Source organism: Tinamus guttatus, unplaced genomic scaffold (assembly GCF_059628265.1).
Source record: "Tinamus guttatus ecotype Peru unplaced genomic scaffold, ASM5962826v1 Tinamus_guttatus_pri_ptg000163l, whole genome shotgun sequence".
Lineage (NCBI taxonomy): Eukaryota > Metazoa > Chordata > Aves > Tinamiformes > Tinamidae > Tinamus > Tinamus guttatus.
In genome coordinates, this window is record NW_028288697.1 from 305015 (window position 1) to 420788 (window position 115774).

Genomic DNA, 115774 nt, shown 5'->3' on the forward strand with positions numbered 1-115774 from the left:
CAGACCTGGGCAAACAGGTAGAGCTCCCCCGACGCAAGCCAGCAGCCAGAGAGCTGCTGCTTGGGAAGGACCTTGGCTGCACTCTTCTGTTGCGAGTGTTGCAGCAGGCAGCGCTCTCTTTCCCTGAGCTGCCCCAACTTCTGGCTCCACGCCACTCCCGTGGCTTGATGGCCCAGCGACGGAAATAGGTCCTGCTCTAGCACTCGCCTTGTTTGTCTTCCTTGCAGACTACGTGACCATTGAGCCGTTGAACTACCTGCTCCTGTCCCTGGTCACCTCCTTGCCGCGGCGAGTGGCAGAGGACTGCGTCAAAGAGACCATCCTCTTGTTCTCCTTCTATCTGAGGAGCATGTGCAACGTGGCCTTTGCCTTCCGGGACATTGGTGTCCTGACGCGCCAGAAAGACAGGGTCTGCATGCTCTTTTATGCCAGCTGCATCCAATGGCTGGAGAAAAGGGCAAGCCTCTTTGCGGCCCTTCGCAGCATAAGTCGCTCTGCTTTCCAGGCCTACTTGCAGTGCTTCAGGAAGCCTCAGGGGCCATCTTGCAGGTGGCGGGCTAAGCAAACACCGTCCCAACTGCTTGGCCCCACCAAATTCCCCACTCCCAAGGAAAACGCTCCCTGTCTTCCTGGATGCCTGTCTCTACGGAACGCCTGCCATGGCTTTTAGCCACTCTCTAGTCTTTGCTGTGCAGCGTCCGCACTCCAGAGCAAGGGGCTAATGTGCAGAGGGCTTGGAGCTGCACGCTCCTCTTGTAACGGCGGCAGGGGCTGCTGCCTTTGAACGCAGGCACAAAGCTGCCTCGGAAGGCTCCCAACGGGCCTGTGCTGCCTTGCAGGTACCTTGGATGGCAGATCCTGTGGAGGCCAGCGGGAAGATCCATATTCCAGGCACCACATCCAGGCACTGCTGATGTGTCTGTCCTCACCCTTGACCCCACGGCTGGGATGAAGGCAGCGGCCTGTGTGCCAGGGCGAGAGGGACATGTCTCTCCTCCTTCCCTGGCTGTTTCAGCTGCCGCTCCCCTCAGGCAGCCCCTGGTGACACGCGCTGAGGTCACACTGGCCTGCGCTGCATCACAAGGAGGTGACCCCCAGCGACCGGCAGGGCCCTGTCACTACGCTATGTTTTAAATTGGCTTAACCCGCGAAATGATGGTAACATACCTATTTTCACCCATTTTTCTAAAAGCTCAGCTGATCTTTCAGGAAAAAAGGTGCAAGTAGAAGTTTTCTGGCCGCAGAAACAGATCTGGGAAGGTCCAGTCGAGTTAGTTATGTGGGGACGGGGTTATGCTTGCGTACTTGACACAGACACACAGACACACTTGACAGACACACTGCTGATGTGTCTGTCAGGAAGGAGGCCCTTGAGATGGGAGGGAATGCCCTCCTTTCCCTTGCGCGAGCAAATGCCCCTTGCCCTCAACGTCTCTTGCATCCCTTGGTGTCTTCTCAGGAACCCTGTGAAACCGCTGGGCCACATCGTGGGCATCTCGCTCCAGAAGGAGCTGGAAGTGGAGCACCGCCCACATCCTCCGGCTGTCCCTCGCACTGGCCCTACCCGCACCGCTCCCCTCAGGCAGCCCCTGGTGACATGCGCTGAGGTCACCTGAGCCTGCGCTGCATCACAAGGAGGTGACCCCCAGCGACCGGCAGGACCCTGTCACTTCCCTGCCAGGCACGCGCGCTGCTGGTCACTGCTCACCGTGCTCTGCTCCACTGCTGTCCTTTGGAGCTTCTCGGTGACGAGGAACACACACAGGAGGTGGTGGGAGTGCTCGGGGAAGCTCTCTCTCACACCCTGAGAACAAGGGTCTCGTTGGAGAGAGAGGAGTCCTTGGTGAGGTTGCGGAAGAGAATCCTTCTTCTCTGCTCGACTAGCGAGCCAAGGACAAGGGGGAAGCCAAGATGGAGGGCTTCTGGACCGAGATCACCAATCCGGTGTACTCCATTTTGTTCCCAGTGCTCCTGCAGCTCTCCACTGAGGGTAAGGGCTTCGGGTGCTGCTTCGCCAGATGCCGCAGAACCTGTGAGGTGACGAAACAGCTGTGGCCCTGCAGAAAGCTGGGGGCTCTTGTGAGAGCCCGGCCTGAGGGTCCTGTCGCGCTTGGGAGACAGATTGGCAGCCAGGACTTGTGCGTCCTGGTCCTGCAGCTACCCTGAGCCCCAAGGCTCCTTTGGCCACGGCACCCTCTGCTCAGGGACTTGTAGTGCAGGGTCCTGTCTGCCTGGAAAGTGGGAAGCCCTCTGGAGACGGCCTCTGGAGGGGAATAGATCCTTCATTCAGGAGCTGCAGCTCCCATTACATCCTGCAGCAGCTGCTGCTCAACAAGGTGGGCTGGTGTCCTGCTTCCCCTCGCTCTGGAGGCTTTCAGTTGTCCAGAGTGCTCTGGGCCCTGTGAACAATCTTGCCGCAGCACCACGGCAGCGCACTGCCCCCAGCCAGGTGCTGCAGAGCAGCTCCTTAGAAAACTGGGGGAGAAACCACGTGCATATCTTGTGTGAGGAAGCGTGCGTCACCTCGTGGGGCTTCTCCTTTCCTCGTGGCGAGAATGGAGAGACCAAGCAGAGAGGCAGAGGCCTTTTCCTGCCTCTGTGCTCACTGAGAGCCCTGGCATCTTCTGATGCTCTGAGATGGTAGACAATAGTTGGAGGAGAGTGAGGACCAAATGGGGAGAGGAGGGTAAGGACAACCTCCACAGCAAGTGGCTCAGCTCCAAAGCTTTCCAAAGTCTTGCTCTACTTTACTGCAAGCGCAGGGAGGGCACAGAGCAGCCTGCCCTCACTCACACGCTCCTCCCTTCTTGCATCAACAGAATACCTATGCGGCGTCCTTGGTGTCTTTTCTGTGTGCAGGGTGTTCTGGTAGAGGGTCTTGGCGCCTTCTGCACAGTGGAAGAGCCATTGATCCTGGGTGCAGAAGAGGTGCTCCTGGTTCGAAGACCCATCTTCAAACCGGGCTTGCAAATGCTCTGGCCGGGGAGGCTCACGTGCCCCGAAGTGACCATCCCTGGTGAGTCAGCAGGGACCACCCTCCACTTCCCCTTGCTATTGTGCCCGGGGTGGGAGTGTGCTCCCTGCTCTTTGCAAGGGGCCGCCAGAAGCAGGCGATTCCCTGCAGACCTGGGCAAACAGGTAGAGCTCCCCCGACGCAAGCCAGCAGCCAGAGAGCTGCTGCTTGGGAAGGACCTTGGCTGCACTCTTCTGTTGCGAGTGTTGCAGCAGGCAGCGCTCTCTTTCCCTGAGCTGCCCCAACTTCTGGCTCCACGCCACTCCCGTGGCTTGATGGCCCAGCGACGGAAATAGGTCCTGCTCTAGCACTCGCCTTGTTTGTCTTCCTTGCAGACTACGTGACCATTGAGCCGTTGAACTACCTGCTCCTGTCCCTGGTCACCTCCTTGCCGCGGCGAGTGGCAGAGGACTGCGTCAAAGAGACCATCCTCTTGTTCTCCTTCTATCTGAGGAGCATGTGCAACGTGGCCTTTGCCTTCCGGGACATTGGTGTCCTGACGCGCCAGAAAGACAGGGTCTGCATGCTCTTTTATGCCAGCTGCATCCAATGGCTGGAGAAAAGGGCAAGCCTCTTTGCGGCCCTTCGCAGCATAAGTCGCTCTGCTTTCCAGGCCTACTTGCAGTGCTTCAGGAAGCCTCAGGGGCCATCTTGCAGGTGGCGGGCTAAGCAAACACCGTCCCAACTGCTTGGCCCCACCAAATTCCCCACTCCCAAGGAAAACGCTCCCTGTCTTCCTGGATGCCTGTCTCTACGGAACGCCTGCCATGGCTTTTAGCCACTCTCTAGTCTTTGCTGTGCAGCGTCCGCACTCCAGAGCAAGGGGCTAATGTGCAGAGGGCTTGGAGCTGCACGCTCCTCTTGTAACGGCGGCAGGGGCTGCTGCCTTTGAACGCAGGCACAAAGCTGCCTCGGAAGGCTCCCAACGGGCCTGTGCTGCCTTGCAGGTACCTTGGATGGCAGATCCTGTGGAGGCCAGCGGGAAGATCCATATTCCAGGCACCACATCCAGGCACTGCTGATGTGTCTGTCCTCACCCTTGACCCCACGGCTGGGATGAAGGCAGCGGCCTGTGTGCCAGGGCGAGAGGGACATGTCTCTCCTCCTTCCCTGGCTGTTTCAGCTGCCGCTCCCCTCAGGCAGCCCCTGGTGACACGCGCTGAGGTCACACTGGCCTGCGCTGCATCACAAGGAGGTGACCCCCAGCGACCGGCAGGGCCCTGTCACTACGCTATGTTTTAAATTGGCTTAACCCGCGAAATGATGGTAACATACCTATTTTCACCCATTTTTCTAAAAGCTCAGCTGATCTTTCAGGAAAAAAGGTGCAAGTAGAAGTTTTCTGGCCGCAGAAACAGATCTGGGAAGGTCCAGTCGAGTTAGTTATGTGGGGACGGGGTTATGCTTGCGTACTTGACACAGACACACAGACACACTTGACAGACACACTGCTGATGTGTCTGTCAGGAAGGAGGCCCTTGAGATGGGAGGGAATGCCCTCCTTTCCCTTGCGCGAGCAAATGCCCCTTGCCCTCAACGTCTCTTGCATCCCTTGGTGTCTTCTCAGGAACCCTGTGAAACCGCTGGGCCACATCGTGGGCATCTCGCTCCAGAAGGAGCTGGAAGTGGAGCACCGCCCACATCCTCCGGCTGTCCCTCGCACTGGCCCTACCCGCACCGCTCCCCTCAGGCAGCCCCTGGTGACACGCGCTGAGGTCACCTGAGCCTGCGCTGCATCACAAGGAGGTGACCCCCAGCGACCGGCAGGACCCTGTCACTTCCCTGCCAGGCACGCGCGCTGCTGGTCACTGCTCGCCGTGCTCTGCTCCACTGCTGTCCTTTGGAGCTTCTCGGTGACGAGGAACACACACAGGAGGTGGTGGGAGTGCTCGGGGAAGCTCTCTCTCACACCCTGAGAACAAGGGTCTCGTTGGAGAGAGAGGAGTCCTTGGTGAGGTTGCGGAAGAGAATCCTTCTTCTCTGCTCGACTAGCGAGCCAAGGACAAGGGGGAAGCCAAGATGGAGGGCTTCTGGACCGAGATCACCAATCCGGTGTACTCCATTTTGTTCCCAGTGCTCCTGCAGCTCTCCACTGAGGGTAAGGGCTTCGGGTGCTGCTTCGCCAGATGCCGCAGAACCTGTGAGGTGACGAAACAGCTGTGGCCCTGCAGAAAGCTGGGGGCTCTTGTGAGAGCCCGGCCTGAGGGTCCTGTCGCGCTTGGGAGACAGATTGGCAGCCAGGACTTGTGCGTCCTGGTCCTGCAGCTACCCTGAGCCCCAAGGCTCCTTTGGCCACGGCACCCTCTGCTCAGGGACTTGTAGTGCAGGGTCCTGTCTGCCTGGAAAGTGGGAAGCCCTCTGGAGACGGCCTCTGGAGGGGAATAGATCCTTCATTCAGGAGCTGCAGCTCCCATTACATCCTGCAGCAGCTGCTGCTCAACAAGGTGGGCTGGTGTCCTGCTTCCCCTCGCTCTGGAGGCTTTCAGTTGTCCAGAGTGCTCTGGGCCCTGTGAACAATCTTGCCGCAGCACCACGGCAGCGCACTGCCCCCAGCCAGGTGCTGCAGAGCAGCTCCTTAGAAAACTGGGGGAGAAACCACGTGCATATCTTGTGTGAGGAAGCGTGCGTCACCTCGTGGGGCTTCTCCTTTCCTCGTGGCGAGAATGGAGAGACCAAGCAGAGAGGCAGAGGCCTTTTCCTGCCTCTGTGCTCACTGAGAGCCCTGGCATCTTCTGATGCTCTGAGATGGTAGACAATAGTTGGAGGAGAGTGAGGACCAAATGGGGAGAGGAGGGTAAGGACAACCTCCACAGCAAGTGGCTCAGCTCCAAAGCTTTCCAAAGTCTTGCTCTACTTTACTGCAAGCGCAGGGAGGGCACAGAGCAGCCTGCCCTCACTCACACGCTCCTCCCTTCTTGCATCAACAGAATACCTATGCGGCGTCCTTGGTGTCTTTTCTGTGTGCAGGGTGTTCTGGTAGAGGGTCTTGGCGCCTTCTGCACAGTGGAAGAGCCATTGATCCTGGGTGCAGAAGAGGTGCTCCTGGTTCGAAGACCCATCTTCAAACCGGGCTTGCAAATGCTCTGGCCGGGGAGGCTCACGTGCCCCGAAGTGACCATCCCTGGTGAGTCAGCAGGGACCACCCTCCACTTCCCCTTGCTATTGTGCCCGGGGTGGGAGTGTGCTCCCTGCTCTTTGCAAGGGGCCGCCAGAAGCAGGCGATTCCCTGCAGACCTGGGCAAACAGGTAGAGCTCCCCCGACGCAAGCCAGCAGCCAGAGAGCTGCTGCTTGGGAAGGACCTTGGCTGCACTCTTCTGTTGCGAGTGTTGCAGCAGGCAGCGCTCTCTTTCCCTGAGCTGCCCCAACTTCTGGCTCCACGCCACTCCTGTGGCTTGATGGCCCAGCGACGGAAATAGGTCCTGCTCTAGCACTCGCCTTGTTTGTCTTCCTTGCAGACTACGTGACCATTGAGCCGTTGAACTACCTGCTCCTGTCCCTGGTCACCTCCTTGCCGCGGCGAGTGGCAGAGGACTGCGTCAAAGAGACCATCCTCTTGTTCTCCTTCTATCTGAGGAGCATGTGCAACGTGGCCTTTGCCTTCCGGGACATTGGTGTCCTGACGCGCCAGAAAGACAGGGTCTGCATGCTCTTTTATGCCAGCTGCATCCAATGGCTGGAGAAAAGGGCAAGCCTCTTTGCGGCCCTTCGCAGCATAAGTCGCTCTGCTTTCCAGGCCTACTTGCAGTGCTTCAGGAAGCCTCAGGGGCCATCTTGCAGGTGGCGGGCTAAGCAAACACCGTCCCAACTGCTTGGCCCCACCAAATTCCCCACTCCCAAGGAAAACGCTCCCTGTCTTCCTGGATGCCTGTCTCTACGGAACGCCTGCCATGGCTTTTAGCCACTCTCTAGTCTTTGCTGTGCAGCGTCCGCACTCCAGAGCAAGGGGCTAATGTGCAGAGGGCTTGGAGCTGCACGCTCCTCTTGTAACGGCGGCAGGGGCTGCTGCCTTTGAACGCAGGCACAAAGCTGCCTCGGAAGGCTCCCAACGGGCCTGTGCTGCCTTGCAGGTACCTTGGATGGCAGATCCTGTGGAGGCCAGCGGGAAGATCCATATTCCAGGCACCACATCCAGGCACTGCTGATGTGTCTGTCCTCACCCTTGACCCCACGGCTGGGATGAAGGCAGCGGCCTGTGTGCCAGGGCGAGAGGGACATGTCTCTCCTCCTTCCCTGGCTGTTTCAGCTGCCGCTCCCCTCAGGCAGCCCCTGGTGACACGCGCTGAGGTCACACTGGCCTGCGCTGCATCACAAGGAGGTGACCCCCAGCGACCGGCAGGGCCCTGTCACTACGCTATGTTTTAAATTGGCTTAACCCGCGAAATGATGGTAACATACCTATTTTCACCCATTTTTCTAAAAGCTCAGCTGATCTTTCAGGAAAAAAGGTGCAAGTAGAAGTTTTCTGGCCGCAGAAACAGATCTGGGAAGGTCCAGTCGAGTTAGTTATGTGGGGACGAGGTTATGCTTGCGTACTTGACACAGACACACAGACACACTTGACAGACACACTGCTGATGTGTCTGTCAGGAAGGAGGCCCTTGAGATGGGAGGGAATGCCCTCCTTTCCCTTGCGCGAGCAAATGCCCCTTGCCCTCAACGTCTCTTGCATCCCTTGGTGTCTTCTCAGGAACCCTGTGAAACCGCTGGGCCACATCGTGGGCATCTCGCTCCAGAAGGAGCTGGAAGTGGAGCACCGCCCACATCCTCCGGCTGTCCCTCACACTGGCCCTACCCGCACCGCTCCCCTCAGGCAGCCCCTGGTGACACGCGCTGAGGTCACCTGAGCCTGCGCTGCATCACAAGGAGGTGACCCCCAGCGACCGGCAGGACCCTGTCACTTCCCTGCCAGGCACGCGCGCTGCTGGTCACTGCTCGCCGTGCTCTGCTCCACTGCTGTCCTTTGGAGCTTCTCGGTGACGAGGAACACACACAGGAGGTGGTGGGAGTGCTCGGGGAAGCTCTCTCTCACACCCTGAGAACAAGGGTCTCGTTGGAGAGAGAGGAGTCCTTGGTGAGGTTGCGGAAGAGAATCCTTCTTCTCTGCTCGACTAGCGAGCCAAGGACAAGGGGGAAGCCAAGATGGAGGGCTTCTGGACCGAGATCACCAATCCGGTGTACTCCATTTTGTTCCCAGTGCTCCTGCAGCTCTCCACTGAGGGTAAGGGCTTCGGGTGCTGCTTCGCCTGATGCCGCAGAACCTGTGAGGTGACGAAACAGCTGTGGCCCTGCAGAAAGCTGGGGGCTCTTGTGAGAGCCCGGCCTGAGGGTCCTGTCGCGCTTGGGAGACAGATTGGCAGCCAGGACTTGTGCGTCCTGGTCCTGCAGCTACCCTGAGCCCCAAGGCTCCTTTGGCCACTGCACCCTCTGCTCAGGGACTTGTAGTGCAGGGTCCTGTCTGCCTGGAAAGTGGGAAGCCCTCTGGAGACGGCCTCTGGAGGGGAATAGATCCTTCATTCAGGAGCTGCAGCTCCCATTACATCCTGCAGCAGCTGCTGCTCAACAAGGTGGGCTGGTGTCCTGCTTCCCCTCGCTCTGGAGGCTTTCAGTTGTCCAGAGTGCTCTGGGCCCTGTGAACAATCTTCCCTCAGCACCACGGCAGCGCACTGCCCCCAGCCAGGTGCTGCAGAGCAGCTCTTTAGAAAACTGGGGGAGAAACCACGTGCATATCTTGTGTGAGGAAGCGTGCGTCACCTCGTGGGGCTTCTCCTTTCCTCGTGGCGAGAATGGAGAGACCAAGCAGAGAGGCAGAGGCCTTTTCCTGCCTCTGTGCTCACTGAGAGCCCTGGCATCTTCTGATGCTCTGAGATGGTAGACAATAGTTGGAGGAGAGTGAGGACCAAATGGGGAGAGGAGGGTAAGGACAACCTCCACAGCAAGTGGCTCAGCTCCAAAGCTTTCCAAAGTCTTGCTCTACTTTACTGCAAGCGCAGGGAGGGCACAGAGCAGCCTGCCCTCACTCACACGCTCCTCCCTTCTTGCATCAACAGAATACCTATGCGGCGTCCTTGGTGTCTTTTCTGTGTGCAGGGTGTTCTGGTAGAGGGTCTTGGCGCCTTCTGCACAGTGGAAGAGCCATTGATCCTGGGTGCAGAAGAGGTGCTCCTGGTTCAAAGACCCATCTTCAAACCGGGCTTGCAAATGCTCTGGCCGGGGAGGCTCACGTGCCCCGAAGTGACCATCCCTGGTGAGTCAGCAGGGACCACCCTCCACTTCTCCTTGCTATTGTGCCCGGGGTGGGAGTGTGCTCCCTGCTCTTTGCAAGGGGCCGCCAGAAGCAGGCGATTCCCTGCAGACCTGGGCAAACAGGTAGAGCTCCCCCGACGCAAGCCAGCACCCAGAGAGCTGCTGCTTGGGAAGGACCTTGGCTGCACTCTTCTGTTGCGAGTGTTGCAGCAGGCAGCGCTCTCTTTCCCTGAGCTGCCCCAACTTCTGGCTCCACGCCACTCCCGTGGCTTGATGGCCCAGCGACGGAAATAGGTCCTGCTCTAGCACTCGCCTTGTTTGTCTTCCTTGCAGACTACGTGACCATTGAGCCGTTGAACTACCTGCTCCTGTCCCTGGTCACCTCCTTGCCGCGGCGAGTGGCAGAGGACTGCGTCAAAGAGACCATCCTCTTGTTCTCCTTCTATCTGAGGAGCATGTGCAACGTGGCCTTTGCCTTCCGGGACATTGGTGTCCTGACGCGCCAGAAAGACAGGGTCTGCATGCTCTTTTATGCCAGCTGCATCCAATGGCTGGAGAAAAGGGCAAGCCTCTTTGCGGCCCTTCGCAGCATAAGTCGCTCTGCTTTCCAGGCCTACTTGCAGTGCTTCAGGAAGCCTCAGGGGCCATCTTGCAGGTGGCGGGCTAAGCAAACACCGTCCCAACTGCTTGGCCCCACCAAATTCCCCACTCCCAAGGAAAACGCTCCCTGTCTTCCTGGATGCCTGTCTCTACGGAACGCCTGCCATGGCTTTTAGCCACTCTCTAGTCTTTGCTGTGCAGCGTCCGCACTCCAGAGCAAGGGGCTAATGTGCAGAGGGCTTGGAGCTGCACGCTCCTCTTGTAACGGCGGCAGGGGCTGCTGCCTTTGAACGCAGGCACAAAGCTGCCTCGGAAGGCTCCCAACGGGCCTGTGCTGCCTTGCAGGTACCTTGGATGGCAGATCCTGTGGAGGCCAGCGGGAAGATCCATATTCCAGGCACCACATCCAGGCACTGCTGATGTGTCTGTCCTCACCCTTGACCCCACGGCTGGGATGAAGGCAGCGGCCTGTGTGCCAGGGCGAGAGGGACATGTCTCTCCTCCTTCCCTGGCTGTTTCAGCTGCCGCTCCCCTCAGGCAGCCCCTGGTGACACGCGCTGAGGTCACACTGGCCTGCGCTGCATCACAAGGAGGTGACCCCCAGCGACCGGCAGGGCCCTGTCACTACGCTATGTTTTAAATTGGCTTAACCCGCGAAATGATGGTAACATACCTATTTTCACCCATTTTTCTAAAAGCTCAGCTGATCTTTCAGGAAAAAAGGTGCAAGCAGAAGTTTTCTGGCCGCAGAAACAGATCTGGGAAGGTCCAGTCGAGTTAGTTATGTGGGGACGGGGTTATGCTTGCGTACTTGACACAGACACACAGACACACTTGACAGACACACTGCTGATGTGTCTGTCAGGAAGGAGGCCCTTGAGATGGGAGGGAATGCCCTCCTTTCCCTTGCGCGAGCAAATGCCCCTTGCCCTCAACGTCTCTTGCATCCCTTGGTGTCTTCTCAGGAACCCTGTGAAACCGCTGGGCCACATCGTGGGCATCTCGCTCCAGAAGGAGCTGGAAGTGGAGCACCGCCCACATCCTCCGGCTGTCCCTCGCACTGGCCCTACCCGCACCGCTCCCCTCAGGCAGCCCCTGGTGACACGCGCTGAGGTCACCTGAGCCTGCGCTGCATCACAAGGAGGTGACCCCCAGCGACCGGCAGGACCCTGTCACTTCCCTGCCAGGCACGCGCGCTGCTGGTCACTGCTCGCCGTGCTCTGCTCCACTGCTGTCCTTTGGAGCTTCTCGGTGACGAGGAACACACACAGGAGGTGGTGGGAGTGCTCGGGGAAGCTCTCTCTCACACCCTGAGAACAAGGGTCTCGTTGGAGAGAGAGGAGTCCTTGGTGAGGTTGCGGAAGAGAATCCTTCTTCCCTGCTCGACTAGCGAGCCAAGGACAAGGGGGAAGCCAAGATGGAGGGCTTCTGGACCGAGATCACCAATCCGGTGTACTCCATTTTGTTCCCAGTGCTCCTGCAGCTCTCCACTGAGGGTAAGGGCTTCGGGTGCTGCTTCGCCAGATGCCGCAGAACCTGTGAGGTGACGAAACAGCTGTGGCCCTGCAGAAAGCTGGGGGCTCTTGTGAGAGCCCGGCCTGAGGGTCCTGTCGCGCTTGGGAGACAGATTGGCAGCCAGGACTTGTGCGTCCTGGTCCTGCAGCTACCCTGAGCCCCAAGGCTCCTTTGGCCACGGCACCCTCTGCTCAGGGACTTGTAGTGCAGGGTCCTGTCTGCCTGGAAAGTGGGAAGCCCTCTGGAGACGGCCTCTGGAGGGGAATAGATCCTTCATTCAGGAGCTGCAGCTCCCATTACATCCTGCAGCAGCTGCTGCTCAACAAGGTGGGCTGGTGTCCTGCTTCCCCTCGCTCTGGAGGCTTTCAGTTGTCCAGAGTGCTCTGGGCCCTGTGAACAATCTTGCCGCAGCACCACGGCAGCGCACTGCCCCCAGCCAGGTGCTGCAGAGCAGCTCCTTAGAAAACTGGGGGAGAAACCACGTGCATATCTTGTGTGAGGAAGCGTGCGTCACCTCGTGGGGCTTCTCCTTTCCTCGTGGCGAGAATGGAGAGACCAAGCAGAGAGGCAGAGGCCTTTTCCTGCCTCTGTGCTCACTGAGAGCCCTGGCATCTTCTGATGCTCTGAGATGGTAGACAATAGTTGGAGGAGAGTGAGGACCAAATGGGGAGAGGAGGGTAAGGACAACCTCCACAGCAAGTGGCTCAGCTCCAAAGCTTTCCAAAGTCTTGCTCTACTTTACTGCAAGCGCAGGGAGGGCACAGAGCAGCCTGCCCTCACTCACACGCTCCTCCCTTCTTGCATCAACAGAATACCTATGCGGCGTCCTTGGTGTCTTTTCTGTGTGCAGGGTGTTCTGGTAGAGGGTCTTGGCGCCTTCTGCACAGTGGAAGAGCCATTGATCCTGGGTGCAGAAGAGGTGCTCCTGGTTCGAAGACCCATCTTCAAACCGGGCTTGCAAATGCTCTGGCCGGGGAGGCTCACGTGCCCCGAAGTGACCATCCCTGGTGAGTCAGCAGGGACCACCCTCCACTTCCCCTTGCTATTGTGCCCGGGGTGGGAGTGTGCTCCCTGCTCTTTGCAAGGGGCCGCCAGAAGCAGGCGATTCCCTGCAGACCTGGGCAAACAGGTAGAGCTCCCCCGACGCAAGCCAGCACCCAGAGAGCTGCTGCTTGGGAAGGACCTTGGCTGCACTCTTCTGTTGCGAGTGTTGCAGCAGGCAGCGCTCTCTTTCCCTGAGCTGCCCCAACTTCTGGCTCCACGCCACTCCCGTGGCTTGATGGCCCAGCGACGGAAATAGGTCCTGCTCTAGCACTCGCCTTGTTTGTCTTCCTTGCAGACTACGTGACCATTGAGCCGTTGAACTACCTGCTCCTGTCCCTGGTCACCTCCTTGCCGCGGCGAGTGGCAGAGGACTGCGTCAAAGAGACCATCCTCTTGTTCTCCTTCTATCTGAGGAGCATGTGCAACGTGGCCTTTGCCTTCCGGGACATTGGTGTCCTGACGCGCCAGAAAGACAGGGTCTGCATGCTCTTTTATGCCAGCTGCATCCAATGGCTGGAGAAAAGGGCAAGCCTCTTTGCGGCCCTTCGCAGCATAAGTCGCTCTGCTTTCCAGGCCTACTTGCAGTGCTTCAGGAAGCCTCAGGGGCCATCTTGCAGGTGGCGGGCTAAGCAAACACCGTCCCAACTGCTTGGCCCCACCAAATTCCCCACTCCCAAGGAAAACGCTCCCTGTCTTCCTGGATGCCTGTCTCTACGGAACGCCTGCCATGGCTTTTAGCCACTCTCTAGTCTTTGCTGTGCAGCGTCCGCACTCCAGAGCAAGGGGCTAATGTGCAGAGGGCTTGGAGCTGCACGCTCCTCTTGTAACGGCGGCAGGGGCTGCTGCCTTTGAACGCAGGCACAAAGCTGCCTCGGAAGGCTCCCAACGGGCCTGTGCTGCCTTGCAGGTACCTTGGATGGCAGATCCTGTGGAGGCCAGCGGGAAGATCCATATTCCAGGCACCACATCCAGGCACTGCTGATGTGTCTGTCCTCACCCTTGACCCCACGGCTGGGATGAAGGCAGCGGCCTGTGTGCCAGGGCGAGAGGGACATGTCTCTCCTCCTTCCCTGGCTGTTTCAGCTGCCGCTCCCCTCAGGCAGCCCCTGGTGACACGCGCTGAGGTCACACTGGCCTGCGCTGCATCACAAGGAGGTGACCCCCAGCGACCGGCAGGGCCCTGTCACTACGCTATGTTTTAAATTGGCTTAACCCGCGAAATGATGGTAACATACCTATTTTCACCCATTTTTCTAAAAGCTCAGCTGATCTTTCAGGAAAAAAGGTGCAAGCAGAAGTTTTCTGGCCGCAGAAACAGATCTGGGAAGGTCCAGTCGAGTTAGTTATGTGGGGACGGGGTTATGCTTGCGTACTTGACACAGACACACAGACACACTTGACAGACACACTGCTGATGTGTCTGTCAGGAAGGAGGCCCTTGAGATGGGAGGGAATGCCCTCCTTTCCCTTGCGCGAGCAAATGCCCCTTGCCCTCAACGTCTCTTGCATCCCTTGGTGTCTTCTCAGGAACCCTGTGAAACCGCTGGGCCACATCGTGGGCATCTCGCTCCAGAAGGAGCTGGAAGTGGAGCACCGCCCACATCCTCCGGCTGTCCCTCGCACTGGCCCTACCCGCACCGCTCCCCTCAGGCAGCCCCTGGTGACACGCGCTGAGGTCACCTGAGCCTGCGCTGCATCACAAGGAGGTGACCCCCAGCGACCGGCAGGACCCTGTCACTTCCCTGCCAGGCACGCGCGCTGCTGGTCACTGCTCGCCGTGCTCTGCTCCACTGCTGTCCTTTGGAGCTTCTCGGTGACGAGGAACACACACAGGAGGTGGTGGGAGTGCTCGGGGAAGCTCTCTCTCACACCCTGAGAACAAGGGTCTCGTTGGAGAGAGAGGAGTCCTTGGTGAGGTTGCGGAAGAGAATCCTTCTTCCCTGCTCGACTAGCGAGCCAAGGACAAGGGGGAAGCCAAGATGGAGGGCTTCTGGACCGAGATCACCAATCCGGTGTACTCCATTTTGTTCCCAGTGCTCCTGCAGCTCTCCACTGAGGGTAAGGGCTTCGGGTGCTGCTTCGCCAGATGCCGCAGAACCTGTGAGGTGACGAAACAGCTGTGGCCCTGCAGAAAGCTGGGGGCTCTTGTGAGAGCCCGGCCTGAGGGTCCTGTCGCGCTTGGGAGACAGATTGGCAGCCAGGACTTGTGCGTCCTGGTCCTGCAGCTACCCTGAGCCCCAAGGCTCCTTTGGCCACGGCACCCTCTGCTCAGGGACTTGTAGTGCAGGGTCCTGTCTGCCTGGAAAGTGGGAAGCCCTCTGGAGACGGCCTCTGGAGGGGAATAGATCCTTCATTCAGGAGCTGCAGCTCCCATTACATCCTGCAGCAGCTGCTGCTCAACAAGGTGGGCTGGTGTCCTGCTTCCCCTCGCTCTGGAGGCTTTCAGTTGTCCAGAGTGCTCTGGGCCCTGTGAACAATCTTCCCTCAGCACCACGGCAGCGCACTGCCCCCAGCCAGGTGCTGCAGAGCAGCTCCTTAGAAAACTGGGGGAGAAACCACGTGCATATCTTGTGTGAGGAAGCGTGCGTCACCTCGTGGGGCTTCTCCTTTCCTCGTGGCGAGAATGGAGAGACCAAGCAGAGAGGCAGAGGCCTTTTCCTGCCTCTGTGCTCACTGAGAGCCCTGGCATCTTCTGATGCTCTGAGATGGTAGACAATAGTTGGAGGAGAGTGAGGACCAAATGGGGAGAGGAGGGTAAGGACAACCTCCACAGCAAGTGGCTCAGCTCCAAAGCTTTCCAAAGTCTTGCTCTACTTTACTGCAAGCGCAGGGAGGGCACAGAGCAGCCTGCCCTCACTCACACACTCCTCCCTTCTTGCATCAACAGAATACCTATGCGGCGTCCTTGGTGTCTTTTCTGTGTGCAGGGTGTTCTGGTAGAGGGTCTTGGCGCCTTCTGCACAGTGGAAGAGCCATTGATCCTGGGTGCAGAAGAGGTGCTCCTGGTTCGAAGACCCATCTTCAAACCGGGCTTGCAAATGCTCTGGCCGGGGAGGCTCACGTGCCCCGAAGTGACCATCCCTGGTGAGTCAGCAGGGACCACCCTCCACTTCCCCTTGCTATTGTGCCCGGGGTGGGAGTGTGCTCCCTGCTCTTTGCAAGGGGCCGCCAGAAGCAGGCGATTCCCTGCAGACCTGGGCAAACAGGTAGAGCTCCCCCGACGCAAGCCAGCACCCAGAGAGCTGCTGCTTGGGAAGGACCTTGGCTGCACTCTTCTGTTGCGAGTGTTGCAGCAGGCAGCGCTCTCTTTCCCTGAGCTGCCCCAACTTCTGGCTCCACGCCACTCCCGTGGCTTGATGGCCCAGCGACGGAAATAGGTCCTGCTCTAGCACTCGCCTTGTTTGTCTTCCTTGCAGACTACGTGACCATTGAGCCGTTGAACTATCTGCTCCTGTCCCTGGTCACCTCCTTGCCGCGGCGAGTGGCAGAGGACTGCGTCAAAGAGACCATCCTCTTGTTCTCCTTCTATCTGAGGAGCATGTGCAACGTGGCCTTTGCCTTCCGGGACATTGGTGTCCTGACGCGCCAGAAAGACAGGGTCTGCATGCTCTTTTATGCCAGCTGCATCCAATGGCTGGAGAAAAGGGCAAGCCTCTTTGCGGCCCTTCGCAGCATAAGTCGCTCTGCTTTCCAGGCCTACTTGCAGTGCTTCAGGAAGCCTCAGGGGCCATCTTGCAGGTGGCGGGCTAAGCAAACACCGTCCCAACTGCTTGGCCCCACCAAATTCCCCACTCCCAAGGAAAACGCTCCCTGTCTTCCTGGATGCCTGTCTCTACGGAACGCCTGCCATGGCTTTTAGCCACTCTCTAGTCTTTGCTGTGCAGCGTCCGCACTCCAGAGCAAGGGGCTAATGTGCAGAGGGCTTGGAGCTGCACGCTCCTCTTGTAACGGCGGCAGGGGCTGCTGCCTTTGAACGCAGGCACAAAGCTGCCTCGGAAGGCTCCCAACGGGCCTGTGCTGCCTTGCAGGTACCTTGGATGGCAGATCCTGTGGAGGCCAGCGGGAAGATCCATATTCTAGGCACCACATCCAGGCACTGCTGATGTGTCTGTCCTCACCCTTGACCCCACGGCTGGGATGAAGGCAGCGGCCTGTGTGCCAGGGCGAGAGGGACATGTCTCTCCTCCTTCCCTGGCTGTTTCAGCTGCCGCTCCCCTCAGGCAGCCCCTGGTGACACGCGCTGAGGTCACACTGGCCTGCGCTGCATCACAAGGAGGTGACCCCCAGCGACCGGCAGGGCCCTGTCACTACGCTATGTTTTAAATTGGCTTAACCCGCGAAATGATGGTAACATACCTATTTTCACCCATTTTTCTAAAAGCTCAGCTGATCTTTCAGGAAAAAAGGTGCAAGCAGAAGTTTTCTGGCCGCAGAAACAGATCTGGGAAGGTCCAGTCGAGTTAGTTATGTGGGGACGGGGTTATGCTTGCGTACTTGACACAGACACACAGACACACTTGACAGACACACTGCTGATGTGTCTGTCAGGAAGGAGGCCCTTGAGATGGGAGGGAATGCCCTCCTTTCCCTTGCGCGAGCAAATGCCCCTTGCCCTCAACGTCTCTTGCATCCCTTGGTGTCTTCTCAGGAACCCTGTGAAACCGCTGGGCCACATCGTGGGCATCTCGCTCCAGAAGGAGCTGGAAGTGGAGCACCGCCCACATCCTCCGGCTGTCCCTCGCACTGGCCCTACCCGCACCGCTCCCCTCAGGCAGCCCCTGGTGACACGCGCTGAGGTCACCTGAGCCTGCGCTGCATCACAAGGAGGTGACCCCCAGCGACCGGCAGGACCCTGTCACTTCCCTGCCAGGCACGCGCGCTGCTGGTCACTGCTCGCCGTGCTCTGCTCCACTGCTGTCCTTTGGAGCTTCTCGGTGACGAGGAACACACACAGGAGGTGGTGGGAGTGCTCGGGGAAGCTCTCTCTCACACCCTGAGAACAAGGGTCTCGTTGGAGAGAGAGGAGTCCTTGGTGAGGTTGCGGAAGAGAATCCTTCTTCCCTGCTCGACTAGCGAGCCAAGGACAAGGGGGAAGCCAAGATGGAGGGCTTCTGGACCGAGATCACCAATCCGGTGTACTCCATTTTGTTCCCAGTGCTCCTGCAGCTCTCCACTGAGGGTAAGGGCTTCGGGTGCTGCTTCGCCAGATGCCGCAGAACCTGTGAGGTGACGAAACAGCTGTGGCCCTGCAGAAAGCTGGGGGCTCTTGTGAGAGCCCGGCCTGAGGGTCCTGTCGCGCTTGGGAGACAGATTGGCAGCCAGGACTTGTGCGTCCTGGTCCTGCAGCTACCCTGAGCCCCAAGGCTCCTTTGGCCACGGCACCCTCTGCTCAGGGACTTGTAGTGCAGGGTCCTGTCTGCCTGGAAAGTGGGAAGCCCTCTGGAGACGGCCTCTGGAGGGGAATAGATCCTTCATTCAGGAGCTGCAGCTCCCATTACATCCTGCAGCAGCTGCTGCTCAACAAGGTGGGCTGGTGTCCTGCTTCCCCTCGCTCTGGAGGCTTTCAGTTGTCCAGAGTGCTCTGGGCCCTGTGAACAATCTTGCCGCAGCACCACGGCAGCGCACTGCCCCCAGCCAGGTGCTGCAGAGCAGCTCCTTAGAAAACTGGGGGAGAAACCACGTGCATATCTTGTGTGAGGAAGCGTGCGTCACCTCGTGGGGCTTCTCCTTTCCTCGTGGCGAGAATGGAGAGACCAAGCAGAGAGGCAGAGGCCTTTTCCTGCCTCTGTGCTCACTGAGAGCCCTGGCATCTTCTGATGCTCTGAGATGGTAGACAATAGTTGGAGGAGAGTGAGGACCAAATGGGGAGAGGAGGGTAAGGACAACCTCCACAGCAAGTGGCTCAGCTCCAAAGCTTTCCAAAGTCTTGCTCTACTTTACTGCAAGCGCAGGGAGGGCACAGAGCAGCCTGCCCTCACTCACACGCTCCTCCCTTCTTGCATCAACAGAATACCTATGCGGCGTCCTTGGTGTCTTTTCTGTGTGCAGGGTGTTCTGGTAGAGGGTCTTGGCGCCTTCTGCACAGTGGAAGAGCCATTGATCCTGGGTGCAGAAGAGGTGCTCCTGGTTCGAAGACCCATCTTCAAACCGGGCTTGCAAATGCTCTGGCCGGGGAGGCTCACGTGCCCCGAAGTGACCATCCCTGGTGAGTCAGCAGGGACCACCCTCCACTTCCCCTTGCTATTGTGCCCGGGGTGGGAGTGTGCTCCCTGCTCTTTGCAAGGGGCCGCCAGAAGCAGGCGATTCCCTGCAGACCTGGGCAAACAGGTAGAGCTCCCCCGACGCAAGCCAGCACCCAGAGAGCTGCTGCTTGGGAAGGACCTTGGCTGCACTCTTCTGTTGCGAGTGTTGCAGCAGGCAGCGCTCTCTTTCCCTGAGCTGCCCCAACTTCTGGCTCCACGCCACTCCCGTGGCTTGATGGCCCAGCGACGGAAATAGGTCCTGCTCTAGCACTCGCCTTGTTTGTCTTCCTTGCAGACTACGTGACCATTGAGCCGTTGAACTACCTGCTCCTGTCCCTGGTCACCTCCTTGCCGCGGCGAGTGGCAGAGGACTGCGTCAAAGAGACCATCCTCTTGTTCTCCTTCTATCTGAGGAGCATGTGCAACGTGGCCTTTGCCTTCCGGGACATTGGTGTCCTGACGCGCCAGAAAGACAGGGTCTGCATGCTCTTTTATGCCAGCTGCATCCAATGGCTGGAGAAAAGGGCAAGCCTCTTTGCGGCCCTTCGCAGCATAAGTCGCTCTGCTTTCCAGGCCTACTTGCAGTGCTTCAGGAAGCCTCAGGGGCCATCTTGCAGGTGGCGGGCTAAGCAAACACCGTCCCAACTGCTTGGCCCCACCAAATTCCCCACTCCCAAGGAAAACGCTCCCTGTCTTCCTGGATGCCTGTCTCTACGGAACGCCTGCCATGGCTTTTAGCCACTCTCTAGTCTTTGCTGTGCAGCGTCCGCACTCCAGAGCAAGGGGCTAATGTGCAGAGGGCTTGGAGCTGCACGCTCCTCTTGTAACGGCGGCAGGGGCTGCTGCCTTTGAACGCAGGCACAAAGCTGCCTCGGAAGGCTCCCAACGGGCCTGTGCTGCCTTGCAGGTACCTTGGATGGCAGATCCTGTGGAGGCCAGCGGGAAGATCCATATTCCAGGCACCACATCCAGGCACTGCTGATGTGTCTGTCCTCACCCTTGACCCCACGGCTGGGATGAAGGCAGCGGCCTGTGTGCCAGGGCGAGAGGGACATGTCTCTCCTCCTTCCCTGGCTGTTTCAGCTGCCGCTCCCCTCAGGCAGCCCCTGGTGACACGCGCTGAGGTCACACTGGCCTGCGCTGCATCACAAGGAGGTGACCCCCAGCGACCGGCAGGGCCCTGTCACTACGCTATGTTTTAAATTGGCTTAACCCGCGAAATGATGGTAACATACCTATTTTCACCCATTTTTCTAAAAGCTCAGCTGATCTTTCAGGAAAAAAGGTGCAAGTAGAAGTTTTCTGGCCGCAGAAACAGATCTGGGAAGGTCCAGTCGAGTTAGTTATGTGGGGACGGGGTTATGCTTGCGTACTTGACACAGACACACAGACACACTTGACAGACACACTGCTGATGTGTCTGTCAGGAAGGAGGCCCTTGAGATGGGAGGGAATGCCCTCCTTTCCCTTGCGCGAGCAAATGCCCCTTGCCCTCAACGTCTCTTGCATCCCTTGGTGTCTTCTCAGGAACCCTGTGAAACCGCTGGGCCACATCGTGGGCATCTCGCTCCAGAAGGAGCTGGAAGTGGAGCACCGCCCACATCCTCCGGCTGTCCCTCGCACTGGCCCTACCCGCACCGCTCCCCTCAGGCAGCCCCTGGTGACACGCGCTGAGGTCACCTGAGCCTGCGCTGCATCACAAGGAGGTGACCCCCAGCGACCGGCAGGACCCTGTCACTTCCCTGCCAGGCACGCGCGCTGCTGGTCACTGCTCGCCGTGCTCTGCTCCACTGCTGTCCTTTGGAGCTTCTCGGTGACGAGGAACACACACAGGAGGTGGTGGGAGTGCTCGGGGAAGCTCTCTCTCACACCCTGAGAACAAGGGTCTCGTTGGAGAGAGAGGAGTCCTTGGTGAGGTTGCGGAAGAGAATCCTTCTTCCCTGCTCGACTAGCGAGCCAAGGACAAGGGGGAAGCCAAGATGGAGGGCTTCTGGACCGAGATCACCAATCCGGTGTACTCCATTTTGTTCCCAGTGCTCCTGCAGCTCTCCACTGAGGGTAAGGGCTTCGGGTGCTGCTTCGCCAGATGCCGCAGAACCTGTGAGGTGACGAAACAGCTGTGGCCCTGCAGAAAGCTGGGGGCTCTTGTGAGAGCCCGGCCTGAGGGTCCTGTCGCGCTTGGGAGACAGATTGGCAGCCAGGACTTGTGCGTCCTGGTCCTGCAGCTACCCTGAGCCCCAAGGCTCCTTTGGCCACTGCACCCTCTGCTCAGGGACTTGTAGTGCAGGGTCCTGTCTGCCTGGAAAGTGGGAAGCCCTCTGGAGACGGCCTCTGGAGGGGAATAGATCCTTCATTCAGGAGCTGCAGCTCCCATTACATCCTGCAGCAGCTGCGGCTCAACAAGGTGGGCTGGTGTCCTGCTTCCCCTCGCTCTGGAGGCTTTCAGTTGTCCAGAGTGCTCTGGGCCCTGTGAACAATCTTCCCTCAGCACCACGGCAGCGCACTGCCCCCAGCCAGGTGCTGCAGAGCAGCTCCTTAGAAAACTGGGGGAGAAACCACGTGCATATCTTGTGTGAGGAAGCGTGCGTCACCTCGTGGGGCTTCTCCTTTCCTCGTGGCGAGAATGGAGAGACCAAGCAGAGAGGCAGAGGCCTTTTCCTGCCTCTGTGCTCACTGAGAGCCCTGGCATCTTCTGATGCTCTGAGATGGTAGACAATAGTTGGAGGAGAGTGAGGACCAAATGGGGAGAGGAGGGTAAGGACAACCTCCACAGCAAGTGGCTCAGCTCCAAAGCTTTCCAAAGTCTTGCTCTACTTTACTGCAAGCGCAGGGAGGGCACAGAGCAGCCTGCCCTCACTCACACGCTCCTCCCTTCTTGCATCAACAGAATACCTATGCGGCGTCCTTGGTGTCTTTTCTGTGTGCAGGGTGTTCTGGTAGAGGGTCTTGGCGCCTTCTGCACAGTGGAAGAGCCATTGATCCTGGGTGCAGAAGAGGTGCTCCTGGTTCGAAGACCCATCTTCAAACCGGGCTTGCAAATGCTCTGGCCGGGGAGGCTCACGTGCCCCGAAGTGACCATCCCTGGTGAGTCAGCAGGGACCACCCTCCACTTCCCCTTGCTATTGTGCCCGGGGTGGGAGTGTGCTCCCTGCTCTTTGCAAGGGGCCGCCAGAAGCAGGCGATTCCCTGCAGACCTGGGCAAACAGGTAGAGCTCCCCCGACGCAAGCCAGCACCCAGAGAGCTGCTGCTTGGGAAGGACCTTGGCTGCACTCTTCTGTTGCGAGTGTTGCAGCAGGCAGCGCTCTCTTTCCCTGAGCTGCCCCAACTTCTGGCTCCACGCCACTCCCGTGGCTTGATGGCCCAGCGACGGAAATAGGTCCTGCTCTAGCACTCGCCTTGTTTGTCTTCCTTGCAGACTACGTGACCATTGAGCCGTTGAACTACCTGCTCCTGTCCCTGGTCACCTCCTTGCCGCGGCGAGTGGCAGAGGACTGCGTCAAAGAGACCATCCTCTTGTTCTCCTTCTATCTGAGGAGCATGTGCAACGTGGCCTTTGCCTTCCGGGACATTGGTGTCCTGACGCGCCAGAAAGACAGGGTCTGCATGCTCTTTTATGCCAGCTGCATCCAATGGCTGGAGAAAAGGGCAAGCCTCTTTGCGGCCCTTCGCAGCATAAGTCGCTCTGCTTTCCAGGCCTACTTGCAGTGCTTCAGGAAGCCTCAGGGGCCATCTTGCAGGTGGCGGGCTAAGCAAACACCGTCCCAACTGCTTGGCCCCACCAAATTCCCCACTCCCAAGGAAAACGCTCCCTGTCTTCCTGGATGCCTGTCTCTACGGAACGCCTGCCATGGCTTTTAGCCACTCTCTAGTCTTTGCTGTGCAGCGTCCGCACTCCAGAGCAAGGGGCTAATGTGCAGAGGGCTTGGAGCTGCACGCTCCTCTTGTAACGGCGGCAGGGGCTGCTGCCTTTGAACGCAGGCACAAAGCTGCCTCGGAAGGCTCCCAACGGGCCTGTGCTGCCTTGCAGGTACCTTGGATGGCAGATCCTGTGGAGGCCAGCGGGAAGATCCATATTCCAGGCACCACATCCAGGCACTGCTGATGTGTCTGTCCTCACCCTTGACCCCACGGCTGGGATGAAGGCAGCGGCCTGTGTGCCAGGGCGAGAGGGACATGTCTCTCCTCCTTCCCTGGCTGTTTCAGCTGCCGCTCCCCTCAGGCAGCCCCTGGTGACACGCGCTGAGGTCACACTGGCCTGCGCTGCATCACAAGGAGGTGACCCCCAGCGACCGGCAGGGCCCTGTCACTACGCTATGTTTTAAATTGGCTTAACCCGCGAAATGATGGTAACATACCTATTTTCACCCATTTTTCTAAAAGCTCAGCTGATCTTTCAGGAAAAAAGGTGCAAGTAGAAGTTTTCTGGCCGCAGAAACAGATCTGGGAAGGTCCAGTCGAGTTAGTTATGTGGGGACGGGGTTATGCTTGCGTACTTGACACAGACACACAGACACACTTGACAGACACACTGCTGATGTGTCTGTCAGGAAGGAGGCCCTTGAGATGGGAGGGAATGCCCTCCTTTCCCTTGCGCGAGCAAATGCCCCTTGCCCTCAACGTCTCTTGCATCCCTTGGTGTCTTCTCAGGAACCCTGTGAAACCGCTGGGCCACATCGTGGGCATCTCGCTCCAGAAGGAGCTGGAAGTGGAGCACCGCCCACATCCTCCGGCTGTCCCTCGCACTGGCCCTACCCGCACCGCTCCCCTCAGGCAGCCCCTGGTGACACGCGCTGAGGTCACCTGAGCCTGCGCTGCATCACAAGGAGGTGACCCCCAGCGACCGGCAGGACCCTGTCACTTCCCTGCCAGGCACACGCGTTGCTGGTCACTGCTCGCCGTGCTCTGCTCCACTGCTGTCCTTTGGAGCTTCTCGGTGACGAGGAACACACACAGGAGGTGGTGGGAGTGCTCGGGGAAGCTCTCTCTCACACCCTGAGAACAAGGGTCTCGTTGGAGAGAGAGGAGTCCTTGGTGAGGTTGCGGAAGAGAATCCTTCTTCCCTGCTCGACTAGCGAGCCAAGGACAAGGGGGAAGCCAAGATGGAGGGCTTCTGGACCGAGATCACCAATCCGGTGTACTCCATTTTGTTCCCAGTGCTCCTGCAGCTCTCCACTGAGGGTAAGGGCTTCGGGTGCTGCTTCGCCAGATGCCGCAGAACCTGTGAGGTGACGAAACAGCTGTGGCCCTGCAGAAAGCTGGGGGCTCTTGTGAGAGCCCGGCCTGAGGGTCCTGTCGCGCTTGGGAGACAGATTGGCAGCCAGGACTTGTGCGTCCTGGTCCTGCAGCTACCCTGAGCCCCAAGGCTCCTTTGGCCACTGCACCCTCTGCTCAGGGACTTGTAGTGCAGGGTCCTGTCTGCCTGGAAAGTGGGAAGCCCTCTGGAGACGGCCTCTGGAGGGGAATAGATCCTTCATTCAGGAGCTGCAGGTGTCCCTGCATTCCCACGGGGCTCTCAAGCACCTACCACCAATGCCCCCAGGGGAAACAAAGCCTTTGCTCTGGAGGGCATCTAAGGAGACTTCTATTTGGGACAGGCTCGCTTTCTTCCTCCTGCACCCCCTCACATCTCTGGTGGGCAGAAATTATTGGGCGTTTTGCGCTTAGAGCTGGCATCCTTTGTCAGAAGTCCGGTGGCCGCCTTCCCGTCTCCCATTTTCCCCCCTGCACCTCTGCAGGGATCAACGTAATGCTGGGAGCCTGGAATGGGGCATAGGACAGCTCGCCAGCTGGGCCCATGGCTTTTCTGTTCATTTGAACGTGCCTGCATCGGTCACTGCGGGGGAAGCAGATTGCGCAGAGCTTGGGAGCCTCCTGACACGGGCACTGATGCATCTTTCCCTTGCTTTGCAGAGATTGTGAGGATCTGGGATGCTGTGTCCCATTACATCCTGCAGCAGCTGCGGCTCAACAAGGTGGGCTGGTGTCCTGCTTCCCCTCGCTCTGGAGGCTTTCATTGGTCCAGAGTGCCCTGGGCCCTGTGAACAATCTTCCCGCAGCACCACGGCAGTGCACTGCCACCAGCCAGGTGCTGCAGAGCAGCTCCTTAGAAAACTGGGGGAGAAACCACGTGCATATCTTGTGTGAGGAAGCGTGCGTCACCTCGTGGGGCTTCTCCTTTCCTCGTGGCGAGAATGGAGAGACCAAGCAGAGAGGCAGAGGCCTTTTCCTGCCTCTGTGCTCACTGAGAGCCCTGGCATCTTCTGATGCTCTGAAATGGTAGGCAATAGTTGGAGGAGATTGAGGGGAGAGGAGGGTGAGGACAACCTCCGCAGCAAGTGGCTCAGGAAATGATCACGGAGGGTCCTCTTGCACCCCTCGTGGGAAACCTGCGGGCTCGGTTGCTTCCCTGAAATGCCTGTACACCAATGCGCAAAGCATGGGGAATAAGCAGGACGAACTGGAGATCTGTGTGCGGTCCCAGCGTCATGATCTCATTGGAATCACAGAGACGTGGTGGGATAGCTCGCATGACTGGAGTGCTGCCATGGAAGGCTATGTGCTCTTTAGGGAAGGACAGGGTGGGAAGGCGAGGTGGTGGAGTTGCTCTTTATGTGAGAGAGCAACTGGAATGCATGGAGCTCAACCTGGGAGTGGAGGATGAGCGAGTTGAGAGCTTGTGGGTAAGGATTAGAGGGCAGGCTAATGTGGGAGACACTGTGGTGGGTGTCTGCTACAGGCCACCTGACCAAGACGAGGAGGTTGATGAGGCCTTCTATAGGCAGCTGGATATTGCCTCACAGTCACAGGCCCTGGTTCTCATGGGGGACTTCAACTACCCCGACATCAACTGGAAGGACAACACAGCCAGGCACAAGCAGTCCGGGAGGTTCCTGCGGAGCGTCGATGATAACTTTTTGATGCAGGTTGTGGAGGAGCCGACGAGAAGAGGTGGGCTACTGGACCTCGTGCTATCAAATAGGGAGAAGATGTTAAGGTGGGGGGTAGCCTCGGCTGCAGTGACCAGGAGTTGGTGGAGTTCAGGATCCAAAGAGGAGGTGGCAGGGCTGTAAGTAGCCTTGCAACCATGGACTTCAGGAGGGCCAACTTTAGCCTCTTCAGAGACCTCCTCGGAAGAATCCCATGGGCTAGAGCTCTAGAAGGTAGGGGGGCCCAAGAGAGCTGGTTAGTTTTCAAGCGGCACTTCCTCCACGCCCAGCAGCAGTGCATCCCTGTGTGTAAGAAGTCAGGCAGGGGGGGCAGGAGACCTGCGTGGATGAGCAAGGAGCTTGTGGCAATGCTCAAGCAGAAGGCAGCGGTATACAGAATGTGGAAAAAAGGACAGGCCCCCTGGGAGAAATACAGGAACGTAGTCAGGGAATGCAGAAATGCAACAAGGAAAGCTAAGGCGCGGTTGGAACGCAATCTGGCAAGGGATGTTAAAAATAACAAGAAAAACTTCTTCAAATACAGTAACAGCAAAAGGACGATCAGGGAAAACGTGGGTCCGCTGGCGGACGAGATGGGCACCCTGGTTACAAATAACACAGAAAAAGCAGAGTTGCTGAATGCCTTCTTTGCTTCAGTGTTGACCAAGGGCAGCCCTTTAGAGCCCCAGACTCTAGGGACAAGAGAAGAAGCTGGGGGAGAGGAAGACTTGCCCTAGGTAGAGGAAGATTGGGTCAGAGAGCACCTAAGGAACCTCGATACCCACGAATCCATGGGCCCTGATGGGATGCACCCCAGAGTGCTGCATGACCTGGCAGAGGTCATACCTAAGCCGCTCTCCATCATCTTTGAAAGATCCTGGAGAACGGTGGAGGTGCTGGAATACTGGAAGAAGGCCAATGTCACGCCAGTCACGCCAGGCAAGAAGGAGGACCCAGGCAACTACAGGCCAGTGAATCTCACCTCCATCCCCGGAAAAGTGATGGAACGGCTCATACTGGCCGTTGTCTCCAAGCACATGGAGGACAAGAAGGTGCTCAAGAGTAGTCAGCATGGATTCACCAAGGGGAAATCATACTTGACTAACCTGATAGCCTTCTATGATGAAATGAACGGCTGGATGGATGAGGGGAGAGCGGCGGATGTCGTCTATCTTGACTTCACCAAGCCTTTTGACACCGTCCCTCACAACATCCTCCTGGGCAAGCTCCAGAAGTGTGGGATAGATGAGTGGACAGTGAGGTGGATTAGGAACTGGCTGGATGGCAGGGCCCAGAGGGTGGTGATCAGCGGTGCCGAGTCTAGTTGCAGGCCTGTAGCTAGCAGTGTCCCCCAGGGGTCAGTCCTCGGTCCAGTCCTGTTCAATTTATTCATCAATGACCTGGATGAAGGCACAAAGTGCTCCCTCAGCAAGTTTGCTGATGACACAAAACTGGGAGGAGTAGCTGATACCCCAGAGGGCTGCGCTGCCATCCAGAGGGACCTGGACAGACTGGACAACTGGGTGGTGAATAATCTCATGAAATTCAACAAGGCCAAGTGCAAGGTTCTGCACCTGGGAAGGAATAACCCCAGACACCAGTACAGGCTGGGGCCTGACCTTCTGGAGAGCAGCTCTACGGAGAAAGACCTGGGTGTCATGGTGCATGATAAGTTGACCATGAGGCAGCAGTGTGCTCTTGTGGCCAAGAAGGCCAGTGGGATCCTGGGGTGCATTAAGAAGAGCGTCTCCAGCAGGTCGAGGGAGGTGATCCTGCCCCTCTACTCAGCCCTGGTGAGGCCGCATCTGGAGTATTGTGTCCAGTTCTGGGCTCCACAGTACAAGAGGGATGTGGAGCTGCTGGAGAGAGTCCAGCGCAGGGCCACAAGGATGATCAGGGGCCTGGAACATCTGCCCTACGAGGAGAGGCTGAGGGAGCTGGGCCTGTTCAGCCTGGAGAAGAGAAGGCTGAGAGGGGACCTGAGCAGTGTCTAGAAGTACCTCAAGGGAGGGAGTGAAGAGGATGGTGCTGGTCTCTTTTCAGTGGTGGCCACTGACAGAACTAGAGGAAATGGCCACAAACTGAAGCACCAAAAGTTCCACAGGAACTTAAGGAAAAAAATTTTAACAGTGAGGGTGACAGAGCACTGGAACAGGCTGGCCAGAGAGGTTGTGGAGTCTCCTTCTCTGGAGATCTTCAAAACCCGCTTGGATGCAGTCCTGTGCCACGTGCTCTAGGTGACCCTGCATGTACAGTGGGGTTGGACTAGATGATCTCTAGAGGTCCCTTCCAACCTTAAGCATTCTATGATTCTATGATTCTATGACAAGGGTTCTACTGCCTGGGCTCTCTCTGGCAGGGGACGTTGCGTGTGTGTGTGTGTGTGTGTGTATATGCAGACTTTATTTGAGCATATGAGTGGCTTGGACATTAACTGTCCTGTGACATGAGGCTTTCATTGCAGTAGAGATGGCTTCCATTCAAACCACGACAACTCAGTGGCTCGTCCACTGTGGTCTCTGCTTATGTGCTCCTTGCACGGATGCTTGGGGAAAAGTGCAGACAAGACAGTTGCAGTGAGAACGGCTAAGGAGAGGTTCTCTGTGTCGTGGTGGCTGTGCTGCTTTTAGGTTCTGGGGCACCCCAGGCACATTCAGGTGGGAAGATTCTCTGGCTTTCCCACATGGGACTAGCAGATGGGATGGTCTAAAATCCCTCCCCCAGGATGTGACGGCAACCACTTTGCATGACTCGGGAAGAAACAACCGTGATGGAATGTCCTCATCTTGCTGAGCTCCTTAAGATGCCAAGCAGCAGGAACCTCTCAGGCCTGGAGGATTTCCTGATGAATAAAATATCTTCCATTACTGCAGAAGGACCTTTAGAGCAGTGCTGAGTCTTAGTGGGAAATTGTCCAGGGGAATTCCTTAGGCAGATATTCCTTTGGGGACGGCCAAGGACACCTCCATCCTTTATTGGATGTAGTGAAGAACAGTGCTACCAAGGATGAGGATATGGCTGTGGTGCTTAATACCTTCTTTGCCACAGATCAGTTCTCCTCAAGGTACTTTTTCCCTGAGCTGGAAGACACCTACGGAGAGCAGAAGAAAGAGTCAATAATCTGCTACCCCACTTGGACACCCACAAGACTATGGGTAAAGGTGACATTGAGTGCAAATTGGGAATTGAGTGCAAAATTTGCAAATTTCAGCAAATTTGCAGATGACACGAAGCTGGGTGGAAAGGGAGGAAGAGTTGATCAGCTTGAGGGTTGGAAAGCTGTACAGAGGGATCTGGACAGGTTGGATTGATGGGCCAAGACCAACTGTATGAGGCACAAGAAGACCAGATGCCAGTCCCCACACTTTGGTCACAACTTCCCCATGCAACGCTACAAGCTTGGGGCAGAGTGGCTGGAGAGCTGCACAGCAGGGAAGGATCTAGGGCTGCTGGTCGTCAGCCAGCTGAACATGAGCCAGCAATGTGCTGAGGTGGCCAAGAAGGCCTCCTGGCTCATATCAGGAACAGTGTGCACAGCATGAGCAGGGGAGTGATCATTCCCTTGTACTTGGCACTGGAGAGGCTGCACCTCAAATACTGGTGAAAAGCCTAGAGCATAGGGACTGAGGGAGCTGGGGTTATTTAGTATGGAAGAGGGTCAAGGGAGACCTTATCAATCTCTATAGCTACCTGAAAGGAGGTTGTAGTGAAGCAGGGGTCCATCTCTTCTCCAAAATAACTACCTACAGAACAAGAGGAACTGGCCTCAAGTTGTGCCAGAGGAGGTTCAGATTAGACGTGAGGAAAAGTTTCTACACAGAAAGCGTTGTCAAGCATTGGAGCAGGCTGCCCAGGGAAGTGGGGGTGTCACCCTCCCCTGAAGTGTTCAAGCAATGTGTAGAATCATAGAATGCTTAAGGTTGGAAGGGACCTCTAGAGGTCATCTAGTCCAACCCCCCTGCACATGCAGGGTCACCTAGAGCACGTGGCACAGGACTGCATCCAAGCAGGTTTTGAAGATCTCCAGAGAAGGAGAGTCCACAACCTTTCTGGGCAGCCTGTTCCAGTGCTCTGTCACCCTCACTGTTAAAAAAATTTTCCTTAAGTTCATGTGGAACTTTTGGTGTTTCAGTTTGTGGCCATTACCTCTAGTTCTGTCAGTGGCCACCACTGAAAAGAAGCCAGCTCCATCCTCTTCACTCCCTCCCTTGAGGTATTTATATACACTGATTAGATCCCCTCTCAGCCTTCTCTTCTCCAGGCTGAACAGGCCCAGCTCCCTCAGCCTCTCCTCGTAGGGCAGATGTTCCAAGCCCCTGATCATACTTGTGGCCCTGCGCTGGACTCTCTCCAGCAGCTGCACATCCCTGTAGATGAGACACAGAGGGACATGGTTTAGGAGGATGGTGTTGAAAGGTTTATGGTTGGACTTGATGATCTTGAAGGTCTTTCCCGACCATAATGATAAGGTTGCATCCAAACATGATTCCATGATCGTACGAACAGGGAGGGGAAGGGAGGGGATGGGAAGCGAGCCTCAACTGAGCACACAACTCAGCCGCGGCTCATGGAGGAGCAGCCCAGGGCTGGGACAGAGGCGACAGGGCAGCAGCGCGCGGGGACCGCAGCGACACCCGGAGGGCACCGCCGCCCCGCGCGAAACGGCGCCTCCGCCCCCGCCGCGTGGGCGCCCAATGGGGAGCGAGGGGCGGGGCCTCGCGAGAGCCGGGGGCGGGGCCGCAGCCCCAGCGGGGGGCGGGGCGAGGCACCACGTGCGGCGGGAAGATGGCGGCGGCGGGAGGCAGGAGGGGGAAGCGGCGGCGCGGGGCGGCCGCGCCGGGACGGCGCCCGCGGGCTGCGGTGAGCGGGGAGCGCGGCGGGGAGCGGGGGAGCAGGGACCTCGGAGGGGAGCGGGGGAGCTGCCGGGAGCGGGGGGCGCCTCCGGGCGCGGCTGAGCGAGCCGCTGTGTTGCGCAGGCCCCGGGCACGGCGCGGGCCACCTGGCACCGCGACGAGGAGGTCTCCAGCGACTCCGAAGCGGAGAGGTAGGCGGCGGGCGGCGGGGGAAGCGGGGGCTGCCCGCCCCGGCGCCGCTGCCGGCGCTCAGCCGTGTCCCCGCAGCCCCGCGGCGGGCGCGCGGCGCCGGCGGGAGGAGGCGACGGCGCCGGCGGAGCGGCAGGACGAGGAGGAGGACGTGGAGGAGACGCCGCAGGAGAAGAAGCTGCGGCTCGCGAAGCTCTACCTGGAGCGGCTGCAGCACCTCGGTGAGGCACGGGGTCTGGCCTGCACCGCGTCCCCGGGGGCTCCCATCCGGTGGGTGGCAGGGCCCCGAGCCGCGTGTCCCTGTGTTGCTCGCAGAGGAGGAGAAGGCAGAGGAAGAGGCTTTCGAAGATGATCTCATTGCTGACCGCCTAAAGGAGGACGTGGTGAGTTGCAGGCAGCAGCCTGGGTCCCTCCTCCGGCTCCTTCCCATGGGACAGCAGTCCCTGCGGAGGGACAGCAGTTCCTGGGGACAGAGTGTCTCCCCCTAGACGGGGAGGGCGGAGGTGTCTTGGAGCTCTTCTCACAGGCACTTGTCCTTTCTCCCCAGCTTGAGCAGAAGGGCCGACTGCAGCGACTCGTCGCCAAGGATGTAAGTATGCAGAGCTTGGGGCTTGGGCAAGCCCCTTCTGCTTTGGGCAACCATAGTTGGGCCAGGAAACACTTCCATGGGCAGTTGTTGGGGTCAGCCAGTGCTTGACCTCTGCTCTGCCACACTCTTTGCACATGGGCTCCCCACACTTGTGCTGAGTGAAAAAACAGGGGCCCTTTTCCCTCTCTGGGACATTAGCAGCACTTGATTTATGCCCTGGAGGAGGGAAGGAAGGGTATTTTAGGACCCTTTGCTGTTTAGGGGTACTGACCTTGGGGAAGCACTTGGGGTTCAGACCCAGGAGAGACCCTGTTGATAACCTGCTCACTCTCCACTCAGGTGCAACCTCCCGATCCAGCGAGCATCCGAGTGTTGCGGGGGCACCAGCAACCCATTACCTGCCTTGTTGTTTCTCCAGATGACAAGTTCATTTTTTCAGCTGCCAAGGATTGCTCCATCATTAAATGCAAGTTTGGTTTCCTCTATAAGGAATGAATCTATCCATTTCTCCTACTTAAATCCTGCAGAGCCCCTGCTGTGGGAGGACTGTGGGGTCTTGCTGGGGGTGCTGGGCTGCCCCAGGAGATGCTGGAATAATGGGGAGAAAAGGGAAGCTCTCCCTAGAGCATGGGGACCATGGGCTCCAGGCCATGACCATTGGCAGGTTCAAGGTCATCATAGTTGCTTCTGCTGGGTGTGTTGTGCGAGGTTTATTCACTCTTTCTGGGGAAGGTGAGATGCCAGCTTGCTGTATGGGAGGGAGAGCAGAGATTTCCATCATTTGACAAAGGCCATGGTTCTTGCAGGGGAGGTGGAGAGTGGGAAGAGGCTGTGTGTGGTGCCTCGAGGGAAGAAGGGCTCTGAAGAGCAGCAGGTGGGGCACATGGCTCACATCCTCTGCATGGCCATCTCGTCGGATGGCAAGTACCTGGTAAGTGACAGGTGGTCACCTGGAGGGTAGTTTTGCACCTGCAGATTTACCCTGTTAGATTTAAATAAATAAAAAAAAAAAAACCCTAACCTTATAGAGTTGGTGGCCTGTTCCCGGAATTGGGACCAAGTGGGATGGGAGCTTTGGTTGTGCTCAGAGCTCGGGAGGGCTGTGGGACTCCAAAGCAAAGGTTTCAGGCATCTCTTGCTTCCTGCCAGGCAACTGGAGACAGGAACAAACTGATAATGATCTGGGAGGCAACCACTTGCAAGCACCTGTACAAGTTCACTGGTCATCGTGATGCCGTGTCGGTGAGTAAGTGGTGGGAGCTGTGTGCATCAGCTGTGCTGCCTCTGGGGTCAGGCAGCTGTGTGCAACTGTGCTGTCCCTGCTGACTTTTACATGGGGGTTGGTTATGCTGCCTACCTTGCAGGAGCTGGAAAATGGGCAAGGAAGGCTCAAGGACTCATTTGAGGGCATGCAAAGCTGTCCCGGTGTCCTGTCCCCCAGGAAGAATGGGCTTTGCAACATCTGCCCCCAGCTATAACTGCTCATCAGTGCTGTCCCAGGGTGTTTGGAGGTCTGTGAACCTCTTGCTCTCCCCAGAGGGGTAGCTTGGACCCTCTGGATGGGGCAGTCAGTTTGTGGGGCAACCCCTGGCCTTTGGGGGGGATCCCTGGGAGATGAATGGGAGACTTGCAGCCATGCACATGTCCATCAGCCTCCTTGTTCCTCCGCAGGGCCTGTCCTTCCAGAAGGGTACGCACCAGCTCTACAGCGCTTCCCACGACCGCTCCGTCAAGGTCTGGAATGTGGCGGAGAACGCATACATAGAAACCCTGTAAGACCCTGGTCAGGCAGTGAGAGGTGAAGAGAGCACTGGCCCTTTGGGCACAGCAGCTGGCCAGCCTGCTGTCCAAAGGCACCCCAGGACCCTCCTGGTCTGGGAGGTACCAGCAGGCCTGCACAGAGGCAGGGGGATAGAGAGCTGTGACTCAGGTCAGCACCCTACCCCTGCCCTTTTTTTTTTTTTTTTTTTTCCCTCTCTCACTCCAGATTTGGGCACCAGGACGTAATCACAGGGCTGGACAGCCTGAGCCGGGAGTGCTGTGTGACATCAGGGGGACGGGATGGCACTGTGCGGATCTGGAAGATTCCTGAGGAGTCACAGCTTGTGTTTTATGGGCACCAGTAGGTCTGGGGCAGATGAGGGGATTTATGTGGGCTGTGAGCAGGCAGGCTGGGCTGCTTGGGGGTAAAGTGGGTACCGCATATTACAACAGCAGATGCCCTTATGAGCTCTTGGGAGCGTGGGGCTTTATCTGCCTTCCCTCAGGAGACTCCAAAGCACCCTGATAACCAATGCTAAACACCCACTCTCTTTAGGGGCTCTATTGACTGTATTCAGCTCATCAATGAGGAGCACATGGTGTCAGGGGCAGATGATGGGTGAGTGCCAGGATGGGGCTGCTCTGGGGGTTGGCATGGCCATGCTCTCTGCACCTCCCGCACCACCGGCTCTCCCCCGGCAGGTCTGTCGCTCTGTGGGGGCTGACGAAGAAGAAGCCGCTCGCGGTAGTGAGGCAGGCTCACGGCACACATGGCTCCCACGACCTGCAGCAGCCGTACTGGATCTCAGCGGTGGCTGCCCTGCACAACAGTGACCTTGTCGCTACAGGTGCCTCATGCTGCGTGACCCTTGCTTTTCCTGTTGCTTTGAGGGGATGGGTAGGGGAAACAGGGCCGGGGGCCTTGCTCCCATTTTAAGATGGGGGAGATCTCTCTTCCTCTACCCCAGGCTCACACAGTGCCAATGTGAAGCTGTGGAAATCCGGCGAGGGATTTCGGAAACTAGAGCCCCTATTTGACATCCCCCTGGTATGGATGGGGCATGGTGGGGAGGTTGGGGATGCTGGAGGGCTTGGCTCTGTTTTGTTGGCTCAATGCGTGGCTCTCCAGGAGGCCACACATGGGAGCTGAGTGTAAAGTTGCCATGCTGGAGCTGCCTGCTCCTCATGCTCATTCTCTCCCCTTCAGGTCGGCTTTGTTAACAGTCTAAAGTTCTCGGCAGCAGCTGACTTCCTTGTGGCTGGCCTCGGGCAGGAGCACCGGTACTGTCCCCTCTACCCTGGGTTGTGGGTGCAAAGCTGCAGCTGGATAGAGGCACGCGGGGCACAGTTCCCTCCAAGGGCTGAGCACCTTGATCCCGTGTCATGCCTGGGATGAGGAGGGGGAATACAGTCTGCTGTGAGGACAGACAGAATCTGAACCTCATCTTTTTCTTGTCTACAGGCTGGGCAGGTGGTGGAGAATCAAGGAAGCCAAAAACAGCATCTGCATCATTCCCCTGAAGAAAAAGGCAGGAATGGCTGACAGCTCCTAAACCTTTCACTTGTTCTCCCCTATCCCTATCCTCTGGTTCATTAAAGCCTCTGTTGTTTATAGTCTTGCTTTTAACGTCATTAGTGTGGCTGCCCCTATGGGACAGGGAGAGCTTGAGCATTTCTGCCCCTCAGTATTGGAGTTATGTGACTCTCTTTCCCCCCGCCCCCCGCCCTGTTTCCAGGCCCCTCAGCAGCACCAGCTAAGCTATGGTTCTCACTTGTGCTTGTGGCCCTGCACCCTAATAGCTTCCCTCTTCTCAGAAGAATCAACTAAAGACAAGAGAAAAAAAAAAACACTTTATTTACATATCACAATCTGGCTCACAGAAAAAAATCTGTTCTTAAAAACTTGACTGGACTCAAATACACAGGGCAAGTCACTCAACCTGGTCCAAAACCCCGATCTCCTGGGCTCTGCAACCGGCTGAGCAAGGGCTGTAACGGAGGGATAAACATGATCCTTACTGTTACCCTCCCTGCCCTGAGTGCCTTGTGCCAAGATATACTCTAGAAAAGAACTAAAAACACCACGAGGGTACAGAGGTGGGGTACTCAGGTGCAACCTGTCTGTGCTTTTTCAGGGTGTTAGGGCAAGGAGAATTGTTACTAGGATCAGCGCAGCTATGGGTGCTTAGCTCTGGTGCGTGATGGGGAGGTGAGGCTAGCGCCACAGCTGGGACCTGCCCTGAGCCACACATCTAGCTATGGCATCCAGGGAAAGCACAACGTGTAACACGGCTCATTGCATGGTGTGTAATACAGCTCTGCGTGAAAGAAAAGTGATGTGAATCACAGTTCAGCACAAGGGAAGAGCATGTGCCATGGCACAGTGCGAAGGAAATGCAGCAGGTGATGGCTCGGTGCGACATGTAACAGGACTTAGTTGAAGGGAAGTGGGACATGTAACAGCTCAGCGTGCTGGACGAGTGGTGCATGGCATGGTTTAGCGTGAGCAAAGCGTGCTGGCAGGGAAGTGTGGCATATCATGGCTTAGTGAGAGGGCAGTGGGACGCGGGATCGTGGCTCAGTGCAAGGAAAGTGCACAGTGGCACACAGCTCGGCATCGGAGAAATATGGTGTAACACAGCTCAGTGTGATGGAAGCACGTTGTACACCCCAGCTTGGTGCACAGGCTGGGAGGCTCGCACAGGGTTGGGGGCTGAGCCTCTTTCCAGGCTCAGGGGCCCCCCACAGCAGGGCATGAGGCCAAGGTGGGTCCTGCTCTGCAGATTCTGCCTTGGACAATGCCCTCACCTTAGTGAGCAAGCTCAGGTGCAGTGCTGCCTTGGAGCTCTTGCTGGAGCTGGGACATCCCAAGGGGGCCGGAACTGCAGCACCTTGGAGCAGCCAGCCCATCTTTCACAGGGAGGATGTTGTGGAGTCCACCACCTCGCGACCATTGCACACCGTGGGCATGTACTGTGAGGAAGAACCTGGCCAAGAAGATGGCAGTGAGCAACATGTTGGGGTCTGCCATCAGCCTTTTCCCCCTAGCCCAAGTCATTCCACTTCGGTGCGCAGTGGGTGCCCAGTGTGGCTGCATCCTCTTATGCGGGTGATGGCACTTAGTGTCACTGTATCCCACTGTGGTGGGAAATAAGTGTTGGGGCAGCTGCATCCCACTGGGGTAAGGTTGTGGGGGCAACAGACAGTAGGGCCTGAGGTGGCAGCATCACATTGCTGTGCACGAGCACCCTTAGTGCCTGCATCCCATGAGGGCAAGGGGTACCCAGGGCTACTGCAGCCCACTAGGATGGGGCAATGGGCACCCATGAGCCACACCCCTCCAGCAGGCTGTGCCACGGCCTTGGGGTTAGCAGCCCGGTTAAACAGGTGGGATCAGGCTTTGGGATGTGAAACAGGGATGATCAGCAGGGCACACAACAGTGTTTTTCACTCTCCTGTTTTCAACTACATCCAACTCTCATCCAAGCTTTCCTCCAGCCTCTTCCACCCCAGCAATTAAAAGGCCTCCCCAGCCCTCTCCCCTGTTCCTGCCGCACTCACCATGGGACTGGCTAGAGCCTGCAGCTGCCACGCTGAACCGAGTGGTGCCCACGCGGTGGCTGGCCACGTTCTTCTGGGGCTGGAAGAGGATGATGTGGAGTTTGGGAGTGAAGAGGCAGCCGAGGACCACGGTGCCACTGAGGCTCACTGAGATGCACATGGTGGTCGTCTGGACCTGGAGATGGGGTAGTGGAGAAGGCAGTCATTAGGCCAGGCCTGCAGGCTCGGCAAGATGCCAAGAAACCTCCTCTGAATTGGTCTACCATGAGCCCTCTGCCACAAGCAGGACAAGAGGAAGCCTGCTTTTGTACTTCACCAGTTCCAGGGTGCAGAGGATGCTGCTGAGCCTTAAGGAAGGGCCATTGCCATGTTCATCCTGCTCCATGGGACACACTGAACAGCGGTGGGATCTAGCACACTCCTCCTTGCCCTTCCCCAAGCCCAAACTTAGAGCCAGGGACAAGGTGTTGGGGCCAGGAGCCATAGTCAGCTCCCCTTTTCCACATGCCTGCACCACTCGAGCAAATTGAATGCCACACTCCACACCAGATCTCCCCATCAGGGTGGCCCTACTTAGCAGGCTGAAACCCCAATGCCATGAAAAAGAAAATCCCATGCCAGTCCAGTGCCCACATCAGATAGAGACTTATGGGCAGAGGCCACTGTGCCAACTGAGACACACTTCCTGTGCACAGCATAGCCTGGGAAACGCCCCGAGCAGCCCACCAATGTGCTCCATGCACTGGGCCTTGCAAATGTCCCCATTTTGAACTTTTCCTGATGTGGAGCCAGACTCCAGCACGACTGTAACACATTTCTGCTCCCACCAGGGGCTGCTGTTTCTCTCTGGAAAAGTAAGAGCTGTCATTCTCATGATCCACCAGCACCCACAAGATCAAGAAAGGAGGGCAGATGGGAGGTGATCAGGGCTGTCTTGTGCCCCCCTCATAGCCAGGTCCAAGGAAGGCAATTCCTGAAGAATGGGGGTTTAGAAGGGTGGGAAGCAGGTCAGGTGGGTTCTCTGAAGAGCTCAGGGACAATGTGTGCCATCCTTGCCCTGACCAACATTTTGCCGAGGGGCAGTCATGCCCTCAGGAACCATTGCCCCCATCAGACCTGCCCTTTTAGCATCACCTGTTGCCATGCTTCACCCATTCCTAAGTGCTCCAATGCATAGGTGACCATCACCTTTACAAGCTGCTATCTCAAAGACTCCTTTCCCCAGACTCATCTTCCAGCCACAGGCCTTTCAGGGTCCATATCACAAGGACCTGCCAGGCTGCGGTCTGCCTGAGCTACCCAAAATTTAGGCTCTTACTCGGTAGTCACTGGAGGTCACATAGAAGATTGGCAGGAAGGCCAGCCATATGATGCAGGTTGTGTACATTGTGAATCCGATGAACTTGGCCTCATTGAAGTTCTCGGGGCATTTCCGTGTCTTGAAGGCATACACCGTACACAGGATAATCAAGAGGACGTTGTAGGTGAGCGAAATGAGCATGTTGGAGTCACGGTTGTTGCACTTAAGGGTAACAATATATCTCTTGTCAGGCTCTGTCTCCTTGCCAGTGCCAGGAGTCTCCACCAGCAGCCAGATAACAACGATGATTAGCTGGCAGGAGATGAGGGCCATGCAGATGACCACCTGCGATGTGGGGCTTATGAACCTAGGGCGCTGTACCCCTTCCTTTACACCACTAAAGATCCTGGCTATGCGATTTGTCTTGGTCAAGAGAGCCGAATAGCAGACAGCGAAAGATGTGCCCAGCCCCAGGCGCCGGAGCGTGCAAACATCAGTGGAAGGCTTTGCAATGAAGATGAAGGTCATGCTGTAGCACATGAGGACCCCTGTTAAGAGAATATAGCAGAGTTCCCGCCCTGAGGCCTTCACAATGGGGGTGTCATTGTTCTTGATAAAGACCCCAAAAACAAAGAGAGTGGCAATAAATCCCAGGCAAGAAATAGTGACCGGACCAATGGCCCAAGCATCTTTCCAGCGGATGTACTCTTGGGGCAGCTCAAAGCAACCATTCAGGGTCTCATTGGGCCAGTAACCAAGACCACAGTCCATGCAGGTGAATTCATCTAGCAGGTATTCATAAGGCTGGCAGGGGATGCAGATCCAGCAACATATGTCTCCAGGCTGCATGCTCTTTATCTCATTTTTCTTGCATGGGTCACTGCACTGGGACACTGGGACAGATGTTTCAGCCCACGGGATGAGGCTGGTGTCGAGAATGAGCCCCTCAGCCCAGTAGCCCACCTTCTGATACTGATAACGCCCATCCATGTAGTGATAGTTGAAGATATTGTAGCGCCCAATCCCGTCACCGAAGCGGTCAAATCGCACAACACTCTTGGTATCTGCTGGCCTGAATGGAGCTGTGGGGAGGAGACAGGGAGACTGTCACTGGCTTCACACTGTCAGTCCTGCAGCAGTATTGCTCAGCATATCTCACTGACCCCTCTCCCCACCACAGCCCTGCCTATTGGCCAGGAGAGCACTTGCTTCCAGTGTAGAGATGATGTTGCATCCTGCACATTAGAGAGACATGTCGAAGCTGCTAAGGTCAAGGGCAAATTTCCAGGCTGTTCCCTGTCTTCATGATAACTCAGCAGTAATTGCTTCCATGGACATAACAGGGTCATGAAAGCAATGGTGGAGAATTATCTCCCCACATGTCTAAGAAGCCTGGTAGCTTCCAGGCCAGCTCCACAAGGGCAAAGAGTGTGGAGCAAGGAGAGGGCAATTCTAAGCTCCAAGGCAGCACTGTTGTCCTCCTACTACGTGCACAGATCTGAATTACTCATGGATTACCAGACTCAGCCCAGATTATGGAGGAGGTATTTCAGATTCATCCCCAGAGCTGTGAGTTCCTGGTCAAAGTCTCCCTCCAGTTTAGCTCTTAAAACAAGGGGCTAAATTACAGAGCCTACAATCAAAGCCTCCAAAGACATGGTACCTTTGGGAAGGAGTTGGACGGGGCAGGGGGAAACATGTGAGACCCAGTTCCACTCAGCCATAGTAGTCTGTCTACATCTCCTGGAGAGGGAAGGCTTGGATTTCCTCCAGACTGTGGTTGTCTGATATTAGTGTCCTGGGAGAGACACAGCCCACTGTGTCAGGGCTCCCAGTTTGGGCGCACTGGAGGAATAGGTGAAATCTGGCTCTCCTTGATCTTCTCTGCCCTTCCATCCATCCCTTTCAGATAGCTAGGTAATCAAACCTCTTCTCCACCTCTGAACTTACCATCAAAATTAACATTGAGTATGAAATCCTTGTAGAACTTCTTGCCATTAACAGGCTTCATTGAGTCGCAGAGTTTGGTGACATTGGAGCACAGAGTTCGGTGCATGTTGTGAAGAGAGTGAGCCATGGCATAGACTGCATTAACCACAAATGTGATCTTGGACTCTGGCTCAAACTTGCCTGTCTTTAGGGAGTATCGACTGCAATCTTGAGTGTGGAAGCTGCACTTGAACTTGTGCTCCCAAAACTCCCGAAACCAAGGATTTCGGCTATTGTTGTAGGGGTTGAGATTGCGGAAGTAGGCAGCAAACTCTTTAATGGGGTATGCCGCCAACTCAATGGTGATGGCTCCCTCTGCAATGGCTTCTCTTCCAGCTACCACGCTCTCCAAGGCTCCCCACCCATCACTGGCTACCCACATGAAGGATACATTTGCTCTGTGAGCAGCTGCCAGCAGCTCCCGGGCATCTTCGCTCCGGGTGAACAACACGACCACTCTGGCATTGGGCTTCTGCAGCAGGGCCCTGACCACACCATCATAGGTCTTTTTATTCATGGAGCGCCCCACCTTCTCCGAGGTGGCAATGCAGATGTTGCGCATGCGGGCCTCTTGCTCAAAGGCCTCTATGCCTGTCTCACCATAGTCACCTTCTGAGGCCACAGTGGAGACATAGGTCCAGTTGAAGAAACGGAGGATCTCCGACATGGCCTTGGCTTGGTAGAAGTCTGGCGGGACGGTGCGGGCAAAGTAATCATACCGGGACTTGTCACTGAGCTTGGCACTCGTGGAAGCATAGCTGATCTGTGGGATTTGGAACAGCCGCAGCAGGTTGGCTACCTGTGTGGAGGAAGAGAGATGAGCATAACGTACAAGGGATATTGCCCAGCCATAGTCCACTCCTGCAGCTCTCCTGAAGACATGTCCCAAAGAGGGACAGTCCCACTGTCAGATCCTTGCCCAAAACTACATGTTGAAGTATCAGCCAAATACATCATGGATCCTAAACACAGCAGTATGTTTGTAGAGCAATCCACATCTGGTGGCTCAGAGTCCCTGACTGCTCAGCAACCTGCTCACAGCAGGCAGGCAGACGGGTGGAAGGGTGCATATACAGGGTCACCCAAACCCTCTTGTGGGTGCTGGAGCACAGCTGGAAGTATGGTCCTCGTAGGGCTGCAGCAGCCTCAGGCCACAAAGCAGACAGACCTTGCCAAGGGTGGGCATGGAGAGACCAGAGGGAAGGACCCACAGGTCCGAGCCATGTCTGAGACTTGAGCAGGCTGCTGTGGTCCCTGTAGCAGGCCCATTCACTGGCTCTCGCCTTCTTATCCCACTCATGTGGAGGAAGGGACATCATGGTGTCTAGCAAGCAGAAAGGCTTGGGGTCATTTTCCAAGCTGCTCTGTGATTATTTGCTCTCAGGAAACATGGCCATTTTACTGGCTTCTAATTCCTTCCAGCTCTTGCTCATTCCTTTGTTTTTAATATTCATACTCTCCACCTATGATATTCTGGGCAAGGGAGGGAACGAGTAAAGGGACAAATGGCAAAAGCAGAAAATCCACCCCAGGTGATCCACAAAAGACAGCAAAGGCAATGCATCTCACAGCCCTGCAGCACAAAAAGGGCCCCCTCAGCATCGCCACTGCCAGCAGGCAGGGAAGAAAAGTGGGCCAGGAGCAGGGTGAGGGCTCCCCGCATGGCTTGCCTGCCAGTTCTGAGCCAGATAGAAGAGGCATCAGGGTACTGAAGATGCAGAGGGGGCTGCTGGCAGCCCTTGAGCCCATAGCCCCCTGCAAAGGCCTGGAACAGCTGCAGCTTCTGGTCACTTAGCAGAAAGGCTCATTGCCTTCAAAAGGGAAAAAAAATGCCGCTAATGAGGCTATTAAAAATCCAGGCTCTCTGAGTAGCAAGGGGGGAGGAAAAGGTGTGTGGGGGAGGGGGGTCAGGAGCCTTCCCACCAATGAGAACAAGCAGCCTGAATGCATCTCCCCACTCCCCATGCAAGAGCCGTGGCATTTAATTGACATGGCCAAATATGTTTTTAGCAGTAAATTGCATCTCCTAATGGGAGGAAGGCCCCAGAGAGCAGCAGCGCCTCTGCCTAGGTTCAGCCCGGGGTAGGAGGTATTAGATAATAATTCTTTCCCATTAAAGCTTGCAGCTCACTGGCCAAGAGCACAGGCCAGCTGCAAGGCTCCATGTGTCCTGGAACAACCTCAAAATTGCCTCTCACAACTGTCTGGGAAGGGCCTTGTCTCAAGAGGTGCCCTCAGCATCAGGACTGTCTGTCTCCATGACTCGTCTTCCTCCATCCTGCAGGTGGAGGAACACAGGCACTTGCAGACAGGATGCTGCACACAGGAACTGGTGGGTGTGCTTAGTCAAGCCCCAGGGACTTGCAAAATCTGAGAGAGCACATGGCCCATCAAGAGCCCCAGGGTCTTGACTGGCCCCTCTAGCTGGCTACATTGTTAGGAAGGATGCTTTTCCCAACACACCATCCCAAAGCTGGCCCCTGACTTCATGGTGCCACTGGTTTGGGAAGCAGAGCTGCATCACATCCAGGGTCACAGCATAGGTCTCAGATGCTAGAGGTGCCCATTTCTGCAGGCAGACACTGAGGATGTGGAGGAGCTTGTCTCTTCCTTGTACCCTGACCATGCTCTCAGGTGAAGACATGGAGCTGTGGTTGACCTAGGTTTGCTACAGGAAAACGTAGGGTTGGGACTTGCCAAGCACCATTCTAGCTGGCATCTCCTTGTCACCTCCCCACCTTATGTCTGATGGCTTTAACACCCAGCTCATCACAGGCAAGAAGGGCTCTGGAAGCTGGGTCCTCTCCAACAGATCTGCTGGAATGGCCCCCCAGGGAGCCATGCTGATGTCAGGGGACATCATAGCCACACTGGAGGGTGGCCCACCAATGCATCCAGCCCTCCAGGAACAGGAGTCATGGGGTTGAAAGTGAGTCGATCTTGGGTGCTGACACGTTCTTCTTCCCACTATGCAACATCCCCAGCCAACGATCACACACAAGAGTCAGATATCAGGATGATGAAGGAGCCCCCATTCCCCACTGTTATGCTGGGAAGGGAAGACTGGGATAATGCATGTGTCGCATGGCAACTGACTCTTCCATAGCAGCCCATGGAGACTGTGGTGAGTGGACTCCTTCTTCTGACAGGGCTCTAGTCCTGTGCTAGATGCTGGGGTTCATCTCCTGGGTAGGGGAAATGAGAGACACCATGAACCTTCACAGAGCCCAACTGGGGAGACACAATACCTCCTGCAATCTCTCTTTCCCCTATCTCTGCCCCTCTCTGTGTGGGCTTGCACCCCAGTTTGCACCTGGGCTAGGGCACACTTCCCCAGCAGGCTGTTTTAGGCTCCTCTGAGTGACAGAATAGCTACAGGCCATGGACTATCTGCAGGGCAGCATTTAGATGCTGAGGCATCTTCTGTCAAACAAGTGTGTCTGCAGATGCAGGAGCAGCTGTGTTGTATCTATCCCTGGCAGCAACCAAAGAAGCTGCCCAAGAAAGTCTTGGGTGACACTTCCCATATGCTCCTGGTCTCCAGGGATTTGTAGCTCATTCCAGCTTCCCCATTTGAGTAACTCTCCCAGAGGCTATTTCTATAGATTTAATAACCTTCAAGAGGTTGCTTTTCTATAAACTTGCCTGGGCTCTTCTTAAACATTCAAAAATTCTAGCTGTCAACTCCTGGAGCAAGGAGTCTCACCAGTAAATATGACAAGGAGAAAAACACTGCCTTCAGTTCATTTTGAACCACCTCCAGGTTGCATTCAGACCCCAAATTCTTTTCTTGGACAACGGGGAAGAGTTGATTCCTCTCCAGATCTGAATCAGCACCAGGTTTCCAAAGAGTGCCATGTTCCCAAGTGACCCCATGCTCCGTCTGTGCAGCAGGAGGACCATCATGCCAATGCAGTTGTGGCCATCCAGGCCTGATGGTGTGGGCAGCTGGTCCGCTGGGCCCTGTGTCAGGCCAGGAACAACATGCTCAGCATCCAGAGCTGGTGGCCCAAGCTGTCATCCAGCAGCAGGAGGAGAGGCGGCTGTGAGTGTTATCGGCGTACCTGAGGCTGGAGAGGGCAAGCGTCATCCTGCAGGCCCATGCCAGGATGTGGAATGCCAAGACCCAGTACAAGAAGTACCAGAAGGCAGCTCACGCCATTCAAATTTGCTGGTGGAAGACCAGGGAGCTCAGAGTGCTGGCCGGCAACCACAACACAGAGGATGGTGTGGACCTGAATATCAAGATAATCATTGGCTAAGGAGCCCCTGCTACAGCTCTCGTGTTTTGGCAAGCCACAGGAGGCGCATAAAGTATTTCCCATCTGTTCCCAGCCTGGCCAGTGTCCCTCTCCGAGGGAATTGGCAGGGAATGATTCTGCCATGGCCCAAGCTGCAAACACCTCTGCTGAGAAGCTGCTGTTGGGGAGGCCCAGCAAGATCCTCCACAGTCTGAGATGGGGAGAACTCAAGGGGTAGCCCTGGCACTGGCAGGGCTGCAGATTCTCAAATTAGTAGTCAGATGGGACTGGCAATGCCATGGTAGAGAAATAGCTCCTTGTGTAAGCTTCGTGGCTCCTGTCTGATGGGCCATCATCCCTTCACTACCTAGGGAGCACAGCATAGCCTCAGAGCAAGTAGACCATAATGGCAGCAAGGAGTGAACATGGAAGGGTACGAGGGAGAGGAGGGCAGCTGCAGCCCTTCAAGTCCTGAGAAAAACAGAAAGGGGATATTTTCTTTAGCAGAAAGTAAGAAAGACACACACACACACACATGCCACACACTGCCAGGGAAGGAAGTGGACATGTAGCCAAAGAACAGGGCAGGCCCAGGGCTTCCCCATTTGAGGCAGTCTTGAGCTAAGAAAGACTGAGATATTGCAGCCCTGTAACCAGGTCATCCCCCACTGCCATTTCTGCCAAACGCTCAGGCCCATCTGAGACCCTCTTGCCTTCCTGTGAGGTACCTGGATGGAGACATCACTGTAGGAGCCCCCAATGACACCAGTGATGGCTGTGGGTACATCATCATGGACCGCGTAGGAGCCATCAGGGCAAATATGCTCTGAGCCATCCACCTTGGTCAAGGAGGCACGGACGAAGTCAAGTGACTGCTCCAGGGCATAAGTGTCTTTGGAGCAGGTGTCGAGGATGTGGGCACCCAGTGTGATCCCTGGCAAAATGCTTGAGTCCTTGTTGATCTCATCCAACGCAAAGAGCATAGCCTCAAGACGCTGGATGCCCCGATGTTCATTTATTTTGCCGCAGTCTTCACTCCCCACACCTTTCTCATGCACAGGAAAGAGGCCCCCGATGACCAGGTCCCCCTCAATGCTGATCTCCTTCTTGCCAACTGGGCCATGGCCACTGGCCAAGCAGGCAGCTGAGTGCAGCAGCCAGACCCAGAGGGCACCTGGGACCACCATGGGGTACATCACTGCTGGCAGGGGGACACACAGTACCCCCTGTTACCAGTTTCCACCTATCAAGGTGAGAGGAACTGGTCCCAAAGCATCAGATGGAAGGGGGATCAGAGCTGCGCAGCATCAGCAGGAGAGGACAGTGCTGCCCAGGCCGAGCATTCAGCACCTGGAAAAGCAGAAACAGGAGAGAGTGAGTCTGAGGGCTGCAAAGAGGGCTGGGGATCACGTCCCAGCAATGCAGGTGCTGCAAGGGGTGTTCAAAGATGCCATGCCTGGAGACTGAGCATCAGGCTTGGGGGACCAGGAGAGCCTACTGCTCTTCCAGCAGATTCAAGCGTGAGCTTGTTTGTGTTCTCCATCCCAATGTGCTCACACCAACCTCTGTGTTCTGTAGGCGGAGGCCCCCTCATATCCTGCAGAGGAGTAGGAGAGAGTCAAGCAGATGTGACAGCCCCAGCAACCACTCTGGATTCCCAGTACATGAAAAAGTGACAAAATTATGGAGAGACAAGCTAGAGCATGGGGTCTAATCCTACTACAAAACTTTCCAGGAACTGTTGGCATGTCCAAGGCAGGCTGGGATACAGCTCCCACAGTAGCTCCAAGCAGAGTGTCCAGGTAGGGCAGAGCCTTTCTGTCCCATCAAAATATCAGGGAGGAAGGAAAGAAATCACAGAGAGCACAGAGGGGCAGGAATGCAATGCAGGGGCAGGGATATCACCCAAGGCCAGGGATGTTGTCCAGGGCAGAGATGTCACTCAGGGACAGGAATGCTCCCCCTAGGGCAAGGCTATCACCCAGGGCAAGGAAGTCGTGTGGGGCAAGGACATCCAGCCTGTGCTGAGCAGACAGACCCAATGCTGGGTCCAAGCAGAGCACGCTGACTCAAACCACAACACTGCCTGCCTGGGCGAGGCCTGCAAAAGAACAGGACGTTGCTGCTGAGTCCCATTTGCCAGCTGGACTGCCAAGCCCTGAGCTGACACACATGGACAACTCCTGTGTTCTTGTCTTTTGGACACTGCTTATTCACCCCTTTCCTTCCCTCTACATTAAATTCGGAAATTTCAGAAAAAGTAAAAGCTGGATTTGTTCACTGCTGCTGCATAAACCACAATGGAGCTAAGAAATCAAAGACTTTTGCTACAGACATGCCTTTTTTTGAATATAAATGAAGTCTCTTCAGAGACTAGTTGTCTTTTCCCAAAACATGGAAGAGTTTTGTTTCCCATTTAAAGTCAACTTCTGCAGCCCTGCAGGTCTGGGATTTAGGTATCTGGGCCGTGAAAGTAGGAGCTGCCAGGAGACCAACAGCAACCTGGTGACCTCAGGATGCTCCTGCGTGGGGGTGACACTACAGGTCCCTGACACATAGGAGCAACACACATTTGCAGCGGTGGGGAAATACAGCTGGATGGTTAAGGTGCTCATGTGGGACCTGCAATACTGGACGACTGGGTGGGACTGATGGATGGTGATGGTGGGTGTTGAGGATGCATGGTGATACCAGACAGTGAGACTGGAAGGCGATGATGAACAGCAACACTGGACAGCGATGCCAGACAGCGGTGCTGGATAACGATGCTGAACAGTGGTGTTCGACAGGAATGCTGGACAGCGATGGCATTGCTGGATGGCGATGCTGGACAGCGGTGCTGGATGGTGATGCTGGATCATGATGCTGGACGGTGAAGCAAGGCAGCATTACTGGATGGTGACGCTGGATGGTGATGACAGACCACAGTGTTGGACATCAATACTGTGCCCCCGGCTAACCCACCCCAAGGCAGCTCCACTGCAGCCACCCCCATGACTGGACCCAGGGAACCCTTTGATGCCCACGAGCACACTCATTGCTCCCAGGGCAGGCGGATGTGCCCTGGGTGCAGAGATGCTCCCAGCCAAGGAAGCAAGCGCTAGGAAGCACAATGAGAGAGCAGAGCCTTGAGGTTTCAACACCAGCTGGAAGGCAACCAGGAATGGAAAGTGATTCTCCACAGTTGTCAACCCTCCTGAAGAGAGGAGGAGCAGCACAGTGAAGGGTGTAATTTGGAGAGGTGCAGAGGGCAAGCAGCTGGAATTTCTTCCTTCATGCCCCAAAACTGCAAGCTTTCCTCTCACTGACATGAGCTGGTCAGTACCCCACCTTGCTTGGGTGCCTTCTGCCTCCAGGGAGCCTCCAAGCACCTAGGAGCATTTCTTACCAGTCCCCCATTCAAAAAAGCTTGAGGAAAAGGCCAAGAAAGAGTCACTGCATAATTCGAGCAGTGAACACACACTATGAGGGATGGATATGTTGCTCCCAGGGTTTCCTCATGCAGGAAAGAAGCCAAGGACACATCAGTGTCAATCAGTGGCAGGCTGAGCTCTGATGTACAGGGGCAGCAACGCAGGGAACACCCCTGCTCCTTGAGATTATGGCCACTCCTGGAGCTGCTTAGGTAGGTTTATATAGTGCTGAAAGGGAGGAAAACCCCTCCGGAAAACATCTGGGGAACATCTTGGGAAGGGAAGCTAGTGGATAGGCTTCATTGCATACCAAGCGCCCCAGGCAAGGCAGAGTCAAATCCATCCCAACAGATGTAGTGCAGGGGAGGGACTCTGGTCTGCTCCCAACAGCCTTGAGAACATCCTACTCACCTCCAGCAACTACGACCTGCTCATCTCTGACACCAGCACTGTTAGGAGCAGAGGGGGACTGGACTGGAGAGGCCTTAGGCTGTAGAGAGGCACTAAATGTGAGCCCATGTCCTCATGCAGGAGCACAGCAAGTGGAAAACCAGCCTTGTCCCAGTTCCCGGAGAGATCCTAGAGCCCACATGTGCACCTGTGCACCCACAGGCACTGCATCGTGGCCTGTATCCTCCACGGGACCAGTGCCACTATCACTGTGCGCATATGCACAGGAGGACAAGTGTGCAGCATGTGCATGCTCACCCCCGGTGCAGGTTGCAAGCTGGGCATTTGCACAGCTGTGCACGCCGCACACTCCCCCAGCCCCACGGGGGAGCACAGGATGTGTACGCACCCGTGGACACAGAGACATGCCGCATGTGTGCCCTTGCACATGGCTACAGGGTACGCACGGAGGTAAGCACCGTGTGCGCCCTTGCCCATCAGTGTATTCGGTGTGCACATCTGTATGGTCATGCGTGTGTGCACGTCAGCATGAGGCGCTCTGTGCTGACACCTGTACAGGGCATGGCTGCCCAGATGTACACGCCCCGCGGGTATGTGCACGTCTGCACAGACGCATGTGGCATGCTGAGGTGCACCCCCATGCACATCAGCAGCTGTGAGCCACCCATCTGCACGGCCGCACACGTGCAATGCGGCGCATGCCAACACCTGTGCCCGGCATGCACAGCGTGTGTGCACATCTGTGCCAGGATCTATTCCATGTGTGTGCACGCCTGCATAAGGGCTGCACTGTGCAGGCACACGTGTGCTCCCTGGCCCCTCCGGGAGGCGGCATGATGGCACACGCGTGTGCATGTTCCCTGGAGCTGATGGGCACATGCCTGCTTAGCAGACTGGGGAGCTTTTGGGCAGGGAGTGAAGCTTTGAAGTGTCTCTCCCGTCACTGCATTTCAGGGTCCTAGCTGCTCCCGCAGGGCCGTGGCCATCGCCACTGCACTCTGCCCCTCTCCAAGGTCTTCGCAGCTGCCCCTCTCCCCCAGGAAGTCCTGCCACACTGCAGAGTCCAAGCACCTGCACCAGGGCGCTCATCGTGTCACCTCCAACTGGTAACCATTTAGCTCCTCCAGCCCAACCTGGAGAGAGCAAGAAGTAGGCAGGATAGCACGGAAAGGAAGGAAAGAGGAGCCCAGAGTGGTGAGGCCACAGAGCTCTGGGTCTGTGCCCCTAGCAGCAAAGCCGGGAGGAGGGTGACCTGCCTCCCACCAGCTCTTAGACAAGGACCTGGTAAAGCACCCGTCCCCTCCCTTCCCAAATTAACCCTGGGCTCTTACCACCCTTAAGAGGGTGGGATCCCACCACAGCCAAGGACGGCTGGAGAAGGGAGCTATGGGCACAACTGCGTGCAACAATGATCCCCAGCCAAAGCACCATCCCACCAGGGCATCCTCTGTGCAGCTTCGCACTCTCCCTGCTTGTTCCAGGATTGCCCCTTCCACTTTGCTGCCCCGCAGCCACCACCCCTCCTTCAGGCGCTCCGGGGCCACCAGCTTGCCCATGTAGGGATGCTCCGATGTCTGGCCACGCAGCTGCTGGTGCAGCTGGGCAGAAAGCGAGAGATGCCAATGAAACACAAAGGGGAAAGGGGCACTGCCGAGGCCCCATCCCACCAATGGCTCTGGGTGCCGGGCCGCTGGGGGACCGTCGCTAGGATGGGGACCTCGGTGAAGGTGCCCGGTGCCCTGCGCCCCACAGTCTTTGGGGACTCCTGCCCTGGCAGAGGCTGCGCTGCCTAAGGGTGAAGCTCCAGCCCTTCACGCACCCCCGTCCCGTCCCGGTGCCGGTACCCAGCGTGGGCTCCCCGCCCGCGGCCCCGGCGGCGGCGCCGGTGCCCCGCGCTTCCGCGGGCGCGGACCGGAGGGTCCCGGGCTGCAGCCGCTCCGCCGGGGCACGGAGCGGCCCGAGGCCGCGAGTGGCGGGGCCGCGGGAGCCGCAGCGCTTACCTGGCCCGCCGGGCTGAGCCGGTGCCGCTGCCGGTGCCGCTGCCGAAGCTGCCACCGCCTCCGACTCTCCGCCAGCCCCAGCCCGCCGAGCTGCTCCGCCCCCCGGCCCGCCCCGACCCGGCCCGGCCCCCTGCCTAGGCTGCCCCCGCCGCCCCGGCATCCTGGGGCACCCCCAGCCCCAGCCCCAGGCCGAGCGCTGAGCTTGGGCAGTGCCGGCGGCTCCGAGGGGCGGCAGAGGCGAGGCGGCAGCTGGAGCGCTCGGGTCCCTGGTTGCCTTCTCATCCGCCCAGACCCTTCCTGGCCCCGTCTGACCCCCAGGATCCTGTAGCGTCAGCGTCGCCTCTTGCCCTCAAGAGAGGTCCACATCTCCACGACAAGACTGGGACAACTGGGGGTGACAGGAGGGACAGAAGCAGCCAGACGTCTTCTGCACTCCGACAGCTGCCGATGTGGTGCTGAAGAACCACATCAGCACCCCGTGCCTCAGTTTCCCCGCGGGACTTCCACCTTGCTGCCACTCTGGCCTTCCTGGCCAGGAGGGATGGGGACAAGTTCCCTCCAGCCCCAGCGCTAAGGGACAAGCGGCACCACGATGCGCTGGCAGGCTCTCCCCAGGGAGACATCACCAGGCATCAGTATTGCAGGGGGGTTGCTCGCTTTGTAGTAACTGGCAACAAAGATAAACACCCAGGAAGAGCAATATTTTTCCATGTGGGCTGGAGGAGATTAATATTTTATCACTCGGAGCACAAAATATTTATGAACAATCTCATGGCAATCACTGGCTGAGGAGGAGTCTCCACCTTTGCGAGACAGGGAGGACACCCTGGGCGCATGGGCAGGTGGCTCCTGTCCCCATTTCCCTCCCCATGGGGGAGTAGCCCCATTTAGGGGCCACCACAGCCAACCTGCGGACGGATGAGCCCTAGGTTGCCAAGGGGAAACTGAGGCACCAGAGAAGAGCTTAGCAACGGGGTTGGGCAAGGAATGTGGGCCAAGAGGGTGCTCTGACTCCCAGGCATTGCTGCAGGGCGCTGCGGCAGGTGAAGTGACGCCATCTCGGCCGCTTTCTCCACCCTCTGGGGGTGAAATTGTTCGTGGTCACCTGCTCCTCTTCCAGGGCCCACTCCGCACCCAAACTCGTAACTCACCACATATTCCTCCTCCTCCACCCCGTGCGGCACCCCACAGAGCAGCAGGGCGCCTGGGGCTGCCGCAGATGCCGCCGGTGCCTCTCGCGACCCAGGCAGGTCCCACTCACGGCCGAACCCCATCAAGGAAGGCGAAAAGAACAGTAGGGGGGCACGGCCGGGCCTAGCCCGCCATGAGCTCGGTGTAGCCACACGAGCGCATTTTTAACTCCCGCTCAGTTTTCAAGCCCCAAGGAGAAATTCTCCTCCAGCAAAAGTGTGCCCCAGCTCAGCACAGCTGATGTGACCCCCTCATCGCCCACAAGCAGCTCCAGAAAGCACTTGCTTTTCCGGCTCCTTGTTTCCAGCCCTTCAGTGAAGGTAAGGATGACCCATAGGCCATCAAGGGCAGTGCCAAGTGTCCAAGCTCTCTCCTCCTTGCACTGCATCCATCTTGCGGAGCACCAGGAGGGTACAGGAGCCTGGCCATATACAGGAAAGGAGGGGACACCCAGCAGGGGACAGCCCAGAAGTCCTGGGCCTGGAGCCTGCAGCCCATGATGGGGAAGACAGTTAATAACCCCAGCGGCCACCTCGGAGGATTAGCATCCACTTTATTACAGATTCCAGAAGCTCCCATGGCGGTTTCAGGAGGACAGTTTTACACCGGATGTTTCAATTTCCAGCAAAGAAAAGAGAAGTAGGTGGCAGAGGGGACAAAATCAACCAACCCTATTCATTGCTCTTTGGTGCTAGAAAACACACACCCGTGTGACGGAGAAACAGGCTGCAGGGGAGAGAGGGGCCTCAGCAGAGAGAGCAGACAGAGGGGAACCCGTGCCCTGCACCCACACACACACACACACACACACCCAGCTCTGCCACAGAGACTTTGCACCTAGAGTCGCCTAAACTGCAGCTGCGTGTTGCTGCCCACCAGCCCGTGCCTACCCCAGCACCCCCTAAGCGTTGCAGGAGACCCGCTGCCTCCCAGCTCCAACACCGTGGCTCAACCAACTGTCCTGGTAACATTCAAACACCTTTTTTTTTTTTTTTTTTTCTCTGCAAAGAAGGAGAGCAAGTCCCAGGAAGAATCAGTAACTTAAATCTCTTGGCTGGAGAAGAAGGAGACAGGAAAGACGGCCAGTTCTCGGTACTTCGGATCCCTATGGAAGGTGAGGAAGCCAGGTCTCTGCTTCACTCCTCACCTCTCTCAGCAGCAACAGGCTCCTTGGTCCACTTGCCTGCGACCTCCTGGTCTTCTGCATAGCCCAAATCAGGCAGTAGGCCTGGGGCTCCCTCCCCGTCCCCTGTGACTTCTAGGTCTAGCTCCTCGAAGGAAGAGCCGCTGGCTCCGGACTCGCTGTAGCTGTGCTCGCTCCGATTGTCGGCCTCTTCCCGGCCCCGGCTAGCTGGGAATGGAGACAGGATGGAGGTGGCCACTGAGGTGTCTCTGCTGCCGGTTGTGGCCTCCAGGCTGACAGAGCTGGTCTCGCTCATGGTGTCGGCCCCTGGGACAAAGAGAGAAGGGGAGGAAGTGAGTTGGGGCAAAGAAGGGATGCTACGGGTCTGGCTGATCCAGTGCTATGTGTTTTTGAAGCCATCAAAAACCTTAGAAACACCAGCAAAGCAACAGGCCACAATGAAGGGCAACATCTCCCTCTCATCATCTCCCGTGCCTGCAGGCAACCAGCGGGGCCAAGACAAGTGTGAGCACCCTGGGATGGGATGTTGGGTGCCTGGTCCTTGATGCTGGACTCAGGAGAGAGGCACTGAGAAGCAGCAGTCGGGAAAGCAAGACCCGCCGCAGTGCCTCGGGCCGCCAGCAATCCCGTCTCGGAAGGGCTGTCTTGTTCCTTGAGCACCAAGTGAGGCGGGGGCACGCAGGGGGAAGGCAGTCCACACTCAGGTCCCTGGACACGTTGAGGTCGGATCGAGCCAGATACGCAGCCTTCATCCCAGGCCCTCCTCTGTGCCCATTTTGGCACATAAGAGTTGGTATAACTCATCCATCACTCCTCTCCCAGATGCTCAAATGGGAGTAACGGGGAGCGCCGTTGCTCACAACATGCCTACGCTATGACAGCAATAAGCACCAGACAAACCTGCTGAGACACTGCCCTACCCGCAGCCCCAGCGGCGCCCACCCTGCTGATCATCTCCCACAGTCCCTCCGCGCAGCTGAGACCCAGCCCTCTCATCACCCAGGGCAGTTCAGCTGCCAGCACAGCGACATGGGGCCCCTACAAGAGCAGCCGCAGGCCCGACGCCTCCAGAGAGACGTTCTCCAAAGCCAGGGAGAAGCACCGAGAGCCAAAAGGCGCCTGCTCTTCCGGATGCACGGCCAAGGGGGACAGTGCTTGGAGGATGGCTGAGCACTGGGGCTGCAGCTGCCTTGCTCCGAACCTCCCCGCAGGCAGCCCGTGAGCCAGAGCGCCCCGAGAACGCAGCCTCTGGGCCTCCAGAGAACACGCAGGAAAGCCCAGGGCAGGGGGAGCAGGGGCACAAGGGCTCACAAGGTGGAGAAGCCGGTGGCCCTCACCCGTCCCTTCTGCCTGGACCAGGAAAGCGCAGGGAGCGGCTTCGCTTTCCCTCCGCAAACAGCCAGTCCTTCTGCCCCACGTTTCTGCTTTCCTCGCATGGGCCCACGCTGTTCAACACAACGGTCCTGCCTTCCCGCGCGCCCAGGGGAGACGGAGGGATGGACCAAGGTGACTGTCCCTGAGGGTAACAAGGCCCCACAGCACTCGGCACTCCCGCCCAGGGCGGCCACTAGCACCAGCCTCCTTCCCAGCCCTCAAGGGCAGCCGGCGCAGCCCGCTCCGGGCTCGAGGACGGAGGGGAGCAGAGTGCAAGCACTGATCGGCCTTCCCAGCCGGATGGACATTCCCACATCACGGGGCCCAAAAACCCTCCTGCCTGTCACACCATGAGGCGCCTGGGCCCAGCCCAGCTCCCGCCTTGGCACATCTAGCCAGACCCCTCTGGGCACCACCTCCTCCCAGCAGATCGTTGCCTCCTGGCTTGGTCAACAGCACCAAGTTGGTGTTGACAGCGACAACTGTGTCAGAGGAAGAACAGCAGCTCAGTGCTGTTGCCAGAGCAACCAGCTGGGAGACAAAGCTTTCCTCTAAAACATTAATCATCATTAATTACAACTTCCCAGAGTTATGACAACAGCAGCAAATATTGGGTGGCCTTCCTGCAGCAGAAGATGCCTGTCCTTTCACCTGGTGTCACTCCCTTCCCTATCCTCTTCCTCTGTGGAGGAGCTGCCTGGAAGCACATGCTGTGCTTGGGCTGCCTTCTGGCTCCACTATCACCTCCGCTTGTTCCTTCTCCTAGGGGTAAGGACTACACCAGGGTGGAAAATCAGGCCATGCAACGCTCCCATTCCAAACCTAGGAAGGGAAAACGGGGAATAACACCTGCAAGGGCCTGGGGAACCTTGGCAGGCACTGCTCAGCACGGTGGTTGCTCAGCAATTCTCGCGGTGCGCTCAGGAGTAATGCTGGAAGAGGCCTATGGGTTTGCCAGGACGAGCAAAGCTCCTCTCCGAGCACACGCTGCCTTGGGGACAGCAGAGCTCGGGGCACATGGATACGGAGGCAGCAGCAAGAACTTCACGGAAACGTGAGGGGCTGCAAAAAAGGCGAGGAAAGCACTGGGCAATGCTGAGACACTCACTCCTCACAGCACAGCCAGAAGCAGCTCCATCTTCAGACACGGGCCCGTGCAAGAGGAAGGGGTTTCCTGCAGGGATCATTGGCCTCCCCGGATGCCCAGCATTAAAACCCTCTGCCTGTTCTCCGTCTTGGCAGCAGGAGCTCTGTCTTCTGGAGGGAAGGATTCATCTTCCAAACGCTTTGCATTGCCACATATTCTTTGCTGTTTGTGCTTCTTGGCATGGTCGGCTGCCAAGAGAACTGCTTGGAAATGGCAGCACTTTCCCTTCTGAGCAGCAGCAGCAGCATCCCACAGTCCCACCTTCACAGCGAGAACACCTTGGAGAGGACCAAGCAGCAACAGCAGGACTGGGCACATTTGGGAAAGGCACAGTAGAAAAAGCAGAGACGCTCACGGATCAATCCTGCCTTCACCCTGCCCTTGCAGACCCGCAGGAGAGGAGCTTGGCCAGTTCTTAGCTGGGGCTAACACTAGGAAAAGAAGAGGAGACACTGTGGTGTTCCCTCTCCCATCTCTGCCAGGGTTCACAGGACAGGGCCCATGCTTGAACCCAGACGGGTCTGAATTTCAGCAGGTGCCAGGAGCTGAACAAAGCGCCCAGCTTTCCAAACGAGAAGTGCTCAGAAGATACTCACTGAAGGGGAAGAAGGAAACGGCGGCCCTGGAACTGCCGCACATTTGCTACAAGATCAGGAAGAGCCTTAACACAGAAACCACATTTGCTCTAAGTTGAAAAGGATGTTTTGTGTGCTGCTGGCTAGGCGCTCACTGAAGGAGACCTCGGGCAGCCAGGAATTGCGCCGGCACGGGAGGCAGAGAGCCAGGGGCTCCTCTGCTCACTGCAGCAAACAGCAGGGTGGCAGCTCAGCTGAGACCCTCTAGAAAGATCCAGAGCACAAGGAGCTCTGCATTCAGCAGGCATCAAACAACAGCCGTGTCAGGCAAACATCTGAAGGGACCTGCGAAGCAGCCAGCAGCAGAGGCTCCTGTCTCTGCTGTTGGCCTGCTGGTTTGGGCAGCTTGGGCTCACCCAAAAGGAAGTATCGGGAAAGGCTCACAAGACCAGAAAGGAGAATTCTAGGGCTCATAGCAGATTTCCAGCAAACGGGTCAAACCAATAGGCACCATAAAACATGTCGCCCCACACATCTGCGGGCGCTGACTTAGGTGGTCGGGCCGGGGCGGGCAGGGTCCTTGCAAGGAAGGACACACTCGGGCTGCAGGGCAGACAGGCAAAGCAATAGCCTGGGCAGGCAAAGCACTCGCTGCTGTTTCCTTTCCAATAAAGCCTTAGAATTCCTGAGCCCGGCCAAGGGGTTTTAACCTGCTAGCGAGGACCTCAAAAGATGAAGCAGAGCCAAAGAATGGCTGCAGCTCCAGTGCTTTGAGGTCACACAGACCCCATCCCTCAATGACTCACAGGCGACAGGGCAAAGCCCAGCAGAGCTTCCACACCAAAGCTCTCACTGCTTGTGTTTGTCACACATGGGCCCGGGTTCGTCACACATGGTCCCTCAAGAACCCGGGCCCAGAGTGAGCCAAGCCTTTCTGTGCCGGCACTGTATTCATCCTGGATTAAGGAGAGGGCAGGTCTAGCTGAGGAGCTGTCATGTAACCACACACTAAAAAACAAGGGAAGTCTTGAGGAGACAAGCACCAGCTTTGCAAGCTAAAAGACACGGATAAAGCTGACCTACGCTTGCAGTCGCTCTGCTCTAAACCGACTTCACAGGAAAACGCCGTTGTTCTCACCCCCAGCAGCCTTGTCTCTCTTCTGCTCCGAGGGCGACAATAAATAGATTCATGTTTCCTTTTAGCCAGGCACTTTTTCACCGCTCTGTCACTTTTCATCATGTTTGAGCAGCCTCAGCTGGCAAATCTGCCCATTTCAGCAGCCCCGTTCCCTCTGCGCAGGACGAGGCTCGCTCCGGTAGAGCCTCCCTCCCTGCCCGGCCAGCGAGGCACAGCAGCACAGGGGCCAAAAAGCACAGGGGTAAGAGAAGGAGCCATTTGCTCTCGTGGAAAATGCAAGTCACCTTTAGCAGGAGGCCGTGGCATGAGCCCACGTACATTCCAGCAGATTTACAGCTCCTGGATCCAACAAGGCTTCTCCCCATGGCACGCAGCTAGGTGGAAGCAAACGGTTCCATCAAAACGCTCTTATTTATTCTGCTTCCTGCAAAGGCAGCCCGGCCTGCTGCAACAGGTTCCAGGTCAGGAATACAGAACCTAAAACGCTTTTCTTTGTGAGAGAGAGACAAGTTTTGGCTTGCCAGATGCACAGACTCCTAAGCACAGCTCTAGAGACAACCTAACTGTGTCCACTGATAGAGTCTGAACTCCGAGGACTTGACTTATTATTATTAACAAAGTGCATATTGTATTAATGCTAGGGCTTTGCCCAACCTGGAAAGCATAAGATGGCTCATCCACAGGAGCACAGTGTGTTCTGAGGATCAGGAAAGCTAAATGCAAGTGAAAACATTGAAGTATGAGGCTTGAAGTCAAACTACGTCTGCTTGGGATTCTTCTTCCGGGCAGAGAAAGGGCCAGTCCGACAGCAGCGGAGACTTTGCAGGTCCAAAGTAACAGGCAGCTAGGACAGGTCAGATGGGACAACGGCTTGGTAGGAATTGGCCACACATCTGGAAGAAGGGGAACTTCTCCCTGAAGAGCTCACTGCCTTGGAGAGGGCAGAGCAGCCAAATGGATGGAGTAGCCCGTGGCACTGACTTGGCTGGCACTGGGGTTTCAATTGCCATGGCTGCTACAACGCTGAGATGCCTAAGAAGCAGCAACGACAGGAGGCAGGACATCAGCCAGGAGAGAGGAGCAATGGCCAGAGACGGCTTCTGACCAGTGAGGGAGCCACAGGCAGCAGAAGAGCTGCTGCCACAGAGGAACTGCTCATCTTACAAGCGCTAAAGAGTCTCAGCAGGACCCCAGCCATGTCAGCCCTGGGGACAACGTGGCTTCCAGCAGCCCTGGGCCACCCTGGGTAAGGTCAGCTAGAAAACCTCCTGGGAAAGAGGGCTGGCTCGCTCGCTTCACCCGACACCCTGCTGGGACAGCAACGGCGAAGCAGAATTTCCCTCCTGGTGCTCCTGGGTCCTCTCCATCCCCAGCGTGATCAAATATTCATCGCCTCTGCTGCTAAATAATAGATCAATGAGCTGTCAGGAGAGACGCGGCTAATCCGAGCTCGCCAGAGCTGGCACAAAAGCCACCAGGCGCCAGGGCAGGCCGGGTGGAGGAGCAGGCGGCCACGTCCCCACATGGCAGGCAGAAATGTCCCTGTCTGTGCGAGAACTTGGTGCTGCGAGCCCTGCTCCAGGAGGGACCTGCTGGGATATCTCTTCAACAGTGATGGTGCTTAATTGGGCAACTGTAGTTAAGCAGGGAAAAGGTAGAGGCAGGAGGCATCAGGAAGGGTCCCAAGTGTCCCCCAGTGGCAGTGGGGCTCAGCAGGTGACACCAGCAGAGTCACAGACGGGACGCTGGCCACCTAGTTTCTTGCCTATCTCTGCTGAGCAGCGCCCCGCACCCCAGGAGTCACGGGGTGCAGGACTGGGGACTTGAAGACTGGGAAACCTGTCCTGGGCTGCCCGCCTCAGAGCAAGAGGGAACAGCCCAGCCTGCACCATGCAAAGGCCACACTGTCCTGGAAACACGGCTGGAAGAAACCTCCTCCAGAACAGCCTGCTGGACACACTTGACTTCAGCAAAAGTAGCACCTGAGCCTCTTGGCAGAGCCACGCGCTTAGAAACCATCTGTGTTCTCACCAGGAACCCCATGTCAAGAGGCATCTTGTGTTTGCTTTCACCTTCTCCTCACTGCAGCAGGGTCATGCTCGGGAGGACGCTGCTGAGAACAAGCCCGGAGCTAAGGCCCACTGAGTGCAACACTGATACCAAAGCCCAAGAAAATAATGAAGGACAAAACAAAACTAATTGTGATTGACACTGGCCCCCTGGAGACCCATCAGTTGTGTTCCAAAAATGTTCCCTGTCTTTCTGATGACCCTGATGACTGCAAAGAGGAGACAGAGTTGGTGTTGAGGAATCAGCATCTCCCAGTGTGTTGTGAGCACATCAAGTCCTCAGAGAAGCAAACAGATTCCTGCTCGACAGAGATGACAGAGAGCAGAGACACTTGGTCATACCCAACCACCTCTGCAGTGCGAGCTGGAAGCACACAGCACCTTGCAGGGTGAACTCAAGAGAGGGGAAAGACAACACAGGACAGCCTAAATGAGAGATGTGTCTTCCCTGCTACGAGGTCAGGCGCTCACTGCTCACGTTCAAGAAAACAAACCCAAGCCCTGCAAGGTGGGCAGAACAGCAGAGCCTTCCCCTGGAAAGTCCCAAAGTCCTTAATTCAAGCCACTTTGGGAGCTGTGAGCAGAGCTGCTTGGGGAGAGCCGGGAGAACCGTGGTTGAAAGGCACTGTGCCCACACACGACATTACTAAACATTAGAGTTGCTGTGAAATCAAACGGTCATTTATGGGTTTTCTTTTCAACATTTTTGGGGAAAGGAGGGCTAAAATATTCCAACGTGGGAGCCCAACCGAACCAGAAGTGATGGTTCAACACCGCCTTGCATAGAGTCCCCTTGACTGCCACTCGCCTTAACGAGAGGAAAAGGTGCTCAGCACTTTCCGGGCTGATCCCACTTACCTTGCGACCTGGCCGGGAGCAAGAGCACCGTTTCTGGACTTCCTCTGTCCACGTACGGCCACTGAGTGCAGAGGAGCTGGTTTGTGCCACACTCGTGTTGATTGGAGGGCCCGCTCACGTCCCTCCAGGAGCACCCCTGCTCCTTCCGCACTGAGGTGGACTCGGGGCTGTCAGCACTGAGGTGAATCGAGCAATAATCCAAGCCCTTGTAATTAGGAAGGGGGAAAGGGCCGAAAGGCAGCGGGGGACATTGCTGTACCTGTTCTGCAGCCAGGAGAGAAACGAATGAGAGCTGTCAAAGCCACCCTGGGAACTGCAGGACCATTAAGAGTTCGAAGCGGCCATCGCCCCTGTTTGAAGAAGCAGTGAGCTGAGCTGAGCTAGTTTGCTGAGGAGCTCGCTGGGGAAGATGGGGATTAAAAGTAAAATAAGAAGGGATAGGAAGAAAAATCATTGCCCCGCTCTCTCCTCAGCTCAGAGGTGGGCCTACGAACAAAACGCAGCATCCAGGAGGAGGACCAGGCAGCATCATCCTGCCTGGAAAATACCTGGAAAGCAGGGGACAGGTCTCTGCTGTTGATATTTTCAGTTTGGTGCCTAGCGAGAGTCATGATTTCACTGTATGTGTTTTCCTCAACGCCTTCTGAACCCAGGCCCCTTGCAGGCACTTGGACTGCAATTCCCGGATCGGTAGAGCATTCAAAGCTTTGGGAAGAGCAGGGACAGCCAGCAGCTGCCCCTGTCTCACAGGTGCTCTTCTCCTGCTAGGCTTCAGGAAACCCACGCAGGACCTCCGAGGCAGGAAGCAAAGCCCTGGAGAGGCCTGTTGACTCCAACCAAAGCACCTGGGCTGCTGAAATAAGGTCTATGTGACAGTCCCAGAGACTCAACTAGTGTCGCCACAGCAGCACAAACAGTAAACCTGAGTTCTCCTCATCAGGCACTTCTCTTCAAGAGGAGGCAGCCTTTCCCCACGAGCTGCAGCCACCTCTTCCAAAGCCCGAATAACTTGTGTTATAGAGATGCTCTTTGGCCACCAGCTCCCTCTGCACAAAACTACCACTGAGAAGACCCTCCCAATGGGAGGGCTGCGTACATGACCTAAGGGACACGCAGACAGCAAGGACACAATCCACCAGAGAGACTGGGAGCTCCTTCCAACCCTCCATGGGGCTTGGTGGGGAACAACAATGCAGTGATCTCAGCCCCAGATACTCTCTACAGCTCCCAGACCCGTTTCTGTTTCTGCACTCAGCACTGACGATGGTGACAACTATGACATTTCAACTTAAATTTTTAGTCTGTACAAAGGCAATGCCAACCTCTTAAAGCTATTATTATTTTAAGCTCTTTTTTCTGCAGACTCAGCAGACATAAATGCATCAGATGGTGTTTACGAAAGCGCTTCTCTGCCACTGGAAAGGTGGTGGTGGAGGAGCCACAAGAGAATTGCTGTCATAACAGGCCGCTATTTCTAGAAGCCCGTTCCAGAGTGGCAGCCATACATCACTTGCCACCTAAAATCTGAAACAGCTTCCTCTCCCTTCCTCTAGATGAGCAGGAGGATCCACCAACAAAGAAATCTTGGCAGGAAAGTCACAGAAAAGGCACCAAGAAACCAGGCAGCACAGGAAAATAAATGCACTGAATAATTCCCCATCTGCGCTGGCTGGGGGCTCATCTACCATCTAGAGTGGGTGCAGCCCGGACAAACCTGCCAAAAGCAGAAAGCCTGGGGATTTGGACACCATCTCATTTCATCATTCTTCCTCTCTCTTGAGATCCCTCCATTTTCTTCTGTTACAGTGGAAAAGCCACAATTTTGAAAATGGCACATTGACCGAAACCCAGCTGCTGGCACTGAAATGGAGTTACTCAGAACAGTTCAAATCACCTTAACTCTGCCCCAGCCTGCCTACCCATTACAAAACATAGTTCCATAGTTTCCAAAACAAAGCTACTCCAGGCCCAAATTTCTGAGGCTAGATGTATAGAAACGCTCATATGCAATTATAGCAAGCGAGGACCTGAGGGAGCTTTTGTTCAAATTAGGTCTGCTGTCCCTTTATAAAAGTAGACCGAAAGCTACACAAAACTGCTAAAGGCCTCTGTCAGAAGAGCATGACAGGTCTGAACATCACCAGAGCAAACGCTGCAGCGCTGTCCAGCCTTCCTGGCACGTGAGCACCTGAGGCTTTATGCCACAGCTTCATCCGTTACATCCATGCGTCCTGACATGTCTTGAAATGTCCATGCGTGACCCCCTTGCACAGCCAGATGTTCATCCTGCTCCCTGAGGGAGCCTCGGAAAGAAGACAGGAGGGAGCAGGGTGTGGGGAACGTCGGTGTCCTGGTGAAGCCGGGGCAGCCCCTCAAACCAGCCGCTCCGACAAACAGTCAGACAAGACGGTGAAATGCAGAGCCCCGGCAAAATACCGGAGCTCCCAACTTTGGCAAGATGCTCAAATTAGACTCTTAGCTCCAGTGCTAAATGCAAAGAGCTCCCACAAAGCAATTTCCCTGCTTGTTTTTACAGTGAACACGATTAAGAATTAAAGAATTAAAGCAATTCAAAATTGAAGATGTGTAAAAAAAAAAAAAAAAAAAATTACCGAACTACCCATGAGGCAGAGAGTCCAAGGCCAGGAAAGGCTGTCATGTTTTTTTCATGCCCATTACACAAGCATGGGCAATGTACAGGGCAGATTTACCTTCCCAGAAAGTCACTGTTAGGAGCCTGCGAAAGTCCAGGGTGTAGAAATCCCGTCTGCTTGCCTGAATCCCAGAATTACACAGCTTTTGTACCTCACAAACATGTGAGCATGTGGGACGACTGCAGCAACTAGCATTTCGGGTTACTATAGCACTGCTGCTCCGCGCCTACAGTGATTGTGGTCCCTTCCTTTATAAATACAGACAGACTCCAGTAGATCTCTTTAAGCAGATGCTATTGGATCATGCTGCCAGCAGCTACAGAAAACTGGTATTTCAGTGTTTCACAATCCCAATGTGTAACAGTTAGTTGAAGATGAGATCAGGAAAGATGTATATGACAAGGGGAAAAAAAACCCAAGCCCAGATGCAACCCAAAGTAGCAATATCCACCTCTGTTGTATCAGAGGGCCAGTGAGATCAGTGATCTGATCAGTGGGAGCAGATCGAGCCTTTCCCTGCCATCCCAGGCATGACCATGGACTCCCCAGGCCACGGCATGCATCCTCTGGGACAAGATCGGGCTTTATTTTTCCAATCGTGGTGATAAGATTCACTGAAACGTGGTGGTTCCCTGATCAGGCAGGCACCTAGCAGGCACAGATCTCCCTCGATTGCTGCTTTCACAGAACAGCAGTGGGGACATCTAGGGCCCCTGACTTTTGGGAAGGCCAAGAGGAGAAGAGAAGGAGTCACTTTGCGCAGGAGTCACTCATACCTGTGATATCTGTCTGAGCATCTTCAGCCTCAGCTGCCGCAGCCCTGCTCTTCCTCTCCAACTCTTTCATTTCAGGCACATAAAAGTCCCCCTGGCGAGCAAGGGGACACACAAAATAGATTCGGTCTTCTTTGTAGATCTCGAGTCTAGGGTGGGCGCACAGCTTCCTTTCCTGAAACACAGCAGGCAACCACAGCATTAGGAAGGTACCTCAAGCAAACTTGCCAACCGTGGCTTGTGAGAAGCTGGGAGAGTTACAGACCAACTTGTTTTAGCCCTGATGCCATCGACGCTTGGGCTCAAAGGAGATGAGTCCCCTTCACCATGTGCCCACAAGCCATGCAGAAATCGCTGTTTTCCCCACAGCACCAGCACGTGAAGCGGCGCAGGGCCGAGCGGCTGCGCCAGGCTCCAAGAGGAGCTGCCACATTGCTGAGCCCTGGGGAAGCCAAGGCATCCCGCTCACCCTCCATGACCCGTTTCTGAAGACCAAACTCCCCAGGGTTATCAGCAGGGGCATTTCTGAATGGCCTCATGCTGCGGGCAGTGAGCTGGGGTGGTAACGGCTCCACACGGCAGCTATGCTTAGGGGAAGGGGGAGCCTCCTTGTTTGCCCGGACTGTGCCACAGCACGCGGGGAAGCGCCCAAGCTCTGCACCCCACAGCTTGGGACACCCAAGCCCCGGTGAAAACCCCAGCTCGCCCCAGACGCCAGGACGGGCTCAGGCGGCCTCAGGCCGGGCCTCTGCCACCCGCCACCCCCGCATCGTCAGCGGGGCCTGGGGCGCCCTGCAGCTGCTCTCACAGGGCCTGCCAAGCCCCATCCGCTCCGCCCAGCACCGAGTCCTCGGAGCGGGCGCACCACTTCCCTGCTAATTAATATAATCCAGAAGCGACAGCTAAAGCAGCCCCTTTGAGGGCTGCGAGGGCAGGGGGAGTTGGAGATGAATTCACTGCACTTCAGATAATCCTCCCTCCTCCTCCTCCTCCTCCTCCTCCTCCTCAGCTGACCTCGGCCTCCCAGCCCAGCAGCGCACTCCAGGCTCATAGAGCCTCTCATCCTGGCTTTCCTTACGGATCAAAGGAACTAAAGCTACAGAAGGATGGGACATGGCTTCTCAAGACACATCGGCTCAATTGGCAGCAATCGCTGGCCATGGCCAAGGGAACCATCCCAAGCTGTGCCAAGATCGGGTCTGATTCCATATGGAAACGAGGCACTGGCTGCCCCCAACCATCCTGCTTCTCCCTGCCCAGCCAGAGACTTTCTCAACCATTACGGGCCACGTCAAGGTCTGAACAGCTTTCCAAACCCTCTGCTCAGTCAAAAAAAACCCACACTGGTTATTCCCATTGCTGAACCAAACCTCCTGTGCTCCAGGGAACGGACTGAGCTGCCTCCCGACCCCTGCTGCCCAGGGAATGGACACAAGGGATATCATGGAGGTCCGAACCAAAGAGGTGGGAAACAGAGTAACGATGACAAGCGAGCTTGGGCCGGTGGATGAGCTCTCGGCGATCCCAAGAAACTTCAAGCCCCAAAGTGAGGAGCTGACGGCAGGCGTCACCCCTCTTAAAACAGTGACATTCAAGGCTGGCAGCAGCCCCCGATGCCCTCATGAGCATTTCCATCTGGGAGGCTAAGGACCTCTGAGGGTTCTTAGGAGCCCACCCCAGGACGGGCTGTGCAGCAGGGAGGCAGGGACATCCTGCCGGGAGCACCCAGGACATCGCAGGGCCCCTGCTGATAGACAGACCATTCCGACTATCCCTGCAGGCGCTGGCAGAGCCAGGTTTCCTCTAAAGAGAGTACTCAGGGGGGCAGTATTCTGATTACAGGCAATAACAGTTACCTCCTGTCAAATCAATGCCACCCAATTACTCAAACCTTTGGATTAGAGCCAAGAAACACTTTCTGATTCCCTGAGGGGAAGGATGGAAGCAGGATATACAGTGAGAAAAGCCAGTATGAGTCATTTTCAGGCCTGGTCTTTCAGGTAAAGCCAGCGGGAACCCTGACAGCTCAATGCCTTGGATAAAGTGGCCCATGGTATTTTGTAGCAGGTGTCCAAGATCCACAGACATTAGTGAAAATCTTCACTTTGTCTCCATGGGCCCTTAGTTTCCCTGCAACACAGTGGTGGAAACATGAATTGTAAGCACGGAGAATACAGGGGGCTGGAGCTGCTGGTGGAGAGCAAGCAGTGCGAACCAAACTCAAGCTGGGGCAGAGTTTTTGCAGGTGCACAAGGCTTACCCGTCCCCTTCCAAAACTTCAGAGCGCAGATGAGCTCAGATCTAGAGTTTTGGCAGAGTCCTTTATCCAACTGACTGAATCAAGGCAATTTGTGAAAAACCAGCACCTTGAAAACTCCTGCCTAGGCTGGGTCCAGAGTTCAGCCAGTCTCTGTTTAACTGGGTCACACAGGTAAGCGCCAAGGTCCTCGTGGAGGCGTCAGCGCCGAGGGGGGGATCAGCTGTCTCAGCCCCATGCTGCAGAAACAAGGAAATCCAGCCCCCTCCAGCATCCCGCGCAGGCGATACCTCTTGTGACCGAGCTCAGAGCGGTGCTGAAAGGAAACAGCGTTTCTGACGAGCGGGCAAAGAGAGGGCCCTCCACGAGATGCGCAGGGACGCGGGCAGGCTGCCAAGGCCTGTGAAGCCTCCACTTCCCACTTCACAGGCAGGTGAAACAGTTACACACACACCCAGATCAGAAGTGGATTAAATAAAAACAAGTTGAGTTGTTTTTAGCAGCAGAGCAGAGGCGGCTCTTAAAACTCTGTCTTTTTAAGCAACAGAAAGCAAAAATCCTCCCCACCGCTCTGCCCCTTGCTCCGCTACCAACGAGCCCATCAGGGAACCTTCAGCTCCTTTTGCTATTTTAGGTTCCTGCAACCCCCAGAAAGATGGATCGCCAAGATTCACTGCTCTTCTAGACCTACCTGCCCCTCCACCACCTAATGCAGGTTAGGCCAAGGCAGCGGACATCAAAGCAGAGAGACTTGTGCTCACATTGACACACGCCAAGTGGTCTGAAACTTGGAGGCTGCAGTCTGGCCTGCAAGATATCCCACGGTGACTACCCAAAGGCCACCCCGAGGCTCCTGAACAGCAGGTCTGGGACCTGCTCTCTCCAAATGATGCATCAAAGGCTGCTACAACTCCCTTCCCAATTACACAGAAAGAGTAGTGACCTTCCTCCAAGCACAAGCAATGCCTCTTCTGAGCACATGAAATGTGGGAATCATGGCTTTTAAAGGAAAAAAAAGAATGCAACTGTATGGAGAGCAAGGACTTGCAACTCAACTGCAAGATCTGTGGCTGAGTCAAACCCTTTTCCGGCTTTGGGACTGTCTGGTAAGAGAGATGAGGATGCTCTGTCCTGCCAGAGCAGGGTTGGGAGCTTTCGTTGGAAGAAACTTAGCCTCCTAGAGCCCAAAGGGTTGTTCTAGGTGGAAAAGTCACTGCCAGCAACAGCTTCCCATCACTTTTGAGTGCCCAATCCCAGCCTGTGCCCACAACCCCTCTGGGCCACCCATGAGCTACAGAGACACCAAGTGCTGAGACCGAGGGGATGCCCTCGGATGCTTCTCCACCACCAACGCGCAGGTGGGAATGAACTCATCGCTTTCCCAGCTGCCTGATTTATATCTTTGCACATCAAGTCATGACGCAGACTAGAGAGCCAGCCCTTAAACATGCACCTCTTCCCTGAGCAACCTAGCTCCTTGCAGGGCCACCGAGGCCAGGCGGAACGGCGGCATGAGACACTGCACCACACGTGGACCCTCACCCAGAAGTGGTCAAGGGAATGAGCTTGCCAGAGAAGGGCCTGGGGCAGAGGACAGGGAAGGTCTGAAGGACATGCAGGAACAGCCCCTGAAGTCCTGTCGGAGGCATCTACAGCTCCAGGGAGAAGATGAGTGAGTGCTGCAGAGGGAGCTGCAGAAGATGCAGGAAGGGAAGCCAGAGCCCAGGTCCAAGGTGGCCAAACAAGGTGAGGAAAAGTCTCCCAGCCAGGCTGGGACCAAGGAGACGAGGCTTGAGGAGATGAGGCTGGGAGACAGGACTAAAGAGAGACACCAAAGTAGAGCACTCCAAGGGAGATCACGAGCACAGATGGAGGTGGAGCAAAGCGCGATCAAGAGGCGGGTGTCAGCGTGGGACAGGGCAGCCTGAGGATTAGCTCAGATGGGAGGAAAGCCACAATCCGGCTGCAAGAGAGAGAAATAACCAGGAGCGACTTGAGACTAGAATCCAAAAGCAACAGAGAAAGTGCCCTGCGAATTAGCAAAGGCCCAACAATGGTGCAGAACAACAAGGAAGTCCAACAGGCAGGAAGTTTTGCAGCCAAGAAACAAGCCCCTCTATTAACTGTGCAGCTAAGGCAACAGATGGAGCGGCAAGGTGGATGTGCAAGTTTGCTGGGAAAAGCCCTCGAGTCAAATCCAAGGTGGTCTCATGCAGGTGGAGCAGCTCAGCGAGACGTGACCAGTGGGACACTGAGACAGCAGGGGCCAGGCTGCCAGCGAAGGATGCAGAGCAGAGGAACTGAGGCAGAAAAGGGGGTAGCCACTCCTCAAGGTCACGCAGCATCGTGGCTCTTCCAAGTCCCTGCCACAGGTTTGGCCCTCCTAAAGGAACTGAGAGCAGCAGCTCAGTTAAGCCCAGACCAGCTGTGTCCAGGTAGAAGGGTGACAACCAGCAGAGATGGAGGGGTCAGTGCAGGGCACAAAACTCCCCTAATTCTATGCAGGACTCTCCAGGTGGTTATAAAAATGCCTGTGAAAGCATCAGATCCAGCGCTCGCCATCCACGCCATCAGGTGACACGTACGCAGCACGTCCAGAGCACAGCGGCTTAATCCTGACATGCCCCGCAGATTCCTGCTGCGTCAGACCTGCCGCTGAACACGAAGCCGATTCCTTCTTGTCCCATCCAGGGGCCGTGGTGAGAGATGCTCACCCTCACCTCGGGAACCATCTCCTGCCTAGGGGAAGATGCTGAGCACCCTTTTTTCCCAGGCAAAGGGAGCGCCTTCCCCCCCATCCTTATCACCAGGTGCCATTCCCAGCTCACACATCATTCCCTTGCTCTCCTCGGGACTTTCTCCCTGCTGTCCCCATCTTTAGAGAAACAGAGGATCCCTTGGCCCTCTGCCTCTGCGAGCAGCAGGGTTACACCCAGCACCCACTATTTCAAGTCCTTTCCTGGCAGGTCGCAGAGCAGGAGGCAGCCTCTCCTCGGGCGCACGGGCTCTCCTGCCCATCCTGTTCCGCTGATGACTGAACTGCTGCTTTCCCTGGAGGCTGCCACCTCGCAATGCTTTGGCACGAGGGCAGGTTTCCTTGCAGCTCTGCCAAGCATGAGCTGCCCCTGGCCACAGCTCCCTGCCAAAGTTGCAGTGCTGTTCTGGGCCTTGCCTTGTAACCTGGTGGTGGAGGATGCGCCTGGTTCCCCTTCGCTGCCTTCGGAGGGGCACAAGAGCTGCTCCAGTTCCGGGGGATATAGGAGGAGGTACCTAAGAAGGGTCCTGGCGCTGCATGGAGAGAGTCAGTATCTGAATAACAGCTCTTGCAGGAGATCCTATGGATTAAACGCTCACAATGCCCAGCCATGAGCATGGGACCAGACAAAGGGGACAGGAGAGCTACTAAAAGGTTCTCCCTGCCCCACCAATTGCCAGGGGGGATTGCTCCCCTAGCACCTAAATCAAAGTGGCCGTCACGAGGACACATCTGACCCCACCAGCGTGGGAGGACAGGCTGACCCAGCAAACCTGATGGCTCCACCAGAAGGCTGGCCGGTCACGGGCTGTAAGAGGCTCTAGGGCTACAGAAGAGAATTCCTTGCTACCTGGAAAAAGCAGCCTGGAGCAAAGACAAGTGCAGCCTTACCTAGAGAGTCAGAGGCAAAGCGAAGGCTGAAGGAACACCAACTAGATATGCAGAGGACAGATCAACCATGATACAGGTCAAAAGAAAGGGTAGAACACAGCACATGCCCCCACAGCAGATGGGGCAGAGGGAGAGGCAGCAGACAGACCTGCCCAAAGCACAGAGGTGGCCAAGGGGCACTCTGTCACCACCTCTGCAGGTGCCCATCCTGTAGTCCTGGCCATCACCACTTCCACAGAGTCAGCAGCATTAAGGGACATGAAGGGACCAAGCCCCTGTGGACATCATGGTGCGAAAAGCCATCATTTCACACACATACGCTGCCCCACTAACCCTCCACGTCCTGTCAGAAGGATCCAGGACAGGAATCCTGCCTAAGTCCAGGTCTCTTCCCTAGTCTTGTCCTCCCCTAGTCTTGGGCTTAGCAATCTTCACACTGAAGGCTGGCTTCAATTTTGAGTCCAAGGTACCCATCTAATTAAAATTTAATTTACAGCTCAACCTGAAGTCATTAAAACACAAGCTGAACCTTGTTAAAACAAAACCAAAAATAAATAAAAAGAGGCAGGGACTCGTTCGTGCCACACTGTGCCCCAGAGTGTTTGTCAGGAAGCAGAAGGCAAGTTGGAGCACTGCAGGGATGGGCTTTGTCACTTCATCGGGCTCATCTGCTCAGAAACTCAAATGTCACCAAACAGATCTGCTTCAGCTCCTGCTGCTGGGAGAATTCGCTGCTTGCAAAAAGACCAGCAAACAGCAAGCCTCCTGCTTCCGACCAGCAAGAAGGGTGTTCAGCTAAAGCCCTTCTGAGTCCACGCAATGGCACTCACGCCTCAGCCCAACCAACCAGCTGCCTCAAGATGCTCATTCAGCCTTGGATTCCTATGGGGAAGCAGCATGGAAACGGAGCAGAGGGGCTCACGGCCCCTTGCTGACTGCTAAGAAGTGGTGGAACATCCCCGAGATTGCAAATGAACACGCAAGTCAGCTGGCAGGTCCTCCTGCCTCTCCTCCTGCTTGTGTTCTTCACCTTCCTTATGCTAGCAAATCCCTTGTTAAAGGCCAGAGTATCTCTGGAAGAGCCAGATCTGGCAAGGGTGGGATAGAACCAGGAGGAGGGAGATGAGAGAAGGGAAGAGAAGGGAGAAGATGGGCAACTGGAAGGAGTTACAGACGCAGATCCTCTGGAGCTCCCGCTGCTTCCTCTGCTGCAGGATGTCCTGCGTTATGGCGAACGGGCAAGGGTCTGTTAAACGAAGCTGTTACTGGAAACGCAGCAGGGGAGCAAGAGCCCCGGCAGGCCAACAGATGCTCTCTCCGACCTCGGGACGACGAATCAGCCCTCTGAGCTGCCTTGCTTGGCGCATCTGCTGTCCAGGCCAAGGGATGGTTTTAGCCAGAGCAGGACACGTTCAAATGTAAAGTGTGGAGGAAGCCACACGATAGCGGAACCTGGACACCCTTCCTTTCAGCACTACCCACTGCATAAAGCAAGAGGCAGCTCCCATCGGGCACTTGTAGAAAGAAGGCAGAGCTGCAGCAGCCTCGCAAGGCACGAGAAGGTGACAACACAGGATCAAGAAAGAGGCCAGCACCCAGGTTGAACTTTGGTCCCTTCCCTTGCTGAGGTCCCAATTGAGAAGATGCAGCTTCCCCGAGGGGATAGATCAACGAGAATCCACGTCTGCCTTGGGCAGGTCGCGCAGCAGGTGCTCGAGTCCTGCCTGGGCCACTTGCACGTTGTCACGGTGGGCAGCCCCTCCTTGCACAGCACCTCCTGCCTAGCAGACAGCTCCCCGGGGGAAATAACAAAAAGTCGTTAAGGGATGGCAGGAGGGAGAGAGGTGCTAGGAGCCATTGCACTGGGAAACAAGATCGGACACGTGGCAGGAGGGGCAGACAGGCAGAGACCTGGCAGATGGACCTGGGACACGTCCAGAAGCTCCGAGCTCATCCATTCCCTCACATAAACACTGGCGAGGGCTCTCGCTGTGTGATGACTGCCCCCTCACCGGCACCGCTGGGGGTTAGACAGCTGCTTCTTCTGATGCCAGTGAGGCTGGTGCTCAGCTGAGGGGGGATGCAGGGGAGACCCGCCATGCCTCCTCCCCCAGCACGTCAGCATCTCCTGCTGCCGCCCGGAGAAACAGGCCTGCACCATGGCTCACTCCGTCGGGGCTGCCCGCCCTCCTCCCCTCCCGAGCGGGAAGCCCTGCGCTTTGATGCTAAGGACACAAAGACATGGCAAAACTGCAAGGAACTGAAAGGCCCTGAATTCAGGCGCTCAAATTAGACCTCGAGGATCAGAATGCTGAAACGGAGCGGCTGGCTGGTGCTGCAGGGCGTGCTGTGTGCCCCATCCTCCTCGCCTGCTTGCGCGCTCCACGCACGGGATGGCAGCCTGTAGGGTCCCACACTGCGCGGGCCATGGGGGCACAGAGCGGTGCTTCTAGCCCATCGAACCCCTGACTCTGCCTCTAACCAAGAGCAGGGCCCCCAGGTGCTGTCCCTGGCCAGGAGGGGAAAGCACTCGTGCTGCAGCATCACATCACCCTCATGCCCAGACCGGGCATTGCTCCATTTTCATTCCTTTTTGTCCCATGAGACCCTCAGTGAGGCTGGTGCAGACGCAAGCACACACGAGACTCCTTAAGACCTCCTTAGGAGCCAGGGTGATGCTCTGCTGCTCCATCCCTGGAGCAAGGTGCTCACAACCAGCCTGCACGCCCACGCATGGCTTCAAAGGGCAAAGGAGACAACAGCCTGGTCATCTCCAGCCAAGCTGGCACTACCGATGGGGCTGGAACGTGGTGGAGATGCACTCCACACAGGTGAGGTGATAGCAGACACCACTGAGACCAGGATCAGCAACGGAGACGCGCAAACCCACAGCTGCCAATGCTAAAAGGCCCCACGACTGGCCTAGGTGCAGGATCACTTGCTGCAACAGAGCTCTGGGCAGGACACAGGAATGGAGAGTTCCAGTCATGGTTAAACAACTCCTCCTTGGTCCCAAGCCCCTGACCCCACAGACAAAAATGAGATTTGTCCTCCTTTTCCAGGTTTTGAGAAGAGCTGCTCTCCCCATGGCTGGGATGTGCTCAGTGGTGCCAGTATTCGACCAGGCGGACGGACAACAAGCACCGTGGCCTGTGCCAGCTGAGCGTGTTCCCACTCACTGTGGCAGCCTTTCCTCTGCCTTTCCTCCTCAGAACGATGCTCCAAGCCCTTCACCATCTCGGTAGCACCAGCAGCTCCACGTCTCTCTCGTCGGGGAAGCCCCAAAGGGGACTCGATGCTCCTGGAGTGGTCTCCGCAGTGCTGAGCAGAGGGGAAGAATCATCTGGGATGTGCTGGCACCGCTCTTCCGAACAGCACCCTGGACAACACTGGCCTTCTCTGCTGGCAGGTGCATTGCAGGCCTTCCTGGCCACCAAACTGGGGCTGGGGAAAGAGGTGTGTGGAAACCAAGATGGTTTGGGCAAGAGGGAGGATGACACATCAGCAGGAGGACATGCTTTCTACCAGGGACTCGTCAGCCCCCAAGGAAACCCTGCTGTTTCACAATTTGCAGCTCAGGCAGATCCATCACACTGAACAGGGCACTCATGAGGTGCCACTGCAGGCAAATCGCAACATCAAGGTTTACCTGGATCACACAACTCCTTTCTTTTTCTCCCCAAGGAGGCTCCCAACCCACCCCTCCACGATTTCCACAGCAGTAATTTACCTCCAGAAGTGGCCAGCACGCCTAGTCAGCAACCAACATAGGCAGCAAGCGCCGAACTGTGAACACGATGCTTCCGAGGGCTGCGAAACAGCTGCTGCTTCCCAGCCTGCAGGGAGGCACATTCCAGAGGCTGGTGAGCTCGTTCCCACGTACACGTGAGCTCACTCCGAAACCCCTTGAGCTCAGAGGTGTTACAGAAACATAAGGTGATGTTGTTGTCATCAAGAAAATCCCATCTCTGCCGCTCAGCAGGAAAAATGAACAACAACAAAACACCATTCCATTGCTGGAGACAAGGGAGAGCAATAATGGAGGAAAATGAAAAATCCCAGCAGGACAGTAAGTCCTTCAGGTAGCAAAATACATCACCTGACAATTAACACCTCCCGCAGCCAACAGCATCTCTCCCTGCCCTCCAATTTCCACACTGGAGTCACCATCAGACAACCAGGGCCCCATCGTGGAAATCAAGCAGCGTTTTGCAGGCAGAACAGACAGGTGAAAATCGGCTCCTGAGCTGTGCTCCGCTGCGGCAAGCAGAGCACTGGGGCTGTGGGAGCTGAGCAAGGCAGCTCGCTAGAGGGGAGAGTTTTTCATTTTCACCTTGGTGAAGGCAGCTGGCTGCGCAATTTCCACCTCGGCTGCCCCCCTGTCGCTTCCTAGGGCCGAGCTCGCCGGCTGCTCCCGTCCTGGTACGCGGTCGCCTTCCCCCTATGCTGCAGCCAGTGGGGCCGGCGAGCAGCAAGAACCACCAGGTGGGAACTCCTGGCTCTAGGAGCTTCCCTTCACTGTGCCTCAGCTGGGCGATCCCAGCTCCAAGAGGGCTGGGATCCGAAAGGGCCTCTGATGGCTGCAGGTTCCTGCTGGAGGCTGCTGTAGGACTCCTTTACTTACCCCTTCCCAGGAAGGGCATAGAGAGGTTCCTTCCTTTACTCTTTTCCAGCAAGTCCTCACAGACTTCACCTTTCTGCAGGACACAGCCCAGTGAGGACCCCTTCTCATCCCATTCAGCACCTTGTCAAGATGCATCCGAGACCCTCTAACACCCACCAAATCCACGAACATCCTCCTCCTCTAGAGCTGAGGGTTGGAAAGACTCCCAGTGAGGCAGCAAGTCCCAGCATGATAGTCAGAAGAGAAACACTTTTTTTTTTTTTTTCAGACAGAGGCCAGAGGACAGTGAGAGCTCGTGGCAGGGGAACAGACACAGAAATCCCTTTCGCCTCTCCCCCAGCCGCAAAGGACAAGCCTGGGATCCGCCTGCAACAGCAGACAAGTTCCTCACCCTGCCTAGCGGTGCTCAGATACACACACAATCAGGGTGTACTTCCCTGCTCCCACCTAATAATTCTGATTTATGGGGTTTAGGTCTCCCACAATTTTACAGTTATTTAGTACTAACCAATTCTGGAACAGAAAACTTCAGAAATGAAGCAAACATTGCATTTAAAATTACAACCCTGAAGCAAATCCTTAAACTTCCAGGCTTTCCACACTGCCAAATTCAGTTTTGCTCTGATACAAGCAATGAGATAAAACAAGCCAACTAGGTAGCCTTTTCTCTCCAGTTTCCAGTGCCTGTGTGTCCTCCACTCTTCCTTTTTCCCCCAAATGCAATTTTCCAAACCGCATCTCTTCCTATTTGTCATTACAGCCCCACTGCTTTCATACGGGAGCTCCCTTGAAGGGACTTTCGTTTTAATTACCTGGAAAGCTCAAAATCTAAATTCACATTATGAAATTACAGAGTAAGAAGTCTGAGTAAATCCATGTCATTTCTCACTGGAGGACTCAGTCCTGACTTTCTGCTCCCATCCACGGTAACACGGCTGGGTTGCAGCACACACATCAACAGCCGCACACGTGAGGGGCGCGAGGGCTCAGCTGAAGGGGGTTGCTCCTATCCCAGACCACATGTTTGGTGTCCCCAGGAACCAGCACTCTCCTCCGAGGCCTCCGCGGGTGCTTTTCCAATGCTAATCGCCCAGCCGAAGAAGAGGCTGATGCAACTCTCTCCAGCAACACGGATGGCTGCAGCAATGCTAAATTGCTTTGCCCGTTTCGTTGCCTTGGCAAGGCTGCCAAGAAGCGCAGCTGTGGCGATTTCTCTGCTTCTTGGCAAGGCAGTGCCTTCCATTTCCTCGTTGAGGCACAATGGCCCAAGATGCTTTCAGGCACATCCCACTTTGGCCACCAGGCTGCAGACTCCCACACTCTGCAGGGCACTGGGCAAGTAAGAAGAACCTCTTTGAAACATTGGTCTTCACTGGCTGCTCTCAGGAAGAATAAATATTAAGCTAGAGAAGTACATACCAATCTGGAGATACCCATTAGTAGTTTGTTTCTTGTGCTGAAAGGTTTTCTTCCATGCCTAACTCACAGCTGAGAGCTCCGAGGGCTCCTGATCCACTTGGATATCCCATGTTATCCCAAACCTCCTTGATTTCTGACATTTCTTAGGACACTCCTCAATTGAGTTTTTGCCATTCTGCAATAGGAACATATTTGTTATTTCTAGCCTTCTAACTACATCCTTTAACAGCTCCTGTTAACAGGAAGATGAAAGCGTCGTGTGGCTAAACCAAAGCCACATTACAGCAACGCGCAAACGTGGGTTCCAGCCTTGCCACTTCGAGCAAAGCCCACGGGAAGCATCTAAACGGTCTCCAAAACGGAGTCTGGGCCTTTCCCGCAGACTGTCAACCCTGTCGTCCTGCTGCTCAGCTCCTGGCGTCGTTCTCTCCAGATGCTCTTCCTTGTCACTGGGACAGGTTCAGTAGATGTGTTAGATTGACACCCCTGGGAAGAAACGACGCAATGCGATCAATACCCCCAGGCCCTTCTTACCTCCCCGGACCAGCTTGGCTTTCTGTCATGCCCCCAGCTCCAAGGCATTATGAAACATATTTCATGAAGAGCTAAACTCCTCCTCACACCACCCCTTCACAGACGAGAAAGTCCCAAAAGAAAGTTCAAGAACGTGAGCTTCCTGAGCTTACATGGATGAAGTCAGCAGAAGTCCAGAGTAGAGCTAGGATGCAGTTTGCCTGATGCCCAAAGTCATCTCAGGACAAAGAGATCATCAAAGAGATCATCAACCAAATCAGATCATCAACATCAACCAAATTTGACAACAGAACACAAGTCTCAGCTACAGGAAGACCTTCCAAGCTACAGGGTAACACACAGGCAACAGAGGAGAGAGGCTCTCTGATCTCCTGCTAAGGCAAAGGGCATCGCACACTCTGACTCGGTCAGATGCCAGGATCCCTTGGGGACACTGCAAGACACACCCAAAGGCCACCACGCGTCCTTGGTTCAACTGCTCACACTCCTCCTGTGTCTCCTTTCCTTGCCCCAGGAACAGATGGCATCAGACCTGCCTCATGTTTCAGGACTGATGTTTCAGAAGCAAGTCAGAGCCCAGGACAAGCTCCTTCCTGATTTTTTGTCGGTATGTAAACAAACAAGAGAGAGACATTTTCCCACAGGCTTCCAGGAAAGCTGTGTTCAAAGCCCCCATGCCTGAGAGCTGACACCTCTTCCCAAAAAGCTGACAGTCCTCAGGGGCAGACAGCAAAGAGCAAGTGACCCTGGCAGCTCCGGTGCGAAGAGGACTCCTGTGGAGAGCTCAGCTAATGAAGCCCCCAGGGCCTCCAGGCACCGCACGCTCACTGTGGTAATGATTCGCCCTAGGAAAGCTCCCCTGCAAGCAGCTCTGGCAGGCAAAAAGGCCAAAAAAAAAAAAAAAAAAGATATTGCCTTCAACTCAGGTGGTCCAAGTGACAGGAAATCCAGACAGGGTCAAATTCAAGGGGAAGCAGAGGGGGGCAAACAAGCATCATCTCCCAGCACTGGTGGCAATGGCCAGGTTGGTTTTGCTGAGCCCAGGACAGGGGCAGAACACAGCCCCAAGGTACCCCCAGCTCGGTCTGATGGGCTTGGTTGGGCACCTGCTGAGAAAGGAGGAGACGTAAGGTAGGACAGCAAGCCCAAACTCCCACCTTCACTAAGCACAGAGCTGAGGGCAGGAAGGCTCCTACCTTTGGTTCTTCAGCTGGATGGGACAAACTTGGGTCATCAGATGTCCCTTCTGAAACCTCTGAAGAGCCTCCATGGAAACCTGCTGGTCAATTCAAGACTTGCATGGGGCTAATTTATAGGTCCACCCATAGGCTGCAGTCAGCACTATCAGTCTAAAGTAAAGTACCCCCCCAATGTGGAAGCAAAGCATATCCAGCACAGACTCCCAGAAAGAAAGGGCACCAGGAGCCCCTGGGTGCCCTCTCCGGACAGCTGCATGTCTCCTGCAAGGCGGATACGGGGCAAAAACAGAGAGCTCAGCAGGAGACTTCACCCATTGCTGTAGATGGGGGAACAGATGGGACCCTCTCCCCCAGAGACCTCTCCAAGGAGGAGAGTCTTCCTCTCCTGCCCCACTGTTTCTCAGCGCTGCAGACCTTGGTGAGCAGCACTTTGGGAGAGCACTCGGCAGGTTCCTGTACAAACCCAGAGCTCCTGCAGTTCCCAGGGAACCATGCAGCCCACCCCTGCAGCCGCTTTGCCCAGAGCCCACGTTGGAGGCAAAGTGGGGTCGGGTACCTGTCCTTCCATCCCAGCACTCCCTCCAGCTGCTCATCCTCCACCGCCAGCAGGAACAAGGTCCCAGGGGGGCTCATTACCTCATTACCTTCGATCCTGCTTTGACTGGGCAGATCAACCAGGGTATGAAAGGGAATTGGGCAAGGATAGAGCCCAGCCTCTCTTTGCCCTTCTAGGAGCCGGTACAAGGGTAGAGCTGGGTTTCCAGGGCAGCCCTGGAAAGCTCAGCCTGCAAAGCCCGGGAGCAGCCACCAGCGAGGAAAGCCAAGGGAGTAAATACATCCCTCTGGTTGCCATGCACAAAACTCCGATGGACACAAGCAGCCCCTGCCAAAGTGAAGTAGGTCGGGAGACAGGGAAACCGGTGGGATACAGAGGCAGGAGGTTCTCAGCGGAGCAGGAATGCTGAGCAAGGAAAGGACAAATGGATGTGGAATCAAGACATGTATTAGAGAGTGATGCAAGAAGTAAACAGGAATCCGGTTCTGCAGTGGGGGCAGGATAGGGTAGTTCCTGCCGCGGCGCTGCTCATTTCCACCCCAGCTCATCTCCTGAACTGGTCGACAAAGAAGCATCAGAGCAAATCTCTCTCCGACACTGACCTCTTGACAATCTTCTCCCAATTCACACTCTGATTATTTTACCGGTGCCCCAACTGTGAATCTGCACAGCATGAAAAGAAGAGCAGCTGGCCACAGCAGATGATAAATATCTGCCTCTTAGCATGTCAAGGAGCTGCCACCATCTCCAGGCAGAGAGAAATCTCTATGGAACAGCTGAGAGTACCTGGTCAGAAAGGCAGGGAGAAAATGCCAGTGTCTACAGTGGGAATGAGGCCACAGTTTCCTTCCTGCTAGGCACTGCAGTGCCTTATAGCACAACAGGTTTCAACAGAGGTGGTCAACACATATAAGAAGCCATGGGGTAGCTAACAACAGCAGTACTCGACAGCATTGCCTCTTCAGCTGTAAGGGGCCAGGACGTTGCCTTGGGTTTCGTGTGAAAGACAACAGCCCCCAACACCACGCAGGATACGGACTCAGCGACCTGCCACACTTCCCAGCTGCCTCCCTTAAAGATCTCTCCGGAACTTCTGGCAAGCTGAAGGAACACCTTAGGATTCACTCCAGAGCTGTGCAGAGCAGGATAGAAAGCAGAAAACCTCTAAACATACTTGGGGATCTTGTGCTTGATGGTAAGCACATGGAAGGAGGGGACAGAAGACAAAAGCCAATGTTTTTAGGAGTCCTATAATGAAAATCTGTGTCTCGTCCACGCATTAAAGCTCTGACAGACTCCACGGGATGAGCAAGCAAGGTGACGGACACGAAGCTGTTACTAACCAGTTCTTCCTGCTGCACGCAGCCCTGTCATACACACACACATTCAGGTGGTCATTATAACTCCTCATGTTAGTTGAAGATGAACAAGTAGCACGTACCAGCTGTGCAATAAGCATCTGACAGTAATTGTAAAATCTGTCAGAAAATCACCCCAATTACTCCACAGCATCAGAAACTCCAAGGCATCCCAACTCTCCCCCCAACCCTTTGAAATGTAAAGCTGCACCGTCTGGCATAATTTAATTTGAAGCTCATCAGCAGCCTCTGCCTCAGATGGCAGAGGCCTCGCGGAGCTTTAGAAGCGATGTGCACATATTCCAGACGCAAAAATCGCAGACACCTAAAGGCACTCAAATCTCAGCGGCTTGGAAGAGCCAAACACACCCCAAGCCTCATTAGTGGCTCCATTTCTCCTTCCAAATGTCAGAGCGGGCTGGCTGCAAGTTTCTCCTTTGCTGGGCAATGAGTGCTGCTGGCCTTTGCTCACACATTTGGGATTCACCCCTCTCCCAAGGGGAGGAAGGTCTGGCTAGCAGTGCAGCCTAGGGGCAAGCATCTCTCAGAGGCTTCATTCATGCAAGCCTGGAGCAGCCGTCAGGGTCTTCGAACTGCTGGGCTGCTCTCACGATCCAGAAATCCTCCAAAGTCCTTCCTCGTCTCTCCTTGTGCACACAGACCACGAGGTCGAGACTTCCCCTCTCTAGCCCAATCCCCTAAGTGACAAACTTTAGAGACAGTGGATAGGGGGCCACAGGAATCCAATCCAGGCTGTTTCCTGTCCCAGGAGCTGTACTTAGGCCCTGCTCCAAGTCAGAGTGGAGAACTCCAGTTTCTCTCCGTTACCCATAAGGAGAGGGGATGCTCCTTCCTCACTAGCTTCCCTCTTAGGTGGGTTTGCTCCTCTCCTCCACGCTGCAGACACATCCTTTTTCTGCATTTGAGTCCCAAACTTCCCGCAGTCCCTCAGATCGCTAAGATATCTCACCTAAGAGAGAGAGCACAACTCCAGCACAGCAGAAATGCACCCACTCCAACCAGGTAGGAGCCTCCTGCCCACGGGAGCACTGAAGAGCCCAGGAAACACAAGTGTTAGGCGGGTTAGGAGCAAAGCAAGGAGACCCTGCCTTGGCACACACCTAACAACTGTGTCCAAGAGAGAAATCAGCTCAGAAGGGACAGAGGACCCAGTGCACCTCTATTTTCCCTACCTGTTATGATTTGCAGCAGGCGAATGCCTTGCTAGCTCCTTCCTGAGCAATGCACAGAGCTGCCAGGTGCCTGTCCCCACCAGTCCACTACACAGAGGCCAAGCAGCTTGTCAGGGCTCAGCGCTCGTCAGGCGCTCGCCAGCTCTGTCCCCGGCGGAGCGGCGCCAGGCGCTGCAGGAAGGCCGGATCTCCCTGCACCTCTCAAAGGAGCCAGGCTGCACATATCCATCCATCCATCCATCAACCCGCCTTACACACCAGGCTGAGGAGACATCCCATCTCTCAGACCCGGGAGGCAGCTCTCACCTAGAGTTCTTCCAAGCAGCAGTGACGCCAGAAACTGTCAACATTTCTATTAAAGGCTCCCATTTCTGCCAGCTCGGTTCAAGGAGAGAGGCTGGAATAAGCAGCTGCATGCTGGAAAAGAAATGGGACAAAAGGAAGCCTGGAGCTGGGGGTCCCTGGGCTCTCCAAGAACCCACCAAGCCAAGAACTAAGCACAGTCAGACCATGTTCTTTCCAGGAGCCACCAGACCAGGCTGCAAGCAGCACTGAAGTCCTGTAACAGCAGGCGCCTAAGGCCCACAGAGAACAACACAGGCCCGGCCCCAAGGCACTGGCAAATTCATTTTAAAAAAGGATCAGATTTCAATATATGATTTTCTGCAGTCTGTTGGGATACAGGGTGGAGTTCAACGTGGGAGAGCCACTGGCTAAAAACACCCTGACAGAGATGGCTGGTTTGCTCCTCAGAACAGGTCATGATCTGTTGGCTTTCACTAGGTCTCTGCCGAGGCACCTCACCTGACACCCTGCACAGTGCCATACACAGCCCTGCTGCGCGCGTGGCGAGACCTGGCTCTGCAAATACCAAGGGAGAAACAGTTACCAGAGAACCGCAGGCTACAACCAGCAGTATGTGCTGACAGGGAGCGCGTGAGGGTCGCTCCGAAAGGAATGAGCTCCGGAGAGCTCATCTGTGCCTGGGGGATCCTCAAGAACTGATAAACTCCAGGCACCACAAACCTGCCCAATCCACCCAACGCTACCAGCAGTTCCAGTGGTGGATCGTAGAAATTGCACAGCATCCAGAAAGGCAGTGGCTCCTCTATGCAGACAAAACCAACAGGGCTATATATAACTCTAGTTATATACGAGGGACCCTGAGGGACTTTCACCCTCACCCTCGGCCTCTGAGTGAACAGCTGGGGTTAAGCTGCCCACTGCAGCTTCAATCAAGTAACTATTAATAACAAACAGTACGAGTGTGTGTGACGAATTCGTGTTTCTGTTGAGAGCTGAGATGTCCGTGCTGGCCCTGGCCGCGGAGCCGGTGTCTCCCATCCAACTGTCACTAAATCCCTTCAGATGGGCACTTCCATCACCGGGCACCAGAATAAGGAGTGGACAAGTGCAAAGCCCCCAAACCAGCAGCTCACCTGTTGCACAGAAACTGTCTGCACGGGAAGGAGCATTTTGTTATTTCATCCTCATGATTCAATCGCCTCCCAGCCATAAGATCCGCTCTAATAATCCGCACGGGCCAACAACCCTGCGATCCAGCCATGTTTTCGCTCAAAGCCAAATGGAAACGTTTTCCCTCGCTTGCCTCTTGATTCAATACTAACCTTTTAGACCTAACTAGACTCAAAAAAAAAAAAAAAAAAAAAAAAAAGCAAGTTAGTCACAGCACAACGGTAGCTTTTCCGGACATAAAAATGCCATTACTTTCAAATCTATTATCTCACCGCTCTGCAGGTTTCAAAGTGGGAGCTTCACAAAACTGGAAACTGGGCCAGCCACCGTTTGGAGAGGGAGGACAGCATTTCTAAGAGGCCGTTTCACATTTGTTCGTCTCCCTCTTACTGTTTCTCAGGCCTGGCACAGCTGAGGACTGGATCATAGGAGCAGGGAGAAGAACCAGCCCAGTCAAACTCATTAGGGGTCCATTAAAATATCTGCAGACGGGGAGATCAATCGCAGCCTTGAATTAACTGTCTAGCTGGGGGCTAGTCCCCAAGGTTTGCGCTGGATCCATCGTTCACAAGAGCTGGACCCATCTCCAATGCCTGACGACAAAATCTTTCAAGCTGACTGCATCCCCTGGACTTCTCTATAAATACATCCCGGGGAAGATGCACGTACAGATTGAGTCAATAAAGAGGTTTGACAGAAAAGCACTGTAGTAGTTTACTCTCCCTCCTTGCCCAAGGCAAGCCATTTGCGTTTCCTCTCTCCCTTGGACAGCCCAGTAAAATATCACTGCCTTTCTCCACGATCATTAATACTGGCTGCAAAGGAGATGGGGGGAGCAAATCTTTGTGCCTGAGCAGATGCATCTCTGTGACAATTTTGCAAGGCTGGATAAGCTTTTACAAGGCTGTGAGTCTGAGGTTTCCAAAGCGGCTGCGGAGGGAGCGAGAGGCCCTGCTGTCACCTTCTGGGTGGGAGCCTGGGGTTTTAAATGCCACCAACGGGAGCCATCAGCTCACAGGTAGCACCACGCCAGGCTTTAGGCCACAGGGCCCTCAGCAGTTGTCAGCAGAGGTCGGCCTATGTGTGAACGCACTCTTGAGAGAAACTGGTTGGCTCTCTTTCTGGAAGCTGCCTCTGGAAATGATACCTGCAAAGGAATTGGGATGGAAACGTGACCAGCAGGACAGATGTCACAGAAAAGCGCCCATAGGGGCAGGCCCCAGCAGAAACGCAGGCCTGAGCGGTCAGCGGCCCCAGAACTCCCTCTCCAGCCTTATAAGGCCAAGTCTAGGTCTCAGGGTGAGCCAGCCTGGCTGATCCTGGGCTCTGACATACCCTGGAGGTCCCAAGCTCCTGCCATGTCCATCTGGAACTGACACCTCCAGGCCAGGGTTGTGTTAGTTTCCCAGTTCCTAGAAGATGAGAAGCTGCCTCAGCTTGGCCTTGAGAGCAGGGAAGACGGCATCTCCTCAAATAATATCACGAGGCCACAGAGAACAACTGGCTGAGACCTCCTCTCTCTGGGGTGCTCTGCCCTCTCCAGCACTTGCCAAAGAGAAAAGGGCCTCAAAAGGGCTCCGATCTGTAGCTGCCTTCCCTGAGATTCGCTGAAATGATTCAAGATTCGTTAGCCCGACCTCGTTGCCAATACAAACACCAGAGCACTCCTCTCTGCCACTGCGAAAATGCCCTGAGCTCCTGCTGCAGAGCCAGGGAAGGCCTTAAGACCCTCCAGAGATTTCACACACCCTCGAGGGAAGAGCTCGGAGAGGTCCACAGGGACAGGGGCTGACACACCCTCGAGGGAAGAGCTCGGAGAGGTCCACAGGGACAGGGGCTGCACCCTTGTGGTGTGGGGCAGCCAAACAGGCCGAGCTCGAGGATTTCAGCAAGCAGGAGGACTGCAGCAGCACAGCCCCACACTTAAGAGAGATTTTACTTCATGAAAGCCACGAGGAAAACATACACAGGACATTAGTATCTTCCTTACAATACTGCGTCCAACCCTCAGCTCCCGTCAGCACAAGGAGACCGTGGCAGGTGCTGTGTCCATGGCACGGGGACACGCGGGGCTGGGAAGGCGGCTGCTGATGGAAGTCTGTACCCACACAAACTCTTTGCCTCAGACCAGGCCATTTCTGCCTATTGCTGCAACAACACTGCTTTTGGAGGGGGGAAACACAGCAGACTCTTGCACAAAGTCAACCAGAAATCAGGAAACACAGGCAATTTACATATGAGATCAAAATGGCAGGGGCAGGAAAGCTTTGCGATTACCAGAGTCTGAAGCTGGCCTGAAAACCTCTTTTCTCTTCGTGGGACTGAGGCCATCGGAGCTGTGGGTTTTCTCCTCCCCAAAGTGAAGGGAGGACAGGCAGGCGGGTGCCCGGCCCGGCTGCACCCGTGAGGCGAGCGGCGCTGCAAGCTCCGAGGTTCGGGCAGGGTGGCCAGCAACACAGAGCACCTGCGGGGCCACGTCCCAGGTCACCTCCTTGTCTGCGAGCACCACAGAGACACCTGACAGCAGATGAGTAGTGGCCTGGGGCTCACACGGCTCCCGCAGAACAGCAAAGTTGGGAGGCTGCTGCGAATGGCAGGAGACGTGACGCAGAGGCCCAGGCTCCCATATGTTCCACGAGTTACAAGGGAGGAGCAAATTTCCCTGCAGGAAGCAGGTTAAAAACAGAACCACTCTGCTTAAGGAACTCACCCTGAGTCAGGTCTCAAGGTCCCTAAGGCAGTAAATGATGCAGCACAACAGAGAGCCCCTTCAAGGTTCTCTGCTAGAAGAAAGGACAAAAGTCCCCAGAGTCTCCTCAGATCGAGTTACATAGTTCAGACTCAGAAGACTGCTCACACCAGCACAAAGTCCTCGGATGCCAGGTGAGGATCCTGAGCACAAGGTTCAGGCAAGTTGCCTGCCAAAAAGCCTTCACCTGGCTGAGTTCTCAGCCAAATCCCCTGGGTTTCAAAGCAGGCTGGTTCCTCTCTCCACATAACAGCCTGTGATGCTGAAACCCGGGTCATTGGTGCTCACACGACTATAGCTTTTTAAGAAGGTTTTGTTGCTAAAAATATTTAGCAAATCGAAGTCACCGTGAGTGCACGAGCTGATGTGATGTGACGTGCAGCTGGGGGTTGCCAACTATCAGTGAGCAGGCAGCCTCGCTGGAGACGCAACGCTGAAACCCAGCTGTCAGGATACGTCAGCAGGAGATGCCCGCAAAGGCGCCAAGATCAGCTGGAGAAAACTACCCCCGAGCTGCAGGCCCCTCCTCCACCAGGAGGACAGCACAGGGGAGACCAGCATCCAAACGGATGCAGCATCCCGTGGAACCACACGTCACCCAAAAGAGGGGCTCAGGGTGGAGCTAATTCCTCACCCACTTATCCCACCCCGTCTGAGGACAAGCATTTTGCTGGCTCCCAGGAGAGCAGCATAGAGAGGAAAACTCTCTACAACTCTTCGGTAAAGCCAAAGTTGCCCTTCCAACACCCCTCACCCACAGCGCCCAGCGGCTGCCTTCCAACGCCCACCAGCCAACTGCAACTAGACGAAGCAAAAGCACTCGCCCCACAGCCCAGACTTTGCCTGTTTTGTTTCTCCCTCCTCAGCTCCTAAGCCGCGGTGGGAGTTGGACCACACCAGCACAACACAGGTCGGATGTGACATCCTGATGCCTCGGTTTCCCTGTTCGTGAAGCAGGTTGCCCTACATTTCCCCAGCCTGCAGGGAGGCACTTCAGGCTGTACTTCACTGTCCTCAGATGGAACAAACTACAGACATCCGACACGTTGCCATGCCTAAAACTAAAGGAGAAAAGAGAGCTAAATTACTATGCAGCTGAGCGTTCCTGGATACAAGTGGCAGGCAATGAGGACACAGGACTGTCGAGGACGTCCTCTGTCATACGATAAATAGAGCCAAATCCCTCTCTGAAACGCTGCTCTCCGTGAGTCCCATATAACAGCCTCTCTGTTTCCCAGGCTTCTAGCAACCAGGCAGCAAATCCATTTCCCCGACAGCAGCTTTTGAGATAGTTTTTGTTTCTAAAAGGGGAAAATAAGTGGGATGTGTTTCAAAAGGGTCCTGTTCCTTCCTACTCACTTCCAAACCCTGCTGCTGGCTGGCTTTCATCAGTAGTAAGGGCAAGAAACAGGGACATGGCTTGTCTTCAATTCCCAAATCTGAGTCAGATCAGAACACTAAGGTCAAAAAAACCCACAAAAGTGGGAAATGTTGAGAATGGAAAATCTCACAGCCTCTTTGAGGACGCGCCTGAGAGGGAAACAGCACATTCATCTTCTCCCCATAGCCCCAGGGAAGGAAAGATGAAGAGAGAGGTCAGCAGAAATATGTCTGTGCCACCGTGGCTACCCGGGGTGCCTGTGTCCCACTGAGGAAGGGGTCACCTCTCCACCCCTGACCATGGGCATCCCACAGGAGATGCCACCAGCCTGGGTCTGCACCCACAGCGGAGGTGTCCGAGAGACAACCTCAGAGAGCGGCCGAGACTGGTGCTGCAGCAGCACTCAGGTGCACAACCTGTGGCCAGGAGCTGCAAGGGGCCAAGCACCCATAGCCCTGCCTGGGTGACAGGCAGACACTCGCAGAGACTTCCAAAACCTTCTTCCCCCGAGTCCATATCTTTCATCCGAGTCCCTGCCAAGCCCGGAGCCCTACAGCCTGTCATGCTGTCAGTTCTGGTCTCATCTCTGCTATCAATACAAGTTAGACGAGTCAAATCCTCTACGACTCTCAAGGGCTTTTTTTTTCCTCCTGTTTTTATGAGCTACATGAGGATCATTTGACAACAGCATGAAATAATCTTTTATCTTCCCGGTTACTCCACGGAGACGGCTTCATGCTAGTTACGTTATCCCATCTAGCTGGAGAGACGGGATGCCGGAGACTTCTGCAGGTCCTCTCCGCAGCTCCCCAAACTGCAGGGCCCTCCTGAACCAGCACCCACCCAGTCAAGGGTGGGCAGAGAGGCAGGGAAGAACGAGGCCACATAGGGCAAGCTCCCACAAAGCCAGACACGTTCTGCAGGGTGACCCACAGCTTCTGAGCAAGCTAAGGGATTTACCCGATGCAGTGAGGGAGAAGGTCACCTGGAGAAGTCCTTCCAAGCCAACACAACAAGGCAGAGAGAGTACAAGTGTCACAGCCTGGTGGCAAGAAGCTCTGCATTGAGGAATCCTGCTCCTCCTCCTCCCCAGGGAGGTAACTTTGAGTGGTCTAAGGGATAACCCTTGATCAGTTGTCATCTGCCTGAACTCTAAGGGGACCAAAGGAGGTGGCAAAGACAGGCAAGGCTGCTAGTGAGGAACAGCACTCCCCGAGAGGGCTGACTCCTCACTGACAGGCCCTCAGCCAGCTTAAAACCCTCTGGCCAGACCAGAGGATCAGCAGAGCAGCTGGCAAGGGCAAAAGGACAAAGGAAAAAATAACAGCGCTCGTTTAAAACCAAATCCTAGGGCTGCGAACAAAGCGACAAGGGAAAAAAAACCTATGGCCTGTATGCTCAAACCAGACAATTCCTTGCTTACAAACAAGAGGAATGGAAGGTCAGATGGGCTCCCTAGGAGAGCAAGAGGCATCTCTTGTCAAAAGTGACACTACCTGCTTCTCTGCTGTTGCCGCATGGTCTTGCAATGCTCGTGAATCCCATCTTGCTCTGCAGGTCCTGAATTCTTGGGGTTCAAGCCAATATTTGCCATAAAGCCCCGTCACGCCAGAGCAGGGAGGAGCAGCGCCAGGCTCAGCTATTTAGAGAGCGCGGGAGCGGGGCCGCTGTGTTGTCACAAGAAGCACCAGCCCCCGTAGCACATCTTAATACATGAGGAGGAGGAAGTCCAAGGTTTGAAATAAGAGCTGCCATTTTCCCACCTCGGGAAGTGTTAATCCTGGTGGAAAAAGCAGGAGGGGCAGCTTGGGGTCCGACTGCAGATTGACAAGCAGAGGAGCGGTAGATGCAGCCGGGAATTGAATCTTGAGCCACATCCAACCAGACTGGAGCCCCAACCACTCGCACTCCCCCCACAAGCTGGTATTTAAAAAGGTCCTGTGCATGGAGCAGGAAATAAATGAACGCAGACAGCTGGGAGAAAGAATTTAGGCAGAAAAAAAATGTTATGATAATTGAGCACTCTTTGGGAAATCTTGCTAGCTGCCAACCCCCGACCCAAGCCCCTCTCACCTAATCAAGCAAAAAGTCCATTCCAGAGTCTTTAAAACAAAAAGATAAATGGGCTGGGAAAATAGTCCTAAAGACCACCTGATACAACAACCAGGAGAAAAGCAACCTTGACAGCAATGGCCAAAGCCAAAAAAAAACTGTAGAAATGTGATAAGGGTAGCAAGAGAGAAATACAAGGTGCACGGACGCTCACAGGAACCCCCAAGCACCACAGCTTAGCCAAGGTAAAGGAGACACAGAGACTTCCATTTCCTAGAGGCAGGGAGCAGTTCACATTAAGAAACTGTTTAGAGGGTTGGAACCGATTGTTTGGGGAACAAAAAGAGCCTGAACAACAGCACAGACCCCCGCAAGACCACACGGAGAAACCTCCTGGTACCACTGAGAAGGGAGGAGCATTCAATGAATATTTCTGCTCTGGATTTAGAAAGGGAAAAAAAAGCTCCAAACACAGTCAGAGGATGTTGATGAAATGTTGTCTCTTCCACGGAAAGATGTAACCGACGGCTTACATAAGCATAGGTTTTAAAAACACTGAATGCAGATAGCACATATTTAAAACATGTAAGAGATCCGGCTGACGAGTCCTCTCAATGTCAGAGAGTGATTCCTGACCAGCTGGGAGATGCTATAAGGTAAAAGAGGGTCTGGAGCCTGTACTGTGTCAATACTTAAATGGGTAAATAGGCTGCCTTGGGTAATTACAGGCCTGCCAGCCAATGACTGACCCAAACCAAAATAGAGCAAGAGCTACAACAGGATCTTCCAGAAAGCAGGAACAACTCAACCCCACGCTTATTCACACAAACCCACAAGGATGAAAACAAAAGGCTGCGTTGCCACATCAAGGGCCTTTGCTCTTGGAAATGCTGTTTTTCAGGAAGACTTGGTGCCTGGCCTGAAACATGTCTTGTATTCCCAGAAAGACAGGCAAGAGACTATCAAATCCGAATCAGAAAACATCGATATCCTGCAGCAGTGGGACCACTGCTGAAATAACGTGTCTCACTCCCATACCTACAATTCAGAGATGTTCCTATGTGAAAAAGAGGTCAGAAGAGGAACCCAGGAATTACGAAGAGATTGGAAAATATGTCAGAGCGCAAAGGACTTTGCCAGCTCTTTATATCTAGCTTTTCAAAGAGAAAGGTAAAAGGTGACTTCATTCTAAACTGTGAGAGCTGGCAAGAGCATTGAAGTCCAGATAACAGGCTCTGTAATCCAGCAGCCAAAGAAATAATGAGATCCCATGGCAAGAAACAGTGATGAGACACATTTATACTAGAAAGAGGGGCCAAGTCTTCCAAGGGCTCCTCCAGACTGGGGGTGGGAGCTCTCCACAACCACCCAGCGTAGCTTATAGCAGGCGGTATGTTGAGAGGGGCACAGCAGCCTGTGCCTCCCCAATTCTTCCTGGCCTTAAGGAGCCACTGCTGGGGCCACCCATCTGCTGAAAGACACCGAGAGACACGTGCACCACAAAACGCCGCCACACGAGCTGGGCAAAGCAGCCGTCCTCTGGTGGGAAACACCCCACGGCAGAACCTGGCGGAGGGGGAAGGTTGTTCTGGACACTGTAAGAAGAGCTAAAGAGATGAGAACCCTCGCAAAGCTCAGAGCCAGAGTTCAGAGCCAGGCAGCTCCTATCGAAGCTTAGACAAGGCTGAGTGGCACGCAAGCAGCAAGATGAGAGCACCTTCCTCCCCCTCCACCTGCACGTCCTGCTCAGCTGGAAGAAGCACAACCTCCTGCAGGCGCAGGCCCAAGCTTCCTCCCCAAACGCTCCAAAAATAGGCCAGTTTGAGCTTCTTTGCACTGCCGAGACGCCTGCCAGCCACCGCACCGCCAAACCCAGGGACATATTGCCACGAACTGCAACGGCCAGGTGGACATGTCCCCCCTAGGGCGCAATTAGCCACCTCGCCGGCTGCCCAAGCGGCTCCAGGGGCAGCAGATCCAAGGCTGTCGGCCTCGCAGTGCTTGCAAGAGGCCAAACACGGATGCAGAGAGATTCGCAAACACGCGGCCCGCCGCAGAGAGCTCATTAAACCCAAGCCAGAGCGAACGCTCCCCGGAACGGCAGGAGGTTATGGTTTAATAACCCCCTTGCAGCGTCGTGAAAATGGGCCACTGGGGGAGAAACACTTCCCAGATGCTCTCATTGACGTCCCCCCACCTGCAAGGAGGGCACTTCTGCTGCTGAGAAATGCTGTCTCCACCGTCCCCGTGACACCCATGGGGGCATTAACCCTCACCCTGCTGGCACAGCCTCTTCGCTTCGGGACGAGGGTAACGAACAGCTGAAGTTCATCAGCCAGGTGAGCAGCCAACACAGCCCACATGTTTCTGGCAGGCACAAAAACTGCAGCATGGGCAGCGATTTGAAGAGCTTGGATAAAAGAGGTGGGACTGAGGATTCATGGGCCTTGTTCTCAGCCGTGCAGAGGTGAAAGCAGGGCACACGTGGCTGGCAGCAGGGAGAGGCATTGGCAGGAGCTATCAGGAGAGCAACACGCTGGAGCGACGCTAAATAACCCCAGCTAAATAACCCTCAAATAATCCAGGCTTGGAGCAGCAAGCCAGCAGGGTCTCCTGGGGTTCTCCAGAGGCAAATCAGGCCAGTTACTGCTGCTGTCAGGCTGCCATTGCAAGAGGAAGAATTTCTTCCTTTAGCTGCTGGGCTGGCTTGGAGGATTGCAGCCATTTCCACACGGTTGCCCAAAGCCTTGGCTGCATCCAGGGCGAATGCACAGAGATGCCGCCAGCTCCTGAGCAGCCGGGAGCTCACGGGGTGCCCCAGGGCAGGGCAAATCTGGGCAACAGCAACTTTGTCTGGCAAGGCCAAACCAGGGCACATTCTCCACGTGGGTCCCTTTGCCGCAGCTCCCCTCACTCATTCCCTCTGGCTCCACATCCCCTCATCCCTCTCCTGGCCCTGGTCTCTACTCCCCAGATCCTCACCTCCTGCTCCCCAGAACCTCCATAAGCCCCTTCCCAGGGCCCTTCTCTTCCCTTTCCCCTTCTCTGGGTTTGCAGCAGCTTCCCGAGCCCATCCCTCCCCATCCCCACCTCCAAAGTCTTCCACTTCCCTCCTTCCAACCCAACTCCCGGGAGCAGCTCCCCACCTGCCTCCTCCACCTCCCTCCCCTCCGTCTCCCACCTCCTCTCCCTCAGCTCCTTCCCCTTATTAGCAGGCTGCTCCGCTGTCCTCCCATCCGACAGGAACAGCTCCATTGGAGCCGATTCCTTCCCTCGGCTGGAGATGGGTGTCTCATCTCGGCCACTGTGGCCCCTCGGAGCCCTCCTCTCTCCTGTCATCCCATTCCCTTCTCCCCAAATCCCAGCGGGACGTGAGGGGACAGCTGCGCCTGACCCACAACTCTCATTAAAAGCGTCTTTTCTTCCAAGCAGACACCGTGGGGAAAAAATAAATTAATTAATTAAAATAAATCTGTCTCACTGCTGTCTCAGTTTCCTTAAGGGAGGCCAGCACGGGGTTGGGGAAGAAGGAGGGGAGAAGAGAAGGGATGAAAGAAGCTATTTGGAGAAGTCGTCTCCATGGTAACTCACATTCCCATCGCAAAATGGGCACAGGTCGCCTGTTTCCATGAAAGTTTTTTTTTTCCCTCCCGCCTTCGTTTCTCCCTTCCCTTCCCCCTGCTTCTCCAAGCCTTCCCGCCTCCCACCAGGGGAGCAGCCAGCGGGGAACCCTGCCCTGCCGCAGCCACACGTGTCCCGGGGCCTCTCCCTGCTCATCCGCAAGCCGAAAGGAGTCCCAAGAGGCCCTGCCCAAAGCAAACCTGGGGTCACTGGTGGAGCAGGGACCCTCTGGGCTTCATCTCCCTGGTCCTCGTGAAGGAGAAGCCCTGAGGGCAGGTCTCGGGTGACAACTCACAGCGGAGCTGCAAATCACCTCCTAACTCCCTCCCAAAAGGTGGCAGAAATCCCACAGTCTCCAGCACCCTTGGCACAGCACACAGGGACAGGCAAGAGCCCTGAACCCGCTCCCTCTGCCCCGAATATGCTACCGCTCAGGCCAGGAACTCCCTCCCCCCGCTCCCTTCCTCACAACCTTGCACAGCTGGAATGACAACGCTCTACAAGGGTAGGCAGCAGTGTGCGCCCCTAAAGACATGCTCCCAGGGCCTGACAGCATCTCCACACAGCGGAACATCTGCTGTAACCTTCAGGACGGCACCAAAGAGAAAGGGACCCGCGCCTGAGAGCAGAGCACTCTGCTCCAGACAAACCATGAGGCGCAGATCACGCTTGGTCCCCCGATCCTCCTCTTGCTCTGGCTACTTCCCTGGATGCCGGCACTTCCACACGATTTCGTTCTTTATTCTGTTTAGAAAATGGCTACTCTTATTAAAAGTTGCCAGGTGTTCCCAGAAGAATCTGGGGGTGCCCTTTTTGGCTCTAAAGAGCTCACGCCTTGGGTGAACTATGTGCTTGCCAGGCCACATCAGCCCAGCACATCAGGCAGGTTCCAGGAGACACGGAGGATGACAGGGAACAATGCACAGACTACGCTCTCTGTGCCAATCCCTGGCAGCTTGGTGCCACCTTTAGCATGGGGTGCAAGGTGGCAATGGTCTCATCTGCCATCTCTTCTGCTGCTTCCCACAGGCAACCACGGATGGACAAGGTGGCCTGTTCCCAGCCCCGAGCTGGGATTCTGGTGTCGGCACCCAAGCAGCAACCTTGCAGAAAAAAAAAAAAAAAAAAAAAAATCTCCAGAGAGATTCTCACAGTTCCCCTACAGGGCTGGGATTTTTGCCAGGAAAAGCAAGTTTATAAATAGAGCGTTTCCACGTGAACAAATGAAATTGCCGGCACTCCACGGTCAAATAAGCCACAGGGTGAGCACCACCCTTCGCCAAACATCTTCCCCAACGAGGAAGCAGAGTCACCTTTTCCCCAGCTCACAACCAGACAGGGCCTTTCCTGCTCTCCAGAAAGGTCTAGGCCCAGAGGTGTCCATGTCAGGTGTGATCCATCCCCTTGTCCAACCTTCTCCCCTCTTAGAAACGCCCTCATTGCAGTTGGCCCTGGCAGCTCACACAAACCAGCCCCACACTTGACGTGAGAAGACCCAAAGCAGGGAGAATAACGAGCAGATCAGGGAAGCGGCAAGGGCTAAAACAGCCACAAGTTCTGCAGGGCGAAGGCCAGCAGCGCTGGCAGAGACGCAATCCACGTGGAGCCGAAGGACATTGAATTCAATCATGGCTTGAAATCAAGTTTTCATCAGCTCGGGAGGGGCAAAAGGTTTCTGCCTTCTCCCAGCAGGATACATTTGCCCTGTAGGTTACACTGAACCAGAAGTTTCACAGCACCATACATGACAACCAAGGCGTACAAACCTGATCATAATTACTAGCCAGACTTTCAAGCAGGTTTTACCCCTCTGTAAGGGAGAAATAGAACAAATCATCAGATGAGACTTGCTTCTCCCAATCAGATGACAGCAGAAAAGACTCCCCAACCCTCGACAGTTGAATGAAAGAATGGGGGGACATCCCTATGGAGCAATTATAAGCTGGATCACAGGAGAGATCTTGCTCATGTGGTCCAAGGGAAGGCATCAAGAGGCAAGAACTGAGAACAGTCCTATCAGCCGAAGGCAAGAAGAACTTTTAACGGTGTTGTTAATGAACACGCCGCTTTCCTTGGCACAATTGCTTACCTTGATGTAGGTGTCAAGGGCTGGGTGGACGCGGCTGATTGCCAGGTGGATGGACAGCGGTGTGGTGAACGGGAACGTCGCCATGACCACGTGGCTGGGAGCGGGGAAGGAGAAGATCTTGAAGCCATACTTCTGGAATTGCTTGATCTGCTCCTCCGATGGCTTCGCATCGCCCTCGCTCAGGATTCGGCCTATGGCAAATCGGCACTTTTCTGGCGCTACCTGACCGAAGGGAACAAACAGACAGTGTCACAAAAAGAGGCTGGACACAGGCCAAAGCATCGCACGTTCACCTGCTGAGCGTGGCAGCCAGAGCACCTGGAAAGCTGAATGGCTTTTACGTGGCCAGGCTGTGCCTGGGCTCGGCTTCAGAAAGTCCTTCTCCCAGTATGGGCCGAGTTTCTCTCCTCTAACCTGCTCTGCCATTCAGTGTTCTTGGCTCCCAGCCAAGGAGCATAAATCTTGGCAAAGGCTGTGGCCAGTGGGCCAGCACAAGAGCACCAGGGACAGCAAAGCAAGTAGCTGCTCCTAGCTAAGACGCTGATCTGCCCTGAAATTGTTCGCAATCCTGCCAGCTTTCTAAGCTTATCCTTGAATGGGGGAGAGGCACTAACCTCCTGGGAGGGCAAAGGGACCTGTGACCAAGAGCAAAATGTCGCTCAGGTGTCTGCTGGCAAAAGCCTTTCATTCAAACCCGTGCCTTTCCTCCACAGAAGGAAAGTTTGGATGCTGAGGGAGAAAGCTGGCTGGAGAGGACCCTCCACTCTCCGGGACAGCAGCAACACACACACCTCACAACGGCACCAACCCTAGCGAAGCCCTTGCTGGACAGAGCCACCCAGCACCATTCTCACGTGCAGAACATCCCACAGCTCACTGGGGTTAGGAGGAGCGTGACAGCCCCAGGTCTCGCCTGCTCCCACCGCATGCCGGAGGATGGAGCCGTGCCGCCGTGTGGGGGACGGGGCCTGCAGGAAAACAGCGAGCACATCCAGGCAAAGCTGTCTCCAAAGGCAGACCTGGGCAAAGCAAGTCTTTGCCCACGTTGCCGGTCTCCTATGAAGACTGGAAGCGGCAGGATCCCTGGCCAGGCTTAGGAACTTCTCCAGGAAATGGGGCGCTGGTGGTGGCGGCGCCAGCGCCGCGCTGGCCCACGCCACTCTCACCGCCTCCACACCTGCGCCCCAGAAGGCAGGCGTCGTCGCTCCTGCTTTGCAGCCACATCTCACCGCCCAGTTTCACGTCTGCGCGCGGTGCTGGGCAGGGATGTGCCGGGGAACAGGGCGGCCTCGCGGCTGCCCCCAGCCACCAAAGCTGCCATCCCTTCAGCCCCCGCAGAGACGCTCAGTGAAGGAGCTGGCCGGTAGCCGTGGAAGGCAGGATGCTTCCAGGGCCAACGCTCCTTTCCCCACTGCTGCAGGGGCTTAAAAGAGGAGCCAGGAAAGGAGAGGAGGGTGCAGCTGGCACCGAGAAAGCAGCATCCAAGCAGGCCAGACGTGTTGTTGCTCCTGCTGGCTGCCCTCAAACCTGCTTGACAGAGAGGGGATGCCACAGGCAGAAAACCCGGTGGAAGTGCCCAAGCTTTGCTGCCTCCTCCTAACCACCTCCCTCCCTCCTCTTCAGCTGCTGAGGGACAGAGAACGAATGTCTCCATGCCGTAGAAGGGGACAAAATTCACCCGGATCTGCTCAGACAAGTGTCAGCAACCACCAGGGAGACAGACAACGCGCTCGAATCGGCCTTGAAACCCTGGCAAGAAAGACGGGAGGCAGAGAGGAGATGCACGTTGTCACTCGCCGGCTTTCCAGCCCCGTGTGTCCCCAAAAGGGGATGGCTGCCCCGCACTCCTCCATCCTGCTCTGCCTGCACTGAAGCTCAGCAACGTCCTCGCCTGGAGCTCACCCATCCTGCAGGACCTTGCCCTCCCTTCCCCTTCCAAAAATTTTGCCGCTGCACAGGAGCATCCTGGAGGGGAAACAGAAACAGATGCAAATGAGAAGAAAGAAAAAAAAAGATATATATATATATATATATATATATATCTCAGAAGCAACATCATCCAGGAGGCAAGGACATGTGCGAGATGGCTCACTGCTGTCCTCGTGTGCTGTGAGAGGGAGATGCACGCGGGGCTCTGCAGAGCGCTGCTGACCAGGCAGCACTGGCAAGAATCGCTCGCCCCCCAAAAAAAGGGAGCAGGAGCAACGAAGAGAGCCCCGTGCAGGTGAGGAAGGAGCGGCTCTGCTTTGCTGTGCTTGACAGAGGCTGGGATTTGGGCTGGCACCACCAGCCAACCTGCTTTTCCAACGTGTGCTCGGTCTCCAGCACCAGCCAGGCTCCCGGCCCTGGTGCCAGGAACATCAGCAGCACAGGAGACCCACAGCACGGCCAAGCCCCAGGTGATGCCTGCAGCTTTGCAGCAGAGCTGTGTGCCATAGAGCTTTCCAGCATGACCACTAAAGAGAGAGGAAAAGGCCACCCCCACTATATCCATGCAGCAAGAGCAAGAAACGACACAAGTTTCATTTCCCAAGTTTGCCTGAAGTGGTCAAAGGGCTGCAAAGCGGCCTCGGTCCTGCGTAAAGCCCCATGGAAACCAGGTACATGAAGGTTAAAATCGTCATAACTGATGAGAAATACCAGCAAGCGGGACAGTACCACAAACAGCAGAGCTGTGAACCTTGAAGGTGGACAAAAATGGAAAGAAAAATCTCTTCACAGGGCACTGCTGCTAGAGATGGAGCCACTGCAGTTCCCAAAGCGTGCTCCATCCGAACATACAGAGCATTTCATAGCACGTGAGCACTCAGGACTCAAGGAAAATCCAGATAAAACTCCTTGCAACAACCATTACCCCTCGTGTAGCGAGCACAGCTAATTCACCCGCAGCCCCAGAGCAATGGGGGAAACAGGATGGGGTGCTGGGGAAGCTGGACCCACCAGGGCAGCCTCCCCATTCCCTCCCCTCTCCATTTAACTGCAAGCACTTCCTCAGCGACACCAACTGGAAAGTTTTGCCTTCTGCCCTGCCGGGCAAAGGCCATCGCACGCGAGGAGAGGAAACCCTCCGTTGCGAGCACTGAATATCCAAGCCCAGGCTTCCCTCCTGCAGCCCTTGTTCTCTGGGGTGAGACAGCATCAAAACGAGGAAGGGCAGAGTACACATTCAAAAATGTAGCTTTCTTGGAGATATTAGCTATAAATATCTCCAGCAGGTCGAGGGAGGTGATCCTGCCCCTCCACTCAGCCCTGGTGAGGCCACATCTGGAGTATTGTGTCCAGTTCTGGGCTCCACAGGACAAGAGGGATGTGGAGCTGCTGGAGAGAGTCCAGCGCAGGGCCACAAGGATGATCAGGAGCCTGGAACATCTGCCCTATGAGGAGAGGCTGAGGGAGCTGGGCCTGTTCAGCCTGGAGAAGAAAAGGCTGAGAGGGGACCTGAGCAGTGTCTATAAGTACCTCAAGGGAGGCAGTGAGGAGGATGGTGCTGGCCTCTTTACACTGGTGGCCACAGACAGAACTAGAGGAAATGGCTGGAAACTGAAACACCAGAAGTTCCACAGGAACTTAAGGAAAAATTTCTTGACAGTGAGGGTGCCAGAGCACTGGAACAGGCTGCCCAGAGAGGTTGTGGAGTCTCCTTCTCTGGAGATCTTCCAAACCCACTTGGATGCAGCCCTGTGCCACGTGCTCTAGGTGACCCTGCGTGTGCAGGTGACCTCTAGAGGTCCCTTCCAACCTTAGGCATTCTACGATTCTATGAAATGTCTCACATGAGCAGGAGTTGCGTCTGACTGGGGAATCCGAGAGCAGCGCGTCGCTCTCCCGCTTGCAGCAGCAACAGGCGCTTGCAGCAGCAACAGGCACACCTGCACCTACAGGAAAGGGGACAACAACCACAACCTGCCATGGGAGACGCTCCTGTGGGACCTGTCACTCCTTCGCAGGGAACAGGAACCCTCAGCTCCCCCACAAGGCAGACAGGAAAAGCTTTGGAAACGACTGGTTCTCCTATTCATAGGACAGCTCTGCCTGGAAGGAGCAAAACTCCCCGCTGCGTTTGGAGGGCGACTCGTCTCACCCGTCCAACGCTCGAGGACGGGTTAGTCCTTGAGTGCAGAAAGGTCTTAACTGTAAGCTAAGGGCCCCCGCAAGCAAGTACAGGTCAGTTTGGGCAGAAGTGCTTGGCTGGAGCTGGGCATAAACCTGCTGCCATATCTAGCCCCTGCTGCAGTGTTATTTTTGTTCCCTGGCAGCAGTGGGAGAAGCTGTCTGGGCTGCTAAAAGATTACATGAAAAGGCAGAAAATGTGGAAATTAATGTTAATTGTGCCCACTGAAATACGGAGCACGGCGCTGGCAAGGGCTCTTGAGCGCCCAGGGAGCGTCGCTGGGCGAGCACATGAAATCAGAGGCCGTCGAGGAGCCCCACAACGGCCTCCCCTGGGCCCATCACGAGGCAGAACCAACTGGGAGGCTCCGGCCACCTCCCCGAACGAAGGGCTCTCCTTCACCTTAATCCCGGCACAAAGCTGCCATCCAGTGCTTTTCCTACTACCTTCCAGCTTTCCAAATCCCATGTTCCTTCCTCTCCAGACCCGCTAGCAAAAGCCCCATGGGGACCATCCCCTCTCCATCAGCTGCGCCAGGGTCACCAAAGTCCTGCAGGGAGATGGGGATGTGAGGAGCACACCCGGAACCGGACTCGAGGGGGCTTCCTGGATAGGAGCCTGTCTGCATTTCACTGCCATGGGGCCGGGGTGCTGTAGGACACAGCCATTTCCACGGTGCCACAATTTCCTCATGGCAAAAGGGTCTGGCTTTGCTCACAGGCCAACATCACAAACTGGTTGAGATCTCTGAGCGGACCAGCCTCTGCTTCCCTGCGCAAAGAGATGTTTCAAGCCACATCATGGTCACCACAGCACCAAGGAGGAGCAGCAGCAGCTAATTTCTCCCCTCAGCAACGTCCTCCACGGGGAAAAGGATGGATCCCACCGTACGCAAGAACAAGGTGCCCATCGAGAACCAGGCCCAGGCCCTTTCTGACTTGCCGTGAGGCCAGGCAGCCGATTCCATGTACGTCCCAAGCACAATCTCCCTCCCAGTGCTCGGCTCAGGCGCTATCAGTGCCGTAGCCCATGGCCTCGCGGTCTGTGAGGGAGCAGCCGAGCCCAGGCCAAGCGCAGCCCCCTCCTTCCTCGCTGGGAACGACCCAGGGCAAGAGGCTGCCGTAGCCCGAGCTTTCCTCCTAGCTCCATCCTTCCCTGGCCCTTCCTCAGGCACCACCTGCCTGGCCCGCTCTTCCCAGTAACGGGACGAGGATCCCCCAGGAAGGCTGATCTCATCACCCAGTGCTACCCAGGAGCTGCAGTGGGAAAAAACAGGCTCGTGTCCTCCTCGAGCTCCTGGATGCTCAGCCTCTCTCAGGACTGTGGCGTCTGAGACCGGCTCACTCAGAGCACAGACCCTGTCAGAGCTCCTGACACCCCAAAAACGCCCCAGCCAAGACGGACAAGGGCACGAACAGACCCAATCTGCAATAATCACGGGGCAGAGAGCAGCCTGGAGGCAGCCTTGCACCTCCCGCCAGGCCTAGCCTCCTGGGAGCACCCGGCCCTCCCTGTCAGCAAGGGTTAGCGCCGATACCTGCTGCAGAGGCGGCAGGAGCAAGTGGCTCAGCGGGAAGGAGCTCTGGAGCTGCAGGTCAGCCCCCAAACCCTCCTACCAGAGCTCCTGCTCCTAGGAGAAGAGCGCAAGGATTGACGTTTGTGAAGTTCCAGCTTCCAAGCAACTCCCAGCTCAGTCCACTTGTCCAGAAGGATCCAAGAGAGAAGCAGTTTCCCTGTCTGGAATCACAGACAGGAACTCCCAACCTGATGCACAGATGTAGGGCCAAGAAACCAGCTAGAGACCCTGCACAAGGGCCAAGAAACTGACTAGAGATCCCTGCCACTTTCCTTCTCAAGGGCCCTGCTGTGTCCTGCCACATCCAGGAGATCGCCTTGTCCCTCAGTGGGGACGTCAAGTCCTTCCAACAGCATCAGCTGCCCTGCTCCATCTCCAAAAGCAACAGAAGAGGAAACAACATCCCGACGACGGGCTGCAAGAACAAAAGACAGTGAAAGGCAGAACTAGCCTCTCTGATCCGTGCCATGTGCCACTTAGCCCATACACCAGACCATCCCCATCTATTCCCACCCCTCATCCAGTCCAAACGAGACATTCCTCGCGGGCAGAATTGTCCAAGCTTATGGGCCAGACCCCGTTTCTGCCCAAAAGAGAGGTCCCCCTTGCCACTCGCCTTCCCAAAGAAGGAGAAACACTGATCCAGAAGCAACAACTGGAAAATGGAAATATGGCATCCAGTCATGCCCTAAGATACAGGGACACCTCTACCTAGGCAGCTGAAGGCACCAAGCTGCACCAAGCATGGCCAAGTTCAGGACTTTCTTGCCTCTCTTCTCTCCTGCCACACTGCAGCCCTGGCTCTGCTCAGGCAGGTGTCACCCAGCCCCGGAGGGTCCCTTGGGGAGGGCCGGCCAGCTCAACACCCGGGGACCAGCAGCCCCGAGCGAGAGCTGCTACCATCCAAGCGCAGAGCCCCGCCGCAGTGGGCAGCTGCGAGCCGCCCCCTGCTCCCTCCTCCCTCACAACATTCCTCCCGGGTCACATCGGCTATTGTGGAATTACCGGGGAGCCAGACTGTCTGCCAGGGACAAACGGCCAGCCACTGCCATCCGGTGCCCTCGGTGCCACCTCGCGCTGGCAGCCAGGCTGCCCAGCCCCTTGCTCCACGGTCACCTGCTCTCGGTGCTGCCTCGATTGCACCCACCACAGCTCTTAGGTCTGGTTCGTAGCCATTGGGCACTAAACTTGCTGCTCGCCTCAGTGTAAAACACAGCAGTAACAGTTGCATCACACGGGAGACCAGTCGCCTCCCCAAACACCACCTGAGGGTTCAGTAAGAAGCACTAGGAGATGGAAAGCCTAAAGGGAAACTCTAAAATACAGGAGAGAGGGAGAATGGTGAGGAGTATGGATAAGGATAGAGCACAGTGACTAGAAATCATGTTTTGAGCCACAGAGTAGAGGCTGCAGTTCTGAAGGAGTCTTGGATTCCAGCAGATCCGTCAAGCAATGGTCACCTCAGGAGGACGGACACCGGCGTCCCCTCCCCAAGAGGATCAGGGATACAACTTGTTAACAGGCCTGATCAGGAGAGGGTAAGTTACGCTCAGGCACTGCCTGCCAGCAAGACTTACCCAAGAGAGCGTTTCCAGGTGCCTTTCCACACAGATCATCCTTTACAGATGTGGGAGAAGGGGCTGAGTGAATCCCAGTGATGCCCTGAGGAGGATGAGCCGCAAGTGCCCCGAATACCACGAGGGAGCAGCCCCCGCCATGAGCCCGAGCTGCAGCCACGGGCCGAGCAACGCCCAGGCCGTGTGCAGGCCCCGCCGCGCGCCTCTTACCGTGTGAGGGTTGTCGTAGTAGACGCCGATGGAGCAGAGCTTCGAGGAGATGCTGCAGCCGTCCGTGAAGAGCTGCCCCGACTCGCCATAGGGCCCGACGCGGAACTTGTAGGCCAGCGTGATGCTGCCGACGGGCGGGGAGCCGGCGCTCACCACCACCTCCGTGAAGAGGCCCGAGTAGACGGCGAAGCCGAAGACCGTCAGCAGCAGCAGCGCAACGAGCGCCCCAATCATCCCCAGGAGCACCCAGTCTGTCATGGTGCCCGAAGCTTCCCACTCCACTCACAAACTATCGGCAAGAAAAGAGAAAAAAACAAAGAAAGAAAAAAAAAAAGGCAGGGGAGTTAAGCTAGTCCTTGCAGAAAGCGGTCATCCTCTACAGCTATTTTTTTTTCTAGCAAAAAGCACTCACTTCCAATTCCTCTTCCTTATGCACAAAGGAGGTTTAAAAGCAGCTGAGCCCCCCGCCCCATAACCCATCCCAGATTAACTCTGCAAATTAATCCCACGTTGCTTTAGCTTGCTCCAACTTGGTCACCACATACAAACGGTGTTGCTCTGACATCTCTTGGGAATTAAGTGGTTAAAGAAATGGGGACAGGAGGGCACTATCCTCATCTCCCAAAAAAACAGCCAAACTACCCACATTCAGCATTTATGAGAGACTGAAAACTAATCAAGAAGCCCATATCACTGGGCATATCATAAATAGATATATGGCCCTGGGCTAAAAACTATATAACCATAATTTATCACCTATACATAGCGGTCTCTACATTTTGACCCAGGCAGCTCCCCTGGCAAAAGTTTTGAGCTAGAATCCCATTCTCCAAGGAGCTAAACTAGAATTAAAATGCTCTTGAGACAAGCCTTGCACATCTAGAACCAAACACACCAGCAGTCTCAGAAGCAGCAGCTAAAAGCCCAGCTGGAAAAAAAAAGCATCTCCAACACACTAAGGTGCAGTGAACTACTAATATTTATTTTAGATTACTTCATTAACATGCAGGAGTCTTTAAAACCCCAATCAAGACGGGCTGTTTTGTTTGAGTTTTGCTGACTGCACAACACACCAGCTTGGGGAATGTCCCTTGCCAGTTTTCATCCCCCGAGCACATTCACTTTGGGGAATCTTAATCCACCACAGAAAAGGAAAGTTGTTTATATTTTCTTCTCCGCTGAGACACCATTCTGATCAAGCAGATCATTTGGGAAATTCCTTGGGGATGTCTAACAGGAGTCTAGGTTGGAGATCTAGAATTTAAAATAAACAATTCATCTTTGACTCTATTTTATAAACATGCCTCCTCTGGAATTTTTTTTTTTTTTTTAAAAAAAAAGGTTTTCACCTCAGCTACTGCTCTCTCAGGCTTATAAAGGGCAAAAAGCCACAGCCTGGTAAGAATCCCACACACTTCAGCTCCTGTTGCTACCCAAGGCAAGTGTGAAGGGTTGGAAGGGACCTCTAGAGATCACCCAGCGCAATGGCCCTGCTCAAGCAGGGTCACCGAGAGCACGTTGCCCAGGACTCTGTCCAGGTGGATTTTGAATATTCCCAAGGATGGCTACTCCACAACCTCCCTGGGCAGTAAAATCAACCGTGCAAAGCCAGTGTCATCAGCTGCTGCCCTCTGCCTCAGCATCAGGGACAGGCTGATCAGTTTGCACCACACACCAACTCACCTGAAAAATCAGAAATGCTCAGCCTAGAAAAGGCTCATGATCCCTTCCTGATACAGGAGCAGGGTCCCTGTCTCTGCAACAGGAAAAAATAAATAGCATTACTTCCTTTTGAGGTCACAAAGCCAAAAGCAAAAAATATTTTTCAGAAATGAACCTATATCGAACAATCCTGAAGGTATTTTGTGGCACTGGGAATGGGCTCCCCGCAAGACAGAGATCATGAAAAGTCACGCTACAAAGTTTTACAGAAAGGCAAAGATTTCTTTCCCAAACACCAAGATCAAATGAAGAAAATCCAAAAGCAGCAACATGGCTGGAATGAGGACAGTCATCTGCACCAGCACCTGCCAACACATCTTACTCCTGGCCATCCCCCTTGGCTTTGGCTCTTCCCCACAGCTACTCCAGAAGAATTTGGCCTCTACTTGCAGCCCCCTCTGCTCAACCTGGCGCAAGCAGCTGTACTCAACACCTTTTCTGCAGTAACCATGAAGCAACTCTCAAACGTTCATTATTTACCCATCTTGGTATTTTTTTTTATATATCCTATCAAATAAGTCGACTTGGAAACGTTAAGGATTGCAGATTTCTCAGGACGAGTGGATTGTTTCAGCCTCTGCTTTCCACAATTCAGTTCAACTCGTGCCCGGGTCTCTAACCATGTGCAATACACACGTGATCTGCCATCCGCCCTCGTCAGGGGTGACAGGATCCGAGTTTGCACAGTCCCTTTCCAAGCTGGAATGCAGCCAGGCAGCAGAGAGATCTCTTAGCTAATGGTTAGACCTCCTCTCCATGGGGCACTACATTCTCGAATGAGACAGGAGGATTTGGCATTGTAGGAAGAATTTGACCCAAACGGGTCAAACAAAGACAATATTCCATGCCACCTGGGCAAGAAAGCACCCAATGTGCTGTTTTTGTTTTGCTTGCTTTTGGGGGTTTTTTTTTTGCCCCAAACCTGCTCAATCTGATCTCAGAAGGGAGACCACAGGGTTTGCATCGCTGCCCTGCGCCGAACAGCCAGGAAGCAGAAAGCACACGCTGGGCCCAAAGGGAGGCAGGAGGAAATCGGTGGGGGATTAATAAACAAATAAATAAATAAAGCGACAGGCACAACGAACAAAACCACCGAGAAATGACGGATGAGCGCAGGGGTCCGGGGCGCCGCGAGGAGGGCGCGTTCCCCGCGGCGAGCCCGGCCGGCGCCTCCCGCCGGCTCCGCTGGTGCTTCCTGCTTCCCAGCGGCGGGGAGGTGGGAGCGGAGCTCGGCCCACGCGGCCGCCCCTTTCTCGCCTTAAAACGGCTGCCGGAGACCTCGGCCGTGCTGTGCTCGCGGGGGGAACGGCCGCGGGGCCGAGCGCTCCCCGCTCGCGCAGCGCGATCCCGCCCGCGCTGCAGGTGAGGACCCCGCGGAGGCCTCCGCCGCGAGCGGCAAGTCCCTCCCGGCGCCGGGGACAGCCTCGGTCCCGGCTCCCTCCACCTCAGCTGCCACAGCGCGGAGCGTCACCAGGGAGGCGGGAAACCTTCCTCCCGAGCGCGTCTTCATCCCGGCCGGCACCGCTCCGCGGGCGCCGCTGCCAGCGCCAGCCCCGTCCCCAGCTGGGGGCCGGGCCCTTCCTCGCCCCGCCAGCGCCCCGCGAGCGCCGCGGGACCCTCCGCCCGCAGGCGGGCGCCCCTCCTGCTGCCGGCTCGGCGGCCCCCAGCGCCGGCCGCTGCCCCCGCGTCCCCGCGGGGCCGCCCCGCGCCGCTCACCCGCGCTCGCGGCTCCGGCAGGCGGCGGCTGCGCTCGGGGGCGCGCGCGGCCCGCGGAGGGCGGGGGGAGGCGCGCGCGCCCGCGCATGGCCGCCAGGGGAGGGCGGCGCCCGCGCGCGCTCTGGGTTGTACCAGCGGGAAGGGCGGGGGGAGCGAGGCGGCTCCGGCGGCTCCCGTCAGGGCTGTTAATGGGGCGGGGGGGAAGCGATCCCCCTCCCGCGCTCGTGGTTTCGCTCGCACCCGTAAAGGAGGCGGGGGCGCCCGCTGCGGCGGCGGCTAGGTCTATCTGGCTGCTCCCTGAAGGGACGGAGCTCCCGGGGGGAGGCTCGAGCAGCGGGGTCTCCGCTAGCAGCGGCTTTTCACCCTTCCTAGGGAGCGCTTGATGATGAGGTTACTTTCTCCAGCTGCCTCGTTGCCAAGGGTGTCACAGCTCAGCTGCCCAGTGCTGGTCTGAGTCCATCATGTCAACGGCTTCATTCAATGGGTTCGCCACCCCTTGAGCATCAAGTCTAGCAGCAGCGAGGACACTTCCAGGACACGCTCCTTCCGTTGAGCATGACAGGAACACGGGTGCCACATCACTACAAGGTCCATCAGCTGCACGGCACAGCCTGGACCACGAGCTCTGGTGGCTTCGGAGGAGCGGGCAGAGCCCAACTCTGGTTCTTAAGCGGTTGGGCCACCTCTGGGAGGCTCCCAGAGGTGGTTTTCAGCTGTTGTAACAGGTTCCCCCAGGTCCACGTGCTGTTGCAAGCTGGCAGAAATACCATCATCCGAGTGGACTCAGCTTGGCTTCACCCTGTCAGACCCGAATCGGGCTTTCCACGCTGAGCAGCTGGAAGAGAAGACAACTAGATAACTCAGCAAAGATGGACAGCACTAGGTGACAAGGGGAAGAACCAGGAAAGTTGAAAAGAGGTTCATGGAGGGCCAGTTTCAGGTGTTCCAGGCTGGCTCTTAGGTATTCTCTAAGCTCAGAACAGGCGTGGGTCACTCTTCAGCAGCCAGGAGTTTGAACTCTCTTCTCCAGCAGCTGGAGGAGCTACAGAAGGAGCTTCTCCATCACCCAGAAAGGAGCTACATTTAGCTAATTGATAAAACTGCATCTGGAAGATCTGCAAAGTCAATGCGGGCACCATTGCCTTGCACACCCCTCAGTGTCCCAAGCTTTGAGGTCCTTGGGAAAGTCACACCAATGTCTCACAATCCACACCTCTGCCACCACACAGCAGTCAGATCACCTCTCATGTCACCCTTGGGAGAATTCCCCATCCCCCAGTTCCCCAAAAGACCATGCAGCACCCCAGAGCTCTGGTGCAGGAACCTCTGCCCCTCCACTTCTCAGGCAACACTTCAAGTCCAAATTTATTTTCAAGGAATGGGACCAAACACAGCATTGTAAGGAAGCACTCAGTCTTCCTCATTTCCCCATTCTTCTTCCAGAGAGCCATAACAGAAGGGCCCAGCTGTAATAACTATTCTCCTTTTCCTCCTCCTATGTAAGAGCAACCCTCATACTTTCCAACTTCCTCCTTACACCAAGTATTTTCCAGGCTCTTCCACCCTCTGTGTAGGGGAAATCTGTTTTCTAATGGCACACCAAATAAATCACCCACCTGAGATACCTCCAGATGTAGCAACAAGTTCCTCGTGTTAACCCTCTCTTGCTATGGTTTCATACAGCTCACTACATCTCCTTTCTTTGGGGCTTGGTTCTTCTCTGTTTTCAGAGGTCATTCTAGGCACTGCTTTGAGGAATGCTAATGCACGAGCATGAAGCAGGAAAGTGCACTTAAAAACAGTAATTCAGAATATTATAATAATTTGCCCTTTTTTTTTCCATCAGTTTCCTAGTAAGGATCTTGAAGCTTTCTGTAAACTGGAAGCTAGAAGAAAATATTACAGCTTAGGTACACGTTTTGCCTGGAGCTATGCAGTAAATCACTAGTAGAAAGAGGAGCACAATGCAAGAGTCTTGTGGACTGGCCGTTAGATAGCCCTCTTTCGTTGCAGCCTTGAAGATGTGTTAGCCCTGTATACATTTACTGCATAACACATGTTTTCCAACTACAGCAGAAAATGCTGAGATTTTGGATCATAATTAACAACTTAAGTGAGGGCAGTGAAAAACCTCATGAAATTCTACAAGGCCAAGTGCAAGGTCCTGCACCTGGGGAGGAATAACCCCAGACACAAGTACAGGCTGGGAATTGACCTTCTGGAGAGCAGCTCTGCAGAGAAGGACCTGGGCATCGTGGTGGAAGACAAGTTGACCATGAGGCAGCAGTGTGCCCTCATGGCCAAGAAGGCCAATGGGATCCTGGGGTGCATTAAGAAGAGCATCTCCAGCAGGTCGAGGGAGGTGATCCTGCCCCTCTGCTCAGGCCTGGTGAGGCCACATCTGGAGTATTGTGTCCAGTTCTGGGCTCCACAGTATAAGAGGGATGTGGAGCTGCTGGAGAGAGTCCAGCGCAGAGCCACAAGGATGATCAGGGGCCTGGAACATCTGCCCTATGAGGAGAGGCTGAGGGAGCTGGGCCTGTTCAGCCTGGAGAAGAGAAGGCTGAGAGGGGATCTAATCAGTGTCTATAAGTACCTCAAGGGAGGCAGTGAGGAGGATGGTGCTGGCCTCTTTTCACTGGTGGCCACAGACAGAACTAGAGGAAATGGCTGGAAACTGAAACACCAAAAGTTCCACAGGAACTTAAGGGAAAATTTCTTGACAGTGAGGGTGCCAGAGCACTGGAACAGGCTGCCCAGAGAGGTTGTGGAGTCTCCTTCTCTGGAGATCTTCCAAACCCACTTGGATGCAGCCCTGTGCCACGTGCTCTAGGTGACCCTGTGTGTGCAGGTGACCTCTAGAGGTCCCTTCCAACCTTAAGCATTCTACGATTCTATGAACTTCATATCTTTCCTCTGAAACAAGCCATGCCCACCATTGCTACAAGCATGACAGACGGTGTCACCGTTTTTTCCCAGCCAGGCCAGTTTCCCAGCTCAGGTTCTCAGTGTTCCAACCCAAGAGCAATCAAGGGTTATTGAACATATTTGGCCTCCTCAAGGTTGTCTGGGCTCTGCTTGGTCCCAGACATCTCTGACCGGGGGATTCACCCACCTTCAGCCCATTCTCATTTAAATTCTGTCTCTCCAGGAGACAAACAGGGAGGTGGGTTGGGAGCAGCAGCGTATGCAGGAGAGCCATCGTACAGAGAAACTCCGCATAACCCTCAAGAGCAGCAGACAGTGCACAGGCCCGTGTGTCCTGCTGTCAAAGATTAGGCCCGATGTGGTGATGTGGCTGGTGATGTGGCTCCACATCAGCTCAGCATGTCGTACGGGCCCTGCGTTGGGTAACTCATCCCTGCCTGGGTTCAGTGCAGCGTTTGACCCAGCACATTGGATTTCCCACCCTGCTCTCACCTGCTGGACCGTCCATCTCCTGCTCTCGTGATCTAGCAAGGTTCCAGTGGCTGATCCATCCCTCAGTTGTCTTGGGTACCTGAGCTTTGCATAGTTCACTTTAGATGCAACATAAGCAAACAGATGAGGAGAGGATGCTTATTGCCTTGGGAACACGGCAAAACACAAACATCTCTGACTAACCCAAGAGGGAAATACCCTCCCTAGGGAGGAAGGCAAAAGGCCAAAACAGAGTGTGCAGCTCGAGGGAATTTCCAGCACACAGAAGCCCGGGACTCCACCCTGAAGTCCTTCCTGACTTCAGCTAACGAGGTGACTCAACAGCAGCACTGATACACCGAGAGCAGCACTTGGCCACCTTCACACACCTGGGGACTGGCGGTCATGAAGCTCACTGAAAGGAAGGCGACCTCGATCCATGGAAAACATTCATGTACTGGGAAGGAGGCTGTCTGCAAAGGGGCAAAGAGTCCACCCAGGGCAGGTGCTGTTTCTCCAAGAGGCCCACAGGAGAAAACGGGGAAGACCTTTTATAGGGCTGCTTGGGTACTAGGTGAAGCAGAGAGACTGTGGAAAACTCGGCGTTCTCAGAGCCACCGAGCCGCCTCCAGAAGACGGCGTGTCCCGCTCTGCTCGGCACCATGGCCCATTTCCTGACAGGTAGACAGCAGCCAGGCACACTCCCAGGATTTACTACCAAATCCAGGGAGCGCTTAGATCCAGGTCATTGAACCATGCACACTGTGACAGAGTAGAATCCACTCACTAAAGCAAAGCTCAGGTCACCGAACCAACGGAACAAAGCACAGGGACCAATAAATCAGTGTGATTTCGTGTCGTGGGGAGCTTAAACAGCAGCAGGATTAGGAAGAGTTTCCCGTTAGAGACTAGTCCTTTTTGGTGCAAAGCATTGCATCTTTCTTTTTCAATAATTTTACCAAATGCTACCTTTAAACTAAATAGGCTTCTAGCTCCAGCAAGCAGCTTCTCCAGGTGTTTACTCTGGACAAGTGGAAGTCAGAAGAAAGGCTCTAACCCGCTTTTATTTATAACTCGTGTGTACCCATCTTTTCCTGTGTTTATTTTGACTTCACTGTAGTGAGCTTTAGTATGTAGAAATGCTTAAAGCAGAAAAATCTTTTCCCATTTCAGTTTTTATTTTTGGGGATAAATAAGTCAAGAAAATCTGCTTTCATACAAGCACTCCCCTTCTCTACATCTATTCCATGTGACTCAATGTTTTAGAATAAGGACATGTAGGATTAGACGGATTATTCCAAGTGTTTGCCTAGGACCTTACTTATCTCATGGGAAATTTCCATGGATATTGCAAAAATCTTAGCTGAATATACTGAAAAAAAAAAGGCTTTTGCAGGGTCTAGCCTATGATCTCCTCCTTTTGCTATAAGAGCACCAGAAAACATAGTAGAATTTTAGACCAGCTATTGTCAGCTATTTAATGAGATACTATGATTTGTTTGTTTGTTTAGAAATTTGTGATGAAGCTTTAATAACTCCCTTTTAGACATCACATCACCCTCGACAGCTACTCTGACAGTGATCAGCAGTCATTCGACTCCCCTCTACAAGGTTAGTATTCAAATCTGCATGTTGTTTGATTTTTGTAAACAGAAGATCCCTTCAAAGTTTGGAGGGAAGCATTCATCAGCTTTGAACCACCCTGAAATCTGTTTTAAACAGGTTAGAGACCCACTTCTCTGGGCCCAGGTGCAGAATTTTGATTCATGAGCAAGCAGGACTGCAGCAATTGCTCCCAGAGACGCCGAGCGCGAGCCAGTGCTCAGAAAGCATCTTGTCAGAAGCAGGGTTCTGCTCCCCTAAAACTGCTAGTGAAACTCCCAGGCGATGTTTGTGCCTAATCCAGAGATTTCCCCAAACCCTGTTTTGTTTTGTTTTTCACCTCCACTGCTAATATCAGTACCTCCCTACTGTACTTTATGGCATAGAATCATAGAATGCTTAAGGTTGGAAGGGACCTCTGGAGGTCATCTAGTCCAACCCCCTGCGCACGCAGGGTCACCTAGAGCTCGTGGCACAGGACTGCATCCAAGCGGGTTTTGAAGATCTCCAGAGAAGGAGACTCCACAACCTCTCTGGGCAGCCTGTTCCAGCGCTCTGTCACCCTCACTGTTAAAATTTTTTTCCTTAATTTCACGTGGAACTTTTGGTGCTTCAGTTTGTGGCCATTTCCTCTAGTTCTGTCGGTGGCCACCAGTGAAAAGCGGCCAGCACCATCCTCCTAGCCACACGAAGAATGGGCTATGCACATCTTTTCTCACACATCTGTGTGAGAAACCCTTGCATTTAACCAGAGCAGCCATGACTAATAGAAACTGCTCTGCCCTTAGCTGTGTAACAGAGCTTCACCCTCCTTCCCTTCTTGGGTCAGGTAGGACGAATCCCAATGCCTTCATTTCAAGGGGGTAAAAGCCACACTCAGTTTCTCTCTCTCACTCTCAAGAAACAGCCACTTGCTGAGGAGTCTGAAACCTTCTGGGCTCAGAAAGTGCGTGTTGGTCCCAGCCCATGAAGGTACCCACATTCTTCAGGGATGAGATCAGCAAAACCAGTGAGAGGAGAAAAAAAAAAGCCACTTTCCATCCTGCTGCATGAAATGGGACCCAAATCATCAGTGAGGTCTGGGCAGAAAATGGATGGAGGTTATGATCTTCCTTTGACTCCTTTTACAACCAAAAAAGGCAATTTCAGACCACGGTTGTTCTTAAGTATCTCTTTTAGACTAAGGTGAGCCTGCCTCAATTTTCTCTCTGCCTCTACTACACAAGGAACCTAGACAAATAACTCGAGCACACGTACCTAAGGAATATGGAGAGACCTGCACCCATTTTTGAGCCTGCTAGAACAAAATGTACCTGTGGTGCAGACTTCAGAATTCTTGGGTTTCGTTGCAATCGCAGTAGACAAAGCTGAAAAGAAGTAAGGACTGAAAGGCAGCCTAGAAAAAAAAAAAAGAAAAAAGAAAAAAGAGAAAGACAGAGAAACATTGGTAGACTACAGTGTCACAGATTGTCACAAGTATTTTGTGACTCTTGAATGCAAAAAGCCTAAGCTTGGGGGCCTAATCACAAAGCACAGCAATTGCAAAAGCAGGTTTCCTGCTAAATGCTGGCAGTTTCTCTGACCGGGATATCTTGCAGAGGCTCCTCATCTGCAAAGTTACAAACTGAGTTCAGGGACAGTTCCAAACAGCAAGAGTATCTTTTAGCTCAACATTGACCATTTTGTCTTGGCTTTTTCAGGTAAATCAATTGCTCAAGGTATTGGAAGCTTCTGAGACCCCTCCAAGATTTATGTGACACTTGTTGCCATTAAGGGCTTGGGCTAAACTCGAATTTTTGGTGCAGAACAGAAAAGCCAATATCCCCTGGGACTCCCTCAAGCTTTCCTGCAAAACCCCAGGATTAAATTTTCACAAGTTCTGAGTTGTTTGGGTCAAAAATCCTCCCCGGCATGCAGACTTGCTGAGCATATTGAAATGACAGAGCTTCATGGCGGCAGCTGTCGACTCAGAGCCATTCACCACACATGAGGCATCGTTTGCTTTCCCTGTCCCCAACACATCCCCTGCATTTATCTCCGATTACTCCAGTATCAACAAAAGTCCTTTTTTATTATTATTTTTCACCTTTGTGGCCTAGTGACATATATTCTGCAAAGACTTGTGCAAAAACTCAGGTTCCTAAAAGCAAGGCTTCTCCTCATTAACTACAAAACGCTGTTGCCCCTTTCAAAGGAAGGGAGAAGTCTTAATCTCTTTAGTATTTGGTATCTTTTGCCTCTCATCAAAAAATATTTTTAAAAAAGAGAACGTGAAAGGGTTACATTAAGCCTGCCACTGGAAGAAGATACTTCTCTTCATTAATATTGCCCTCTCCTGAATTGCTGAAGCTGGAATAGTCTTCCTGAAGGCTCAGCTCAAGATCAGAATCTGAATTTATGCTTGATTTTTCTTAGGGACGTTTTTGTGCAACTCTACCTCAGAGTGAGCTGAATTTCCTGGAATACAAAGGTTTCTGTTGATCCCATTGAGTTCTTTAAGCTGTTCTCAAATTGAACAGTGTAGGGATGCTCTTTACACAATTCCCATGTTTCAATACACGCAGTTTTAGAAGAAAACTTCCAGAAACAGCCATTCCCTCAGTTGCAAAGCTTTGAATTCATAAATATCTTTAGCATGTCCAGGACAGACCTCTGTGAAATCTGAGCATTGTTTCCACGGAATAAGTGCACAGTCTGATTTGTGTCAGTCATGTTTGTACGAGCCCCACAATTTATCATTAATTATTGCCAGGAAGCTGATGCTGCTCCATCTACTGCGGCAGAGCAAAGACTTTAACACCTTGGTGAAGTAGGAACAGGATTTTGGGGACGGGCTGGGACTGAGAGCTTCTGTTTCACATGGCATTTGGTAATACCTTCTCACACAGTCTTAGCCAAGGACCCATCTGTCTTCCTTGGGCACGAAGCAACATGTGGAGAGCAGAATCACAACCAAAGCAGCGTGTGCAGTGGGTCTTCTCAGGATGGAAAATGAAGTCACTTGCTATAAGGACTGTCTTCATGACTGGAGAAAGAGAACATGAGGTGCTTAGCAAGAAGGCAGACTGCTGGGACTATCTGGGGTCGTCACCTCCCTGCTGCAAAACTGGCCAAAATGGAAGTGTGGTGGGAAGCAGCCTCTAGCTACACAATGTGCTCACCACGTTGTCTTTCTTGCCTTCCTCAAAAGCCCAACTCGTTGACGCAGGTGACTCGTGAGCTAGGTCTGAGCTATGTTTTTGAAGGTACAAGAGCAGCTCTCATATAAAGCAGGAAAATCCCACTGTGACCCATCGGGGTCAGGAACACAACCAGGAGTTTCTGATTCATAGCCCCTTTCTGCCCAGCTGTGCGCTCAATACCTGCAGTACCAGCGTGATTCAGCCCACTCAGAGCTTTGCCACGGGCAGCCGGACAGAAGATGACTGATGTAGCTGTAAAACACACAGCTTCTCGTTGCACAGGGAAACACCACGCACAACATGTACTTAAACAAAACAAAGAAACACCCAACACCCTTTCAGGCAGTGTCCACCTCCGTCGAGTCTGATTTAACGTCTCTTGGTGGGTCACCCAGACACCTGAGCAGCTCCCAGTACTGAGCTGGCAGCTCCCTCCTGTGTTAGCAGGCGCTAAAAGCACCCTGAGCTGGCTCCTCCAAGCCTCATTTGGAGCAAGGAACTTGCATAATAGGTAGAAAATTTTGCATTTCCTCCCATTTTTTTGCATATGGGAGAGGGGGTTTCCAGTGCAGTTTTCTTTGGTGCGACATCAATGGAGAGAAACCCCTCACCCGGGCGCCCAGGGAGCTGCCAAGGCTTCTGTTCTCATGCCGCCGCTTCCTCCCCTTTTCCAGCTGGATAAGCGCATACTGGGAATCCTGCTCTTGTACTTTAGCGATCTGCCTTTTCTTCCAGAGCGCAGCAGCAAACCCCAGGAAGGAAGCAGGACAGGAGCACCGTGAACACGCTCGGAGCAGCAGACCAGAGCCCTCTGACCGCAGCTCTCGGCTGCTCAGGTACAGCAGATTTCAGGGTGTCCTTTAGTCCTGCCTTCCTGTATGTAAAACACAAAAACAAAAGAAAAATAAACAAAAAAACAGTGGTTTTCCTGAGCATTTAATGGCAGGCTAAAGACACATATGAAATTTAATCCCAGTAGGATATTATTTGTGTTGCTTTCTTTGCAGGTCACACAGCTCTGAACACAAGCAGGATGCTCGCTGCGTGTTCCTTGTGCAAAGTTTGTCTCCAATGGAGTGAATAATCCAAGGGCTTTTTTTCTGGCCCTTGAAACAAAAATCACAATATTTTATCAGTGGTACTGAACTGAAAATCTTTTTTTAAATGCTAGTAAAATGGGGGAGAACTGAGATTCCTTCCGAATCAAAGTGCCTCCATGTATTCTGTTCAGTTTTCCCTCTAAAAATAAAGCAAGGTTTTGTTCCACTTTCTCACACTGTAACTATTCTTTGAGCTCTTCCAAATGTTTCCAAATGCCAAAAATAAAAAGGAAGAGAAAAATCAGATTATCTTATTCCAAACTGCACAAATAAAGTTAATATTAAATATCTGGCTGTACTACTGAAACCTTCTACTCTCTTTATTCTAATAAATTCCTTAATCTAAAGCATTTAAAAATTCTGTACAGTAGAGCTGTTGCTGCATCCTACTAACCATAGCAGCTGTATCTGATTTTTATGTCTGGTTCGCTCCGTTTTAAACCTCAAATTTCCCAGTAAAGTGGGTCTTTGAGCCTAAAGCAAATTTCACTGGTCTCACTCACCACCTAGTCAAATTGCATGTCAAATTGTCATTTTTTTTTCTGGTAAGGTTTTTAATTCAATGAAATATTTCTGCACACACATTAGGTAAACGCGCTTGCTTTCACTGCATGTTCTTGCCCTGCCAGACCGTACAAGTTTTAGCAAAGACAAACATGGGAAAGAAATAGAGTTAATTGTGAATTGAGCTTTAAAGCAGCTTTCACCTAAGACAGAAGGATTGGACAAAAAAGTAAATGACTTGTAATGAGAATGATAGTGAAGCGTAGAAAAGGTTTTCAGAGTTGGTTAGGAGCTTTTGGTGCCCTGTTTGCAAGGAGAAAGGCAAGTCGGTCATATTAGGGTTAGGGGATGAGGTTATAGACTCACTGCTATTTGCAGCTCAACCTTATATATACACCATATATAACCATATGTAACTTAAGCTCTGGGACCAGGCTTTCTCATCAGGGGAATATAAAGCTGCTCCCTCCTCCTGAAGGCCTCAGACAGAACTGGCTGCTACTGGGGTTGGGTAAAACCTGACCAGGATCACCTAGGAGCTGCCTAGGGCACCATCAAACCTATGCCAACCTTTAATGCCCATTTAATCTCACGGTGCTGGGACCCACCAGCTTCATTTGCCCAACCACAGCTAGTGGCTCTGTGCCGGGCAGCTTCCCGGAGCTTCTGCTCCTCTGCACGTCGGACCTTTGGGAAGACACCTAATGACCAGAGGGACTTTACCTGCTAATTTTCATCCATTGCGAATCCAGGCTGTTTATTCCCCCCACCCTCAGTTCAGATGAAAGCTGTTGACTTTACGAGATGCTGGACATTGAGATCTGCATGGAAAGGTGATTTTCGATATTTCTCAACACACAAACACACTTTTGCACAGGTAGATACAGATGCAGCCCCCTGGTGAAATTACAGCAGCTCTGAAGCAGTAATAAATTTGATAACATTTTATGTTGAGTAAACATGTCTAGAAACTGGGATGGTTACCCAGGGAAAAAATACACAAAAATAACTATAATGCAATTGAATTATTAAAAAAAAAAAATGAGCACAGTAAATTATGAAAGGCCTTGTGCTAAATGATGTCCAGCTGCGGTGCTAGAAGCCCTCCCAAGACTCCTGGCTCAGGAACTATGCTTTCTCCTCAATCAAGTGAGTATAACTTTATTAAAGACATAATCCATACTGTGCTCCCTAAGAAAAATCCTAGTTAGTTAGAGCATCTTATTATTTACACTGACTTAAAAAACAAACAAACAAATGAAAAAAACCATTTCTTTTAGCTATAAACACTCTTGAGAGGCTGCCTAACTTGAGTGGAATTGATTGCAAAAGCTATACTACAGAAGATATATCCTGGAATGTTTCAACTGGTCCCTCCAAAACAGCTGAGATGTGTTTTTTTTCTTTTCCCATATACTCCTATCTTGCAAAAAAAAAAATAGAAATGAAACTTGCATTTGTGAGCAACTAATTGATTTTGCTTTAACACATAAAACAGTATGGGAAAAGCTGCAGCGCTCTGTTGCCTTCTCATCATTGAAGCTGGTGTCTGCTGAGGTCCTGGCCATAATATAAAAGTCAAGATGAAGACTTTCCTTCACGCCATCCTTCCCATGACATAGATACAAGACAAAGATCAGAGAACACGGCAAGACAGCCCTACGGAACGCTCCAAAGGTGCAATTTGGAGGGAAGGAGTTAGAGCACGGATCTTCCTAGCGAGTATAGAGCTTTCTGGTTGCCACCTTTGTAGGAGTGGAAGCTCTTGGTACATTAAAACCTGAGGTATTTGCCAAGTAGGACAATTAAATCCCACCTTAACAGTGCTGATCTTACCCAGGGCGATAGGCACACCCAAATCCAGACCTCTCTGCCTTGAACCAAGAAGTATTATTCTAGGAAAAGGAATACACATCATTTGCCAAAAATACTTGATGGGGTTTTGTAAACCAGACCTGGAATAAAGGGCAAACTTCATATTTGAGCAGAAAAGAGCAGTAGACCACAACATCTCAACTCTATCAAGGAGTGAGAATAATGGAGAAGATGAAAAAAAGGTGCAACCTAGGAAATATCCGAGTCATGGCCCCAACTCCATCATGCTGG

The 115774-nt window shown here is 54.9% G+C and overlaps 2 protein-coding genes across 2 annotated transcripts; both read right to left on the reverse strand.

Moving 5' to 3' along the window:
* Positions 1-35845: 35845 nt before the first annotated feature.
* GRM2 (glutamate metabotropic receptor 2) lies at positions 35846-45352 on the reverse strand. The gene is made up of 5 exons (XM_010224105.2): positions 44797-45352; positions 39789-40626; positions 37857-38920; positions 36539-36713; positions 35846-35964 (listed from the first exon to the last, which is right to left on the reverse strand). The coding sequence occupies exons 1-5, from the start codon at positions 45262-45264 to the stop codon at positions 35891-35893; spliced, it is 2619 nt and encodes an 872-aa protein (XP_010222407.2). The 5' UTR covers positions 45265-45352; the 3' UTR covers positions 35846-35890.
* A 6738-nt stretch (positions 45353-52090) lies between these two features.
* TEX264 (testis expressed 264, ER-phagy receptor) lies at positions 52091-100728 on the reverse strand. Its single transcript, XM_010224107.2, has 4 exons — positions 100444-100728; positions 92970-93191; positions 62819-62990; positions 52091-52533 (listed from the first exon to the last, which is right to left on the reverse strand). Exons 1-4 carry the CDS (start codon positions 100699-100701, stop codon positions 52220-52222), a joined length of 966 nt encoding a protein of 321 aa, XP_010222409.1. The 5' UTR covers positions 100702-100728; the 3' UTR covers positions 52091-52219.
* Between the last annotated feature and the right edge of the window lie 15046 nt (positions 100729-115774).

Excerpts from the sequence above, each read along its gene's own strand:
- TEX264 (XM_010224107.2), bottom strand. The coding sequence starts at position 100,701 with ATGACAGACTGGGTGCTCCTGGGGATGATTGGGGCGCTCGTTGCGCTG. Across the intron at positions 93,192-100,443 it reads ACTACGACAACCCTCACACG|GTAGCGCCAGAAAAGTGCCG; the intron begins GTAAGAGGCGCG and ends CCCTTCGGTCAG. Across the intron at positions 52,534-62,818 it reads TGCTCAGACAGATATCACAG|GGGCCGACACCATGAGCGAG; the intron begins GTATGAGTGACT and ends TCTTTGTCCCAG.
- GRM2 (XM_010224105.2), bottom strand. The coding sequence starts at position 45,264 with ATGTACCCCATGGTGGTCCCAGGTGCCCTCTGGGTCTGGCTGCTGCAC. Across the intron at positions 38,921-39,788 it reads ACTCAATGTTAATTTTGATG|CTCCATTCAGGCCAGCAGAT; the intron begins GTAAGTTCAGAG and ends TCCTCCCCACAG. Across the intron at positions 35,965-36,538 it reads AGGCTCTAGCCAGTCCCATG|GTTCTTCCTCACAGTACATG; the intron begins GTGAGTGCGGCA and ends CTTCTTGGCCAG.